The sequence below is a fragment of the Megascapheus bottae genome, chromosome 23 (assembly GCF_031878675.1).
Source record: "Megascapheus bottae isolate mThoBot1 chromosome 23, mThoBot2.hap1, whole genome shotgun sequence".
Taxonomy (NCBI): domain Eukaryota; kingdom Metazoa; phylum Chordata; class Mammalia; order Rodentia; family Geomyidae; genus Megascapheus; species Megascapheus bottae.
In genome coordinates, this window is record NC_143531.1 from 1,682,958 (window position 1) to 1,792,167 (window position 109,210).

The 109,210-nt window shown below is 39.2% G+C and overlaps 1 long non-coding RNA gene across 3 annotated transcripts; it reads right to left on the reverse strand.

Moving 5' to 3' along the window:
- Positions 1-16,816: 16,816 nt before the first annotated feature.
- On the reverse strand, positions 16,817-103,010 carry LOC150047198 (uncharacterized). Of its 3 annotated transcripts, XR_016539378.1 has the most exons (8): positions 102,932-103,010; positions 91,762-91,887; positions 77,465-77,626; positions 63,102-63,224; positions 27,172-27,289; positions 25,563-25,693; positions 17,843-17,934; positions 16,817-16,997 (listed from the first exon to the last, which is right to left on the reverse strand). It is a non-coding gene; the product is annotated as an uncharacterized LOC150047198 (long non-coding RNA). The 3 variants fall into 3 exon arrangements; XR_016539379.1 differs by lacking the exons at positions 16,817-16,997; positions 17,843-17,934; positions 25,563-25,693; positions 27,172-27,289 and adding an exon at positions 48,949-49,229; XR_016539377.1 differs by lacking the exons at positions 16,817-16,997; positions 17,843-17,934; positions 25,563-25,693; positions 27,172-27,289; positions 63,102-63,224 and adding an exon at positions 72,985-73,175.
- Positions 103,011-109,210: the final 6,200 nt, after the last annotated feature.

Here is a 109,210-nt window from a genome sequence, read left to right on the forward strand (position 1 = left end):
ACAACCACAAACAAACAAAAAAAGCTAGAAGTAAAGTTGTGGTTCAAGGGGGTAGAGAACTAACCATGAGCAAAACTAAAGACTAAGAACATCAGATCCTAAAGTCAAATTATAGTAAATGCAATCACTATTTTCTGTAATTTGATATGCAATCAACAAATGTATTTCTACATGTGATATGTTTATACACTATGTCAAGAATTTGAAAAAGAAAAATCCATAAAAGTACCAAGAGTAAAACGAAGATGTTAAAACACTGACTCAATGGAGTTTTATGTTGCAGAGATCTTTAGCCATCTGAGAAGTTTGTAAAGTGACAAATTCTCATTACATGCCACCACATGCATTACAATGTACTCACCCCAGCCAGCACTCATTTGTACGGAATGTTCTAGACACTTTTTTAAGGACTTCTTACCCACCACTTAGTGATGAAAAGCAAGATAGGAATCTCTAAGGAAAACAACCTAACCCTAGAAAAAGGTCATGGAGAAGCACCTTGCAAAGCTGTCTCTGGAAACAGTAAAGGCATGATCAAATAAAATGTTAATAATTCTGTTCATACACAATTTACCATGCCCAGTTGCACAGCAATCTGGAGTAACATTATTGTCTCCATTAATGTCTATATATTGAAAATTCCATTTATTTACTCTGTTTGGGTTTTTTAACCGTATTTTTTGGTCTATTCTTTTTTGGTACTGAGAATCAAACTCAGGATGTTGCACTTGCTAGGCAAGCACTTTGCCATGGAGCTACATCCTAGCCCTTAAATTATTTGCTTTGAATATATATTATCGAAAAGAATGTGGAAATGATTATTTCATTGAATATAACAACAACAAGCCGGGTGCAGTGGCTCACACCTGTAATCTTAGCTACTCAGGAGGCTGAGATCTGAGGGTCACAGTTCAAAGTCAGCCTGGGCACTAAAGTCCAAGAAACTCATCTCCAATTAACCACCAGAAAACTGGAAGTAGTGCTGTGGCACCAGGGGTAGGGTGGTAGCTTTGAGCTGAAGAGCTAATTTATCACTATTCATTAGTGATTGCAATCACAGCTGCATTCATTATAGCTAATAAATACATTTTGATTTTTTTCATTGGACTACCTTTTTATTTTTTTGCCAGTTCTGGGGCTTGAACTCAGGGCCTGAGCACTGTCCTTGGACTTTCTCAAGGCTAGAGCTTTACCACTTGAGCCACAGCACCACTTCCAGCTTTTTCTATGTATGTGGTACCAAGGAATCAAACCCAGGTCTTTGTGCATGTTAGGGAAGCACTCTACCACTATACTAAATTCCCAGCCCCTGGTCTACCTTTTGTTGTTGTTGTTGTTCCTGGAGCTTGAACTCAGGACCTTGGCACTGTCCTTGAGTTCTTTTTGCTCAAGGCTAGTACTCTACCACTTAGAGCTACAGCATCATTTCTCATTTTTGGGTGGTTAACTGAGATAAGAATCTCACAGGGACTTTTCTGCCTGGACTATGTTTGAACTACAGTCCTTAGATCACGGCCTCCTGAGTAGCTAGGATCACAGGTGTGAGCCACCCAGCAGCTAGCTTTGCTTGTTAATTTTATTTTACAGCAGAACAGGGATTTAAGCTTAGGACTTCTTGCTGTTACGTTTTGCACTTAAGGTTGGTGCTCTAGCACTTGAGCCACATTTCTACTTTGGGCTTTTTGCTGATTAATTGGAAATAACAGTTTCACGGACTTGTCTGCTTCAATTAACTTTGAACCAGGATCCTCAAACCCTCAGCCTCCTGAGTAGGGAGTACTACTGGGCTCTCTTTAGAAAATAAAATGTTCTTGTATGTCAAGAATGTTTTTTATTCCTCCTAATACTAATTCTATATACAAAATGATTGCTGTTTGATTTTTTTAATCCTTCATGTGAAATATTAGAGAATAAGTACTTATTAATGTGCCCCATACTTGCCCCAAATTTTAAAATTTACTAAGATTTAAATCTACTATTTATTCTTTGTTTTATAAGACACTCACATATTTCCCTAAATGTACATATTTGAAAGATTTTAACCATCAAATTTTGTGTTAGTCAGTAGTAAAAGAAATAGTCACTTCCAAGAAAATTAATTTAACCTTCAAACGAAATAATTAAGACATTCATTCATAAACACTTAACTGTGTGATGTGTGTGTGTGTGTGTGTGTGTGTGTGTGTGTGTGTGTGTGTGTGTGTGTTTCCTGAGGCTTGAATTCAGGACCTAGACTTTTCCCCTGAGCTTCAGTGCTCAAAGTTAGAGTTCTACCACTTATCCCACAGCTCCACTTCCAGCTTTCTGGTGGTTAAGTGGAGATAAGAGTCTCAGACTTTCTTGCCTCGGCTGGTTTTTAACCACACCCTCAGATCTCAGGCTCCTGAATAAGTACAACAACAGGCATGAGCCACTAGTGCCTGGCATAACCACATACTTCTTAATCATTTCATCTGTACAAATGATCATCAAACTGGTACAACTATGCATAGAAATGTCATAGATTCATTCCATATTTTCATAAATATGGATGCACATATGTATGCAGTAAAATCGCTTTTTCTCAGAAACAGGAAATGCATTTTAATAGCATAGGTGGCTGATGGGCTCAGAGTCACAAATGATCAACCTTTTCTAAAATTATGGTTTGCAAAATTAAGATAGACATTTATTACACCCCTTAGTGGCACTTTGAGCATGGACCAAGTAAAGGATGACGTGTTATAATTAAATGAAAACACACCTGAGTCTCTTTCCACTTATGAAACTGCTGTTATTTGACAGGACTTGGAGGGTACCAAGGTCAATCTCATTCTTCTTTGCCATTCACTCATTAAATGCACAAAATAATAAATGTTGAGGCAGCACCACAAAGTCATTCAGTTTTATATGTCTAACTTGTAGTTTAAAAAACAGAATTCTTCATTTCCATTGTAAGCTTTGACATAATTTCTCCCTTCGTATAAAATATTCATTATAATAAAGTGGGAAGACAGAGGAGTCCTGAGCACAAACAACACTGAAAACCTTTTAAAAATGGGAAGTTTAACTAGGTGTGCCTGTGGCTTATACCTGTAATCACAGCTACTCAGGAAGCTGAGATCTGAAGATCTGGGTTCAAAGCCTGCTGGAGCAGGAAAATCTGACTCTTATCTCCAATAAACTTAAAGAAAATCAGAGTGGATCTGTGACTCAAATGATAGAGTGCTGGCTTTGAGCAAAAATAGCTCAGGAACAGTGCACAGGCCCCAAGTTCAAGTCCCAGGATTGGCACACATGCACACACGCTTGCAGGCCTGCATACACTCTCTCTCTCTCTCTCTCTCTCTCTCTCTCTCTCTCTCTCTCTCTCTCTCTCTCTCTCTCTCTCTCTCTCTCTCTCTCTCTCTCTCTCTCTCTCTCTCTCTCTCTCAAAAAAAATATTGACGTTCAGAGCCTGGAGTGCAGCCTAGTGGTAGAGTGTTTGCCTAGCATGCACAAAGCCCTGGGTTCAATTTCTCAGTACCTCATTCAGAGGAAAAGTCCAAACTGGTGCTGTGGCTCAAGTGATAGAATGCTATCCTTGAGAAATCTCAAGCACAATGCACAGGCCCTGAGTTCAAGCCCTAGGACTGGCAAAAAAAGAAAAAATAATAACATTGACATTCAGCCAGGAGACTGTTACTTATGTTCATATTTGTAGCTACTCGGGAGGCTGAGACCTGAGGATGGTGGTTGGAGGCTAGGCCAGACAGAAAAGTCTAGGAGTTTTTATCCCTAATGAGCCAAGAGTTGGGTTTCAATCAGTGTGGATATGTCTAAATGAACAGGAAGAGCCCGGCACGGTTGGCTGGACGACTTGGGGACCCTGGCACTCACATCTCTTCCATTTCCAAATGTGTTTCCACGTACAGTCTAGATGGATTCTTGTCATGGATTCCTGCCACATGTTCTTTTATTCTTATAATCAATTCTGATTTTGCTTGTCACTGAGTTTCTATTTTGATAAATAAGGATTCTAACTGAAGCAAATCAGAATAAAGTCTGTGTGGAAGAAAGTGTAATAACATTTTATGGGCTTTGTCACAATATGTGCCAACAAAATATTGGGAAGATGACTTCTTTGGCTGGATGCACTGTGCTCAGACTCAAAATCAGAGCTGCAAGCATGACTCAAAATAGTGACTCACGCTCTTCATGACTTTCAACTTCTATAAAAGAAGTGGTTCCAAGTTTTTAGGCAATAAATACATGCTCAAGAAGCAAATGAAGACCATAATAACAAGCCTGCATTCTGTAAATGGAAATTTACAGAACTTATCCAGCTACTAGGCTTATGCCTAGCTACTCTAGAGATTGAGAGCTGAGGATCATGGTTTGAAGCCAACATGGATAAAAAGGTCCATGAGACTTTTATCTCCACTTTAGCTACGATAAAAGCCAGAATAAAAAAGTATAAGCATGTTTAATTATTCAGGTACTAGTGGCTCATGCTTGTAATCCTCGTTACTCTGGAAGCTGAGGTCTGAGGATTACAGTTCAATGCCAGCGTGAGCAAAAACAGTCTGTGAGAATTTTTTTTTGGCCAGTCCTGGGGCTTGAACTCAGAGCCCAAGCACTGTCCTTAGGCTTTTTCCTCAAGGCTAACCCTCTGCCATTTTAGCAACATCACCACTTCTGGTTTTTCTATGTATGATTTTCTATGTATTTGGGCATAGTGTGAACCTTATTTATCTATGAGACAGATCATTCAAGTGGTGCAAATAGGACATATTAATAATATTTGCTTACTAATTTTACTTGTCTCTCAAATTAATTCCACACAATTTCTGATATGTGTTACTTCATACTGGGAAGAGTACTTTACAACGAATTAGCTAATTCATATGTCAAAAATGTACATGGTGGTTTCTATTTATTTTGGGGGGAGGAGAGGCAAAAAAATCAAAACGTCTTTTATTTTTTACGCTGCTAAAGTCAATATTATCTTTTGTGGAAAATTTACTAATTATTTTACGTATTTAAAGTACAGGAAGATTTATTCAGGGGGAAAAGATTTGCTGAATTTAAGTTCAGGAAGCTAGTTGATGTCATAAAATTGTTCATAATTTTAACACTTTAGCACAGCATTCTGTGCATAATTAGCAATCATTCTCTTATAAAGTAAAAAGCTACCCCTAAATGTCTATCTTTAAACCTCATGTCTCCTATAAAATAGACACATAATTAGAAACACTGCAGTAATTCAGTATACTTAGAAGTACACATAACCAGGAACAGAGCAATTAATTTGTAATAAAGAAGGTGCAGGGCTGAGAGTTTGGCCTACTAGTAGAGTGCTTGCCTAGCATTCATGAAGACCAGAGTTCAATTCTTCAGTACTACATGCATGAAAAAACAAAAACAAAAGCCAGAAGTGGTGCTGTGGCTCAAAGGTTAGAGCCTTGAGAAAGCCCAAGGACAGTGCTGAGACCCTGACTTCAAGACCCCAGGACTGGCGGGAAAAAAAAAAAAAAAGAAGGAATGTAGAGATGGATTTTCTTTCAGATGAAAAACGATGTCCCCGTAGACAATTTCTATCCGTTTTGCCTAATTTGTTATTGCAATATCCTCTGACTTCTTCTTTCCCCTTTCCCCCTGTTGTCACCATTAAATGTTGAAGGCAAACGATTGAAATTGTATTTTTAAAAAGTCATTACAGTCTGACACTGGTGGCCCAAGCTTGAAATCATAGCCAATCAGAAGAATAAGAACGAGGGAGAGTGGTTTGAAGCCAGCCTAGGCAGGTAAAACCATGGAACTGTTATCTCCAAGTAACCACCCCAAAAATGGGCATGGAGGCATGGATCAAGTAGTAGAGCACTAACAGTGAGTGAAAAAGCTAAGAGACAATGCACAGGCCCTGAGATCAAGCCCCAGGACAGGAACACACACACTACAAATTGTCATCACAGAGATGTTTCAGAAATTTTCTTTCCCAGTAAATATTTGCATCAAACCTCCTTCCAGACACACAGATAATTGTTCCTGTGGCTTCAAGTTTGCATTCTAAGTCATGGGAAAAGAAACAAAAACGTTCCGCTAAAATATGTTAGGGTCATGGGGAACAGATTGTTTAAGGATTCTAGTATGTTTAAATATTTCAGAGAAGAAAATGGTATTTTATAGAATTTTCACTGAGGCAAGTTTAAAATACGATTACTTTCATTATGGCCAAATCTGGAAGATGTTAGTTGGTTTTATTCATTTTGTTTTTGTATGTGAACCGCTGATACCATCTAGGGGTCTGATTGATTTTCTCCACTAATTAAAAGATTCAATGTCAGGAAACTGCTCCGAGCAGACAGAGCAGGTTAATGTGAAATTGACATCGAGGTGCACTCACTGAACAAGGAGGAGGCCCGGCACCTGCGCCTGCTGCTCCTCTCTTGGGCTGGAGTTTATGGGGGGAGTTTCCTGGCCCCACCCCTTAGAATGTGCTCCTGGTCTGATTGGCCAAAAGATGGACGCGTGCCGCAGGGAGCGTTGTGATTGGTTCCCCAGTCCATTCTCTTCCTGTATCTTGCTTTGTCATTCCTCTTCCACTGGAAGTGGTCTCAGCTGCCATGTCACCCAAAGGCCTCAGTTCCTCACTAAGGACAGCCAACCAGGAAGCCGCCACCAGACCTTCCAGAAACACCTCTGGTTCTTCACACCCAGAAGAGATGAAGCCATTGTCATTCAACACTGAAGCCTGGAGTCTCTGAATTGATCAGCTGATATACATACTGTGATGCTTATGTTATATACATATATTTACATATGTATTTATAGATTATGAATATGAATATATTACATACGCTATGGTGGTAATCATATAAATTATAATTAAAACATCAGTATATTTTAATAATATAGTTGGTAGAACTCTACCACTTGAGCTTCAGCACCACTTCTGGCTAAGTTTGTGGCACCAAGGAATCGAACCCGGGTCTTAGTGCATGCTAGGCAAGCACTCTACCACTAGGCCAAACTCCCAGCCTGATATAGTTGGTATTTATGTAATTATAATTTATATAACTTATGTAGTTATATAAATAATATGTATTATATAATATTTATAATTAAGTATATTCATAAAGATTATTATAGTTTTATAACACAAAATTTTATTTACATACAGATATATTTATACATGTCAATATATGAGTGATACAATTTTAAATTTATATTGGAATGACTAAGTAAGCCTAGTTTACTTCAGCATTATAATTCTCTGATACACAACAACTGTTGAAGCAATAATTTTTCTGGGGTACCATGACAGTCTTTAGTTTTAGATATTGATAAGTTGATAATTTAAGGATGAGCAAGCTTAAACCAGAAAGTAAATTTACATTGTGAAAATAACCTTGCCTCAGACACACAAACAATACAAACAAGAAGACCTGAATGCATAAAAATTATAGGGACAAATCCAGAGTAAAGAGCACAGACTATAATAATTTTTAAACTCTTTACCAACAAAATATTTAGTTTTGTAGATATAGTATTATATAGTCTATAAAATGTAAAACATTATATCATATTTAAATTATAACTATAATGTAAACATATTGCTATTTTAATTGTACAAGTACATAATACATATTTTAATTATATAAGTATTAATACCATCAATATAAATACTATTCAAATGTAAATACCATAATTATCATATCATCATATAAATATACATATTTCAAGAGTGCAAGGAAATGAAACAATAACATATATTTAAAGACTTGAGTTTAAGTTGTACAAAGAAAATTATTTTCAGGGCCGGGAGTTAGGCCTAGTGGTTAGAGTGCTTGCCTAGCATGCATAGAGACCTGGGTTCGATTCCTTGGTACCACATACATAGAAAAGCGGGAAGTGGTGGTGGTGTTCAAGTCGTAGAGCACTAGCCCTGAGGAAAACAGCCCAAGGACAGTGCTCTGGACTTGACTTCAGTCTCCAAAACTGGCAAAAAGAAAAATAAACTTATTTTCAGCACACTGTCTCATGTTAAAATTCATGACAGTGTGTGTGTGTGTGTGTGTGTGTGTGTGTTGATACACATCTCCACTTCTGTTTTTTTTTAAGCTGATTAATTTTAAAAAATTGTCTTGTGGACTTTGTGTTTAGAATGGCTTTGAAATGAGATCCTCAGATCTCAGCCTCTTCAGTAGTTAGGATTATAGGCATAAACCATGTGCACGCTGCTCCAGATCAAATTCTTCTTCAAACAAGTAGGAGATGTGACTATTGCTTGACAATATTCCAGTCAGAATATTAAATGGTAATATAAAATTCCCCAAGTGAAATTTGTATTTTTGTGTGATTTGAGCAAAAAAAGTTGAGAAAGAACATGAAGCTCTGAGTTCAAGCCCCAGTATCAGCACACACACAGCGTTGGTAGTACATACAAAACAATGCTAAATGGTCTATTTCCCATAAATTAGCTTTTAATTTCTCTTTGAATTTTTATTGGTTTTGATGTGGCAAAGAAAATATATATGTTTGCTATCCTTAATTTGTTTCTAAAGAACACTTCATATAGAACTGTAGAGTAATTTGCTAATAATTTCAGAAGATGTCTTCCATTTTAAGAAGACTATCTGAATTTTACAAAACATATGTATAAACTGAAATTCTGCAATAGTTGGAACTTTTGCAACATGTCTTCTACAAAGGGCAACATTTAAAATTAAATACCACGACTAAAATATCATGACTAAAATTTGCATAGATGTTTTATGCAAATTATGCCATTGGATACTTAATGATTCATAACATTCTGAATTTGTCATAAACAGCTGCAGTACGAAAACAGTTTTTCTCACCCCTGAAAAATATTGAGATCACAATAAGGTCTTAGAGCTTTCTGGGTTTTTAGTTGCAGATTTGAGTTCCAGTCCTAATTCAACCACCTCAACTAGAACAAAAAGGTCATTACAATTCCCCAGGCTTGCTTTTCTGAATAGTAAGAATACACACACACACACACACACACACACACACACACACACGCTTATGTAAGAAACTTACATTTATGACAATGCTTCTTGATAAATATTCTGTCAAGCAAGAGGCATGCTTAGTGGAAGAACTCCCTAAATCTATCTACTCATTTAATGCTTAAAACACTAGTAACTGTAAGATTTTAGATTTTTTTTTCTTTTTTTCTTTTCTTTTTTTTTTTGCCAGTCCTGGGCTCGAGCTCAGAGCTTGAGCACTGTCCTTGGACTTTCTCAAGACTAGAGCTCTACCACTTGAGCTGCAGCACCACTTCCGGCTTTTTTCTATATATGTGGTAACGAGGAATCGAACCCGGGTCTTCGTGCATGCTAGGCAAGCACTTTAACCACTAGGCCAAACTCCCGGCCCGATTTTAGATTTTTTTAAACTTATGCCTCCATGGTAATCCATTCAAGAACTTTTCCTGGATTTACAATACAGAATCATTTCCACGGGTTTGTGTTGGTTCAGGCTGGAAATCTCAGACAGCAAGGGACTGAACTTTCTTTCTTTTTAAGTGTAATATCCAAAATCCATTAGCAGCAATCTGAATATAAAACTAGAAAATTCCTTTCCAGGCAAATAAAATAGAAATAAATTTAATAACAACAAAGTAAGTGAAGTACTAGCCAGGCACCTGTGTCTCACACTTATCATCCCAACTACTCAGATGACTGAGAGCTAAGGATCGAGGTTCAAAGCCATCCTGAGTAGGATAGACTTAGGAGACTTCAGCAAACTATCAAAAAGGCAGAAGTGGAGCTGTGTCAAGTAATGAAACACTGGCCTTGTGGAAAAGAAGCTCAGGGACTGTGCTCAGGCCTTGAATTCAAGCCCCATATCCACAAAAAAATAATAATAATAATAATAAATTTTAAATGTACTACTGGCACATGAAAGATTGCAGAATTTTGTTGGAAGTAATGAAAAGTTTAAATAAATAGGCATTTCCTGTATATAAATTGAAAAGCATTATTATAATAATAGGATTCCTTAAATTTATCTTAAGATTCAACACAATCCCAGGAGAATTACAGCCGGCTACTTTTCAGAGACTGACATGAAAGTGAAAAAGGTCTACAACAGCCAAAATAATCCTTGGGTGGGAGAGACGATGAAGTTGGAAGACTCGTCCTTCTTGACTTCCACACCACAGTAATCAAAGCAATATAATCCTGGCATGTGGATCAACAAAGCGATCACTGAAATAAAATTGGCAGCACAAAAACACACCTAAACATCTAAAGTCAACTGCAATTTTTTTGTTTAATTGATACAATTGTGCTGTCTCACTTCTTTCCCAAAGAAAGCCAAATGCCTTTCAGAACTGTGTGTAACGATGTGAGTTGAATACATAACGAATGATCCACGAGGAAATCGACTTCTTCCCTTCATCATATTTAATACGTCAGAGCGCAGATTATATCATGATCACCGCACTTACCAAGGGCACCCCAAGGTCCTTATATTACTTTCCTTCAGTTTCCCTTCCAAAACTCTCCTCTGATGTCTGTGGCCCATTCATACAGCACCATAGACCCTTCTTAGAGGCTTTGACATCAGCATGTCTTTATAGGAATTTGTAGGTCTTTATTATTGTTGTTGTTGTTGTTACAGTTAAGTAGTTGTACAAAGAGGTTTTGATTCCGCATGTCAGCTTATAGTACAATGAATCCTGTTCAGACCAGGAGTTAAGCCTAGTGGCAGAGTGCTTGCCTAGCATGCACGAAGACCCGGGTTCGATTCTACTGTACCACATACATAGAAAAAAGCTGGAAGTGGTGCTGAGGCTCAACTATTGGATCTCTAGCCTTGAGGAAGTCTAAAGACTGTGCTCAGGCCCTGAGCTCAAGCCCAGGACTGGCAAAAACAAACAAAAAAAGCAGAATCCTGCTCAGTGTCATCCTTCCACCTCCTCCCCATCCCTCCACACCCTGCCTATCCCTTAAGGACAATAGGAAATGTCTGCTGCCTGTCCCGTGGATTACTTGAGCTTCTCCAGCCTCCAGAGTGTGCTCTGCATGAGCCATGCTGCCAGCGTGCTCAGACAAACCATGGCACAATGCTCAGGTCAGCCTCCAGGCATCATACTGGCCTTCACCACAGAGTGATGATGCTACTGCTTCTCTCCAGGACCTGGATTTGACTTCCTTCTTCTTTACTCCTAGTCCCTTTGCTTGGCAGGAAGAAAATCCTGATATCCTCAACTGGGCTTGAAGTCTTCAGCACCCCTGGCCGCCACACCTTGGCACAAGAGAAGGCAAGCACACACTGCCCCATGGGCAAGAGAAAATCCTCCCTACTGTCTGTCCATGTGTTAGAGCCAACAGATCATGTGTGCATGCATGCATGCATGCATGTGTGAGGACATGAGTGCCTGCATGTATAGACATGTATGAGTGTGCCTACGTGTTTACTATTTCCAAACTCTAGCTATCTTGAGTTTGATTCTCATGTCTGCAGGTACTTGTCCAACTCCAGGAGTCTGAAAAAGAAGAAATGTCTTCTTGTGCATTTAGGATGCACAGAAATTATTTATTATAACTCAGTGGTGAGTATGAGATAAGTATATCCGTAGATTATCTGCCATCAGATTATATTTAGTAACTATTGAACTATTAAAGATATAAGGATGCTTAGAAATCATTGCATTATTTTTCACTGCTTTTTTTCTATTTTTATAAGAGAAAGTCTCCAAGTATCCAGAATACAAGATTTTGTTTTGTGCTCATAATAGCTATAACATGGAGCATACCCAAGAATTAATATTCTCACCCAAAAGATAAAAAAACTACAGGGTAAAGTTCTATACTACCAGCCAGTCAAAAAGGAACCCAAATGTAACGCAATGCTTTTTTATGAATATCTGCTCGTGCATATTTTAATTATATTATTAAAATATAAATCTCACTATAACATATATTTTTTAATTATCAAGTTCCTGTTTACTCTCAAAGCAAGACACAAAGGAAACATTTAATCAAGAGAATAGTCTGGTTGGGGTCACACAACTGATTAGACCTGCAACATTAAATTTTATGATTTAATAAAAACTGAATGATGACTAAATCCTTACCACATAAAACTGATTTTACATTCTGGTCTTTGGTTGTCAAAGATAGCTTGTTCCTCGATCAGATTTAGTTCAATGATGTAAAACGTCACATTGCAGGTGATATAAGCCATGTATAACCAGAGTTGAAGAGATAGAATAGAAATTTGAATCCATAAATCTAGAAAGGGGTTTTAGGTAGTTATTGAAGTACCTCTGTGATACTTGCTTGCAATCTTCCACTGCAGAGGCAGAGCTACGAAGAATCAGGATAGGAGGCCAGCCTGGGGAATGGGAATGTTATTGAAATTCTATCTCAAAAACAGATCAGGAGCTAAATGTGGTAATGCTTGCCTGTGAGATAGACATCACAGAATCCCACACCAAGGTCAGCCCTGGGTAAAATCTTGAGCCCTCACAACTATGTAACTAAAGAAATAACTGAAGAACAAATACAGGGGATGGAATGCTTGCCCTTGCAAATGGACTCTGAGTTCACTTCTCTGTACTGACCACAAAGTACAACAACCACAAAAAGCGCGTACTGCAAACATCAGTCCCATTTTGATGTATCCTACTAAAGGATGAAGGTTTACCCATTCGATGATTCATTTAAGGCATACACCTTTATTCCATTTTTATAATAAACTAAATTAAACTTCTGTACTGGGTTAAAGATTCATGTGAAGATGGGGAATGAAAACCACAGAGCTCAGAGCTGAGACATGGAGGAGAACATTCTGGATTATTCTGAAAACAAGTAATTGAATTTTATTTGCATAAAGGCTATATAAAAGAGTGTACAGGAAATAAAGAAGTGGAGTGTAGTTCAAATGATAGTAGGTCAATCTTGGGGGGAAAAAAGGCCAAGGGAGAACTCTTGGCTCTGAGTGAGTTCAAATGCCAGTGACAACACAAAAATAAAAATTAAAAAGTCTCAATGATTCAAAAATGGGATATAGAAAACCTCTCTTTCAAGCTGGGCATTCCCTAAGCCATAATATACAAACAAATCTCTCAGGGACATGGGAAGTACTCAAGAAACAAAACCAAATCTGTCTTCCATTACTATTATTTCTAGAGTAGAAAATAAGACAAATAATTTTGCCTCATGGTGTCTCTTTATGGAATCTTGATTTTTCCTTCATGTACTGTACACCATTTAGCAGTATTAATTGGCTTATTTCCTTAGTAACCTAAAAGTAGCTACAAGAATATTATACAAAATCATCTTGTACCAAAGCAAGCAGGATATTTGTGAAAGGAGAAATTCTTGTATAAATTATGTCACATAGCCTGAAACAAAATTAGGAGACAAATTTCTGCTTACAAACTAGAGGAAAAGTTCCACTTTTATGTAAGCATAGAACATAATGAAAAAATAATTTTACATATTTATGTTATTGTCAAAAAATATGTAATATATCAGGAAATACATATATGTATGCATATGTATGTATCTTGATGGACATTGTAGATATGTATCTCAATATACATATATATAATCTATATTTAGACATCTATCTATTTAGATATATTCTGTATCTATCTACATTTATGTAGCTATCTAGCTATAAATAGAAATAGATATAACTTGATATCTCTATATAAATATATACCCTAATATATAATTTCCCATATATATGTATATGTATATAACATTTGTACTTATTTTTTTTGCTAGTCCTGGGGCTTGAACTCAGGAACTGATTACTGTCATTGGGCTTTCTCAAGGCTAGTGTTCTACCACTTGAGCCACAGCACCACTTCTGGCTTTTTCTATATATGTGTACTTATTGTGCACATGTATATATGTATATATGTGTATATATGCATATATTTTCCATATATATATATATATATATATATATATATATACTATGTGGCCCATATAAGATATATATTCATCTCATATGTATCAGGTATATTCTGTACCTATATTATATGTATATATATATATATTCTTTTTAAACTCAAATTTTATGCTGTCAATACCACAGCGTATTTTTTTGTGAAGATCAAAAATAACTCCCAACTGAACTCATTACTCCTGACAGCACCTTATTTGAGGAAACATTACATCATGATTGAGCCCGAAGTTTCCCCTCACAAAGCAGATTCAAAGCTAGAAGGAAATTACATCTTGCATTTTATATTCCCATTTCTAATCACTAATTTCTTCCATCCAGTTTGAAAACGATGAACGGTGGAATTGAGAAATTTCATTTTCCAGAAACCTGCTCATATAAAAAAGCATGCATCACCTTGTCCTCAGAAGGAACCTCGCTTCTGTGTAGCAGCATTTGCATAGCTTCCAAAGACAAAAAGGCAAGTTATCTTTCTTTATGTCCAAGGGCCAGAGTTTCTTTCTGCCTTTAGAATATTCCCCACATGGCCACACATTCTGCAGGAAGTGACTCAGGCCAGAGACTCCCATAGTTCGGGTTGGTTTATCTTCAGTGAATAATTGTGAGTAATAGGTACACATAGCTAGTGTGTGTGTGTGTGTGTGTGTGTGTGTGTGTGTGTGTGTGTGCGCGCGCGCAACACTTGGGGCTTGAACTCAAAGTCTGCATGCTGTCCCTGAGTTTTTTTTTTGTTCACAGCTGGTACTCTACCACTGGAGCCACAGCTCCACTTCTTTTTAGTTTTTTTTCTATTCCTAGAGCTTGAACTCAGGGCCTGAGCACTGTCCTTGAGCTTTCTGAAGGCAAGCACTCTACAACTAGGCCAAACAAACTCCTGACCCTCACTTCAGGCTTTTTTTTTTTTTTTGCCATGCCTAGGGCTTGAACTCAGGGCCTGTGCACTATTCTTGGGCTTTTTCAAGGCTAGAACTTGAGCCACTTGAGCCACAGTACCACTTCTGGCTTTTTTCTAGGTATATGGTATCAAGGAATTGAATCCAGGTCCTCATGTCTGCTAGGCAAGCACTCTACAACTAAGCCAAACTCCTGGCCCCTCGTTCGGGCTTTTTGATGGTGGAGTTTTTTGATAAGAGTCTCACAGATTTTCCTAAACAGGCTGACTTTGAACCTGGATCCTCAGATCTCAGCCTCTTAAGTAGCTAAGATTACAGGTATGAGCCATGAGCACCTGGAACAACGCATCCTTTAACAATAAATATCTTCTGGGATGGGAAAAACAAAGCCATTCAAATAATGCGGTTTTGTTTCTCTCACCCTCTCATCTTGGACTTCAATTTTGGTGCTGCTGTCTTCCAGTCGCAGATAAGGGTTATTTGCTCTTACTTGGAGACCTTCTGTCTTTTAGATTTCACTCTGATTCAGCTAATCTGAACTGCTACATTATTTCTTTACTACATGATTTCACTTAGTAGAAATTAATCAACTTTATTATTCTTGAAATCCTTGATATAATTATGTTTCCAAACCTGAAAAACCTTAGTTTTGAAATGTATTTTAAAGTAAATTGAGGGGCCAGGAGTTTGGCCTAGTGGTAGAGTGCTTGCCTAGCATGCACAAAGACCCAGACTCGATTCCTCGGAGCCACATATATAGAAAAAAAGCCAAAAGTGGTGCTGAGGCTCAAGTGATAGAGCTCTAGCTCAAGCCCAGGACTGGCAAAAAAAAAAAAGTAAATTGAATTCACTTTAAAAAATTGCAAAATCATCCCCTCACCTTTATCTATATCCTATTCAATATTGGTACAGGCCAGATTCAAAAACTGATTTAATAATATGTGATTTGATAGTGACATGCTAAAGCCCAGAAGTTGAGGTGTGGCTCAAGAAATAGAGTTCCAGGCTTGTACAAAATTTCCAAGAACACCAGAGGCCCTGGTGTGTGTACATGTGCACACACACACACACACACACACACACACACACAAAATACAGAAAAAAGTAAAATTAATTCTTCTTTGTATTTCATATTAAGAAGTCTAAAAGCAGAGAAACTTAGAATTGAGTTAACAGAAATTTGGCATCCATCTTCCATAATCCTTGTTTCTCTCCGTCTCTTCCTTGTCTTTGTCTCTGTAGGTCTTCTCTTCTCCCAGAAGATAATGTCTAAACGCTGACATGCTATGTCCCTTTTACAATGGGAGAAAAAATATCAGTGTCCCCTCCTGCCAACATGAGAGCACTGACTCACCCCTAAGCCAGTCCTCAGAGGCAGTCAGAAGGGACCTTCTGCGCGTCCCTCGTGCCCTCGTGGGCTTGAAGCAGGGGTGCTGACAGAGCTTTATCCATGGCTATTTCTTGAAGGACACTTGCATTGAAAGTAACAGAGATGATAAAAACAGTTTTTCCAGCTGCTGCAGAGCAGATTTACTTACGTCCTTCAAAGCTAGAGGTGCTGTTTGCTTGAGAACTCCAAAGCATACTCTGTATCTCTAAGTATGTGTTTGGAGGTAGACAAGTACCACCAGCATATACATGCATGAATGTGCACACACACAATTCAACAAAGTAACACTGTCACACACACAGACACACACACACACAAGCTCACACATATATTCAACACAGTCTCTTGCATATTCATTCACAATCTCACACTGATACCTCACACTGAAGGTAGAAGTGTAGAAGGTAATAAAATATCTGATTCATCTTTTCATCCAATACCACTATGATTTGCTTTTGAAGTTTCTTTTGTAAATTTACTCATGTTTTGTGTTTCTTACTCTTGTGGGTCAATGGGAAATTAGTTAAATAGTTGTTCTTTGTGAACTTCCATTTATTTGCTTCAAGTAATAACAAATTGTACAAAACACTAAAGTAATATTTAGACAAAAGTACAATGTCACTATAGATTAAATACCCCTTCTTTCCTTATTTTCTTCTGACATAGCTTGCAATTTTTTGTCTGCTTTTGTATTATACATTTCATAGTTTTCACAAACGGAAATAAAACGATGGAGAAGTTTTGCAATAGTCAAGCCCAAGTTCAAGTCTGGGAAAATCATTATTGTGCTCCAATTTCTGAAAGAAGACACAGTTTTTGATCAAATGTGTAATTTCCTTGATTGTTCAATACAGTGGATTATGGACAGAAGTCAGAACTTACTGTGCAAAGGCCTTAGATTAAAAATGACTCATTACCCATTCTTAAATGTCTGAGAAATGGAGAATTTTAGAAAAACTATCTCAATAATAGAGACTGCTAAATTTGTCAAGATTTTTTTTCTCTGTACACTAGATTATTTTATTTTGAAAATCATAGCCCTAATGTTCTTCTGACAAAATTTCATAGACATAAGATAATTGAAAGTAAGATGCAATTTGCCATTTCTTTTTTGTGCTAGTACTGGAGCATGAGCTCAGGACATCACTTTTCATTCAAGCCTAGTGCTCTACCACTTGAGCCACTCCTCTCTTTGTCATATTTTTGTTAACTGGAGGTGAGAGCCTTATAGGCTTTTCTAGTTGAGCTGGCTTCAAACTTTTATCCATAGACCTCAGAAAGCTAGGATTACTTGTATGAGCTACCAGTGCTTGGTAGATTATCTGTATGAAAGCATTTCACCAAAAATATTTCACATCCTACTAATTATGGTGTTTCTCAACTTAGTGTTTACTTGGTTTACTAACTGTATAACATCCTATTGTTACATCATAGAAGACAATATTAATAATATTGATAATAGATATAGCATAGGAAAGAAGGAAAAAGTATCTCCAAGAGATTGCTTGTGGATGTCAAAGCAAATCAGACAGAGAACAGAAGGCCCTGAATCTATTTTACTCAGAAGAAGGGAATTAGTTTGATTTCTATCACTGCTTAAGCCATAAATCTGTAAAGCATCCAGCATCTTCTGGGAGCTCACCCAAACTGGAAAAATAAGGCTGGTCCTTTGGAATTTGATGGCATTCCTTTCCAGTATGCAATCTCTTCCCGAGCTAGTGATGGAAATGGATGCTGGAAACAGAAGAAAAAGTTTAAGAGTAGGGACTGCAGCGGGTGATGGTGTGAATCAACAATGTAAAATAACTTATTTTCCTATCTAATTACCATAAGCATTCATAATGGTCAGTTTGAAGGATAATTAAGTGTGAAAAGTGAGCCACCAGAGAACAGAGATTAAAAGTAAATCATATGCTTGTCTAATTATTATTTGAGTAGAAATTAAACCTACCCATTAACAAACACAAATACTTATTTTAATTAGACATCAGCAAAGTCAGAAACCAAGCTGTTTGCTTGCATAGATGTATGTGTGTGTGTGTGTGTGTGTGTGTGTGTGTGTGTGTGTGTGTGTGTGTGTGTTTGGTTCTGGGGCTTGAATTCAGGGTTGAGGCATTGATCCATTATTTTGCTCAATGCTAGCAATCTATCACTTGAGCCACAGCCCCACTTTTTTTTTTCGGTAGTTAATTGGAAATAAGAGTCTCATAGACTTACAGACTTTCTGCTTAAGGCTGGATTTTAACCACAATCTGAGATCTTAGCATCTTGAGTAGCTACGATTGCAAGAATGAGCCACTAGTTCCTGGCTTTAAACAGATTTTTATTGTGGAAATTCATCATCACATTGATATATCTCTGAGGACCTAGGCTGCAATCAATAATAAATGGGAATTAAAAACTTACATTTTTTTTTCTCTTTTTTGTAAGTTAAAATTTTGAGAGCATTGCATTCCATTTTGTTTTTATCTGCCAAAGGTAAGCTATTTATCAGTATCTGATATTTTTAACTGAAACTAAGAAGATTGTTAAGAAAAGTAAATTTCATTTAACTGTTAAAATATTTATTGTTACTGGGTACTGGTGGCTCACACTTGTAATCCTAGTTACTCAGGCAGTTGAGATCTGAGGATTGCAGTTTGAAGCTAGCCAAGTCAGACAAATCAAAGAGACTCTTATCTCCAATTAACCACCAGAAAAGTTACAACTGGAGCTGTGGCTAAAGTGGTAGGGTGCTACCCTTCAGTATAAAAACTTAGCAACAGTACCCAGGATGGTAAAAACTAAACTAAACTAGCTAACTTTAGTTTGCATTTCTTTTAGCATCAAAATCCTTGAATTTTAATGCACAAATGTTTTTATTAACCCTGAGGATCAAAAGGGAAGTCTTCTTTCTCTTTTTTATATGTATATGCATGAATTTATCAACTACTGAAAGCACTGTAGCTGCTTTGTTTGGAGGCAAGTATGCAGCAGCGACAGCTAAGTACTTTTGTGAACATAACTTTAAGAGTAAGATTCTCTCATCTGGAAAGAATGTGTTGAGTTTGTGTGGAATTGCTCTGCGTTTACATCGTTATGGCCCCATGAGGCACACTGACTGGCAAAGGCTAAGAAATGTTGCAGAAGCCTCACGACCTTCCGTGTCAACACTCAGTGTCACCATTCCTGATTTTCTGAGGGTGTCTCTGCCAACTTTCCACTTTGTGTCCAAAAAAAAGTCATTCAGGGGTTTTTGTCCAGTGGATTAAGTGGCAACACATTATCTCAATTTTTCTTCCTAAAATGTCTTAATCTTTATCCACATTCATCACTATTATTTTCTCTGGCTGTGGAATTCTGTTTAGATTTTAACACTTGAAAAAAATAAGTTAATTTGAAAAATACAGAGAGAAAAATGTGGCCATTCATGAACGGACAGGTTAATTGTGATGCACAGGACAAGGGGAAATTATTCAATAGCAAAAAAAAAGTGATCTATCAAGCCGTTAAAACCCAGTTCTGCTGGGCAAGTGTCAAAGGGAGGTGGAGGATGGTGACAGTGGAGATTGCGGAGATAAATTTGCTGGGAATCCTTTATATGTTTCCATAAAGATAAAGCAATTATGCTTTTGAAATTGTTTTTAAAAAGGGTGGAATGGGTAAAGGACAGAGAATGAAGGTTAGATTGTTAGAGAACATTGTACACAATCCGTATTAATAGGAAAGCCAGTCTTCTTTATATTTGTAAGTATTCATACTCATTACAGCTCGCACAACAAGATAGGCTAATGTAAAATCCTTAAGTAAAGATGGAAACTTAAGGGGCCAGGAGTTTGGCCTAGTGGGAGAGTGCTGGCATAGCATGCGGAAAGACCAGGGTTTGATTCCTCAGTACCACATACCTAAAAAAAAAAAAAAAATAAGCCAAAAATGGTGCTGTGGCTCAAGTGGTAGAGCTCTGGCCTTGAGAAAATCCAAGGACAGTGCTCAGGCCCTGAGTTCAAGCCCCAGGACTGGCAAAAAAGAAAAAAAAAAAACCTAGCTAGCAAACTTGATGTTGTCCCAGAAATATTCTGGAAACGAAGAATTTGTGTTGAGAAAGAAGGGCTGTGCCCATTGGTTCACACCTGTAACCTCCAGCTACTCAGGAAGGGAAGAGTGGAGGATTGTGGTTAAAGGATATTCTAGGCAAAAAAGTAGAATCTTAGTGTTTGTAATGTGGGCATGGTAGTGTATGCCTGTCATCTCAGCTAAGCAACAGAAAAAAATAAGAGGATTGTGGTCCAGGCCAGAAGGAAAAAGAAAGAAATAAAAGAGTTACATGCATCAAAAGGTCTGGTGAATGTGATTGAGTTATAAGAAAATACCCCAATCAAAAAATCAAGAAATAGATAAATACATGTTTTACAAAGTACAAATGTACCCATTTTAATCCTACACACTGAACTTTCCCTGATACAAAAGACAATCTTTGTTATACTGGACAATACAATTTTTGATGCAAATGGAAAGCTAAGTAACTTTACCATTCTTTAAGAATATGCCAAATAAAACAATGAGCTGTCCTTAATAATGTCTAGAATGGCTAAACATAAAAACAAATATGACATTCAGTTGTGTGGGTGAACTGACAAGCTGGCTTGTCCTTCTTAAAGCATAGATGTAAATATACATCAGTGAAATCATTATCTCACAGAGCATGCTCTAACTAAACATGCACTTACAACCCCTCTTTCCCTAAGATACTTTCCCAGGTAAAATGAATGTATATGTGCACCAAAGAATTCATATAAAATGTTCATAGCAATATTATTTGTGATGTTCAAATTCATAACATCTAAGTATTCTTCAACACTGAGAGGCATAAGTATACTGTACATTTGTGCAATAGAATACCTGATGACTATGGGAAAAAATGAAACGAGACTATATGCAAGTACAGGGAAAATATTTGACTTCCTCTTGAAGATGCTGTCTTAAAAAATAAAAACAGGAGCCGGGCACAGTGGCTCACACCTGTAATCCAGCTACTCAAGAGGCTGAGATCTGAGGGTTATGGTTCAAAGCTAGCCCAGATACTAAAAACCATGAGACTCTTATCTCCAGTTAACCTCCAGAAAATGGGAAGTGGGGCTGTGACTCAAGGGGTAGAGTGGTAGCTTTGAGCTAAAGAGCTCAGGGACAGCACCCAGGACCAGAGTTCAAGCCCCATGACCGAACAAAATTAATTAATTAATTAATTAATTAGATGAAAACAGGGGCCAGGAATGTGGCCTGGGGGTAGAATGCTTGCCTAGCATGCACCAAGCCCTGGGTTCGATGCCTTGGTGCCATGTCCTCAGAAAAATCCAGAAGCCATTCTGTGGCTCAAGTGGTAGAGTGCTTACCTTGAGAAAGCCCAAGACAGTGCCCAACCTTGAGTTCAAGCCCAAGGACTAGCAAGAAATAAAGCAAGCAAACAAACAAAAAATATTTGACATTTGATTTTGATTATTCTATCCTTTACAGTCAGTGATCAAAATTTACAATCCTCAGAATTAGCAATCCTTCCGTCCATTAGCAATCCATTATGGTTAGGGTTTGGGGGTGATGAAGGATTTTTCAGATCATTATTGGGGAGCAGGAGGAGTGAGTTCTTCAATCATGACGTAGCTTAAGCCTGTCTGGTGCCAGGGGCTCATACCTATAATCCTAGCTACTCAAGCTACTGAGGTCTCAGGATCATGATTCAAGCTATCTTGGGAAGAAAAGTCCATGAGATTTATCTCTAATTAATCACCAACAAGACATGACAATTACTGTCAGCTACATGAATTGAATTCTGCAAAGAATCAGAGAGAGAAGAGCTTAGTTATAATAAACAATCAGAAGTTCTGAGGTCTTTAGACATAAGTTGTTGCTATTGTTGTTTTTAATCAAATCCCTCTGAACCCCAATGCTTAAAAGCCTTTATTGTAAACACATTTAACTTCAACCTTCAAGTGGAAAATGAAAGTTTATAACCCCCTTATAGACAATAGACAAATCCTCTCTTATTTTGTTAACCATTCACCTTCAAAAAGATAAGGTTAAATTCTACATATCACATTTACTTTGTACCCTATCCAAGAATATCTGAAAAAAATTCATATTTTCCTTTTGTCCAGAAGGCCAATAATGCCAGCATCACCTTGTTCATAATAGATTTTTTTTAAAGTTTCTCTTCTGGATAGGCTTTCATTAAGTTGCCTAGAAAAGTGAGAATGCTATTTGGTCATTCTTGCCCTACATTCCAGAATACATGATGGCAAAAAAAAAAAAAAAAAAAATCTAGTTCTTGTCCCTGCCACGTAGACACTTTCTGCACTCACTGTAAGCTTTTAGTTTATACCAGAACTTGAAGTGAGGTTCTTAGTGGGTTATCAAACTCTTATGAGTTAGCTGAGGGAGTGAGAAGTCCAGGCCACCACTCTTCTGCCTCCATGCTGCTCTGGAAGCATGGATTTTCTGGAAACAGTTGACTAAAAGCTCAATACTTCAGACTTCAGCCTCTCCCCCTCTGCTCCCTGTGTAGTTAAGTGCTTCCATGTGTGAGGCAAGCCGAGCATTCAGTTCAGCTTTTGCCTCGGGCTGATAAAGAAAATCAAGTTTTTCTTGCACAAGTCACAGGGAGAGAAGGGAAGTGCAGTTTTGACAGCTCGTAGTGAAAACAGGAGCACGTTTAGATTACATTACTTGAAGGACTTAGATCCAATCAATCCACACACTGAAGTCACATTTCCTCTCAGTTATTGTTTTGTTTTTTTTTTTCTCACAGAGCTACCAAATGATTCTGGAGACAATGATTTGATTATGCAGCTATAAAAAATATCTACAAGAAATGTACTGGATATTTTTAGTTCTCACAAGCTTAGAATTCTAATGTCTCTAAGAATAAATGATAATGTTAGAGCCACTGATACTGTATTTGTTTTTAGAGAATTTTGTAATACTCTAACAAGAAGCCCAAAGTCTTGCAGGCTTTCCTGGCTGGGCGGCTTCCAACCTCGATCCTCAGATCTCAGCCTCCTGAGTCACTAGGATTACAGATGTGAGCTATGAGCTCTTTGCTTAGGTTTTAGTTTTATACATAGCAAGTTCTACTTCCAAAAGAAAGAAGGAAGCCACTTTCCTCAGTGATTTAAGATGCATTGTACACAAACTGCCATGTTGAAACCAAACCCCTTTGTACAACTACTTAGAGATTTTTTAAATGCTTTATTGTGACTATAAAGGTGATATAAAAAAGGTTACTGTTTCATAAGTCAGGTAATATGAATGTTTCTTTTAGGACAATATCATTCCTTCCTTTGTTCCTTTTCTCCTAGTTTTTCCTTCTTGTCACCATCCACAAGTTTTATAGCTCACGTCCAACATAATATCTAGTGATAACCAGTGCTACATTTGTTCACTTATGGGTCAACATAATATCTAGTGATAATCACTGCTACATTTGTGCCCTATCTTAACTATCACCCCCCAGCAGAAAAGTTAACAAATGATGAAAAAAGAAAAGAAACCTGTCTAGTTTCCATTTTCTGGAGTTCATTTCAGTAAATAGTTTATGTGATCTGAAGCACATTGGCATTGCATCTTTGTGTTCCTCCACTAAAAGTAACCTCCTTTGGTCTCAGTGTGTGTGGACACCTACAATTCTGTACATTTATTTTAGATTTAGCTCCCACATATGAGAGAAAACATGCATCATTTGTCCATCTGCGCTTGGCTTACCTTATTTAACATGATGACATCCTATTATTCTTTCTAATGGTTGTGTAAATTCTTAAAAGCAATTTTTAAAACAAAAATAAAAAGTAGTAATATAAAAACAGTAAAGAAAGATAGTTAAAAAAATTTAAGTAAACTAAGAATGAAATCATGGTGACTACCTGGGGAAGAGATGTTGAAGACAGCGTTTGGAGAAACAGTCACTTCACTGCAGCATGCACATGAGACTTTGTTTCAGGTCTTTTAGACATAAATGTTGACTGTAAAGAGTAATCAAGGGAAGCCTGCCCATTCTCAAGAATTTTCAGAGAATTGCTCAAGTCCACTGCTTTTATCTTGAATGTGACTGTCATATTCAAAAAGATGACCAACATGATTATAGATAGAAAGATAGATAGATAGATAGATAAATAGATAGATGTGTGCTTCCATATGTATTTGCATATACATATACTATTACAGTGGATTATGTATTTTTTAATTTGCAAGAAAAATGTTTTTGTAAGCTAAAATGCATATTTTTATTAAAAATTACTATTACCTAAAGACAATAAGGTCTCCTTAGCTTGGTTTTTGGTTTATGTGTGTACGTGTGTGTGTGTGTGTGTGTGTGTGTGCGTGTGTGTGTGTATGTGTGTGTTAATCCTAGATTTGAACTCAGAGTCGACCAACTCTGTCAGATCCACGTGCAGCTTTTTGGTGATTAATTGAAGCTAAGAGCCTCACAGGCTTTCCTGCCCAGGTTGGCTTTTGAACCACAATCCTCAGAACTCAGTTGTCTCCTGTATAGTCAGAATAAGCAGCATGAGCCATCAGCTCCAGCTAACTCTTTGTTTCTCTATACCTTTCATGTATGTATAGATCACAAAAAAGACGATACAAGACATTCTGTAGATTTTTGTTTTTTGCTTCTGCTGGCACTGGATTTGAACTGATGGTACTGGAGCTGGCTCAGCTTGCTCGCTCTACTGGTGTTCGACCACTTGAGCCGGGACTCCAGCCTTTTTATTTGTTAGGAAGTGGAACCTCTTCGACTTTTGTGCCTGGATTAGCTTTGATCTTTGATCACCCAGTTCTTAGCTCCCTGACTGGCAGCCACTTGTAGCTGACTGGCAATGTATAATTTTAACAGTAACCATATAGAATTTTATAACCTTTAGTCATATACAATTTATCCTTATGTGTCATTAAAAATACATTTATCATTTAGTTATGTATCATGTCTGCAAAAAAAACAACATTTGACCTTAAAAATAAAAACTCAAACAACTTTGTGGCAGGATAACCACAGAACTTGGGAATCTAATAAAGTTTTTGCAGGATTTTTATTAGCATTTAGGCTACTAGTTGAAACTACTTCCTTTCACTTCGTTTTAGTATAATTGTTGAAAAACTTGTTATTTTTACTGAGGAACATGAGGCTGGGAATTGAGTTAAAGAAGAAAAGAAAAAGAATGTAAAAGTTGTAGCCACAAAGGAATGAAAAGTTCAATGAAAAGAGCAGATACTTGAAGACATCAACCAATATAAACTGCAAAGAATAACTGCAGCCATTGGAAAAATACAGGTCCAGAGGTCCTTGAATTTAACTCCCAAGATTCAGTAAAACTTCTTATTTATGTCCTGTATAATACCTCAGGTACTGTGTTGTCTTCAGCACGTGGATACTGATGAAGGAATGGGAGCACTGTTCTAGGCCAGCCCAGATATGCAAGTTCACAAGACTCCTTTGGTAATGGCTGTGTCTGGTTCATGCCTCTTGTTCCTAGAGACACAAGAAAACATAAGTAGGAGGATTGTAATCCAGGTCAACTTAGACATAAAACAAGACCCAACCTTGAAGATAACTAAGTTAAAAGGAGTTGGTTGTGGGCTCGGAGTTTGCCTAGCGTTAGAGTGCTTGCCTAGCATGCACGAAGATCCAGATTTGATTCCTTAATACCACATAGAAAAAAGTCAGAAGTGGTGCTGAGGCTTAAGTGGTAGAGTTCTTGCCTTGAGAAAGTCCAAGGACAGTGCTCAAGCCCTGAGCTCAAGCCCAGGACTGGCACAAAAAAAAGAGTTGGTTGTGGGGCTTGAGTGGTAGAACACATACCTAGCAGCTACAAAGCCCTGAGGTCAATTCCCAGTACCATCAGGACCATGAACAAAACAAATGAATCCAAATTGACATTTTTATTGCATACAAAGTAAAAAAATTCATGCTTTTGGCACTTTTTCATCACTATAAAATCAAGGAAAACACCAGCCTTTCTAGGAGCCACTTGTGATTGTTATAGCTTTGAAACTACAATAAAGTTTACATATATATTTATATAGAGAGAGAGAGAGAAAGAGAGTATATATATATATATATATATATATATATGTAGAGAGAGAGGGGGGGAGCAAAAATCTAAATCACACTCTTACAGAAGGGATAGACGGAGCTACTTGTATCGTAGTAATCCATAATTACAAGGATGTCTCGTTTTGCCAGGACATGGTGACATTTCAACAAATAAATGCATAAAGTCTCACCTTTGCATGACCTGGCCCTAAGTATGTTTTCTCTGGCCCCATCCCAGCTTATTACTGTCAAGAGAAAGGCAGCTGTTTCATTCCACTCAGATCTGATCTGCCATGCCATCAACGGGGAGAGAATCCAAAGGAAAACTCTTCATTTTCCTTCTCTGAAAGGCCAGTACTGTAAGCTTTTTTTTTTTGTAGATAGACCAATGAATTCATTCAAAATAAAGTACTGCTTTTCTCTTCCATAGCTTTTTTTCTCATATTGTACAAGTTGATTGAAAATGTCCTTGTCCCTGGCTTCAGTTTCCTGTTCTCAAAATGGCTTTAAAGTGGATGAAGTCTCATTACAGACTGAAAGGATGCAAGGACACTGAGAGGCCTGGAATCAATGGGATGTACAGAGGCTGGGGGAGAGTTACACGGTCAGAGGTAAATTATTCAAATGCAGCTGAAGGGTCTCTGATGACCAGGAACACAGAGAGATTGGCAAATTACTTAGAGCAGCAGTCATCATCACTACCTAAGCCTATTCTTAAGGCTTCCAATGGAAAGACAAGAATTAACAAAGAAATTAATGGGAGTGGGAGTTCCTGGTTGTGTGTGTGTGTGTGTGTGTGTGTGTGTGTGTGTGTGTGTGTGTGCCTCCAAGGCTTAGGTTTGAACTCAGGGCCCAGGCACTGTCTCCAAGGTTTTTTGATTATTTAGAGGTGAAAGTCTCACAAACTTTGTTACCTGGATTCAAACTGGAATCCTCAGACCTCAGCCTTCTGTGAAGCTTGGATTATAGGAATGAGTCACTGGTACCCAGTTCAAAGAAATTAATTTTTGAGCCACAAGGTGGATGCAAGACCTGGAAACATTAAAGTAAAGGGAGAAAGGGAGGGGAGATTTAGGGTTTACTGAGTGGTTTTCCTACACAGATTCTCAAATCCTCATCTCTGGCTTTCTATTAAAATACAACTGAGAAGTAACTATGGACCAAGTACTAGCACAGGGGCAAAGCAAAAACCAGCTAGCGCAGGACAAACAGAAATGATCATTTTTTATATAAAAGTAAAGATAATCAAGATGAATAATCTATCTTTTGCTCTATCTCTCTTTCTCTCTGTCTACCATCTATCTACTATTGTGAGTACTAAGTATGAACTCAAGGTCTCTTACTTGCTAGGCAAGTACTCTACCATCAAGTAGAAATATTTCACTGGGTGCCAGTGGCTCATCACAGGAATCCTAGCTAGTTAGAAGGCTGAGATCTGAGGACAGGTTCAGAGCCAGCCCAGGCACACAAATCTTTTATCTCCAATTAACCAACAGAAGCTGGACATGAAGGTATGGATCAAATGCTAGAATGCCAGTCTTGAGCAAAATGCTAAGGGAGATTGTTCAAGATCCAGTACTAGTGCATACACAGGCTTGCATACATGCTCGCACACACACAAAAAGGATGATGTCAGTGTTACAAAAAATTACTCAAAATAGTCATTTATTATCATGACTCATGTATTTTTAATAAAATATGAAAAACAGATTACTAAGAAAGCATATCTACACTATATAAATTCTACAAAGCTTTAAATATATGCAATATGCATATATAAAATTATATATGAGCTATATAATATGCTATATGTTGTGCATATATACTGTATGTGTATACTATATAAAATATATACAGTATATATACTTCATATATGGTATACTGTGTATACCATATTTTGTGTATATAGTATATACACTGTAAATATATGCATACAGTATATAGCATACATGTTTATACTACATATATTATATAGTGTATACAGTATACATACAGTGTATAATACATAATATACAGTGTGTTTATACTGTATATATTACATAATGCATATAGTATATATACAGTCTATATACATTTTGTATATGTACTGTATAATATATAGTATAAGTTCATTGTATGTATTCTATATAAATACAGTACATATCTGCTATATACTACATACTGTATATACAGTATAGAGTATATACAGGGCATATACTCTATTCTTACATGCATTTAGTCAATAAAACATGGTATGATGCCTCTTTCTCACAGTATCAAATCACTAGTAACAACTGGGAATATGTAATAAAAGGTACTCAGTTCGGTTCAATATAAGAACATTTTTGTTTCAGGACAGACTTTATTCTGTCTGAAAGCCTTAAGCTTATAAAGTAAAAACATCTGTTTTCCATTTGTCATAACTTTTTAAATGTGTGATAAATATTAGGAGAAGATAAATACTTCTCTTGTGTTGTTATATATTTTTGTCTTTCAAGTATCTTTTGTTGGGAGTGATTTAAAGATAATATGAAGCAGTATGCTACATTCTGAAATCTAAAAGAATAAGATATAATCCTTCATCTTCAGAGAACTCCTTGTAAGGAAAAGGTAGGAATTAACTTCTAGAACACAAAAATAGTTTGGACCTCTATAATAGGGTAAAACAAAAAAATGGTGACAACATAACGGTACAATAGACATTTGGGCTCTGAGAAATGGAAAAACCATATGCCTTAACTGGAGTAACTTTTGCGATTGCATTTTAACAAGTCCAGATGTACCAATGATTCTGCAATTGTTGAATTCAACACTATACCAGATCATAACAGACCCTGGACTTTCCCTGTCTCCAAATTGTCTTTTTCAGCTTGTTCAATATTTTAATCTCCTAGACTTGCTCTTTGATGAATTCAAGATGATGGTGAAATTTTAAATTCTCCTTATACTGTCCAAATACAGCTTCACCCTTTCCTCTTGTATTCTTTATTCAAATATTAAGAATGCTTTCTGTGACACCACCCAGAAGACTCATTTTTGGGTCTCATTGACCAGAACTTTATTGCATCTCAATTCTACACCAATCACAGGCACAGAAAATGGCAAGAGGCATAGGATCATCGCAATGAGGACACAAATTGTACTGCATTTGAAGAGGTGTGACCAGATCAGTGTGGAAACACTCAATGGTAGCAGAGGTGCAGTTGGAAACAAGCCTGGAAAAGTAGGCATGAGCCAGCTAACCACTAAATACCATACTAACAAGCTTCTGTTTTCCTCCCCTGCCAATTTGGAACTCTGTCAAGTTGTAGGCACAGGAATCTATTACATTCATATTTCAACGAAGAACACACCACTGGAAGCATAGATGAAAACCTAGATTCGGGGTTCCATTGTACTATTAGTGTATGAATATGATGAAATAAAAGATCTGAATAATAAGAACAGACAGAAAAAAAGAACAGAATACAAACCATGACATAAAAGAACCTGAAGGATGAGGAGTAAAGCAGAAATAATAAGCCCTCGTGTGGTTCTGGTTTGGTTTGATGCCATTCACTGAGACAGGAAATATAAGAAAAGAGTACTTGTGGGAGAAAACAAATGGTTCCATTTCAAACACCACTAAGTGAAGATTGTGATAGACGTTTTGATGCATGTGTCTGGATTTAAGGGTAACTTGGCCTAGTCATGATGATTTCAAATTGTCTTGCATACTTTACACACAGCAGAGCAGGGGAGTATTGGTTTAGATCTTAGCAAATACTCATATGCTCCTGCTATCGGAAAGCTGCTAATTTATGCCTGGAATCCTAGCTACTCCGGAGGCTGAGACTTAAGAATCAAAGTTTGAAGCCAGTCAGGCAACAAAGTCTATGAGACTCTTATCTCCAGTTAACCACATAAAGGATTAAAGTGGAGCAGTGGCTCAAATGATAGAAAACTAGCTTTGATGGAAAAGCTAAGAGATAGTGCCCAGGCCCTGAGTTCAGTACTGGAAAAGTAGAGAATTAAATATAGTACGGTTATGTAGAAAAATACAGACAGAAAATATCTGACTTGGAAAAGGAAAAAAATACCATGAATAATTCATAAAATTGTCAAAACTACTAGTGATAATTTTAAATTGGTTTATGGAACTGATGTTAGCATAATAAATTTAGGGCTTTGGAAAAACAGATTCCCTAAACTTTGGTTTTTGTTTTCTTTTGTTTCTGTGTATGCTGGTTCTGAGGCTTGAACTCAGGACTTGGGCTGTCGTTGAGCTTTTTTTATCCAAGGCAGGTGTTTTCCCACTTGAGCCACAGCTCTCTTTCTGCTATTTTGGTGGTTAATGAAAGGGTCTCATGGAGTTTTCTGTCCCACTTGGCTTTGATCTGTGATCCTGAAATCTCAGTTGCCTAAATAGCTAAGATTAGATCACTTGATTTAAATATGCAGTTTTAAAGTTCTTTGGTTTACATTCATTATTTGATTATGTAATTAAAATTAAGGCCTTTTCTGAATGATAATGATCACTACATAAAATTATTGACACATATGGGCAAGCATTGGTAAGAGCATTAAAATAATTCAGCATTCAGAATTTCTAACAGTATTAATGGGGTTTTGTTTCTGACTTTTTTGATATTGATCTCCTGTTATAAAGTATTTTTCCTTACATTAGTAAAATTTTGGGGTATTTCTATTCATTGTGTAAGATTTCATAATTAGTTTAGCTCCCTACAGCTAGAATATAGTAGTATTTGAAGACTTACACTGTGTTATACAAAATGGGGAAGACTAATTTCTTGTAAATAATCAGATTTGGATATCTTCATTCATGTAGATAATCCATCTATAAAATGACAACTGAGAAAAATTGGAAAAAGAGGGCTTTTCCTCTTGTACTTGAGAGACGCAATAAATTTTCATTACCCTCGCTGTTACCAATTCCCACCAAATATGTCTTTAGTTTATTTGATTTTTAATATTTTAATTAATTTATTTGTTTTTGTGCCAGTACTGGGGATTGAACTCATGGCCTTAGCACTGTCCTCTGGCTTATTTGCTCATGGCTTCACTTGCATTGGAGATAAGAGTCTCATTGGTGATAAGAGTCTCAGGGACCCTTGCCCAAGCTGGCTTCAAATTGTGATCCTCAGATCACACCCTTCTGAAAGATAGGCTTCCAGGCCTGAGCTACAGCCACCTGGCCTAAATAGAATTGTATGAGCAAGACCAGCATTGATGCTTGAAGGTATTAGTGGTTCCACTCTTCATTTCAGAACACCCTACATATTTCTCTCACTTAATATCTGTATGAACACTTCAAGTATGTGATGCATATTGTCTGACATTAGTTTGATTAATTCCTTTAAGGATCTTGTGACAAAACTAAGTGAATGTGTTTAATGTCAGAATCATTTGTTAGATGGTAGCTAGGGCTAAGAGAGATGCTGTTGTTCCTTTTCCAAATCATTAGGTAGGAAATAATAAATAAGCATTGTTGCTCAGAGCACAAAATACATTTCCACAGAATGGACTCAGAATCTCTAATTGTACTTCAGTCGTGATGTCATACATAACTCAGACCCCCTCCCTTCCCCCCTCTCTCTCCCTCTCACTAACAAATGCCTGTTTGTTTTACGTGGCTCAAGTTTTCAATCTTCAGTGTCTGAATGAACATAAACAGGAGTTGATCTTTGCTGAGAAAGGTTGTCTTCTTGTAATCATCTTTTTTTGAGACCTAAATTGTCCCCAGCTGCACATTGCTATAAAAAGTAATTAGATTTAATAGGGCTGCCCTCAATTTATGGCCACAGAGGGGAATAAAAATCACATTTTAAGTAAAAGCCACAGCTTTTAAATGGAGATGGATGCTATTACAGAATGTCCCTAGTAAAAACAACCTTTCACAGGACTGCATTGGAGACATTTTATTCCTCCAGTCATTTTTACTTTGAAAGAAAAAGGCATTATCTTTACTATGAATCTCACTGAACTCTCAAGGAGCAGGGGCTTTTCTTAAATGGCTTTTTCCAAGACTTGACCCACGTTTGGGATTTGTTTTTGTGAAGCCTTCACTCAGCTTCTGCCTTAATGCTCCCTCTGAGGCCACAGGACTCAGGGAGAGACATTGGTTTACCTCCTCTGACCTAATGAGATATTGATTTTCATTGAATCTTGAATTTAGATAACTGATGGCTCAAAATCTAGTGTTTTTATTGAACCATTCTTTATCCAACTATGGTTCTGCAAGTATTACAGCTCTTTCAGTGGGTTTTACATGATTGTTTCTTTCCTGAGATGGAAATATAATGGAATGAAAATTAAATCATGGGTATAACAGACATTTCTTAAAAGCTCTAACTTGGGGGTCTTTGGGTTTAAGTGAAATAAATTAATATATTTGGGGAAATAATTGATTCTACACTGCTAGAGATGATAGATGCCCTTATAATAGTTATGTTTGCATGTATATAACAACACTTGTGGGCTACACAAATTATAAATAGTGGCAGAGAGAAGCCTATGTGCATGTATGCGCATGCATGTGTGTGCCTAATTATCAACTGATTTTGAGGATTTTATACAGCCTACAACCTGTCACCACTTCAGACTTCACAAAACATTATATTTATCTTAAACTGATACAAATTCAAGAGAATTTTTGCTTGATAAAGTTTCAATGAAGCAAGTATTGAAGCAGTTTCATTTCTACTCAGTTAAATATAGTTAACTTTATCCTGAAGATCCTTAAAACACTGAAAAAGGGCCAGGAGTTTGGCCTAGTGGTAGAGTGCTTGCCTAGCAATGCACAAAGACCCGGGTTTGATTCCTCAGTACCACATACATAGAAAAAGCTGGAAATGTGGAAATTATGTTGTGGCTCTAGCCTTGGGAAAGTCCAAGGACAGTGCTCAGGCCCTGAGTTCAAGCCCCAGAACTGAAAAAAAAAAAAAGCACTGTATAAGCTGATACTAATTATTTCCTATTTACTTATTTTTTCAGCCTAAACATTTGCACTTTTAAAATTCGGTTTGTATTTTTCTAAAATTTTCTCAATGCTCTACGTTAATATGAAATTAAATTAGGTGTTAGAATTTCTATCACTAAGCTGTCATCCTAGCTACTCGGGAGGCTGAGATCTGAGGATTGCAGCTCAAAGCCAGCCCAGGCAGAGAAGTCCATGAGACCCTTATCTCCAGTTAGCACCAGAAAAATGGAAGTGGTGCTGTGGCCCCAGTGGTAGAATTCTAACCTTGAGCTGAAGAGATCAGGTTCAAGCCCCATGATGGACAAAAAAAAAAAAAAAAACACCAAAAAAACGAATTCCTATCACAAGGAGTTGATAACAATCAACAATTTTATTAATTTTATGGTTTTTGAAAAATAAATGAAATAACCTTAGAACTATGTCATAAAGAAAATACCCAGTAAAATATTAGTTATTAAAATTAGTTATCTGGCTGCTTAGTTAAAAGTATAAGAAGATACCAATGTAATCAATGATTTATAAAAATTTTAAAAGTTTACTTTGTGAAACTATTATGTTAGTAAGAAGGAAAGATGCAAGGACAAATGAACAATGCTCTCTGAAGCATTTACCTTCTGGGAAGGTAAAAATTTATTTGCTTCTTGAGCTATACATTTTATAAACCTACATATGTTTCTGTGTGTGTATATACACACATGCACAGAAACACACAAATAGACGATAGATAGATAGCTAGATAGATAAATAGATAGATAGATAGATCTCATGTAAAAACTGTGGATATAGAATGTGTTCATGTATTCATAGATGTGTGTAGCCTGAGTAGGGAAATTGAGATAATAGGATGTTTAAATGCTCAAAAGTTCAGTGTCCTTAGTGTAAAATCCTGTCTTAGTTACAATATTTAAAATATTCCCTGAAAGAATATTTTTTATTTCTGTATTGTATATACCTATAAACCTCAGAGACAACTATGTCAAATATATATATATATTCATCTATCTATCTGTCTATATCTCTATCTATCTATCTACCTATCTACATATCCTCCATGAGTGTGTCATATGTGTAATGAAAGGTCATTATGCTTAAATCAAAGACTAATTCTTGATGACACATCAGTTTCATAAAATATATATAGGGTATATATAGGTTTCTTCTCATAGATAGAGCACGCCTGCGTCCCAGCTTCTCAGGAGGCTGAAATATGACAACTGCAATTGGAAGCCAGCCTCGGTAGGAAATTTTGTGAAATTTTTATATATAATTAATCACCAAAAAGCCAAAAGTGGAGTTATGGCTCAATTGGTAGAGAACTGTTCTTGAGCCAAAAAGCTCAGGGAGAACACTCATGCTCCAGGACCTGGAGAGAGAGAGAGAAAGAAAGAGAGAGAGGGAGAGACAGAAAGAGACAGAGCGAGAGATAAAGAGAGAGAGAGAAACAGACACACAGACACAGAGACCAAGAGAGACAGAGACCGAGAGAGAGAGAGAGTTGCAGACAGAGACAGAGAGAGACAAAGACACAGAGTGGGGAGGGAGAGAATTTAATACTTGTTATATTCATTATTACCATTGTTTTCCGGAAATATATTTTCTTCATAATATAAGTAATTACTTATCCTGATGAAAAAGAATGTCAACTCACACAAGTATCACATTAAAATAGCAATGTACTTAAATAAATGAATTTATTTACAATGAGGAGATGACTTTCTGCTAATTTCGTAGAGTTAAGCTTAAGAAGTACTGCTAATTACTTTTCATTGTTGTTTTTGGGTTGTTGTTTTGTTTATATCTGAACTGGGGCTTGAACTTGGGGCCTCAGTGTAGTTCCTTTGCTTTTATGTTCAAAGCTGGCACTCTACCACTTGACCCACACCTCCACTTTCAGATTTTCTTGGTTTCTTGGAGATAAGAGTCTCACAGACTTTTCTGCTTGGTCTGGTTTTAAACCTGAGTCTTCTGATCTCAGCCTCCTGTGTGGCTGGGATTACAAGTGTGAGCCATCATCCATCCCTGGCACCATTTTATAATCCTACACAAGAACTTCTCAGAGCAGAGACATTTTCCTATGTGCTAACTGAAATCTGACCATAAATAGTAATCCTCCATTTCTTATACATTTTCAAAGCAAAGATATGTGCATATAAATTAACCGTATCTCACAGAGGGCCTTTATGAGTACACGAGGTAATCTTTTACTCGTGGCCCTGATCGTTTTGAGGGGGAATTGACTCTGTGACATAAGTTTTATGATATCATCTACTGTGCATGACAAACTCTAATGGAGGTCATTATTTCCTGAAGCTCATAAACTCAGACTAGTTTATAGCTCTCTGAAGTCACCATTTTATATGACAAAGGAAATATTCAAAGATGTATTTCTAGAGCATGTATTCAAGTTTTCCTTCATATAAGTGGAATCTCTTCCTGATCAAAGCAAAAGGGAATATTCCTTTTTGAAACTGGCCATTAAAAGGACACCAAGAAGAATTTTTCAAGCTCTTAGATGCCCTTTGACTCATGGTTTATCTGAAAGAACTTTATTCCAAACAAGTTATTGTCCTGAATTGGCCCAGCAAAATAGAAAAGAGACCCACAACCAACCAAAACAATAACAGCAACAACAAAATAGAAAAACTTACAACAGAAATACTTTTACTAAATACATATTGTGCATTTTGTTGTTGCTGTTGTTATTGTTGTTGTTGGCTGCAGGGCTTGAACTGGGCCTGGGCATTGTCCTTGAACTCTTCAGCTCAAGGCTAGCACTCTACCACTTGAGTCACAGGGCTACTTCTAGGTTTCTGGTGGTTAATTGGAGATAAGAGTCTCCTAGACTTTGTTCCCCAGGCTGGCTTTGAACCTCATATATTATATAACATAATATACATGCATATTTATATGTCTCTACTTCCCAGGAATGACAGCACATGCTGTTTTGTTTTGTTTTTAACACCAGACAACTCCCTTACAGGCCCTCAGCCCAGGCTATGCTCAATTTCTTTCAGGAACCATTATCCTTATGCTACTCTATCTGATCCCTACTATCTATTAAGGTGTTATTGAGGAGTAGCTAGCTCTAGAAAGGCACCATTACTTCTTTATTGAAAGTGTGACTGAGGCGGTGGCTAGTTTAGAGAAGGTATCATTAGTTCTTTGTTGAAGGCTGATTTCATGGCCCCATTGGACATTGTTCATGTATTTAGCTTCTGGGTTAATTTTAGGAAAAAAGAATTCATGGAGTTCCTTCAAACAATTATATTCGAGTGTAGAACACATCTCAAAAATTATATTTTAATCTGGGGAACATTTATATCTTTATGAAGCCACTTTATTCCTGAAAAATATTACTGAAGGGCCTAATGTAATCAAATTATACTCCTCTGCTTTCTTCATAGGTTTTCAGTGTTATCCATAGAGAATACCTTCATGCTAGAATAACTTTTGCTGATCTTACAGTTATTGGAATAAATGAAAAAATTTTGGATTTATTTGTAACTGCAAAGTATTAGAATCAAGAAATACTACTAGTTTGGCTAAAATTGTTATTCATTATATTGGCTTGTTGATATTGCTCAGCTTTATAGGTATATACTCAAATCATCTACAGATGAGAGTTTTATTATACACTCTGTACTGTGTGTGTGTGCATGTCTGTGCACACATGTGCCAATCTTGGGACTTGAACTCAAGGCCTGAAAACTGTCCATTCCATTTTTCACTCTACCACTGGAGCCACAGCTCTACCCTTGGCTTTTTTTGGTTTTGGTTGTTAGCCACTGATTCCTACTGATTAATAGTAGTAGTAGATTCTTTATAGCTTTGAGTACTGTCTGAAGTTTCAGGTAGTATTTTTAAATTTAGTGATGTTACGAGTATCTTTGTTTTCTCCTAGGTTAACTGGAGTTGATCCCATCTTGTTCAATTAAAAATGACATTTGTTACAACTGAAAGGAGAGCTTTATCCGCTAAAGAAAATTCTGTTGCATTGCCACTCTAATTAGTAGTAAAGACTTTAAAGTAAAACATAAAACTGACACTGAATTCACAGAAGCTGACAATTAATTCACAGAAGCGTGTGAATTAATTGATGGATGATTTTTTTGCTGAAATTGTGCAGTAAAGAACATTCTGGTAGATTATCTGATGTGGAAACCTTTTATACAAACATGTGACATATTCTCTTGGTTTGTATCAGATTGTTATTTTCTAATTCATTTTAGAATTCTTCTAGTGTATCTTCTGTGTGAAATGCAGTCTCTTCCACTTATTAAGATTGGGAGTTAAAAGGATTTTCTTCTCTGAGAGTGTGTTGTTTCTGATCATAAAAGGATTTTGGGCCATGTGCCAGTGGCTCATGCTTATAATCCCAGCTATTCAGGAGGCTGAGGCCTGAGGATTAAGGTTCAAATCCAGACAGGGCAGGAAAATCTGTGAGACTCTTATCTCCAATTAACCACTAGAAATGCAGAAGTGACTCTGTGGCTCAAAGTAGTAGAGTGCTAAACTGAGCTGAAAAGCTCAGGGACAGCATTCAGGCCCAGAGGTCAAACCCTATGACCAACAAAAAATAAATAAATAAATGGATTTTGGAAAATGTATTATCATTTTGAAAGTATGCTGCATATCAACCCCATTGACTCAAAACTCTAGTCATGCGCTCTTTCTTTAAAATAAGTTATTAGCAGCTAATCATAGGTGGCGCATGCCTGTAAATTGTAGCTACTCAGGAGGCTAAAATCTGAGAATGGTGGTTCAAAGCCAGACTAGACAGGAGAGTCCATGAGACTGTTATCTCCAATTAACTACCAGAAAACCAGAGGGGGAGCTGTGGCTTAAGTGATAGAGCACTAATCTTGAGCCAATTGAAAGAAAGAAAGAAAAAGCAAGCAAGCAAGCAAGCAAGCAAGCAAGGAAGCAAGCAAGCAAGCAAGCAAGCAAGCAAGCAAGCAAGCAAGCAAGCAAGAAAGAAAGAAAGAAAGAAAGAAAGAAAGAAAGAAAGAAAGAAAGAAAGAAAGAAAGAAAGAAGCTAAGGGACAGTGCCCAGGATCTGAATTTAAGTTCTAGGACAAGCATATGCACAAATAAAATTATATTAGAAATTTGTCACTAGTAAAATTATATATCTTTAATGCATTAAGAAAGAAAATTAGGTCAAGGAAAGGGAAATTTACTTCCTAAAATTGGAGTTTAGCCTCTGAAAGTTTCAAAATTGGATTTTTAGTATGATTTTAAAACTTGACAGTGAGAGTAAATAGATAAACAACTTACATTGCTCCTTTAATCTAAGAGAGGAAAATGTAATTATTCCTTTGGAGGGAAAAAAATTTCTCCTTGCAGAAATTCTACATAATGTTCCATGTGATGGGGAGATTTAAACACAGAGGATATACTAAAGTTGTCAGTGATATTCTTAACAATAGTGAGATAGGCACACATTTATCAAACATGGATATGCTTAGCATTATGTCCAGTATCTTATATAATCTTCACATCAACAATTTTAAAAATATGTATGCTAAAATCTATGTGACAGTGATTGTATATAGAGATTCCCTTCTTGAATACATGTTAAACGTGACATTTGAAATATGATGTAAAAATCAATGTTAATAAAATCTTTAAAAAAAATAATGTATGCACAGATAAACCATGCAGTGATAACTCATTTCTGTAATCCTAGCTACTCAGCAGGCTGAGGAGGATCATTGATCAAAGTCAACCCAGGCAGAAGAAGCCCAAGAGATTCTTATGTCCCATGAATGAACAAAAAGCCAAAGTGGAGTTGTGGTTCAAGTGGTAGAGTACCAGACTTGAGTGAAAAAGCTAAGAGAGTTTGACACCCTGATTTTAAGCTCCAACACAGGTGTGTGTGCAGGCATGTGCACACACACACACACACATACACACACACACCATTTGTGAATCAAATCTTCACATAAATAATTCATTTGATTGGATGGGCATATTAAAACAACTATGCTGCAAAATCTCTTCAGCCATTATGCATCGTATAAATCTACAATTTCAATATTACTTAATAGAGACTTTTTCTGCCTATAAACCATCTTTTTTTTTTTGCCAGTCCTGGGCTTTCAACTCTGAACACTGTCCTTGGGCTTTCTCATGGCCAGAGCTCTACCACTTGAGCCACAGCACCACTTCTGGCTTTTTTCTATGCATATGGTCCCGAAGAATAGAACCCAGGTCTGTGTGCATGCTAGGCAAGCACTCTACCACTAGTCCAAACTCCCGGCCCCTATAAACCATCTTTTATAAAGTCCTGTGTTGCTTTTGTTCTTTTATTTAAACCAAATTCTTTGCATTTTGTTTTACAGAACCATATAGCAATTGCTTGTTCTAATGTTTCCTTCCACATTCTGCACAGGGTTGGGCCAGCAGAAGAGTCATTTTCATAGGACCAGGTTGAGTGATCTATAATCCCAGTTACTGGGAAAGCAGAGATTTCAAGGAGCTAAGATTAGAGGACAGTGAGAAAAAACTCTAACAAGATTCCATCTCAACAAACAAGCTGTTGGTGGTGCTACAAACCTGTCCAAGTTAAGCCAAAAGCTTTAGTTAGTTATATCTGATAGCTATGTGGAATATATAGAAGAGCCTATCTAGAAAATAACTAGAGTAATAAGGTCATGGTGGAATTAATTTGTAGTGTGCCTGCCTAACCAGTTCAAGACCCCTGTACTGAAAAAGAAAACCATTTCTGTATGACTATCTCAGTTGTCATTCCAATTAACCATGCTTCAAAGGAAAATACTATTCTCTGAAGTATCGCAGCTTCTAAAGGCATTCCAAGCATCTTCTGTGAATCACCCCCACTTACAGAGGGCTCAGTAATTTAAGATAATGATGTTTGTAAGTGATAAAGGGGGAATTCAAATTAGTTGGTCCTATCTTTGACAGTTTTTGAGTTCATTTCCTGATTACTTATTGCAGAAAGCAAGGAGCATTATTTAGCCATCTGACTAGTGAGTTTTTTAAAAATTGACAGTGTCTCTCAATGTAAAAGATATTAAAAGAATAAAACTGAAAGCTAGAATGTCAGATTTCCAAACTGAGTACAGTCCTCTTTGTAAAATTATACTTTAAGCAGGAAATTGTTTGAATTCAAATTTTCTCTTCTTGATGTATTTCCAGAGACTTCATAATCAAACCATTCAATAAGCATTTACATTAAGTATCATATACATTTTTTAAATGAAGAGTACAGACACCAAAATTTCAACAATATGGTACAAAAATGTAACACTTTTTAGTTTTGCATAGAAGACCAGACTACAGAGGACATAGCCTATTTTTATAAGATTAAAAGAAAATAAAGTCAGGCTCACACCTGTAATTCTAGCTACTCATGAGGTTGACTCAGATTTGAAGATCATGTTTCAAAGCCAGCCATGATAGGAAAGTCTATGACACTTTTATCTCTAATTAAAAACCCAAATCCAGAACAAAATCCAGAAGAGGAGCTTTGGACCAGGTGGTAGAGTGACAGTCTTTGCAAAAAAGCTCAGGGACAGTGCCCAGGCCCTGAGATCAAGCTCAAGAAAGAAAGAGAGAAACGAAAGAAAGAAAGGAAGGAAGAAAGAAAGAAAGAAAGAAAGAAAGAAAGAAAGAAAGAAAGAGAAAGAAAGAGGGAAGGGAAGGAAAAAAAATGAGAGAAAGGAAGAAAGAATGAAAGAAAAACAAATAAAGAAAGAGAGGAAAGAAAGACAGGAAGGTAAGATAAAGAAAAGAAAGAGAAATAGTGAAAGAAAAAGAAGGAAAGAAAGAAAGGAAGGGAGGAAGGAAGGAAGGAAGGAGGGAAGGAAGGAAGAAAAGACAATAGGAAAGAACTATAATCATAAACCCATAAATAGTTTTTGACCTGAGCTCAAGAAATCAGCAACGTTCTGACTAGGACCTAATCATTATAATGTATTTAGTTATTGAATTGTCTAAGATGTTGGAAATATTCAGTGGCTTGCCAACTATTTCTCACCTGTGTCACAACAGTGTAATATAAAACATGAAGTATTGCTTGTGTTTCACAAGAATTTCTTACTAGAGAAAGGCAGGAAGTGTGTACTTCCATCTAGGCCTTTACTTGATTTTATTTATGTACTTGGTTTGTGGTGCCAGTCCTAGGGCTTGAACTCAGGACCTAGGCATGGCATTTTAGCTCTTTTGTTCAAAGCTAGCACTCTACCACTAGAACTATGGCTCCACTCCTCGCTGGCTGTGCACTTCCGTCTTCAAATCTCAGCTAGGAATACAGGCATGAGCCACTAGCACCCAGCGACTTTTAAATATTCCCAAACTGAGATCAGACAACCTCCACCTGAATTCCACTCTCAATCCAGTACAAAAGGGTGGAAAACTTCCATCGACATTCCCTATGTATGCCAGAACCAGGCGAGTAAGTTGGTTTCATGCCTCTGAGTGGACATGATCAGAGCAAGCAGGAAAGGGGGACACCACACTGGTATTGTCACTGGATAGATTCACAACTCCTATGTTGTGTTTCCCTGAAAAATCCAGCCCTGGGCTCTACCTCACTCTTTCTCTGGAAATTCAACAGGATGAAGAAAGAAGTCATAGAAAACACTTGAGGAAATTTGGGAAGGTTACATTTAATGCAGTTAAGTTGCTAAAAATAAACTTCTCTAAGGCCTGACCAAACTGACCAAATATCTAGGGTCGGGTGGAAAGCTAAAGGCCTTCATTGTGCTATGGTCAGTGGAATGCAGAGAGAGACTACCACAAGGACTTCCTTCTTCCATGGCAGACATAGTTCAGAGTTCCAGCTATTGTTTCAGATGATCTCCAGCAGTCCAGAAACACAGCACTGCTTTGTGTCTCAGAGAAGGGAAGGGAAGTCCTGTTGAAATACTGACGGCCATTCAAGGCACAAAATAGACTTCAAGAAAGGCTTTTCACAAATAATGCATATCACCCTAACAATTGTGTGTGTGAGTGTGTGTATGTGTGCGTGTGTGTGTGCGTGTGTGTGTGTGTGTGTGTCTGAAGACCTTCTTACGCTCTAATCCATATTCTTAAGAATTGAATCAGAATAAAAGGCCCAGTTCCCCCATCAAATCCATTCATTCAAGTATTTTCTGAGTATCTACAGTGTATGTAAGTGTTAATCACCAGAGAAGATGAAAAAATGACATTGTAACATTTGATCTATTATAAAATTCACATTCTTAGTCAGAAGAGAGGCAGATATAAAGAAGATAAATGACGTGGATCTGAACTAGATTGTATACTTAAAAATAGAATAGACTAGAATGACCTCTACAACTTGGGAGGGGGAGTAAAACATGGGAGGGGGTAACAATGTCCAACAAGAAATGTACTCACTACCTTACCTATGTAACTGCAACCCCTCTATACATCACTCTGATAATAACATTAAATAAAGAAGAAAAATTGAAGAGAAAATAAAAAAGAATAGACACAGCAAGTAGGGAGGCTCACACCTGTAACCCTAGCTACTCAGGAGACTGAGACCTGAGGATGATGGAGGTTGGAAACTTAGCAGGGAAGGAAACTCCATGAAGCTCCTATCTCAATTAACCACTAAAAACGCAGAGCCGAAGGTATGGTTCAAGTGGTAGAGCAAGAAAAGCTCAGGGACAGTACCTAGGTGCTGAGATAGATCCTCTCCAAAAAAAGAAAAACAAACAAAACAAAACAAAAAATAAAGTAGTACGAAAGGAAATAAGAAAAGGTAGAGGAAAAAGTCTACTGAGGAAGGTATAATTTTAAAGCAGTCCCAGTAATGACATTTAATTAGGGCTAACAGGAAGTTAGTGCATGTTAAATACTGTGTATCAAACAGAGCAAACCCCAGAGAAGACAGTATTTGCAGAATCAATGTGGGATTCGTTGCTGATTTAGACAATAAGATTATTTTTTAGTGCGGGACCTGGAATCCTGGGCACTGTCCCTGAGCCCTTTTGCTCAGGGCTAGTGCTCTACTACTTCCACTTCCAGCTTTTTGGAACTTAATTGGCAATGTGTTCATAAACGACTTTGTTGAATGGAAATTACTTTGTATAACCACTTAACAATTAAAAAAAAAACACGTTTAAGTCTCACAGACTTTCCTGACTCAGCTGGCTTTGAATCATGATCCTCAGATCTCAGCCTCATGAGTAGCTACGATTATAGGCATGAGACAACACCTAAGACTTACCATTCTTTTTTTCAGTGATAGAGGAAATAGCAGAGTGCCCACTGCCATTCTGCAGTGATTCTAGAATGTGTGGACAATGTGGATGTAAGCATTCAATCCTGTCCAAATGGAATGAGCTGGAATTCAGGCAGCGATATTGTATTCGCACCAGGACATGGTAAAAGATATAGGTCTCTAGACATTCACACACAATGAGAGCAAAGGAGGATATTCTTAGGAGAGGATCACAAAGGCTCAATAATTATGTGCTTCTTGCCAATCAAATAATAATCACCCAAGTGAACTCCAGGAAATACAAAGGAGAGCTTTTCTGTTTGTTGATGTGTGTGTGTTTATAGCTGTTTCTGTTTTTTTGTCCCTTTGTCTCATCTGACCATTTATCTGTGTTTGAGAAGGAAACGGGAGGCACAGAAATGGAGGGACAAAAGGTGAGCAAATCAGTGGAACTCACCGCACACAATGATGAAAAGGATCTAGACAACTTGAGAGTGGGGTTGAGAGGGAAAAAAACTACTACAGAGGGAAGGAGTGATGTTGTTCAAAAAGAAATGCACTCTTGATCTGACTTATATAACTGTAACTCCTCTATACATCATCTTTACAATAACAAGTTTTAAAAAGAAAAGAAAAATCAGGAAGAAGGTAGAAAAGTGGTGTAGAGGCAGAGGAAGTGGGAAGCCTGAATCAGACACAGTGCTGGCCATTACAGAACTTCCATGCTCCTTACAGACCCCTGGAGTTGCTATCTGAGCAGTGCTGGAAATGGAGCCTTTCAAGGAAAGGAACAATCTAATTTGCCAATTTGCCTTGAGTCTTTTTTGTTTCTGATCCTAGGGCTTGAACTCAGGGCCTGGGCACTGTCCCTGAGCTTCTTTTTGCTCGAGGCTAGTTCTCTACCAATGGAGCCACAGTGCCACTTCTGGCTTTTTCTATGTATGTGGTACTGAGGAACTGAATCTAGGGCTTCGTGCATGCACTGTACCACTAAGCCTGCCTGGAGTGTTAATAGAACAGATTTGATTGCTATTAGGAGAACTGACAAAAGTGAATAGGAAGGTAAAATGATTTTAGCTTGGAAATAAGCTTTCATAAAAATGGAGCCTAGCTGGGCGCTGGTGACTCACACCTAGCTACTCAGGAGACTGAGATCTAAGTTTCATGATTCAAAGCCAGCCTGGGCACTAAAGTCTGTGAGACTCTTATCTCCAATTAAACACCAGAAAACCAAAAGTGGTGCTGTGGCTCAAGTGGTAGAATGCCAGCCTTGAGCTGAAGAGCTCAGGGACAGTGCCCAGGCCCAGAATTCAAGTCCCACAACCAACAACCATAACAAAAAGTGGAGCCTTTGTGAATGACAGGTGCACTCTGGACAGATATTTAATTGAGTTTCTTTCAGATTAGATACCTGAAACAGGTTCTGGGCTATGCTCAAGAACCAGTTAATATTAACAGGGTACAAATTTTCTTGGTCCTTCCCAATTCATATCCATCATTCCTTCGTAAGTATCCACTCTGCTGAGTTAATCTCCAGCACCAGACAGTTATGACTCACATAATGTTGAAATAACCCCCTTACCCAGAACATCAAATCAATATGATAAAGGTGATCCCAGTGTAACCTTCACATACATTGTGAGATGCTGAAATGTTTTAAACTTGCTGGTCACTGGTGACTTACACCTGGAATCCTAGCTATTCAGGAGCCTGAGATCTGGGGATTGCAATTTTGAAGCCAGTTCAGGCAGGAAAGTCCAAGAGTGTTATTTCTAATTAACCGTCAAGAAACCAGAACTATGACTCAAGCAGTAGAGCACTAGCCTTGAGCAAAATAACAAAAAAGCTCAGAGACAGTGGTTGGGCCCTGAATTCAACCCTTAGGATCATTACAAATACATACATACATATATAAATACATACATACATATATCAATACATATGTAAATACATAAATAAAAAAGGAAGACAAAGAAAGGAAAGGCAACCCACATATTTAAGGAAATTTAAGGACAAATAAGAAAACCATTTTCTCTGCCCATCAAGTGACATTAAATTATTGTCATTCCATACAATTTATAGGCAATTTACTGACTAGTTTTTCATTGTTTACAGGAATTAATATTATTTTCTTTTAAAATAGAAAGTATGACTACCTGAGCTACTTTGCAAATGTTAATTCTGAAGTCACTTACATACATCAGCTTATAAGTAGAAAAATAACTGAGCAATTAATAGCTCCAGAATATGAAAAAGACAAGAAGCCAAGAGACAGAGCTAGATACATGGCTTATTTAATCTCCAGTGCTGCAAATCTCACAGTGTATGGCTGAGAACATTGTTGAAGAAAAGCAATAAAATCATCTGGAGTGGGGGGGGCATGCGTGCGCAGGCGCGTGTGCATGTGTATGTGTGTACCAGGAGTGAGGCTTGAAATCACATTCTGGGTGCTATCTTTTCATTTTCTTAGTCAAGGTTGGCATACCAGGTCTGGCTTCCTTCAAACCTGCCATCCTTAGATCTCAACTTTCTAAGTATCAGATTATAGGTGCGACCCATCAGCCCTCAGTTTAACCAACTTGAATTCGAAGAACACTAAGTTTCCATGTAATCTTTTCAAATAATTCTCTCAACTGAAGCAATTGAAAATTTAAATTGTCCAAGTCCATAAAATTAATGAATAAAAGTCCGGCATAGACAGGCATTGGTAGCTCACATCTGTAATCCTAGTTACTCAGGTGCCTGAGATCTAAGGACTCAGATTTGAAGCCAGTCTGGGCAGGAAAGTCGGAGACTCTTATCTCCATTTAACCACAGAAGGCTGGAAGTAGAGCTGTGGTTTAACTGATAGACTGGTAGCCTTGAGTACAGAAGCTCAGAGACAGTGCCCAAGCATAGAGTTCAAATACCAGGACCAGTACACACACACACACACACACACACACACACACACACACACACACACATGCTCACACAAATCTGGCCTAGAACTCAGACTCCTCATTAGTGCCCATAGCACTTGTTGAATAACAACTCTACTGTGGAGAGAAGACTTTAATCCCAACCATACACTTCAACATCTGGCCATCTCACTAATAAAACAATGGTGTTTTATGGTCTGAAAAGCCTTCAAATATCATTTACCCAAAGGTGTCCCAAACAAGGACAAAAAAAAAAGTCCAAATATTTTTCCACCTCCTACACGACCACAATTGGACCCTTGGACCCTGGTGATTGTGGAAATCTATAAAGCAAATGAATTCAAGGCCTCCTTGTAATTATTCCAGGATTCATAATTTGGAAACTACTGATTTTTAGCCCAATCCTCTCATTTTACATGGAGGAATCCAAAACCAAGGGAGATTAAGTGAATCACCCCAGGCCATAAAGCATGTTCTTAAAAGAACCAAAAAGGTCACTACTTTGCAGTGCTTTCTCTGCTCTCTCGTTTAAGAACAATTTCTTTTTTGTTTCCCTGTTGATATATTGTGGTTGTCATCATCATGAGATTTCCACTCTATTTCCAGGGTTCTGTTGACTTGGTAACACTTCTTTCCACACGGCTTCAAGTTCCTGCCAGGGACCATCCAAAGATACTTCTGTTCTCAGCTACTGATTGATTGAGTGCCAGGAGACTGCACTTAGATTTTTGAAAAGAGCAATTCATTAAAGACAAAGATGGCTACATAAAATCACATGGAACAATACATTTTCAGGTGAGTATTTTTGTCATCATTTACATGATTACTTTGCTGCGTATTTCAATAAATGCCATTCTTTCCTTTGATGCTGGAGAAAATCTCAGGGGAAGAGGGCAGTCCTTTCTGGGAAAAAAAAATAAACACTATTATGACATAAGCCAAGTCACTGAGACTATCTGGTAGTCTCTATGGTTTTTGTTTTTTTTCTTTGTCTGAGTTTGCATTTAATAACCATGTCCTCAAATAAATATTTGCCTCAATGTGTCTTAGGAAGAATTAAGCCAGTGAGAAAGAGAATCCCAGGCTGCCTGAATTTCTTCAGCTTGGAAGAAAAGTCCTGGGGAGTAGAAACATCTTGTACTGGATGTGAGGAGGTGGGGAGTGGAAAGATTAACTCTGGGTAGATGGTCTCTAGCTCTGCTCCAACTGTTCTTCTGAAAATAAAGCTTAATATAAACGAAGACCCTAAAACAGTTATACTAATTTCTTGTTGTTCCCATGGCAGAGAAGAATTCTGAGACTAAGAAATTATCACTAGGGTTGCTGTCGTGGCCAATAACATGATAAGAAAGGAAGACAGGCAAGAGCCGATCAGGCAGTGTAAGGAAGCAAGCAGGGGAATAGAAAGGTCTCACCACAGCCTCAGACACTTAAAGTTAACACATGCCTAGTACATGACCTAGGTATCTTAAACCTGTAATCCTAGATATTAAGGAAGCTGAGCAGAGTTTAAAGACAGCTTGGGTGTCTCAAGTGAACCCAGGCAATAAAGAACTTGAGTTTTTTATCTTCAATTAATCACTAGAAAACAGGAAGTAGGGCAGTGGCTCAGGGGTAGGTAGCCTTGAGCTGAAAAGCTCAGGGACAGTACCCAGGCCCAGAGTTCAAGCCCATGACCCACAAAACTAACAAACAAAAACCACATAAGTTAATAAGGAGGAAATGGGATAAAGATGATGGAAGGGGTGATACGGATCAAAAATGCTTTGTGCTCATGAATTCACATAGCACATTAAAACCCCTTTTGCTGAACTTAATAGAACATGAAGCTGGACGCCAGTGGCTCATACCTGTAATCCTAACAAGTCAGGAGGCTGAGATTTGAAGGTCATAGTTTGAAGCCAGCTCAACCAGGAAAGTCCCGAGGTTCTTTTCTCCAGTTAACTACCATCAAAGCTGGAAGTGGAGCTGTGGTTCAAGTGGTACAGCACTAACTCTGAGCAAAAGAAAGTCAGGGATATTGCCTAGGCCCTGACTTAATACTAAAACTAATATTACTAATAATGCTTTAAAATTAAAATGGACATTACAATATTTTTAATAAAGTAGGGGCAGGTTGATAATTCCTAAATTCTAGAAAATGCAGCTAAGATGAAGTACTTGCACCCAGAATTCATACTCCAATTCTATGTCCTTCTGACTTCAAGTCAAAGTCATAAGGACATATATCCCAACTCACTCACAATGAACTTCTTTAGGAATGATAGAAAAGCCTCCACTAGCCCTCTCCCAGCTTGTGGCCTCACCTGCCACACATAGACAGAGTCTATGTCATGAGAAAATAGGCAGAAGCCCTTAGAATAGACCCTAGTAGACATGCAGACATCAATAAACCACCGTGGAACTAAAGAGTAGAACACCGGAAGCTAATGTTCAAAAGCCTACTCACTAACTATTGAATTCATTTTTACAACATTCATTTGCCTTTCAGCCTCTATCAGGCACCTACCACTACCAATTACAGACTCAAACAACTTCAGTAATTTTTTTTATTGGATTACCTGGGTACTTACAGACCCTTGGCCACTTTCATTTGTTCTTTAGGGTTCATTTCTTTTAAAAAATCAGTTCCTTTTCTATATTCTTTGCCTTTCAGAGTATATACCAAATAAGTTTAATTACTTCAGAACCTCCCTATCTTACCCAAGGACGATATTATTTGTAAATAAAAACTTTACAGCACTTGTCAAACAATATATCCTCAAATTCACACAGTCTTTTTCAGACTGTTTTGAAACCAACAGGTTTTGTTTCTGTTCCTTCTATCTCTCCTTTGGTGTCTTCCTTTCGCTTCCTTCTTTCTTCTCTTTTTGTGATTTTCTTTCTTTAGAAAAGCTGTAGGTTAAGAACATCATAAATCAAGGTGTGAATAGACCAGAAGACAAGTGTAGAATTCAAATCCCTATCAAGTAGCTCCAACCAACAGTTGAAATAACACATAAGTTCAGAAAAGTATCTGAAGGTTGATGAGCTAGCAAGCATGCAAAGGAATTGTCTTAATCACATTAAAATGCTTGCTGAGCATTATTAAAATATTTCCATTTTGGTCAAAAATCAAAGAATGGAGGGAACAAGGGTGGAGACAGCCCCCCACCTTTCTCTGGGAACCAGAAATAACAAATGGTTCCAGGAATGCTTTAGGTTGAGGCAGGAAAAAGATACCCCTGCCGCGCCCACCCCCCACACCCATGCTTACACCCAGGTAAGCTGGAGGGATTGCTGTGTGCATGTGCTCTCTCTCGACTATAATCCTGCCTGTAATCACACTGCTTTCTAGAATGTGAATAAGGAAATGAGCTCTTCCATGAAAATCCGTCCCTTATGAGGAAGTGAACCTCAGCACCCAATCCACATTTGCTGCAGGAGAGGCGAAGTTGACTCCACTGATCCAGGAAAAAGGAGCCCCACTCTTGAGCCTCAGTGTTTTGGCACATATGGACACACATAGAATTGACCCAACATCGAAGTCACAGGAGAAGGAATCACAATTCCACACTCAAAATCCTGTGCACTTGCTGATGAGGATGAACTGTGACTCATCTAATTCTCGTTTATGGCTACAATCATACAAATACCAGCCATTCTAGCTAAGCAACTGATTAACGGACTGGTTGGTTGACTGATTAATTAATACTAGAATTAATCCACAGACTGAAGCTTGCTAGGCAAGATGTGTGTGCTGCCATTTGACCTATACCCCCAATCCATTTGCTTTTATTTTGTTTTTGGCTAACTTTGCCAAGGCAGGTTTCAAACTCAAGATCCTCTTAGTTCCACCTCTAGAGTAGCTGAACTACCAGTGTGGGCCATCAAGAACAGTGTGTGTGTGTGTGTGTGTGTGTGTGTGTGTGTGTGCTGGTCCTGAGGCTTGAACCAAGGACCTGGTAGTTATCCCTGAATTTTTGTGCTCCAGTCTTTGGATCTATCACTTGAGCTACAGCTCTACTTCTGGCTTTGTGGTGATTAATAAGAGATAAGAGTCTCAGAATTTCTTGCTCTGGCTAGCTTCAAATCGCAATCCTCAAATCTCAGTCACATCTCAGCCTCCTGGGTAGTTAGGGTCGCAGGCCTGAGCCACTGACATCATGAAAGAGCAGAATTAAAAAATATATTTAACCAGTGCTGTTATGTTTTTTGTACATAATAATGTTTCAAATGTATACTAACTGTCAGCTTTACTCTGTTTCCCAGTGGATAAGTAATAATGTTGTAGTTGGTCAAAAGTCGAGAAGTAAAAGATCAGTGAACATGCTCTTGAAATTACACATTCTCTGTCCTTCTCCTTGTTCACAGAAGTTAATAAAAAGTACATGGACCCAGACACACTAGATTCACCACACCTATCATCATCAAAGCATGATTCAAACCTTCATACTTCCTGGTACTCCATTTCATTTAACCACACTCTCCCTTTGCCTCGATTAGAAGTGAAATCAGTTTACAATGATCAACATAGGAAGCCGGTGAAATTCAAAAGAAATAACTAGCTTTCTGATTTTACTGAGTATTTAGCCCAGCTCTGTGTTTGATTTTGGCAAAACTATTAGCTGGTGTTTTCATATCAACGTGAGAAAGACTTGCTGTAATTCTCCTCCATTGTAATTCTATGCTTAAAATATGTCATTGTTCTTTCAATGCATTCACCTTCTCAGGAAGAAAAAATGCCCTGCAATTAAAATTCGCCACAATTCATCATTATACTTCAAGGCAATAGGCAATATTTCAGAGTAGGCTGTGCCTAAGGATGTGTGCTCACCTTTCCTGTAGAATTAAGGACGATGTGAGACTACTAATTATTTCCCTCTGACTAGATACAGCAATTGATTTTCTGAACCCAAAGTGTGTAGCTCCCATTTTTCATATAATAACCTCACCTAACAGATGCTTTAAAATTTAATTTCATTTGGGACATCAAATTCAGAATTGCTTTCTTTCTCTCTTTTGTCTGCTTCCTCTTAATAAACAATCGAGTATGGATTCCTTTTGAAAACCAGGTCCTCAAACAATATTTTTTTCAGCTAAATAGAATTCTGTAGCTAAGCTAGTCTAATTGCCCCATATCCTCTGGTCAACACAGCTTTTAGATAGTGACCCATGGAAGCTAAACTAATTAACCAATGTCTTATAAAAAGTCATATGTACATTAATTCTGATTTTTAGTCCCTGTAGCTTTTACTGCTAAGGGTAAGGAAAAAAATATTCTATGTACGTACCTGTTGGGAACCATATTAAATTGCTTGAACAGCCTTAATATGAGAGATTCATCTAAATTCATTAATAACTACCCATGAGCGAGCATTCCTAATGCAAATGTAGTGAAGAAAAGAAGCAATCCTGGCTCTCCTGATGTAACAACAGTGAAGAAAGAATAGAATAGGAAATAATGGAACCAAAAAGTGATAGAAAAGTAACACAGAGGCAAAATTACAACCTAAATTATCAAGATAGAGTTCCATTAGTTGAGACCTTTGTTTTTCTGAATGCAAAACACTGTTAAAAGTGGAAATCCAGCATTTGGCTCATGTGTTTTCATCCAGTTTAAATAATACTTATTATTCTGGAAATATCCATGTGAAAATCACCAATAGTTCTTTTGATAAATGTTGTGGCTTGAATTTAAAATTCCTCCCGGAGAGTGATGTGTTGAGCTCTTGGTCACCAAGTAGCAACAGTATATTAGGGGGTGAGATCTAACAAGAGAACATCATAGGGTGCCTGTGCCTCTGGCGGTTATTCTGTTTTCTGCCCAGTTTTGAAGTTTAATCTCCACTTTCACATGGTCCACCACCAGGACTGGTTTGTGGCATCTGAGAATGACAGTCTTAAAGAAAAGTATGTGAACCAATGATACTCCAACCCTTTCCTGATCGATATCATATGCCTCTGTGTGTGTGTGTGTGTGTGTGTGTGAGCATGCACTTGTGCACACCCATGCATTAATGTAAGGGGTGTGGCTTAGCATTTCTCTTAAAAACACATAATGCATCTTGTTCTGTGATAAATAATTCATCAATCACTTGGCTGGGTTTACATGTATTTTTAATGCAAGAGGTCATCATTTCTTTTTAGGGGTCTTTTCCCTAAAGCATTTCTATTCAATTCAAAGAACTCTCACCTAACACCATTACCTTTGATGTGACAATGCACTTTCCCTCGTGACAACTGCTCTAGTTTCTTCATGTTAGCCTTACAACAAGATGCTGTCATTTATATTTGTGGATTAAATTTGACAGCCCAGTAGTTCATTATAGAAATTGAAATTCCAACTTAAAGTGAAATGTTATCCTGACAGATAAAGCAAGAGTGTAACAAGACATACAATATTTATTTCTTTAGTGCCAGTACTGGGCCTTGAACTCAAGACCCTTTGCTCTTGCTTAACTTTTCTACTCAAAGCTGGTGCTCTACCACTTGAGCCACATCTCCATTTCTGGCATCTTGGTATTTAGTTGAAGATAAGAGTTTCACAGGCATTCCTACCAGAGCTGGCTTTGAACTGGGATCATGGTTCTTTATGATCCCAACCTTCTGAGTAGCTGGGGTTACTAATGATGTGAGCCGCAAGTGCCTGGCAGAACTGTTTTTGTGTTGCATGAGGATGTTGTACACAGCAACATGCCAACATCTCAAGGTGAGAGAATAGTAGTGGAACTGAAATGCATGGAATTGTTAGTATTTGGGCTAGCCAGTGCTCACAGAGCGTTAGCACCAACACAAAAGCCAATTCCTCATGGTGACTGATGTTGATAGCTCTGATGTGAAAAATATACCTGGAATATTTTTTTTTTCTTATTAGACCAAACAGATAGGTGCTAAGAGCAATTCGGAAGGAGATGATTCAGATGAAGCAGGAGGTGTATCTGTAGATATCTCAGGTAAACATCAGACCTGGCAAAGGATATTTATAACAAGAAACCACCAGTTGTTCATAATTGGTGCAATGTCCTGCACCAATGACGATGGCCCACCATTCTTCAGGGGGTCACTGCTGGGGAGTTTATGGAGGCCTGCATGAGACCATGTTTTAACAGCAGCAATTACTTTCCTTCTGGTTGTCACAAAATACTATTCTGCACCAGTTCAAATTAAACATACTTGTAAATGACTGTGCAAATATCGTGGCTTTGCATTGTACTGTTACATACCATGTCAGTGCACGGCAGCATACTACATTAAAAGTCCTGTGTTCTACAGGGTCTGAGCTCCAGAATTTGCAATACCCAAAGATACTTCTTCTTGGGATTCTTAGTTATATCAGCCAATAAATCTTTATTTTTGTTTGGGGCAGGGGAAATCCTATAGTCTAAGTGTTCACTTTTATTTTGGATTATCTGCCCTTAGTTTAATGGCTATAAGCAATTTCAATTATTGATATCTAAGCCACCTAGTTTGAGTTGGGGTCTTATGTCTGATGAGAAAATATAAGTGCTGAAACATGAAGATACCTGAAATCATTATTATAAATGTCACCAGAGAAAAGGAAAATAGTTATTTTTATTTTTAAGGTCAAATAATGAAGCCTATTTTTCCTCCATTACCAGAATTATTCATAATTAATGAGAAGAAGCATTTTCTCTATGATACTAGAGATCAAGTGAGTTAACTAAGGAAAGAAGTCATAGCAAATTTGGGGATGCTAAAATATTTTTTTCTTTATCCAGCCACTCAAGAGAAAATACTTTTTGTGCTAGTCGTTGGACTTGAATTCAGGGCCTAGGTACTATCTCTGAGCTTTCTAACTCGAGGCTAGTACTCTGAATTTGTGCCACAGTTCTATTTCTGCTTTTTTTGATAGTACATTAGACAGAAGAGTCTCACAGACTTTCCTGCCCAGCCGGGCTTTGAACTGTGATCTTCAGATCTCAGCCTCCTTAGTAGCTGGGATTACAGGCGTGAGCCACTGGTGCTAGCTAAGCAAGAGTTAGTTTGCTCTCACCTCTTAAGTCTCTGAGGACCATAGTCTAGAGCCCATCCCTACTCCCTCATCTTCTTCGAAGCACACAGTGCCAAGAGCCTTTTGTTTAAGGAAATATTACAGGATGTGGATCGACATTTATCCTCACCAGTCCAAGCCCCATGTTTTGAACACAGTGAGTATAGAGTGCAGTTTTACATAAATTCAAGCATTCTAGTTTGTATTGACATATATTATGGAATGTATACCAAAGCAAAATAATGAGTAATTTCTTTCTATTAAAGAAAAGACAACAAAGCTGGGATTATCTCAAAAGAAATAATACTTAACACCATCAGAAAACTGGAAATGGCGTTCTGGCTGCATGTGATAGAGCACTAGCCTTGAGCTGAAGAGCTCAGGGGCAGTACCCAGGCCCAGAATTCAAGCCCCAGAACCAATATAATAATAATAATAATAATAATAATGATAATGATAATAATAATGATGATGATGATGATAGTGATAAGTTTGGTTAATCTTTTCTTTTTCTGAATTTGTTCTTAATTTTCAAATACTTGAACAGGTTGTCTGATATAGCAGATCGTTTGATGTGACAAGTTCCTTTATGTGTCCAGTGCTTCTTGATCAGTCACTCCTCCACGATTGTCTCCCAGGCACTCTGCCCATTCCCCTCCTGAACACATCTTACCTTTCTCATTCCTTCATCACACTCCAGAAGAGAACCTTCAGTCATCCACACCCATCTTGCACCCCACGCCACCCCCTGCACCCCCTGTACAGTCCAGCTGGATTGCATCTGTAGCCCTATCCTCCTGGTCTTTTTGCATGGGAGTTTACAGATGGAGTCTAAAGTCCACACATATAAACATCTTTTAAGCAAAATGTTGCTTTATTTTGCAAGTATGGATGTGGATGGAGAAAAATATGCGTCTAGCCTTGCTATGGGATTCCAGCATTGCTAATAACTTTGGAAAACCTACCTACAAACACCGGAAATGTAATGAAGAGTTGTCTAATGACAAGGAAATGCAGAAAAAAAATGAAAAGAAAAGGACTGAGTAAAATGCCCCACATGTCAAGGTCTCAAAATTGTATAGGGATCACAAGGCTCTGAGTTCAGTCCCCAACTCTGCCAGATGGAAAAAGGAGTACTGGCCCATTTTGTGAAATAAGAGCAATTTAAAGAGAGTGGTTTAGGGGTCTGGAGATGTGGTTCAAGTGGTAGAGTGCTTGTCTAACAATCAAAATTTCATAGGGTTAACATACAACATTTGTTGAATACAATAGTTATTTATTCTGATTGGCGAATGGTATTTATTTTATATTCTTTCCTTTACCTACTCAACTGTTTAATTTTAAAAAAAAATGCCAGTCCTGGGGCTTGAACTCAGGACTGGGGCAATGTCCTTGGGCTTTTTTTACTCAAGGCTAGTGCTCTACCACTTGAACCACAGCACCACTTGTGGTTTTGTGTATGTGGTACCGAGGAACTGAATTCAGGGCTTCGTGCATATAAGACAAGCACTCTACTACTAGGCCACACTCCTGACCCTAATTAATTTTTTTAAAGCCAAAGACTGGACACTGTTCCTGGGCTTGTCTTTCGTTCTTGCTTTCCTTCCTTCCTTCCTTCCTTCCTTCCTTCCTTCCTTCCTTCCTTCTTTCCTTCCTTCCTTCCTTCCTTCCTTCCTTTTTTTGATATTTTTTTTTCTGGGGAGCTTTGTTTGGTTTAGCTTTTTACTCAAGACAGTTCTACCACTTGAGCCACACCTCTAATTTCAGCTATTTTGATGGTAATTGAAGAGACCTCACAGACTTTCTTGCCACAGTTGGCTTTGATCCATGATCCTCAGATATCAGCCTCCTGAGAAGCCAGGATTCCAGGCATTAGTTACTGGCACCCAGCTAATTTTAGGTTACTGTTTATTATTTTTCACTTGTAATTTCTTTTTTTATTGTGATTAATAGAAGGGTTACATTACATTCACCAGATAGAAGGTGCATCACTTCACAAACATGGATCCCCTTTCTCATGAAGCAAGGGCACCTGCTGAGCCTAACGTACTGCAGCAAGAGGGGAGATATGGTACTTTATTTTCATCAGTCACAGAGATTTGTTCAACATCTGCTTAGGAGTTTCTGTGTGAACAGCATTCAATTTCAAATCAAGTATGCGTACTATTGCAAGAGATTTCCTTGAAAATTTTATCTGGCAGGCAGTTACTAATCTATTTTTTAGGAAGTTTTAGGGAACAAATAGATGTACTGGGTACAATTGCAGACAAAAAAATGAGCAGGACATTTCTGAAACAATTTAAAAAAATCTTGATTTCTCTGGCCATTGGCCCTAGTTAGGAATCTCTTCTGTGATACTTTACTAAGTATCATGGGAAATTGAGAAATGGATGACACCATTTTCATTCTTAAGGAGATTATCTAATAGAAGAGACATAAAACATGCACAAGTGAAGCTTCAGAACCATGGGACATAATTGCATAATGCATGGGAAAAAATCTGGGGTGTGCTTGGGTGATCCTATGGCATGGCGATTCTGAAACCACTGTAAATTGAGAGTGGTTTTCCCTGGCATTTTACTACTTTATGAAGCAGTTGCTTGTTTTCAAACAAAGAGTGGCATGGACAAAGGTTCAGAGAGATAATCTACAAGCAATCCATACAAGAAGAATCTTTCAAAACCAACCCTGTACTGTTGGACACCGGTAGCTTACACTTGTGAACCTCACTACTTGTGAGGTTGAGATCTGAGGATCGTGGTTCAAAGCCATCCCAGTGTCCATGAGACACTTAATTCTAATTAATCACTGGTAAACCAGAAGTGGTGCCATGCTTCAAGGGGTTAGAGCAGTGGTCTTGAGCTGAAGAGCTCAGGGGCAGTGTCCAGGCCCAGAGTTCAAGGCCCATAACCAACTCCCACAAAAATAATAAATAAACTTAATTTTACAATCTCTATAAATACTAGAACATTTTCATATATGGATGCCAACTACACTTGTAATAGAAAAGCTAAACTGTCAGAACATCAAAGGAAGTCAAGTTTCTGTGTAATCAAAACTCTTGGGCAATGACTACATCTTTGGTTTTCCCCTTACTTTTTAGAAGAGGGATAAGCAAAAAAAAAAAAAAAAAAAAAAAAAAGAGGGATGAGCACCCTGAAAGTCTCTTAGCTCCAATTAACCAACCAAATTTAAAAAAAAAAAACAGACATGGAGTTGTGGCTCAAATGGTAGAGTACCAGCTTTGAGTTAAAAGGAGTCAGAGAAACCAGGAGACCTGGGGTTTAAGCTCCACTACATAGAATACAATACATTGCAATACCATGCAACAGAAATAAAGAAGCTGCATTTTCCATTCCCCTTGTAATAACTGGGCCGCCAAGGCCAGGAGAGGACAGGCTGAAAAGAGTGCTGTCTGGAGCCTGCTCTCCCTGCACTCTACCAAGGACAGAAGCACAGACCTGGACCCCAGACATCAACTCCACTTGAATCCCAAACATCTGGATACAGAAAGATGCTGAGAGGCACGGGTTCGGAATTATCACGGAGAGGAGCTAGACAGCCCTGGAGCAGGACTTAACAGCAGCAGGGGATGGGTGACAACACCTCCCTTAGGGATTCAGAACCCACCAGATGAACTCTTCCTGGCCAGATGCAGGAAGAAATGGGGTGATTCATGACCACTTTGTGGTGGGGGAGACGGAAATGGGAACCTGCCTCTGGAGAAGGCATCACTGGACTCGGTGAAAAAGCGACTGAGGAAGGAAATGTCATCCAGTTCCTTGCACTGTGACGTCATCGCTCCCTGAGTGACAATGGTGACAGCCATGACCCCGAATGGAGCAGCGCAGCTCCTCTGGTTACCTCTCCTGTGTGGACCGCGCTCTATGAACGGAAGTCACTCTATTGCCTCTGACCTAGGGCTCGCTGTTTGGTCTGTTTGAGTGACTGGATTTGCCATCTGTCTTTTTCCACCTTGTGCTACTGTGTCAAAATGTCTGGCTGTCTAAACTACGAAGAAATAAAGTTCCTTTGTCTCAGGATTCTGGGAGTTGGCAAGTCCAGTGTGAAAGTGGAAACCACTGCCAGAAGAGACCAGGACCATGGGCCAGAAATCAGAGGACTGAACAGAGCCATGTTCTCTCTCTCTCTCTCTCTCTCTCTCTCTCTCTCTCTCTCTCTCTCTCTCTCTCTCTCTCTCTCTCTCTCTCTCTCTCTCTCTCTCTCTCTCTCTCTCTCTCTCTCTCTCTCTCTCTCTCTCCCCCTCCCTCCCTCCCTCCCTCCCCCCCTCTCTCTGCCTCACACTGGCTAGGTAACCACTCGATCCCGCACCACCAACCTTTGTTTTTCTCTAGATCTTTTGTTTAATAAGGTCTTAGATTTTCCTCACAAGCAGCTTTAGACCTGGTTCTCCTGAGATTGCAGGTGTGTACAGCCACACCTGGTTGAAAAGTAGTCTTACCAAGTTTAAAGTCCAGCCAGGAAACCCAATCCTCTTCATTGATCTCCACGTCCAGAGTATCTGGAATTACAGCCCCACCCACCTCATAAAAAGATCCACTGCCTCAGTGATACATTGGAGGTCAAACTTCCACCATGTGTTTGGGGACCATCCAGAGCATCGGAGCAGCATCATATATTAAAGTTGCGCTAGTTTATTTCTCTCCGTATGAGGGTACAGTAGTAGTAATATTATCCATTAAAAAAATTAGCCTGTGTGAGAGCTCAAGCCTGTAATCCTAGCTACACAGGAGGATACGATTGGAGGATTGCAGTTTGAAGCCAGTGTGGGAAGGACAATTTGTGAGACTCTATCTCCAATTAACCACCAGAAAACTAGAAGTGACACAATGGTTCAAAATGTGGAGCACTAGCCTTGAACTCAGGGACAGCACCCAAGCCCAGTTCAAGCCCCACAACTGATAAAAATAAAAGAAAATTATTAAGAAAAACACACAGAATTGATTTGCCATTGAAGACACACTGTTTTTCCAATTCCGAACAGCAGTTTCCAGTTCCTCCTCGCCCTCCCTCTGACTCTGGCTTCTGTGTCATTTCTACCTCCTCCATCTCCTCCTCATTCCCAATTTACTGCATGTGAACCATGAACCTTCTCTAAAACAGGAGAAACAAGGCCCTGAGAGAGCTGAGAGAGATGGCCCTGAAAGGAGATTCATGAAACATAGAACTTAAAGAGATACAGATTCGAATATCAGTCACTCCCCAAGGTAACTGAAAAGCAAAAACAGATCCTAATGGACACCAGCGTGGGTTTTTCCTTCCATACCTGGTGGACGTGAGGGAGATGGTACAGTATGCTGTAGTCTAACTCTGTGTCAGGCAAACTTCCCTAAGCCACAGAAGCCTCTCAGCTAACCCACTGCGCATGTTTTGACCATATTTTCAGAACATTGAACATCAACCACAGACTGGAGCACTGAGGCCAGAGCAGACTTCTCTCTACATGTTCTTGTTTTTGCTTTCCTCTAAGGATCACAGAGCTGAACCTTCATATCAGCATCTCTAGGCCAACACTGATATTTTATGATCTTTATACTTAATGGCCCCAAAGCTGCATTGTTGAGCTAAATCTGTTTCTGACATCTCAGCAAGTTTATCATCACTTTGGTTATCAGCTTGCACAGAGGAGCTGTGTCCCACACCGCCTGCTTTTTCCCCCCATAAATCCTGTTATTTATAGGACATGCATAATGTTATAAAATACAAAGATTCTCAAGAATGTATTACTGTGTATATACCAAATATGCCTTTTTAAACTTAATGAGAATTAATTATGGACTATTTTATCCTTTATTTGAAGCATTTGATGGATTCTGTGCCTGGAGCTTTGGAGTTGTTTTTTTTTTTTTTTAATTTTCTGTCAAAACTTGTTTTCTCAAAACAAAGTTCTTCAAACAAGGGCATGCTTATATTTCTTATTAGTTTCCAAGCATGAAGTCTGAAGAGAGAACTGTTTCTTAGTATGAATTATATGGTGTGAATCTGATAAATGTCTTTTTTCCACATTCAAAGATAAGGTAGATGAATGGGTTTAAACCAGGTATGCAGACATAATGCAGTTTTGGCAGAATTCCAAATCAAAGCAGTTTCACTTCAGGGACTTGAACTCTCACTTGGCTTTTTTGCTCAAGGATAGTGCTCTGCACAGGGTCACATGTTTACATCTGGCTTTAAGCTGGTTAATTGGACATAAAATTCTTTGAGGTGACTTCAAATTATGTTCCTCAAATATCTGATTCCTGATTAGTTAGAATGACAACCAATGAACCCAAAGAGCTTGGTTTATTTTATTTTTTTTAATGACAGACATGGGAGTTAACAGAAAGAGGTTAGAACTCATGCATAAATGTGCATATTTATGAAAATAAAATCATGCTGGGCACCAGTGCCTCATGCCTGTAATCCCAGCTGCTCGGGAGGCTGAGATCTGAGAATGGCAATTCAAAGCCAGCTGCTAATTCTTTTTTTTGGAGGGGGGGGAGTCATGGAGCTTGAGCTCAGGACCTGAGCACGGCCCTTGGACAGTTTTTGTTCAAGGCTAGTGGTCTGCCACTTGAGCCACAGCACCACTTCTGGCATTTTCTGTGCATGTGGTACCAAGGAGTCAAACCCAGGGCTTCATGCATGCTAGGTGAGCACTCTACCACTAAGCTATGCTCCCAGCCTGTTGTTGTGAATTCTTGTTTGTTGAAAAAACCCTTTCTATAATTTGGTGTAAGAGTTCATGTACACCTTTTTTTCTCATCTGGAAGTTTAATCTAGTTTGTAACTTGTATTTAGACTCAAGATTGAACCAGATCCAGATAAGCTCGATCCAGGTGCACTGACAGATTTGAGAGCTTGTTTCATAAATTATAGCCAACCAGTGTATTGTAAATAATCTGCTGGTGTCAATGGCTCAGACCTGTAATCCTAACTCTTTGGAATCCTGGCATCTGATGATCATGGTTCAAAACCCCAGCAGGAACCATGAAAACCTTATCTCCAATTAACCACTCAAACTCCAGAAATGGAACTGACACAGTGATAGTGTGCCAGCACTGAGAAAAAAAAAATTAAAAAAATGCATAGGGATAGTGTTTGTTTACCCACAAAAAGATAAGAAATCTACTCATTAGGAGATTATTTCTCAAAAATCTTTCCCCAGAAACTCATGTTTCTGGAATTCATAGCTCCTCCCCCATCTCTGTTTTATATAATTTCAGGGGGAAAGGGGAATGTAAATGGGATTTTAGAAATTAGTGCTAAGTATGATGTAAAGAAGATAATAACATTGTGATAAAGATTCCATCATTTCTGCATGAAAAGAAATAATTACAAGATAAACGTTAGGAGGAATTTAAGTAAAGTTGAGGGAACTGCTTAGAAATAATGACCCAAAATAGCTCAATGCATGTGGCTGTGGAGTTAAGGGAGTGGGTGAAGATCAAACACATTCAATAATTGAAGTTTGCAGTTAGAAATGGTTTCCTTCAGAATTCTACAATGTCCTTCTCAATTTATATTTCCATGTGATTGTTTGTTGTTGTTGTGCCATCCTTGGGGCTTGAACTCAGGATGTGGGTATGTCCCTGAATTTTCTTTTTGGACAAGGTTTGCTAACCTACCACTTGAGCTACAGCACTACTTCTGAAGTACTTAACTGAAGATAAGAGTCCCATGGATTTTTCTCAGCCAGGCTGGTTTGACTGTCTTCTTTTATTACCCTTGGGCCATGTTTCTCTCGTAATTTCTACTTCTGTAGACAGAGCTCTCCTGTGCAGAGCTCTCCCCCAAATATCAAAAAGCATTTTATACTTCCCTGCAATCTGGAAAGTAGCTCATCAAAACTGCAACAAATCCATAATAAAATCATAAACCTGCAGAACTATATAACCAAATGATAAGATTTCTCAAAGAAAAACACCTGCAATTTGCAAGCATAGACATGAGAGTTAGTTACTCTTTCCGTTCTTCAGTCTCTTCATGTATGAAGTATGAACTGATAATAATTTCCAGTACTTAATTCATATAGGTTTGGGAAGAGAAAAAGGGATTAGCAAGTGAAAATTCTCAGCACATTCGTAACACTCCTAGATAGTTCATTTGTTTTTGCTAGGATGAAGCCGATGGTGAGTTAGGGAGGGAAGGCTGATCTACACAGAGATAAAAGCCTGGCTCACAGCCAAAGACATGAGCCTGAGCCATAAGTCAAGCTCACTCCATTTATGAAGTTGTAGGCCCTTTAAATGTCTAACTGCTGATCTCCAATGAGAAGGCAGGAAATGCGTTAGGGACCACTTGACAAAATGGTCCTACATTCTCTCAAGAGAGGCTTTTGCAGGATGAATATGACAAATGTAGGTGTGTGTGTGTGTGTGTGTGTGTGTGTGTGTGTGTGTGTGTGTGTGTGTGTGCCAGTACTGGAGTGGCTTGAACTCAAGGTCTTCCACCCTCACCTGGTTTTTCTGCTTACAGTGGGCATTGTACTGCCTGATAATTGCTTGTTAATTGGGGATAAGTCTCACAGACTTTGCTCTCCAAGCTTGCTTTGAACTGTGATCCACAGATCCCAACCTCCTGAATAGTTAGGTTTCTAGAGATCACCCACTGGCTCCAGGCAACTTTGGTCATTTATTATAGATTATTTTATAGGTAACAAAAGAGGAGAAGGATTGACGTGGTAGCTATTAGAAACAGACAAGGCAACTTCAATATTAACAATCTATGAGCCAAAAGATAGCAAGGTAAAAATCATTACACCTTGGACGTACCTGATAAAGGGAAGATGCATGCATTCAGTCTCCACAGATTCTACCAGTCTGGGAAAACTTTGTATTGCATTCTTGTCTTCATAGGACACAGATTTCCATAACTCAATGACAATAGCTCAGAGTCTTTAAGGGAAAGAGAAAGTGGGCTCAGGGTATACTATGCAAGAGGAAAAGTAAGCTATGTTTTTCAAACATTCTTATTCTTTTATCAGCAATAAAAAAATCTAGGGAAGTTTCTGAGCATAGGGCCTCTCTTTCTACCCCTGCACCCTCCTCCCTGCCAATACTGAAGCTTGAACTCAGGGACTGATTTGCATTCTTGTTTGCCTTTTCCCTTAATGCTGGGTCTCAAGTGTGGCTTGAACCACACTTCTACTTCTGGTTTGGGGCTGGTTAATTGGAGAGAAGTCTCATAGACTTTCCTGTCCTGGCTGGCTTTGAACCATAATCCTCAGCCCTCAGTTTTCTGAGCAGCTAGGATGACAAGAGTGAGACACAGGTGCTTGGCCTTGTTGCTCCACCCCCTCCCCCATCTCTGACGAGTCTATATAATTGGAGCGACTGATGGTCCCTCACAGCCAGGCTAGGGAGGCCTCTCCTCAATTCCAAATTCGACTGACTCAATATTTCTCCATAAAGAGTGACAAGACTCCCTCCTTACCAGAGCTTAAATCTCCTTTCCTTCCATGGGTCTGTGAATTTGGTTATCTCCATGTAGCCACTCTCTAGCCCAACACTCAGCAAAACTCTGGCATACCATCACCCAACATGACTCTCTCAAGGGACAAAAATACACCCTTGGATAGCATGTCACTGGTCTGCCAGTGAAATCCAATTTTTAATTACCCTTTGCTTTAATTAATGCAGTTTGATTAATTGCAATTAATTTATTAGGATGTTAATTAATTGTCTAATTATTAATTGTGATTATATAATATTGTTATCAATTTTAATTAATCATACTACTATAATTGATTGATTGAACATAATTAGTTACCATTGATTACCATTCATTATACTTGATATCAATTATAAGTGATAACTATATCATAACTATGACTGTAATTAATTACAATGAATTAATTTTAATTAATTTGAGCAGTCACATGCATTTAGCAGGTGCCATATTGGACTGAACAAGCCTAGATACTCTAAATCCCATGTGATATCTCTCAGATAATTGTGTATTTGCCTGATTAATTACCTGCCTGCTGCATGAACCAACTGTGGTGGTATCACCTATCCATTGAGGAACTTCTGAGACCATGAACTGCAAATTATAACTAATACAGCCAGACCTTTAATAATATATTAGATGAACACTTGAAGCCCATGTATACAAACTAGAATATGAAATGTGTCTTCCAGTCCATTTTGGAACAAAAGAAGGAAGAGAGAAAAAGAGAGAAGGGGAGGGAGGGAGGAAAGAAGGAAAGAAGAGGAAGGAAGGAAGGGAGGGAGGGAGGGAGGGAGGGAGGGAAGGAAAGAAAGAAAGAAAGAAAGAAAGAAAGAAAGAAAGAAAGAAAGAAAGAAAGAAAGAAAGAAAGAAAAAAAGAAAGATTTTCTAATACTAGTGAGAAGGGAAAACCAAAAGCCTTAGATGGGAGTTACTGAGTCTGGCTTACTGAGAAAGTCGAATGGGAAGGAGTTTTAAAGCCAAAACAGAGAAAAAGAAAAAAAAAAAAAAAGCAAGTCCTCACAAGGCCTTTGGAGGGGAAGTGGTCATAGTCAGCCTGGTTGTCCTGACAAAACACTCCAGACTAGGTGACTTCAGCTACAGAAATGTTTGCTCTCCCAGTCCTAGAGGCTCAAATCCAAGATAGGCTGTTGGCATGGCTGACTTCCACGAGGGCCTTTTTTTTTTTCAGCTTGTTCCCATCAGCCATATCTTTGTGTGCTCCTGTGACCCACGCTCTGATGTGTCTGTACTGTGAAGTTACAAATCCCAGCATGGACGCCCTATGAATCCTAGCCCCAATAAGCTGCCTCGTTAGCTCCCAGAAACCCCATCTCCAAATGCTATCACATGGTGTGGGTGTCTGGGGTGGGGGTGTGGAGACTTCGTATTTCAACAAATGAATTGGGATGCGTGGCTCAATTCAATCCATGGCAGAGTCTACTCACTAGACTAGACATGGACAACAAGCTATATGCCTAAAGCAGGAAGAGGGAGCCCCAGGGCCCCGCAAGCAACCACAAGCGCACCTTTGCTCTTCTGAGGTCAAGTCCACACAGCCAGAGTACAATGCAAAAGATCACAATAGTTTGCAGTGTTCCTACCAAGGCCAGAGTCTATGTCTATACCCACTTAACTTCTGCCATGAAAAGTGAAGAGAAATATTCAGAGAGGGATAATTATGACAATATTTGGCAGTCTGGCAACTTTTCTTTTCTTCATTAGTCATGGGACTCGAACTCTGTGCCTGAGTGTTGTCCCTGAGCTCTTCAGCTCAATTCTACCACTCTACCACTTGAGCCACTGTGCCACTTCTGGCTTTCTGGTGGTTAATTGGAGTCTTATGGACTTCAGTGCCCAGGCTGACTTTGAACCATGAACCTCAGATCTCAGCCTCCTGATTAGTTAGGATTACAGACATGAGCCACCTGCGCCCAGCTAGTCTGGGAACTTTTCTAATTTAAGAAGCAATTAAGTAAAAAGGAAACGTAGACCATTGAGAAACAAGAACAAAACTGAAAGCTACCATTTAAAAACTACTGAAGGGAAAAATAATCATCGTCTTTGAAACATGACAGTTAAAGTAGGAACAGACTTTGCGTTAATACTTGCATGCTAATCTGCCTAGAATTCTAAACCACGCTCTACTTCCAGATAAGAAACAAAAAGAAATAGTTTAAATCAGTGCTGAGAAAATGTACTGTTCTTAAATCTCATAGAAAGGACATCTTTCTTGGCATGAAGCACCTGTACCTCATGCTTAGAATCTACTCAGGCGGCTGAAATCTGAAGATTGCGGCTGGAAGCCAGCCTATTTAGGAAAGACTTATCTCCACTGAAACTGCCCAAAAAGCTGAGAAAATGGAGCTATGGCTCAACTGGTAGAATGCTAACCTTGAGCAAAAGAAGTTCAGACAGCCTCGAGGCCTAAGTTCAAACTCTAGGACAGGTACTAAAAAAATAGATGGATAGATAAATAGATATAGAGAGATGGATGGTGAGATAGAGAGATAGACTGCAATTAAATTAAAAATAAGTCAAATGGCTCATGCCTCACATCCTAGCTACTTAGGAGGCTAGCAGGTCAAAGCCAGCCCAAGAAGAAACATCAGCAAGACACCACCAGAAAAGAAAAGCCAGAAGTGCAGGTATGGTTCAAGCTTTCTAGTCTTGAGAAAAAAAAGAAAAGAAAACCCTAAGGTACTGTCCTCAGGCCCTGAGTTCAAGCTCCAGTATTGGCACCGAAAATAAGTAAATTAATGAATAAATACCCATTGACCTTTCTTCTATCTGCTAGCTTAGCCCTTCTGGGTGTTTAATGGTCTCACAACTGCCTCTTCATAAAGCTCTGAAGCCACCCATCTCTAAGGACATTGACTCACCACCGAGGTTGCTTTACTTAGTCTCAGCCTGGTCTTTCTGCCAAAGGAGAGCATGCTTACAGTAGGAAGTGTTATGTAGATGTAATTCCGTTTGAATGAGGCGGTGTCTATCCCCTGCTGGCAAGCCATTCATTAGCTCCTGCGTGCCTTCTGGATCGCTTGCCCCAGCTCAGCCAACTGTATTTATAGTCTCTCTTGAGATACATTTGGCAGCTGTGGAATCAAGCACCAAGCTGTGAATGTGCCCCAGCCACCACCGACTGCTTTCCTGGCTCTGAGCACACCCCTCACCCCATGAAAGCTTCCATTGGAGTTTGTGTGTTAGAAAGAAGGCAGGCTACAGAGAGCACTAGAAAAGTGGTCCATCTGCAGACCTGGCACTATGTGAAAATGAATTCCTCTCTCTGTTAGCTATGCTGCATGGTGCCATGTCTGAGAAAATCCCAGCAGGACTTTTCATTCATGCTTGACTTTCTCTTCTTTCCTTGTGTTTCTGCATTATAGGGGCCGTTGGCTAATTTTCATCCATGTGTGTGCCATGTGCTGGTAGATATATATCCACAAGAAAAGCAGCCCTGTTGATCCTTAGAAATATGTCTACTAATTGGGCCCTTGGTGACTCATGCCGATAAGTCCTTACTCTGAGAGGAGGCTGAGATCTGACGATCAGGGTTCAAAGTCAGCCTGGGCAGGAAAGTCTTTGAGATTCTTATTGTAGTTTAACACCAAAAAGCCAGAAGTGGAAGTCTGGCTTAGATGGTAGAGTACCAATATTGAGCAAAAAAAACCCAAAGAACAGAACCCAGGCCCTGAGCTCAAGCCCCAGTCCTGCACACACAAGCACACACACACATGTGTGTGCACACACAATACACAGGCCTACATAAAAGCAAAAAAACACTTCTGTCTATTTTAAATTTACTTGGATTGTCAAGGTGGTGTATAGAGGGGCTACAGTTACATAAGGCAGTGAGTACATTTCTTGTGCAACATTGTTCCTCCCTCCCTTGTTTGTCTCCCATTTTCCTTGTCCTCCCTCCCCACAACAAGTGGTAAGGTTCATTTCCAACATGATGTCTTGTGAATATAACAGCTACTTTGGTTCTCCCTTTGTCTTTTGTCTCTCCCAATTCAGATAAACATATATACAAGACACAGGGTGCCAAAATCAAATACAGTGCACTGCTGGGGATAAACCAAAGGGGGGAAAAAAAAGAACTTCTTGTCTTACCTTAATCACCTCAATTAATCATCAGTGTGGCATTCTAACCAGAAGTCTTCCTTCTCTGTCTCTCTTTTTTTTTTTCTTTGTTGTCAATCATGAGGCTTGAACTCAGGACCTGGACACTGTCTCTGAGCTTTTTGTACTCAAGGCTAGCACCCAAATACTTCAGAGACAGCTCCACTTCCAGCTTCTTGGGGACTTCATTGGAGATAAGAGCTTCATGGACTTTGCTGCCCAATCTGGCTTTGAACTATGATCCTTAGCTCTCAGCCTCCTGAGTAGCTAAAATCCCAGGCATGAACCAAGAGCACCCTGCCTCCTGCTCTTTACTAATAGGGCTCATTTTCTCTTCCAAAATGCTGATCATGTGTTTTAACTTCGAGCTCAACTCTCAAAGGTACAAAAAGTCAAGTTCATTCTTATTTATTATCTGTTTATTTTTATTTTCTTTAAGTAGTTGTACAAAGGGGTTTCAATTCCAAATGTCAGTTTACGAATACAATGCATCCTGATCCTTCCGTCATCTCCCTCTTCTCCCCCACCTCAAGTCACCTGGTTTCATTTTTGCATCTGTACACTTAGTATTGAATATTATTCAATCTCCCACTTTTCCTGACTTTTCATCATAGCCTACTCATGTCCAATGCAAAAATCATCCTCCTGGTACCCCCCAAATTCATCCCTGAGTGCAGTGTTGTTCATATTCTAATCAATCAGAGGCATAATTATTTTGATCTGTGGTGGGACTTGAACTCTGGGCCTGAGCAGTGTTGCTGAGCTTTTCAGCTCAAGGCTACCACCCTACTCCTTGAGCCACAGTGCCACTTCCAGTTTTCTGGCAGTTAATTAGAGATAAGAGTCTCACAGACTTCTGTGCCTGCTCTGGCTTTGAACTACGTTCCTCAGATCTCAGCCTCCTGAGTTGCTAGGATTACAGGAGTGAGCCACTATGCCTGGCTCCTAGGTATAATTTTTAGGCTAGTAATTCCAAAGTGTTTCATAGTGGTCAGAGGATGTTTGGTAGAGCACTAGCCTTGAGCTGAAGCACTCAGGGACAGCACCCACACCCAGAGTTCACGGCTCACAATGACAAGAAGAAGAGGAGGAGGAGGAGGAGGAGGAGGAGGAGGAGAAAGAGGTGGAGAAGGAGAAAGCAGAAGAGGAAGAGGAAGAAGAAGAAAGAAGAAGGGCATTTGGACAGTAAGATGCAGATCCTCATGTGCTCTTAAACTCTTCGAGCTTGCCTGGGCAAAAATAGATTAACCATTCTAGCAAACTCTAGGCAGTATTTACGACTGCTACTTACTCTGGTCTATTCGGATTTTTTGAGGCTACCCAATCAAGAATTCTATGAGCAGACTATTTTGTTTGTTTAATGAGCTTGGTACTGAGGTTTGAACTCAGGACCTCACATTTTACTTAGCATTTTCATTAAAGGCTAGTGCTGTGCCACTTCAGCCACACCTCTACTCCAAGACACCCTGGCACTTGCATATGTGCCTGTATGCCTGTACAGCTGTTTATCTACTGCTGTAGGAATATTTATGTCAGTGACAAAAATCCATTCTTACCTTTAAGTCTTTCTTCCACTAAGAACTTGCCCTACATACCGAAGAAATGCTTAAGGAAGCCCCCAGTAGAGCCTCAGGGATGCACTATGCCACATGAAACCTCTGAAAAGGTCTACATAGCAACAATGAGTGTCCACTCCTAGCCAACCACTTCTCCCGCAGGCACGTGGGCTTGTATGGGAAAGTCGAATCAAGTTAGACAGAGCCTTTACACTTGGCCTTCGGAAAGAATGTATAGGTTGTATGAGAAGATATTTCGTTATGAAAAAAAGAAGCACACAATCCCTTCACTCCTTTTCTGTTTTTGTTAGTAGTGGGGCTTGAACTCAGGGCCTAGGCACTGCCCCTGAGCTACTCTGTGCTCAAGGCTAGCATTCTACCACTTGAGCCACAGTGACACTCCTGGTTTTTGAGTGGCTAATTGGAGATAGGAGTTTCACAGGGACTTCTCTGCCCAGGCTAACTTAGAACTGGGATCCTCAGATCCAGCTAGGATTCCAGGTATGACTCACTAGTGCCCAGCCACAATTCCCCTTTTTACAACATAAAAAATGTGAGATAGATGTAGTGTCCAGGATATAATAAAGTCATCGTAAATTTTTTTGCTAGTATCAGGACTTGAACTCAGAGCCTGGGTGTTGTCCTTAGCTTTTCATTCAAGGTTAGTATATAAGCCTTGCTTCACTTGAGCTACTAGCTCCAGTTGTGATTCTTCACTGGTTAATTTGTGATAAGACTTCACGGGTGTTTCCTACAAGAGCTCATTTCACCCCATGATCCTCTCAGCTTCCTGAGCTGCTAGGATTACAGGTGTGAGCTACCAGCACCTAACTAATAGTCATTCTTGAAAATTTATTTCAACTATAAAAGTCTGAATAATTGTACCAATACCTATAATTTATACAACTGGTAGGCTAAATAGGTAATACATTTTTGAAAGACTTTTTTAGCATTATAATCAATCCTTAGTCATAATTTCTTACATACTGAGCTTTATATCCTTTGTGTGTGTGTTAAGTAATGATTATTCCCACTAGCACAATACTTGGGCTTTCTCAAGGCTAAAGCTCTACCACTTGAGCCACAGCACCACTTCCAGCTTTTTCTATAGATGTGGTACCAAGGAATCGAACTGGGTCTTCTTGCATGCTAGGCAAACACTCTACCACTAGGTCAAACTCTTGGCCCTGTCAATCATGTTTAAAATAACAATTTTAAAATACATTTTTAGAACTAAAACTTCAAAAAAATTGTATCTTGGTAAAGTCTACTATGTGATGTTTAGATAGACTTGCATTTAATCTAGCATTCCGTCTTCTCTGGATCCTATCTTTCTGAACTTATGAATACCACACCAAAGTCCTTGTATAGTTCACAAATCATATTTCCTTCAACAAACTGCTTAAGAATTCTGCGAGTGTTTGGTTATTTCAACTTTGATGACATTAACGAGCCTGCCTCCAGACATTGCTATAGTAATTAAACAGGAAAATGTATAAAACCCTCCAGACCCTGTATTTTTCTCAACTGACCCCAACACACTATATCCTTCATCAGCTCTTATATCACCAAGCACTCTGGGACAGAGGAAACAAACGGAAACAAAGCAGAATCAAGTCCTTAATTTACTTTTCTCAAAACTTTCTTTGGTTCCAAGAACTGGATAAGAAACTTACTGTAAGGCCAGCCATAAATACAGCGTCCGCCAGGCATTGCGTCCTGTGCCAAGAATCTCAGAACACTATCTGCTGTAAGTCCTGACCTTGTGATGCCTGGCTCTGTGTTCTGCCTAAATAAAAACTCTAGAGATTGCAACCTCGTGGTGCCCTTGATTTCCTATTTGTTGTACTCAAAATGGGAAAGAAAGCACCACAGTGATGATGGTATTGTACTCATGAGTTGAAACGTTGAGCTGAGACCCCTTTGTACAACTACCTTAAGAATGTGGCTCATGCCTGAAATCCTACAGGAGGCTGAAATCTGAGGATCAAGGTCAAAGCAGAAAGATCTGTGAGACTTACGTCCAATTAACCACCAAAAGCCAGAAGCAATGGTGTGGCTCAAGTGGTAGAGGCGATTCTCAAGTGAAAAGACAAAGGGACGGCATTCAGGCTGTGAGTTCAAGCCCTAGTACTTGCACACACACACACACACACACACACACACACACACACACAAGCAAGAAGGAAGGTAGAGAGAAAGGGAAGGAGGAAAGATAAAGCTAATAAAATATTAAAATAGCGATTAAGATGTGAACTTACCTGCATGAAATAATTTTAAAATTTTTTGAAAAGTTTGACAATAACCTATTGGCCACAGGGTTTCATTTATTTTTTTTTTAAGGAAATGACTTTTGATAGTGGCTACAACTGGACATAATGATAATGTCACTGACTTTGGCATTTTGACAGGTCTAATCTGTGCTTTGTTGAGTTTAGCTAGCTTTATCATCAAAAACAAGCTGAAAGGGCCTGTCTGCTTTCTATACACTATTCCATTGTATATCATCCACCTCTAATGCTTTCCTCAGAAAAACCTCTTCATTCCTGTCACTGGCCAAAACTTTGCAATAAGAGGATTTCATCAGAAATATTGTCCCTTAGCAAAACAACACAGAATATTATAAAACACAAATGACTTACACTCTACAAAACAAGACAACTTTGAAGAGGCTTCTTACAAATGGAACATTTAATAGAAAATGAACAAAATGAATTTTTCAAAAATGTTGTATGAATAAATAAAATATAAATGAGGATGCATACAGCTAATCAGTGACCCTGTTGTATGAAAATCTTGTTATAGCAATTATGAAAATTAAATAGGAAATAGGGTTTTAATACTAAATGATCTGAATTGGTTCTTTTAAGAGATTATGGAGTAGAAAGTAGAAACCAGGGAACTCAAAAGCCAATGTGTTGATGGGAGAGAGTTAGATGCTTGCAGTATAAGCATCAATAAAAAGTAAAATTAGGAAGTGTGGTTCACATGGTTGGGCACTGGCCTTGAGTGGAAAAGCCAACAGAGAATTAGAGGTCCTGAATTCAATACTCAGTACCAAAACAGTCAAAAAAATAAAATGAGCCTGGCATCGGTGGCTCACATCTGTAATCCTAGCTACTCAGGAGGCTGAGATCTGAGGACCTCGGTTCAAAGCCAGCCCCGGCACAAAAGTCTGTGAGACTCTTATCTAAAATTAACCACCATAAAACCAGAAGTGACTCTGTATCTGAAATCGTAGAGCACTGGTTTTGAGCTGAAGAGCTCAGGGACAGCACCCAGGCCCAGAGTTTAAACCTCATGAATAACCAAAAAATAAAGAAAAGAAAATGAAATGGAATCAAAGAGGACTGATTTTCTAAGCTATTATTTTTTAATTGAGATTGTCACACCAAGTCTTTCCCCATAAAGGCTTTACCAGTCTTCTGAGGTGGTCTTCAGGAGAGATTTGTTCACAGTCAATAGCCATCAAATTAAAAATATGGTGCAGCACCCACGGCTTCCAGAGGCTCAGTGCAACACTCATATGCTCCAAGATTACCTGATTCACCATCAGCTTCTGTAAAGACCTGCTTTTTATTTGAAAAATAAAAGGGCTTTTTTCCTGTTGGGCACGGTGTGTACATCTATATGGTGAGTATATCTGTAATCCCAGCACTCCGAAGGTAGAAGTAGGAAGATCTTGAGATCAAGGCCTGCTTTGTCTAGATTAAAGACTGTCTTCAAAAAGTAAAAAAGTAAAAAAGGATGAAAATGGAGTCTCTTGCCCAAGCGTTTACAAGACAGTTTTCTTTCTGTTGTCTTTGATAAGAAAAAAATAAAAATAAAAGCCTGTCTAGGTCGGGTGGCTCCTGCTTGTTATAGCTATTCAAGAGATCTAAGGATCAAAGTTCAAAAGCAGCGCAGGCAGGAAAGTCCATGAGACTCTTATCTCCACTTAGACACCTAAAAAAAAGCAGAAAGTGGAGCTGTGGCTCGAGTGGGATAGCAATAGCCTTGAGCACAAAATCTCAAAGACCCTAATTTCAAGCCCTAGGACCAGCACCATTAAAAAAGCAAAAGCGCATATAGTACAGACGAGGAAGGCTTGGGTCTATTTATCCATGCCACCTGTCTAACTGTGATACTGACTTCTGCTTGTTCACAAAGTGCTCCCGGGTCCTAAAAGAAAATCTAACTATAGACATGAAGAAATGCTCCACAACACTGGCCATAAAAGAAATGCAAATCAAAACAACTTTGAGATTCCACCTCACTCCAGTTAGAATGGTCATGATCAAGAAATCTAAAAAGAGAGCAAATGAATTGCATTCTGTTTCCTCTTTCTTAACCATTTTATTATATAATACAGAAAATCAGCTCTAAATGTCATTTATTTATTTATTTATTGTTTCTTAACTACTTGTTTACATATATACTTTCCATGTACTTATTATTTTATTGCAGCACTGAGATTTGAACTCAGGTCTTTGACCATACTTGTCTGACACACTATCCTCTGAGCCAGGCCTCCAGACCTGCTGTTTACTGGTTAACTGGAGAGTGAGTTAGTAAACTTTCTGCCTGGATCCATGATCTTTCAGTTCTCAGTCTCCTGAGTGGTTAGGATTCCACTTACGAACCATTGAATCTGAATGGATAATATTTTTATATCTTTCACAAATAAGGTAAATCTGATTCCCACTAACTCATTTTTCCCACTTGATGAGAACTGCCACAGAGAAGAAAACAGAGTTGGGGCCTGCAGGTCTCCCAAAAGTCACTTTTATTTCAGAGGTACTTTCCCTGACCACACAAAGACCCAACTTGCTGTTCTCAGTTTTGTCTTGGTTTTCACAATAAATTAAAACGATTTTAGAGTGTAAAATCGTGTTACAAATAAAATAGCTATGTTATAATAATTAGCTACACTTCACATAAATAGTTTCCAACTTCAAAAAGTGCACAAAATGTATGGCTTGTCTTAAAGTGATGATTGAATGACAAAGAATACATTAAAATATTTACATTGGGCATTTAAATGACTAATTAAGAGGTGTAGTTTTACTCTGAAGTAAAAGTCATGAATTTTTATGTACAGCATTTCATTTATGAAGATCAAGGAAGACCAACGTTTTTATTCATTAGGCACCACCTAGAATTAGCTATGGCTTTCCAAATGAAATCCAAACCCTTCAGAAAACATTCTTCGGTTCAGATATCACCAGAAACCACCACACTGGAGGAAGGGTCACTCAGAGGTTTCCTGAGGTTCCTAGACCTTTCAGCAAACTCAAGATGAATTTTTTCCAAGGACAAATGCCAAATCTTCAGTTAGCTCTAGCTATTTTTCTTGCATACTTGACTGTTACCCCAGACCTAGATGAAGAACTCTGGGGACATTCTGCGTGAAAACTTTCTGGATTCAACAGAGGATCTGGTGTTCCTCATACCTCAAATGGTGAGGATCTGTAAGATACTCACAGAGAGCATGGACTAAAGTTACAGAAAATACAAAGCAAAGTTTGTGGGATTTTTTTTCTTTGTTTTTTTTTGTTTGTTTGTTTTTCTGTTGATAGTCATGGGGCTTGAACTTGGGATCAAGGCACTGTTCCTGAGCAATTTTGCTCTACCACTGGACCCACAGCTCCACTTCCAGTTTTCTGGTAGTTAATTAGAAATAAGTGTCTCGTAGATTTTCCTGCCAGGGCTAACTTCAAACATCGATCCTCAGATCTCAGCCTCCCGAGTAGTTAGATTACAGGTTTGAGCCACTAGTGTCCCATTAATTTTGCTAAATTATATGTGTCATTGACAATCTCATTGTCAACACCTTCAGGGAATCACTGGAAATTCAGGGATTTATTGGAGATGGATTGAAATATTTTCTTTCCAAACAAAGAAAAAAGAAAACCCACTGTGCTGGCATATAAACCAGTTGACAAAATATCTGTTTCCATGTCCAATATTCACAAGACCTGGGAGAGAAGAAGCCTCCTAGATTCCAGACAAGTTCAACAAAGCTCCACAAATTCCAATTCACTGGGCAGCAAAAAGCCTGAGGTCTTATGAATCTGTGCCCTCCTCTCCTTCCAGGCATGGCATGGCATTACAACTCAGTTGAAATACTGAAGGACAAACGCACAACTCATCTGCCTACATGAAAAGATACAACAAGGTTAAGGACTTGACCCCCATATCTTGCAAATGCTACGCATGTTTGCTCAGGTGGTATTCTACCAGTTGATCATATCTCCAGCCTAGCTTTTCACTGGTTAAATTTTAGAGATAGAGTCTTGTAAACTTTTCTGTCTGGGCTAACTTCAAACAATGATCCTCTGGATATCAGATTGCAGACATGACCCACCAGTACCTAGCTTATACTAATACACACACACACACACACACACACACACACACACACATAAAATATATATATATATATATGTAATACACACAAAAACAATTTTTAATTGAATGGTTTTCAAGATGCTATTTGGTTACCAGTCTACTTCATAAATATTTTCAAGCAAAATATAGTATTTAACAATTACCAAACACTCTCATACTTTGTGTTTTTTTTAAAATATTTTTCCTTTCTGCCTTTATTTAGAATGAAAATTGTTTAAGAAGAATATAAAAATGGAAACTTTTCAGAAGCTCATAATCCAACCATTTGTTTGGTCACTTTATAGAGTCTTTTCATTTGAACATGTATATACTTATGTATTTTTGTAAGCATACTCAAGCAATGCTTATAATTTTGCATAGAGGTGTGCTGTATTTTCGAAAGATGTTTTTCCATCATTTTTCTGAGGCCAGACACCTGTAATCCTAGCTACTCAGAAGGCTGAGATCTGAGAATCACAATTCAAAGCCAGGCGAGGCATAAAAGCCTGTGAAACTCATCTCTGATTAATCACAGAAAAAGTTGGAAGTGGTGCTGTGGCTCAATTGGTAGTGTGCTATCTTTGAGCAAGAGGAGCCCAGGGACAGTGCCAGGTCTGGAGTTGAAGCCCCAGGACTAGAAAAAAATTAAAAATTATTTTTCTGAATTAGGTGTGATTGCAAAACCAAAAGGTACATGTTTTGCAATCATGGCAACTGCAGTGATCACTGGTACTATTTAAATGGGATGTACTTTGATTTGCAGATGAAGCCACACAGATGCGAGATTACCCAGAAGCTTTGAGCATTTTAGCAGTTATAGACTTCTGAAAACATTCTGTCAGAACCACTTTCAGAGAGGACAATATAACAGATAGCCTATGCCTACAGGAATTCAGTCACCTGACTAAATAATGCTTCTATCATAAAGCACAGATTTAATCCTGATAAATACCAAATGGCAATGGGTAGAAATTGCATTATCCATGTGACTAAGTTACATTTTAATGTGAATGTCTTTTATGATTTATATATGTGCATATACTCATGTTACTTATATCCTATTTATATAATATAGATTTATATTATGTATTATATAAACGTATAAATATATAATTTTATATGCAATGTATACCTAGGTATCAGTGGCTCACACCTCTAATCCTGGCTAACCAGAAGGCTGAGATCTGAAGATTAAAGTTCAAAGCCAGCCCAGGAAGGAAAATCCAGAAGACTCTTATCTCCATTTAACCAGCAAAAACCAGATGCGGAGATGTGGCTCAAGTAGTAGAGCACCAACATTAAGCATAAAGGCTAGGGGATAGCCCAGAGGCCCGGAGTACAAACCCTCCTGTATGAACAAGATTAAAAAATAATAATGTATACTTATATATTTATAGAGATTATTTGTATATGCATGTGAATATTTTTCCTTTTCACATTTTTATGAGAGAAAATAGTGATGATAAGTTAAAATTATATTAAACTTAAAGCTTATGTGTATCAAACCATACTAGAGTTTATTTTAAATGCCAGTTTTCTGTAAGTGGTACAAACAGTGGAGATCAAATCAGTATTTTATCTCAATCTGTGTTTCATTCTGAGATAATGCACAATACTATTCATCATGTCTGACCAAGTACCTTCTAGCTTCAGTGTTTCATGCAAAAGGCTCGTGAGAATGTAGCACGTAGTCTGGAAACAGCTGGTATTGTTTACTGAGTGGTCAGCTTTGTTCTGAAGCAGTGATATCAATTGCCTTCTCAGAGTTAAGGTTCCAGCTGGAGCAGGTTATCAGCTGGACACTGAAAGCAAAACAGAAATTCTCCATCAATCATACACAGGCCCCTGTTAGCTCACCAAAGGCTTTTGCCAAACAATTTGTTTTATGGATATATTAGTGCTTGCCTAATTACCATTAATTCATTTGCTTGTTATTGTAAGTCTAAAAGAGATTGATTTGCACTGCTGAATACTGTGCTTTGCCTACCTCTCATTATCAAGACAAATAAAGAATTGGCTGAGACAAATAATTTTCTCACACAGGCATCCCTGGCTCACACCTGTAATCCTAGCTATTCAGGAGCCTGAGATCTGGAGATCCTTGGTCTGAAGTATAGTCAACTACAGAAGATTCTGTGACACTCTTGTCCCTAGTTATCCAGTAAAAGACGGAAAGTTTTGGCTCAAGTGGTAAAGTGCCAACTTTGAATGAAATAGCTAATCTAGAGCAAAAGAGGCAAGCCCCCCTATACTGCACAAAAAAAGAGAGGGAGAGAGAGATTTTCATTTTTCATTACTGGCCTATCATATTAAAGGTTATTAACAAGCACATAAAATCTGCTTATGGGAGTTTTCTTTGGCATGATTTTTTTTTATTGCCAGTCCAGAGGCTTGAACTCAGGGCCTCAGCACTGTCTTTGGGCTTTTTCAAGACTAGAGTTCTACGACTTGAGCCACAGCACCACTTCCAGCTTTTTTCTATGTATGTGGTACCAAGAAATAGAACCCCGGGCTTTGTGCATGCTAAGCAAGCACTGTACCACTAGGCCAAACTTTTGGCTCCTTGGCATGATTTTTATGCTCCCCAAAGATAATCTGAGTGTGGGGCGAGGCTGAAGACTGATATATTAGAGCCAGAAATAGCTGTGTGACAGAAAAGTGCATGGAAACTACCCAATCCTAGACTAAGGCCAGTGCAAGAAGCCCTCAGCATTACCATGTACTTATCTGTATGCCCAGAGGAGCATAAATTCCCATGGACCAATCTGAAACCCATACGAGGCCTCCTGCTAGCCTATAAAATCTAACCTACTGTTTGGAGCTCTGCATGAAGGCCTTACTTTATAGACTGGTTCTTCAATCACTGGCCTCATAATCCTTTTATTAAATATTGAAGTGCAAATACCCTTGGAGGGGAAAAAGCACTATACCTTAATAGTGATTTATATATTAGGATTCATAGCTTTGATTAAGCGCCTCCATGAAAGCCAGATGAAAGGCCTGTGCTCAGCATGTTGCTCATATGATTCCCCGACACATTTCCTGGACTGGGGAGCATAATAGACCCAGTAAGTAAACATATGACCCAATCTAGGGTTTAGATTAGTAATCAGGATGCTAATAATAGCCACATACCTATAGGTGTATCCCTAGGAAAATACTGACTATAATCCTGCCACTGGAACTCTTTAACAACCTTGAAAGATAAATATATTTGAGCACATGTCACACTATAATTAAGATGAGCAGATAAATACAAGCATATTGGAACAATGCAAAGATATCTTCATGTTCCTCAAAATAAGTTTTGAAGAATGTCTCTTCTATAAGGATTTCACAATTATTTACTGGAAAAGAGGAACTACAAATATTTTGAGGGCGATATAACATTATTTTCCCCATGTCTTTTTTGTTTTGCTTTGTTTTGCTTTTCTGCTTGGTTGTGGAGTCTTGGCGCAGTCCTGAGCTCTTCAACTCTACCACATTGAGCCACCGCTCCACTTCCTGTTTTCTGGTGGTTAATTGGAGATAAGAGTTTCACAGACTTCTGTGCTCAGGCTGGCTTTCAATCATGGTTCTCATATCTCAGCCTCCTGAGTAGCTAGGATTACAGGTGTGAACCACCAGTGCCCGCCCCATGTCTTAAATGTTAAAAAGCAGCCTTTAAATGGTGATAGAAAAGCTGGATATTCACATGCAGAAGACAGAAACTAGATTCTAGTTTCTCGCTCCATTCTAAAAACAATTCAGTGTGGATAATGGTTCAGTCATGTCTCTTAATATAAAGCCTAAAACTGTGAAACTACTACAGGAAAGAATAGGGAACACACTAGAACATAGTGCCATTGATGGTAATTTTCTGAATAGCTGAGCAGATAAGAGCAATGATGGATATATAGGATTGCATTGAACTAAAAAGATTCTGCACAGCAAAGGAAGTAGTAAACAGTGTGAAAAAAACAATCAACAGAATGGTAGAAAAACTATGCCAGCGACACATCTGACAAGGAATACACAAAAGGCTCTAAAACTAGTCTCCCAGAGAATCACCAGCTCCATTTGTGCAAGGAAACTGAACATACAAATCTGGAAAATAGTACAAATAGATTAAAAAAAATACATGAAGAAATGCTGACATTTTCTGGCCATAAAGAAAATGCACATAGAAACAACATTAAGATCCCGTCTCAATTTATCAGAACACAATAAATGCTGATGAGAAAGAAGGGATCTTAATGCACTGTCAGTGGAAATGTGAACTAGTGCCACCACTGTGGAAATAAGTATGGAAGTTTCTCAAAACCCAGGAATAAAAATATCATACATCTAGTGACAGCACCCTTACACTTACATCTGAAGGATTGTAAGTCTGGATAAATAGAGGCATTTACACACTGGTATTCACTCTAGCACAGCTCAAAATAGCAAAGCCTTGGCAATAACCTAGATGCCCTACTACAGATGAATAACTCAAGAAACATAGCTCATATAGACAATATCACTCATAAAGAATACAATTGTGATGCTTGTAAGTTAATCATGGTAAAGAAAATCAGATAAAGAACAAAGGGTTCATATATTTTATGTGCATGTTATACCTACAAGGCAACATATATATAAGCACATACAGGATCATATCTATTTACTGAAATTTCATTGTATCTTTGAGTCATGATAGCCAAATAAAATCTGCCAAAAGCTCTTGAATGGTAATAGGTATTGGGCACATGGGAAGTGAGCGCTCACACTGATTAAATTCCTACAAAAGCATGTGTGAAATACTGGTGAACCCCTTATTTGAAAGGAAAAAAGCAAAATAGTCTCCTTAGCCTCCTTCCCAGGAGGGAATCCACAAGCCGAGGTCTCCTGGCTCTATCCCAGGCCTCTCTATATAAGATCTCTTCTATCTTCTTGTTAGGGGGTGCTCCTAATCTGATTGGTTGAGGGATGGTCATGTGCTGCAGAGTGTGTGGTGATTGGTCAAGGATGCTCAGGTTCTGCGGAGAGTATAATGATTGGTTGAGGGCCAGTCATGACCTGCAGAATGTGGTGATTGGTTCCCTTTTCTCTCATGCTCCCGCAGGGTCATCCCCCACGCCACATGTAATTTTGAAGTGTTTGACTGCAAAGACAAAGAAATCAAGTCCAAGTAGCAAGTGAAAGTGCTGGCCAAAGCTTTACTGGCTGAGATTCCTTTTTAGTCCTCATCTGCTTGACCCATGTCCTAACAATCACTGGACTTCAGAGCTGAACTGTAGCCAGTAGTGGAGAGCAGACACTGATTCCCAGATGGAACATTCTAGCTTAACTGGCCTGGATGTCTGCCAATCAAGAGTCAGGTGTATTGTAACCAGTCAGTCACCTAAAATGAAACATCACTTTTTAAACAGTTTTACAAACCCATGTATTAGCCACTGCAATCTCACCTTGGACACCATGATAGCATCAGTGCAATAGTAAACTATTTCACATTATAGCCCCTTATGAGGAATCTATTATATAGAAAAACTGATGGTAGCATAATACTCATTCTTCTAATCTATTCATTTGAGTAGAAAGTTGAGACAATGGGTAACCAATCAAGTGGCTTTCTCTTAGGAAAGCATAGAATTTGACTACTGATGTCAACATAACAACCATAGCTCTGAGGAATGTTTTTAAAAATCACATAGAAAAGAAAAGGAGTACATAAAACCTGGAAATTCTTCATCTTCTGAAACATGAAACACAATAAAATCCATCACATGCCACACAATTCCCTAGGAACAAAACTCGGAGCTGCAAACAAAAGTACCTCCTGGCTAATAGAGCTAGCAAGTATATCACCATTAGCTTTCATCATTAGCTGTGCCTTGACTGACATGCATATGACAAAAATCTAAGTAGCTCCTGAGAGGAAGCAGAAGAATTTTGAAAGGATCTCAGAATGATCACAAACACTTCCTCTTGATAGGGAGACAACATGAGGCATTAAGCTCTGGCATGGAAGGGTGTGGAAGCTGAAGCAAAGTTTCCATGTATACCAGAGAACAGCCATGCTTTAGGCACAAGGCTCACATCCCAGCATGCACCGAAATGGCTGGACATCAGCAAAGCTCAGATTCAAGCTCTACCATGTCATGGTAGTTAATAGAATCTAAGCCACTAAAAATGAACAGGCCCACATCAGGGCTGTAAAAGTGTCAGTGATGTGATGTGGCATTTAGCCATGATCATTTGCAGACATGCAGAAGATTTTCTGCATTATTTGAAGAACTTCTAAATACATAGCTTGCTGAACTTTCCTCCTCTATAAATACATACTTCTATTAACATTTTTAGTTTTAAAATATAAAATACTGTTCGGGAGTGTACCCCAATAAACTTCCCTCTACTTGCAAAAAAAAAAAAGATAAAATTCTTTTATTTTCACTGAACAACTGAAATTTGTTTTCTCCTCTTCTTCTTCCTCCTCTTCTTCCTCTTTCTCCTTCTCCTGCAGCTTCTTCTTGCTTCTTTTTGAACTCAGCTGTCTTAGGAACGGTAATAAAATGCAATCTATATAGTTTATGAGTTTGTGGTTGGTAGAGAAAGGTACGCATACTTCTGATAATCCCATTATTGTGTGATTAATGTGGAAAGAACACCAGCAAGTTCTCAGAATCTGGAGAAAGTAAATATAACATCACTAGCAATAACTAAAAGTAATTGCGAGTAATAAACAATAGATAAGCTACATGAAAACAGCCTAGAAGGTACTTTTTTTTTTTTTTACTTTACTGTCTGGGAATTCTACTTAAAGAACTTCCTGCTCCGATTTTTCATATGAAAGACAAACTAATACCCTTTAAAATTCAATATAGTGAATCCAGAGCTGAGATTCCAACTGTTAAAAAAAACTTATTATAAACTTCTCCTAGTATTAAGCAATTTGAGTCATTTCCTGATATCACATAGTTTTCCACAATCGTTTTAAAATGTATTCCCGATACGTTGAGGTTATTTAAAGCGGTTATGTGATAGGCACACACACACACACACACACACACACACACACAATCACTTGTCTAATAATTCAAATTATTTCTTTAAAAACTTGTCTTTGTTCACATCATAAAATAATACATAAACGAGGTCTCAAGGGAGTACAAACAATTGAGGGGAAACAAGGAAGCTGACATCTTTGTACACTTAAAGAGTTAACAGTTCGGGGGTGGGTTGGGATATCAGGAAAGTGAAAATAATATAATTACAATGTGACTCAGGAGACTTCTGGACATACAACCAGAAACTAAGAAGTAGCGGGAGGGGACTGCAGTATCCAAGCCCTGTGCCAGGGTTCATGCGTGTCATCCTGGCTGCTTAGGAAGCTGGGATCTGAGGATCATGGTCTAAAGCCAGCCCAGTTAAGAAAAAAAAGCTCAGGGACAGTATCCAGTGCAAGCTCAGGATTGGCACAGAAGAAGAAAAGGAGGAAGAGGAGGAGGAGGACGAGGAGGAGAAGGAGGAGGATTATTCAAATATTATAAATTCAATATATAGAAGTGATCTAAAATCACTTACAGGAGTGATATTGGCAAGCGGGCAAGTAGGGAATCCATTTGTAGCACCCCATAGCAACCAGAGAACACAACAGAGCCCTGAACTCTGCCTTTGTTGGAGTTCTGAAGACTCATCTGGATTTCCGGGGAGAAGACACATGCTGATGCTGGACCAGGGCTCGGGCTCCCCTCGCCGTCCACTGGGCCCAGGAGACAAGGGATTTGGAAGGAGGGCATCTGCCCGCGGCCGGGTGACAGGCCTGAACAATGTGTCCCTAGCCATGGACCCCAAAGCGGCCACGGCATGAGCTTCCCCCGCTCGGCTGTGAGTGGAGGCAGAGTAGACATCTCCGGATCCCACCTGGAGACGCTGGGCCCTGTGTTCCCAAGAGGCCATCCAGGCCGATGGGTGCCTGGGGCTGCGCGATGAGGACAGTTCAGCCCCATCCACACTGCGGGATTGGCCTTGCCCGCCCAGCCCTGGAAGCCCTGAGCCCAAGCAGCACCCCAGTGCAGATCTGGGACCTTTCCCCAGGGGAGGGGGTGGGAGGGAGGGAGAAATTGTCACAGATGCCCCCCCTATCAAACTCTTATCTCCAGACTCCTCCGTGGATCCAACCTGCAGCCACGTGGGAGAAGTGACCAAGACAGGACAGGCATCTGCGTGGAAAACCAACAGGACAAAGTCCTCATCCTCAAAGCCGTGTATAAATATAGTTATTTGCTCTCTCAAACGCATGGGAGACCAACCCAAAGCTAAAAGGGAATAATCAGGAAAAGAAAATAATGCAAGCAAAAGCTATCAGTAACCAACTATAGAGAAGATTCATATATTGCATATGTTGAAAATGATGTTTTATCTTGGAACTCAGTAAAATGCTGAAGAATACAGACAGACCTCTAAAAGAAGGCAGGAAACTGATGTATGAACAAAAGGAGTCTAATGATAACATGGAAACCATTAAAAATCATACCGCATGTGCCAGTGGCTCACACCTGTAATCTTAGTTATCCAGAAGGCTGAGATCTGAAGGTCACAGTTCAAAGCCCAGCCCAAGCAAGGATGTTGGTGAAGCTGTTATCTCCAATTATCTGCCCCTCAAAAAGTGGACTTGTGGTTTAGGTGGAAGAGCACTGGAATAGAGCAAGAAAGTTCAGGGATAATGCCTAGGGCTGAATTCAAGCCCCAGGACTGGCACAAAAAGCAAAAACAGGCATATCCTAACTTGTAGTTGAAGATCTCAATTACAATCGAAAACCTCAGAGTTGATTATGTAGATGAAACAGCAAACTAAAATAGCATTATTTTGAAATTAGTCACTTAAAGGAGCAAAAGATTGTTTTTTTTTTAAAGGAGAGGGGAAAAACAAATAGGACCAGTGAGTATCACAAGGAAAGTGAATTATGGATGCCCCAGTAGGAGAAAAGGGGAGATGGAGAAGATAGGGAGAAAAGATGAAGGAAGGTAGAAAGGGGAGGATGAGAAAGACAGAGAGACAGAGAGAGAGATACTATAATACCCTGCTCACACAGACAGTCTCTGGGTGCCAGTGGCTCACACTTGTAATCCTCTAAAAGCTGAGAGCTGAGGACCATGGTTCAAAGCCAGCAAGGGAAAGGGGAATGCTTATCTCCAGTTAGCTACCAAAAAGCCGCAAGTGAAATTGTGGCTCAAGTTTTAACAACTTCAATAAAATTCAAATTACACCCCATATATTTTCCAACCATAAAAAGTATAAATATAGGAATAAACAGCAGAAAGAATCTTTAAAGACTCACAAATGTGTCAAAATTAAAGAATTTACGCCGTGATGGCTAATAACTCAAAGAAGAAACCGTAAGAACACTTCATAAGAACCTCAGACAAACACAAATAGAACCTCACAAAATTAAAGACATTCAGCAAAGGCATTTTATTGTGTATTCCCCCCCTCTGGGAGCACTTTATAATTATAAAAGCCTACATTAAGCACACAAGGATATCAAACATATATTTGCCTCTAAAACCTAGAAAAGAACAAATTAAAAAGTGTGGCAGAAGAAACAAAGTACTGAAGTTCAGAACAGAAACAAAATTGAGAATAGATAAACAGCAAAAAGATGAACACAACTAAGAATTGATGTTCTGAAATCATTAGTAAACTGTTAACTATCCCAGCCAAGATACAAGAGAACCAAAGTAAGTAAAATTACGTAACAGCACAGAAGCATCAGACAATGCCTAGTAACATTTATATCCAAGATCAGTTATCAAAAACATAAGACAGACAACTCAGTACCAAGCATTTAAAGCATAAATTACAATCCTTTAGAAATTCTTCCAAAGAACTTAAAAGGAGGATAACTGTCCAGCCAGCATCAAGGAAAAGTCACAACATGTTCAATGACAACAGTTCAGTTGCTTCACACATCAAAGATTCAGGGAGTGGATAATTCAATGCAAGTTCCAAACCAGTGGAAGTGGAGCTGTGGCTCAAATGGAAAAGCACCAGAGTTGAGTGAGAAAGTCACTGAGAGTATGAGACCAAGTCCAAACCCCAGCTCTATCTCTAAGTAGACAGACAGAATGAATGAATGAATCACTAAAACAAAAACCACATTCCAAACTTGTGTTCTGTGTTACTGAGGATTTGTAAGGCTCTCTAAAGGCATTTTATAAAGATCTTCACTTTTCTCGAACAGTTCTAAAACTGGTATGAAGTCTTCATTTTCTTCAGTGCTGTGTCTGTACCACTGCACTGTAGCAAAAGGGAGCCAGGTCAAGCCAGCAGAAGGCTTAACCCAGGGGACCTGAGCTGCTGTGCCAGTGATTCTCTGAGCAAAGATTTAAAGATTAGACATGTGAAAGGGTATCAATGTATGGGAATTAATGCACCTTCTATCTGGCAAATATCATGTAACCCTTCTATTAATTACAATAAAAATATATGAAAAAAAAAGATTATGCCTTCAACCACCTTCACATACTGTGTAATATTCCCCTTCTGCTTTCCATGAGTTTTGTCAGCAGCTTCACACGTCTGCTTACACGGGCAGAAGTTAGTGGCAAGCTGGGCAGCTGCACAGGAAAAGATTTTCTGAGTGCCTGGGGGGCTGGCCAAGCTAAGAGAAACTTGAAACCTCATAAAAAGTACTTTGGGTGGCTCAGCTTGCCACTCTCTGGCACAGAGCTCTCCCAAGCCATGCTGCTAAGAATAAATCACAAGGCTTTTTATCATCTCTTAAAGGAATGTCCCAAGTCAGGGACAGGTGGGAAGGCAGAGAGGGGCTAGGCAAGTGGGGAGAGGGGAGATAGGGGAGGACAGGACATGGGGCCTTCTGAAATCACAGCACCCAGAAGCTGGCTGTCCATTTCACAGAAGCCCAAGCCCTCCCAGGTGCTAGACACACACGTGGGAGGTATGAGGCATGAATTAATTAGGAGTGTTAGGAAAAACACCAGAAAACTTAAGAGTCTTGTTAAGATGCTGGGAATGCAGTAGCACTCACATACTCCGAAGCACAGAATCTTCAACACCCAGGTCAAAATACAGGCATGGAGTTGGAAGCTGTTTGTAAGATCTGAGGATCATGGTTCAAAGCCAGACCTGGCAGGAAAATCCATGAGACTCTCATCTCCAGTTCACCACCAGAAAATCAAAAATAGACTGTGGCCCAAAGTGGTAGCGTGCTAACTTAGACCCCCTAGTAGCTAGGATTACAGGTGAGAGCCCAAGTCCTGAGTTCAAGTCCCACAATCACTACCACTACCACCACCAGCAGCAACAACAAATACAAACATAGCTACCAAGTATATAAAGCATGTGTGCTGGAGGCTGCAGCCTCCTGGGCACCCTGCACTGCCACTCAGTTCTCTCTCTCCTCCTGGAAGGAGGACTGAGGACCTGCCATGGCTTTGCTTTCTTTCCATTGTATTTTAAAACATTTCAGGGGCAGGAGTTTGGCCTAGTGGTTGAATGCTTGCCTAGCATGCATGAAGGCCCGGGTTCGATTCCTCAGTACCACATATATAGAAAAAGCCGAAAGTGGTGCTGTGGCTCAAGTGGTGGAGCTCTAGCCTTGAGAAAGCCCAAGGACAGTGCTCAGGCCCTGAGTTCAAGCCAGGACTGGAAAAATAAATATAAACAAACAAACAAACAAACAAGCTTTCATTCCCTTGATAGAATTAACAAGAGGAAAATGGAAATCCAAGAGGAAAATCCTTTTGCCAGTACTGGAGCTTGAACTTTGGGCATTGTTCAGCTTTTATACTCACAGCTGGTACTCTACTACTTGAATCACAGTTCTACTTCTGGCCTTTTGATGGTCACTTGGAGATAATGGTTTACAGATTTACCTCTCTTGGCTGTATTCAAACTGCATTTTATTCTAACCTCAGCTTCCTGCAGATCTAGGATTACAGGCATGAGTTACCAGTGCCACGCTCAGCCCTGCTGTGATAGCATTCATTCCCAGTTGTATTTTAGGTCTAGCTTCCACATACGAGAGAAAACATGCACTCTTTTGTCTCTCTGAACTTGTCTTTCCTCAGCACAATTCGTTCAAGGTCTATCCATTTCTGTAATATCTCTCATTCAATGTTTTAATTTCTTACTATTTCTATCAGTATATTATCTCAATGTATCATTGTATCAATCAAGAGATTGTCATTTGATAGAAACTATAGGAATCTATTTTAATAACAGGAACCATGACCTGTGGCTGTCACCTGTAACTACATCAGAAGGAGAACACCAGATGCTGGTGGATCACACTTGTAATCCTAGCTACTTAGGAGACTGAGATCTGAGGATCACAGTTCGAAACTAGCTCAGGCTTTATTTCCAATAAACTACTCAGAAAAATCCAGAGGTGGGGTGGTGGTTCAAGTGGTAGAGTGCTATTGCCTTGAGCACAAAGAGGTTCAGGGACAGTGCTTAGACCCTGAGTTCAAGCCCCCGGACCAGGGCAAGAAAGTCTACAAGACTTAAAACTCCAATGAACCACTAAAAACCCAGAAGTAGAAGTGTTGTTCAAATGATAGTGTCAGGCTTGAGTGAAAATGCTAAATGAGAGTGAGGTGCATGAGTGTAGGCCCCAGTAATGGTACAAATAAATAAATAAATGAAGAAAAGCTACCCCTTTTATCTCTTGAAAGTTGGAAAATGAATATGCTAGTATTCACAGGAAAAGCAGTCCAAAACCCCTAAGATCCGGCCTCTTATCTTACAGCTGAATAAGTCAATTGGACCTAGCAATAATTGACCAAGTGTTTGAACATTGCACAATATTAGCTTTGGGAGATTACAGAAGTTGTTGCCACAGTTTTGTGTGTTCCCACGGAAGAGCTAAGAAAAATCCATCAAATTCCCTTTGAACACTGAATATCAGATGCCTTCTTCCCAATCAAAGGTCTTTGTTATTTCTGGTGGTTGCTGATTTTTTTTTTCATTCTCTGCCTGACATATTGCTGGATTTCAATTTTTAGGCTGTATTATTCTCTCTCTCCATGTGTATGTCTGTTTCTCTCCCTCATTTTTCCCTCAGCCTCTTTCTTCCCTCATTTCCTCTCTCCCCCTCCTCTTCCCTCCCCTCCCCTTTTCTCTCCTTCCTCCCCTCCCCTCCCCTTCCCTTTCCTTCCCTTGAAAGATCCATACTTGCCACAAATGCACCATCTTGAGATGCAAGTTCACTGCTACTTTCCCCCTGGGCACAGCTCGTGGTCCCTAGCAGGGCCTCTCAGCCAAGCTGTGTGCATTTCCCAGAGGTGGGAAATTTCCGCTGTGCTGCAAACATGTGTTCAAGACAAGCAAACAGAAACTTTGGCATCACTGAGGAGTTGTAACTCGTGCACCATCAATACCCTAACCTCTGCTTGGTAAACAAGAGCACTCTTCACGGTTCCCCCTGAAATGTGGCTGCTGGAGAGTGGGAGCCCACTTGTGTTTACAGACAGGGGAGGGGCGGGATGCCTCATTGTTCTGATGGTAAGGAGGCAGCTGTGGTGATTATATCTTGGCCTCTGGGAACAAGTCTTAGCCTGGGATGTTTGGAGTGAGGTGCTGCCTTATCAAAGCTGCCTTCTGCCACTGTGTGCTCTCCTGAGAAACAGAAATGAAGTGTGACATGGATGAGGATTCAGAATAGAGCCAGAGAAAGGAACTCACTGCCTGGAAACCAGTGAAAGGCCATAGCTGGATTGCAGGCAAGCATGCCTCTTCCCCCCCGCCCCCCCTCCCGCCATCCCCCAGCCCCATGGCAGTTTTGCCAGATGGCCTGAAAAATTCCTTAGGCTCTTATGCACAGGCTTATCTAGGAAAATGCAAGTGATCATACCAACTACATTATTTCTTCACAAACTAATTTCATGTCATTATTCAAGAAAAACACCAACAGCCTACTTAGAAGCTAATTTCCCACTTTGGTATCTAGTCATAATTGCTAGGCATATAAACCAGGAAATAAGGAGGCAAACACTGTTTCCCGGGTAAATCTGAACAGATTTCCCATATCAACTTATGTGAGCCTCTCTCTTCTCTTTCAGTGTGTTACTTCGGAATATACCATCATTAGCAATGCCATTTATGGTCTCGGTTTTGTTTTCTTCAACTGTCAAAGAATCAGAGGGCAGGAAAATAGTAAAGCAGATACAATAATAGGTTTATTTGAAAGCAATAGAAATAGGGAAGGGTCCAGAGTTCAGTCTCAGTCTCCTTCTCGTGCCTGCTATTTATAGGGTCCCTAGCCCTTCTGCCTTAGCTTGTACTTGTAGTCTGCTTGGTCCAGGGGTAGCTATGTGCTTCAAGAAGTCTTATGATTGGCTGTCTCTGAATGACAGTTATTCTGTCCACGCATCTTGCTAGGTCACTTCCCCATCATGTTGGAGCTTGTTCTGGCCACCATCTTCTATTTAGCCAGGAAGACCTAACTTTCTCTCAGCTGGTAGAGTAGCCAATGGTCCTGGAGTACATATACTTTAATCAGATGTTTTTTAGGGGCCTGGAGTTTGGCCTAGTGGTAAAGTGCTTTCCTAACATGCATGAAAATTGGGGTTCAATTCCTTGGTACCACATACATAGAAAAAAGCTGAAAGTGGTGCTGTGGCTCAAGTGATAGGGTGCTAGCCTTGAGAAAGCCCAAGCTCAGGCCCCAGGTCAAGTCCCAGCACTGCCAAAACAATAAAATAAAAAGAAGACATTTTTAACTCTAAACTAGGCCTAGTTAATTTTAACTTTAAGCTAGATCAATGGTAAACTATTTGCCTAGCAAGCAAGAGGCCCTGGATTCCATCCTTATTACTAAAGAAAAATTTTAAAAAATATCTGTAAAGTTTTCTAGCTGCTTTCCCTGTGAAAGATTTTATTTCTCCAAGCAATAGGATCGTTATTAGTATCTCAGTTAGATTTTGTAACATGAAGTTAAGTTTTGTAATGTGAAGTTTTAAGAGCAGCTTGGTCTGACATTCATTGCCTATCAGCTGCACTATGACCCACTCTCACTTGAAATTACTTGAAATTAACAATGTAGTTCTAGCTATGGTAAATTTGTAGCAATGTAAGTTGGTCATTCCAAAGTAATGCTTGGAAATAACAGTGTCCAAATTCTTTCATTTACATAGAAAAGAAAGCATGGACTTCTTAGATTTTTTCAATTATAATTTCTTTCTAGTTAACATGCCTGAAGAAAAAGCATCAATACATTTAAGCTCACCAACATTCATTAAGCCAGCGAGGTAAATTATGCTTTTGCCAAAAATAAATAAATAGAAGATTTACCAAAACTGGTCTGAGAAAATCCTGGGGTTAAGAACATTTTATAAGGCAGAAGTGAAAAGCTGAAGACAGCAATGTGATTTTTTAAAATACTGATATGCTGATGAATATAACCTTTGGTATTCTACCTCCCCTCCCAATCAAAAATAGCAATTTAATGATGACTAATGAGTTCTTTTTCTTCTCTTGGTTTGTGCGTGAATGAATACTAATAAATTCTGAAGTGTTTTTCAAATTAATCCTATGTCATAGCAAACAAAACAAAAACACATACCACTGAAAAGAGGAAAGCACTGATAATGTGAATTATGGCCTGGTTGCTCACATCTGTGATCTGAGCTACTTAGAAGGCTGAGTTCTGTAGACCATTGTTCAAAGCCATTTCACAAAGGAAAGTCTGTGACACTCTTATCTCCAGGTAACCACCAGAAAACTAGAAGTGGAGTTAATGGCTCAAAGTGCTACAACACTAGCCTTGATCAAAAGAGCTCAGGGACAGCACCCAGGCCCTGAGTTCAAGCCCCATGTCTGACAAAAAAAATCAAACCTAAAGGAGGAAATAGAAAAAGTTAATACATTCTCTTGATTATGTAATACTTTTCTGGTATCAGATTAAATTGCATTTCAAAGGTAAAAGCAGGATCTTGGCACTAAGGGCTCACTCACCTCAGGAAGATGAGGAAGATGGAAGTTGACAGCAAACCAAGTAAGACAAACCTGAGAGACTCTGATTTCCAAGTTATGTGTAAAAAGCCAGAAGTGACTGTGTGGTTCATGCAATAGAGCACCAGCCTTTAGGAAAAAAATAAACAAGAGCACAAGGCCCTGAGTTCAGCTTCACTCATGGCACCAGGAGAGAAGGGGAGGGGAGGGGGGGAGGGAAAAGAAAGATAGGGAGAAGGAGAAGAGGGGAGGAGGGGAGGGGAAGGATGGGGGAAGGGGTGGAGGGGAGAATGGAAGGAGAGAAAGGGACAGGAGGGGAAAAAAGAAAAGGAAAAAACAAAATAGATTCATTTTCTTTAGGCTTGCACGCACATACATACACACATTAGTGGAAATACCATGATCTTTCCTATAAATACCCAGCTACACAAACAAAGCTAAGCAGGACAGTGTACAAATGGAGGACAGCCCAGGTTGAGGTCTTGAATTCCCCCTTGCCCTTCTCCTCCCCTCCCTTACCCTCCCCTTTTCCTCCTCCTCCCCTTTCGCCTTCTCCTCTTCCCTCTCCAGTTCTCCTCCCTTAGCCTTCTCCTCCCCTCCCTCTTCTCCTCCCCCTCCACTCCCCCTTTTCCTCCTCTCCCCTCTCCCTTCTCCTCCCCTCCCCCTTCTCTTTCCTCTCCTCTTCCCCTCCCCTTAGCTTTTCTTCTCTCCCTCTCCCCTCCCCACTCCTTCCTTTTCTCCTCCTCCTCCCCTTCCCCTTTCCTCCCCCTCTCTCCCCCCTTCTCCTCTCCTTAGCATTTCTCCTCCTCTTCTCTTCCCCTCCCCATTCTCCTCCCTTCCCCTTCTCTTCCCCTCCCTCCCCTTCCCTTTCTCCTCCCCTTGTCCTTCTTTCCCCCTCCCCCTTCTCCCTTCATCCTGCTCCTCCTCTTTCTCTTCTCTTCCCTTTCCCCTTGTCCTCCCCCTCCCCTTCCTTCCTCTTCTCTTCCCCTTCCCCTTCACCTCCTGCCTTCCCCTTCTCTCTCCACTCCCCTTCTCTTCCCCTTCCCCTTCTCCTTCTCCTTGCCCCTAGCCAGGGAGTCTGGTGGTTCTCTTGGCGGTTGGGCACCAGGACCATGGGCTGTGGCAGTACAGGAAGGCCAGTCCAGTGGAGGCTGCTGACTTGGGAGGGCATGAGGGGAGGTCATGTCTTATGGCTGAGTATTGCATGGGACCTCATCCCTCTGGGAATGACCAGGCAGGTACCACTAGAGCACTGTGTATCCCCCACCTCGGTGGACTCTTGGCCAGACAGTGGAGCCACCAGCAGGCAATGGTGCTGAGCATTAAGTGTGTAGTGATGGTGACCAGGTTCTTAGACTCAAATATCAATAGCACTCTTAGAAATAAAAGGAGAGAGACAGCCAAGTACCAGTGGCTCATGACTGTAATCATAGCTACTCCAGAAACTGATATAAGGATTTGGGTTCAAAGCCAGCCCAGGCTTTGAGAGATTTTTATCACCCATGCTGCTGAAAAGCTCAAGAGGTAGAATGTTAACCAAAACATGGACAATGCTTAGGCTCTGAGTTCAAGCCCCAGGACAGGAACCAAAGTGTGTTTGGGGACAGAGGGGAGAAGAGGAATAAGATGAAATCACCATAGAAATAGTTAGAATTGAGTCATTCCTCAAAATAAACAGTCACCTTCATGGAATTCAGGTGCATGGCATTATAATGAAACACATCCTTTATTTTTTAACTATTTTCCAATTGAGACCTAAATAACAACCTTGAGAATAATGTGGCTAACTCTTAAAATACACATAACTCCGTCCTATTATTTAGTGGTTGTCACTCATTAAAGTGTGTTTGTTTTGAGGAAGAAAAGAAAACATTCTTGTGCTGATTCGAGGCACAGTCCTCTCAACTTCTTAACACTACTGGAGAAAAGGATGAACAACTTCCACTTGCCAAATTTAAATCCACTGAAATTTCCAAGAAGGAATAAGTAAAAATCAAGCATATACTGGATTTTTATATACATCTCCCTGGGGACCAGTGGCTCATACCGATAACTCTAGCTACTTAGGAACCTGAGATTGGAAGATCAAGTTCAAAGCCAACCTAGCGAGGAAAATCCAGCCAACTTTTTTTTTTTACTTTAATTAATCACAAAAAGGCTAGAAGGAGAGCCATGGCTCAAGTAAGTATTCATCTTGAGAAAAAAAAAAAAGCTTAGGGAAAGAATCCAGGCTCTAAGTTCAAGACCCAGGACTAGAAGAATCATCTATTACTGTAACAACATGATACGGCTTTCGGGAATGACTTTCCCTTTCTCTGGGTAGATATGAAGAGGAGTGTATGTTTCTTCCTTTCTTTGTGGTATCATCACTTACTGATACATTGGTTATACAAGGAGGAAAGGCCCTTAGCGCTTTTCCACCCCATCCTATGGGAGTCAAGTCTTGAAGAGAATGGACTGGCAATGATGATTGGAATGATGACATCGCCTGCATGACAGTGAACCACAGTTACTTGGTGATGACGCTAGGCCCTACAAATCAGAAGCTACTCGATCCTGGCTACTCCAAAAGCTGAGAGTTGAGGACTAGGTTTTGAAGTCAACTAGACTGAAAAGTCTGAGAAATTCTTCCAATTAAGCAGCAAAATTCCAGACTGTGGAGGCATGGCTCAAGGAGTTAATCACCCCGACAATAAAATTCAATTAAAAAAAAAAAGATGACGCATCATCCATGAACAAAAAAGTTCAGAGTATGAAGCCCAGAGTTCGAGTTCCAATCCTGGCACTGGTACACACACACACACACACACACACACACACACACACACACACAAATGACTTCCTCACACACACACAAGTCATAACTGGGACCTCTCCACTTGTCACTCTCAAGGCGATGGTGAAGGGCCACTTTCAACATGTCAGCTCCAAGCTAAAGCAAAAAGCCTCAGAAGGTTTAACCTGCCCGGCTTCCTTTGGGGCAGAGTCTACTAAAGAGATATCCACCAGGCAGCAGTGGCTCACACCTGTAATGCTAGCTACTCAGGGGACTGAGTGCTGAGGATGGCAGTTCAAAGCCAGTCCCTCCAGTGAACCTCTAGAAAACCAGAAGTGGAGCTGTGGCTTGAGTGGTAGAGCACTAGCCTTGAGCACAAAAGTGCAGGGGTAGAGCCCAGGCTGAGTTCAAGCCTCAGGATGAGGAAGAGAAACAGGAAAAAGAAGATGAGGAAGAAGAAGAGAAAGAAGAAAAAAGAAGATTAAGAAAAAGGAGAAACATAAAAGGGAAGAAAAGGAAATCTGAACAGGAATAGAGAGCCTCTGCAAGGAAAAAAAAGATGGAAAGCTTCACTCTCAATAAAAAACAAAATTAATTCCATTTAATAAATGACTGTGCCATTCCAAGAATATTAAAATCACACACCCGCATCAATTCTTCATTTTCTGCCCCAAAGAGCAGGTTCCTTTGCTCTTAGAATTTAAGGCTTGAGATTCAGTCTCCTAAAACAAAGAGACAATCAGTCCAGTGACCCAAATCATCCCTTCAGTCAGGAAAATAAAAATGCATTAGATGACTGGAGCCTGTGACAAGAGCCCATGAAATAAATGCCAAACCCCAAACTAGAAGCAGCTTTCTCTGGAGTACTTGTCAGAGAACCACATGAACCTGAAAACACGCACAAGGTAAAAAATACCATTTCTGCAAATTCCAACAAGGGAAATTTCCAAGCCCCACAATCACATGAGCTAATTCTTTACAATACATGCTAGTGTGTGCTGGGTGATAGTGGCTCACACCTGTAATCCTAGCTACTCAAGAGGCGGAAATCTGAGAATCATAGTTGAAAGCTAGTCTGGGTGGGAAAGCTCATGAAACTTATCTGTTTATTTAGGCCAATCTTGGGGCTTGAATTCATGGCCTGGGCACTGTCCCTGAGCTTGTTTGCTCAAGGCTAGCACTCTCCCACTTGAGCCACAGCACCATTTCCAGCTTTTCCTGTTTATGTGATACTAAGAATCAAACTCAGGGCTTCATTCATGCTAGGCAAGCACTCTACCATTAATCTACATTCCCAATCCCTCCATGAGACTCTTAACTCCAATTTAACTACCAAAAACCTGGAAATGGAGCTGTGGCTTAAAGTTCTAGCCTTGAGCCCAAAATGTCAGCACCCAGTTGAGAGCACTTACCCAGCAGCAGAGTGCTCGTCTAGCATGCACAAAGCCCTGGGTTCAATTCCTTAGTAACCACATATGCAGAAAAAGCCGGAAGTGGTGCTGTAGAGTGCTAGCCTTGAGAAAGCCCAAGGACAGTGCCCAGACCCTGAGTTCAGGCCCCAGAATGGGTACACACACAAAAGCACAAAACAAAAAACTCAGTATGTGTGTATGTATATAAAATCTATTCATTCTTGAAGTGAAGTATCAGACTGGAAGCCTACCTATTAATTTTACTCAATACAATCCCTTCTACGCTTCCATCTCTTTGGCCATCCCAACTGGCCAACCGGGTAGACTTAGAGCTTCTGCTTTGGCCTCTTCCTGAGAGACAGCTGCTGCCACCCACTCCAGCTTCCGACAGTGAGAACCATGATCTAGTTGCAGTAGCCATACAATAAGCAAGATCAATTGCAAGCTTCTCGAAGGCTCTTTACTCATGATTCCTAGATGATTTCCTCTTTCTTACACCACAAAAAATAATCACTAGCTCTGAAGATCATTCCGAAGATCAAGAACACTCTTCACACGTTTGTGACACAGAAGGAAGCCACTGTATTCACTGATGAGCTCACAGTAGGCCTTCAGTTCTTGACAGGGAAGAGAGCACCCCCACCCCTGCACCAGATCCTCTCCCAACTAACATTCTCACATTCTGGAACCTTCCTCCATTCCCTTTCTCCTGGGGAATCCCTTACTAAAGATGTTCTTATTTCAAGGGGGGAAATCTGCAGATATCTGATGGGAGACTGTAATACCATCTATGACATCACTTCAATGAGAATGATGTCATTATCCACTTAGATAATGGTATTCAAGACATGACTCTTCCTGTGATTGGCTCCAGGGAATTCCTCAGTGTCTCACTGAAGTGATAGATTATTAATCCTGAGTGAAAAGAAGTTAGAAGACAGCACCTGGTCCCTGAGTTCAAGCCCCAGGACAGGCACAAAAATAAAAGGGTGTACTCCAAGTGTTACAATTTGGCCTATCCACCTATGCGTCTGGGCTTCTTGGACAGAAAATCTCTTTGGAACTCACATGGAGTGTAATCTCACAGTGCTGGTGCTTTCCATAGGCTCTTGTTCAGGATGGACTGTTCTCAGTTTCACCACGGATAATTTACAGAATCTGCTACAGAAACTGCTAGGTCCATAAACAAGAAAGGAATCTGGCATGTTTTGTTTTTCTACTCTTGTTAGATATTGATATAACTTTTCATCATTTCCTTAAGTGATGACTAGGTATGAATTGTCCACAACATTTGTGCCAGTTAGTAAGGCTAGAACTCAGGGCTTTGAGCTCGAGCTTGGCTATTTCTCCTCAACACTGGTGCTCTACCACTTGTGCCACAGCTCCACTGACATCTTTTTGTTGATTAATTTGAAAATAAGAATCTCAGAGGGACTTGGAGTGTGGCCTAGTGATAGAGTGCTCACCTAGCATGCACAAAGCTCTGGGTTCAATTCCTTGGTACCACATATCAGAAAAAGCCAGAAGTAGTACTATAGCTCAAATGGTAGAGCACTAGCATTGAGAGAGCTGGATAGTAGTCAGGCCCTGAGTTCAAGCCCCAGGCAAAAAAAAAAAGATCTCAGACTTTCCTGAGCTTGCTTTGATTCCCAGATCTCAGCCTCCAGAGTAGCTGCGATCACAGAGTACTTCAACAAATGTCAGCACAACGCAGGAGATCCAGGGCTGGCTGCCTCTCCCATCATGGCCCTTCCTCAGGGAGTCATTCCTCCCTGAGCTATTTTCTCAGCAGGTTCTGGTAAGAAGGGCCATTTCTAGCTGGTATTGACACTAGCATGCTTAACCACACATGACTGATTTTCTGTAGCTTTTATCACGTGTTATAACAATCTGTTTATAAAAAGTGGTCTCCAATGATCACATGAATACATGCTGTTTGAATGTTGCCAGGACCCTGCATACTTCTGTGGAGGAATTTCCACATGACAAGGAGACTCTTCTGTGCTATATAAGCCATGCAGGACAAACTCAGTCCCTGGGTTCACACACACACACACACACACACACACACACACACACACACACACTACAGAACACACCTCAGTCACAGGCAGTGGGGTTCTTATTCCTATTTTTCTCCTAAATTGAAATTATAGCTCTCAAAAGAACTAACTGAAGTATAACAGGCTCTGTGGAGAACTCAAACACTATAATTCTTTAGAAAGACAAAGTCAAAGCCCAACAAACTAAGCACCAGGAAATGGGAACCAGAGGAGATGGGTGGAAGAGTAAAGGGGGAAGGCAGAATTCTTATTCATTGTACATAACGCAGAATTGAAAAACTTGAGGCCAGGAGTTTGACCTAGTGGTAGTGTTTGTCTAGCATGCATGAAGACCGGGATTTGATTCCTCGATATCACATACATAGAAAATGCCAGAAGCGGTGCTGTAGCTCAAGTGGTAGAGCTCTACCCTTGAGAAAGCCCAAGGACAGGGCTCAGGCCCTGAGTTCACTGACAAAAAAAAATATTTTAAAAAGCTATTATTTAACTTTGTCTTTCATCTGTGTGTCTCAGTCTTAGTCTCTCTGACTGTTTCTTTGTCGCTGTGTCTGTCAGTCTGTCTGCCTGGCTCTCTGCTTTCTGTCTCTTTCTTACACATTCACACAGGTACTAGGCCTTCAACTCTCTATCAGTCTTTTCTTCTCTAGGCTTCTCTTCCTTCTTCTACTCTCTCTCTCTCTCTCTCACTCACTGACTCACTGAACCTCCATCATTCTTCTCTCTCTCTCCCTCTCCCCCTCCCCCTCCCCCTCCCCCTCCCCCCCCCTCTCTCTCTCTGTCTCACACACACACACACATTTGGATGTTGCTAGATGAAGGACCTTCAGGCTAAGCTCTACTATTTTTCTGGTTGTGTGTATTAATAACAGATTTTTTATTAGGGCTATTCATAATGGTAAGTGGGTGGTTTCTAAGTATTCTGAAGAATGCCTGTCACAAAATATTTTGAAGTACAGACACCACTATTCTCTTTCTCTCTGTGTGGTCTTAGATTTAAGCATCTTTCTCTAATTTTAAGTCACTAGTTTCTTCGACAAGTTCTCTGTGTTTGTCCTACAAGCCATGGTGAGAATCTTTGCAGCAGAAGAATAGCTCTGAAATTGGGAGGCAGAATAGTTTTCTTCTCTGCAGCTCAGACCCACGAAGCCCTTCTGAGGAACTCAGGAATTCTCCTCTCCCACGCACTTCCAGTGGAACAACTGGAGAATGTCCATCTGCCTGTTGTATATTGGTAATTTCCTCTGTGTGTGTGTGTCTGTGTGTGTGTGTGTGTGTGTGTGTGTGCGCACACGCACATGCTGGTCCAGGGCTAGAATTCAGGGCCTGGACATTGTTCCTGTGCTGTTTTGCTGGTACTCTACCACTTTCAGATTTTTGTAGTTAATTAGAGATAAAATTCCCCCAGACTTCTCTGACCTGGCTGGCTTTGAACTGAGGTCCTCAGAGCTCAGTCTCTTGATTAACTAAGGTTACAGGCATGGGTCAGTCTTCAGTTCTGAAATAACTGTTTCTCATCTCCTCAGAAACAAGTTTCAGAAGTTGATATCTGTCATAACCTTTCCTTGGTTTAGACCCCAGTGTAACAAAAAGCATTTCTTCCTATGCAAATTATACTTTAGAGATGTTTTACGGAGTGACAGAAAACAGGGTCTTAGCATTTTTAAAACCACATTGATCTGGAACCCTCCAGACCCTTTTCCAGATACCCCTTACCTTATACTAGATTTCTGACAGAAGGAGAAATAACCTTTAACAAACCTTCACTAGCAAACCCTACAGCTTTGCCGAGAGAGTACATTGAACGTGTAGGCAAAATTGTCATTACCACAATAATTTTGTAATACATAGTTGAATATCTCATGAAATTTTCTGTATACTATGTTGATTTCACATTATTGGGAAGTCCAAAATTGATGTGAAACCATTGCAAGTTCAGACCATCTTCATATACATGATATCAATGAAATTCCTGCAGCTATAACTATAAAACTATCTAGATGCTACTCATCTGATATATCAGGGAATTGCTATGCAATCCCAGGTTTTCTTCAATTGTCTGACTCATTGCTCATTCCAGATAATTGAAACAGTATAGCCTATGGCTTCATATATAACATGAATACAGAGAGATCCTGGAATATTCTACAATGATAGAAACCATTTGGTTTTCTAGTTAAAAACCAAAGAAATTTAGACTATAATCTAAATGCACAATATAAAGGAAATCATGAAACAACATTTCCCTATGAACATTAGAGAGTATTGAATTTTGCAAGCTATAAGGTGATTTTATATTAATTTGTATAACAATGTATAGCACATGATGTATGCGTAGTGACCTATCAATTTACCATGAATCTTTCTATTTGAGACATACATACCTATATATAAGTACAGTTTTGTGAAGGTTAACACCAAGATGTAAACTTTTTTTAATATATTTGATTATTCTTTGATAATTTGAAGATTGGATGCCACTGGTTCTCAATTGTAATCCTAGTTACTCAGGAATCTGAAATCTGAGGATTTTAATTTGAAGCGAGCTTGGGAAGGCAAGTCCATGAGATTTTTATCTCCAACTAATTACCAAAAAGCTGGAAAGTGCAGCTGTATCTTAAGTGGTAGAACCAAGCTTTAGTGACTCATGCCTGTAATCCTAGCTACTCGGGAGGCTGATATCTAAGGATCGAAGTTTGAAGCCTGCCCAAGCAGGAAAGATCACGAGATTCTTATCTCCAATAATGTACTCAGAAAAAGCCATAGTGGTGCTGTGGCCTAAGTGTTAAAGTGCTAGCCTTGAATAAGAGGACACACAAGCACAATACCCAGACCCTGTGTTAAAGTTCCATGTCTAGCACAGACACACACACACACACACACACACACACACACACACACACACACTCACAAAGCTAAGTGATATGATACATGATATATGTGTAGATATCCCTAAACTACACATTTTCAGATTATCTTACTCTATATTTAATTATTTTTATCAGCCAATGAAAACTATCTCTGGTACTCTCATCTTTAAATTGATCAAAGGTTTATTACCATGGTAATAAAAAATAAAATGGAAAAAAAGTAACAGAAAAAAATAGAGTACAGAACTGGACTGGAAGCTGGGAGCTCATGCCTGTAATCCCAGGAACTCAAAAGGCTAAGACCTGAAGATCTATTTACAAGGCATATGCCTGATGTTCTTGTCTCCAGCTAAGCAGTAAAAAAAAGCTGGCACTCTACCACATGAACCACAGCTTTATCTCTAGCTTTTTGGTGGTTAACAGGAAATAAGAGTCTCATACTCTTTTCTGCCCAGGCTGACTTTGTACCTTGATCTTCAGTTCTCAGCCTTTCTGTTTAGGATTACAGGACTAACCCCAGACTGACACCTCTTTTTTTCCATATATTTTTGATTGTAATTAATAGAAGGGTTACATTATATTTGCCAGATAGAAGGTGCATTACTTCACATACATTGATACCCTTTCTCATGTCTTGGTCCCCATTTCCCTCCCCCCGGCCCCCACCCCTCATCTTGTTTTCCCCCCTTCCCTATCCAATTTCAAATAACCAAATACAAATATATCCAATATATCAGATAACAAAGTGAGATACTGTAACAATATGAGATAACCAAGGACAGAAAAAGAGATGAGAAATAACATAGTACATTAAGGACAACAATCACTCATTATATGGCTTTTGGTTCTATATCCTAGAGGTCCTTTCATTTAGCATCATACTATATGGCCTTACATATCTAGGTTTTGCTCTATTGCAAATCTCTGCTAGTAGAGCCCAAGGTTTCTAATGATTATGACAAATGAGGGAAACCATTGAGCCTAAGTTCCTTTGAGTCTGGCTTACTTCACTTAATATGATTTTTTCTAAGTCTTTCCATTTCCTAACAAATGGGGCGATGTCATTCTTTCTGACAGCAGCATAGAATTCCATTGTGTGTAAATACCACATCTTGTTGATCCACTCATCAACTGAGGGACATCTGGGTTGGTTCCATATCTTTGCTATGGTAAATAGTGCTGCAACGAACATTGTTGTGCTAGTGGATTTAGTATGTCCTTGTTCCCAGACTGACTTCTAACCTTGATCTTCAGATCTCAACCTTCTGAGCAGTTAAGGATTACAGAGGTGAGCCATCAGTTCCTAACACTTATCTAATTCTCATTAGTATCAGTTTAGCAAGTTATTTATTCCGAGGATCCACCTTCCTCTCCCTAAATTGGGAGCAATAAAATATCCTACTCATTTTTGACTATTCTCATAATTTTAACCTGTTGAAATATTTATGATAGTGTTCTATAAGTTCTACATAACTGGTACATTCTGATTTGGACATGATAGTAAGACTTGACTCCGGAGCTGTGGTCTCGTCGCCATGGCAAGTTACCATAGCCACATCTGTCTCTAGCTTCCAACACAGCAACAGAGCAACGTGTTTCTGCCATACTTAACAAATTTCCATGTGTCAGTTTGCAGTTCAAAATAGAGAACATCAGGTGAGAAGTCAGTCAGATTCTTGACTTCCACAGCAATTACCCTCAACACAAAATTCTCTTAAGTTGCTATGTAGGCCACAGTGAAAGCTAAACCCTTAGTTTTTACTTGAAATAGATCATTAATCATGCTCTTTCAGCGAGCTTAAATGTAAAAATTTATTACCTCTTATAAGCATGAGCCTACTAAAAAGATACACATAGCTTCTTGTCACTTGTTTAAAAAAAACATTATTTGAAAAAAAGAAAGGAAGAAAAAGAAAAATGTTTTCTTTGCCCCATAAGTATAGCAAAACAAATTAAACACTGCTCAGGCATTCCCAGAGGAAATGTGTGTTTTAAAAGATTCAGCCATCCGGTCAGCTTCTCATCTCATCCCACACAAAGCATTCTCCCACATACCATGGGGAAGCATCCATCGCTGTTGTGAACATCTGTTTTCACACATGGCTTAAACATTTGTTTCTTAATAATTTAAAAGTCCCCACACACATTTCCAGACTCTGTAAAAAAGAACAAACCGGAAAGTTTTTTAAGGATTATGGAAATGCAGAAGATGGTCTAGCTGAGTCTGGTAGAACTGCAATTGTTTTGATGGCTTATTATAAACATGTTTCAGAAAATACCCATGGCTCACACCTATAATCCTAACTACTCAGGAGGCTGAGACCTGCAGATAATAGTGCAAAGCCAGCCTGGGCAGGAAAATTTGCCAGACTTTTTGTCTCCAAGTAACCACTAATAAGCCAGAAGTGAAACTGTGGCACAACTAGTAGAGCACCACTCTTAGAGCAAAAAAGACAAATGAGAATGTAAAGTCCTGAGTTTAAGACCCAGTACCAGTACACGCAAGGAAGGAAGGAAGGAAGGAAGGAAGGAAGGAAGGAAGGAAGGAAGGAAGGAAGGAAGGAAGGAAGGAAGGAAAGAAGGAAGGAAAGGAGGGAGCGAGGGAGGGAGGGAGGGAGGAGAGGGAAAGAGAGAGGGAGGGAGGAAAGAAAGGAGAAAAAGAGAACAAAGAAAATGAAAAGGAAAGTATCTATATTTTCCAAACCCTAAATCGACACGAATCTTATTCTGAGCACATGATTTATCTTTAGATAACTTAGCTTAAGTGCTCTTGTCACTCATGTCATTTTTCCCATTATATAATAAGAAAGCATTTGTCAAGATTCCTGAAATCTTACTATAAAAATTACTCTATGTTTGGATCCAATAAAAATATTGTGAAAATTATTTTTTCTTATATTGCCTAAACAATGCTAGCTACTTATAATGGATATAAGGAAATACGTAGGAATTCGTTTTCTGCTTCTTAATCCTATAGTCTTGAGTTCTCATAAAGTACTTTCAACACTGTGATATTTTATATTAAGTACATTACATAAAGCTAATGCTGTTTTTTTAAGCTTTTAACCATAGCAACAAATATAATAAAATGCCTTGCCTGGAAAAGAAAACATTTCATCTCTTAAACTCTACTCTCTGAACTCAAATATAAATTCACTTTGCACAATCTATTTCTGGCTATTCATAACCATAAAGAATGTATTGTTGAATCAAATAGTTTTCAAAACCAGCAACTACAATGACAAGATTCTACAATGAACACAGACACTCTAAAACTTTGAAATGAGCTCACAAAAAAAGATTATCTTCCAGATTAAGCTGTTATTTGGTCTTCAGATCTGCCTAAAGCCAGTCTGTAGCTGCAATTTAAGCTTCTTACAGCTTGAATAAAGGCATAAGTCCGAAGCATACACTCAAAATTTTCAAGCCTTTTGGCAATTTCTTCTCTCCCAAAAGCCATAGGAGGATACAGGGCAGCCATGGCTTTTTAATATTAAAAAGATATAGTGGGGGCCAGGAACGTGGCCTAGTGTAGAGTGCTTGCCTAGCTTGCACAAAGCCCTTGGTTCTATTCCTCATTACCACATACACAAAAGTCGGAAGTGCTGCTGTGGTTCAAGTGGTAGAGTAGTAGCCTCGAGAAAGCTCAAGGACAGTGCCCAGGCCCTGAATCTAACCTCCAAGACTGGCAAAAAAATATGGTGACAGACGCTGGTGTCTCATGCTTGTAATCCTAGCTACAAACATGTGAGATCTGAGAACAGTGGTTCAGACAAATCTAGGAGATTCTTGCCTCCAACTAATCAGCAAAGCACCAGTCCTGAAGGCTCAAGTAGTAAAGTGCCAGCCTTAAATGAAGATAACAAACAACAGAGAGCACAAGGCTCTGAGTTCAAGCCTATTATGGGCATGAAAAATTTTTTAAAAAAGTGGTTGTACAGAGGAGTTTTTATTCAATATAGCAACTTATGATTATCATACACCATGATCAGAGTCACTCCATCCTCCTCCTCTGTACCTGTCCCAACCCTACTCAACTCCTGTAGTCTTAGCCATCCATAGGAATCAGAGAATTGCCTGATCAAAGAAATGACAATTTCATCTGTGTTGTCATGTAAGGTAAGAGGGAAAATGCCAGAGGACTTCTAATCTTTTATTGTGATTAGGAGACTCCTTAAGAAGAAAGCGTCCACATAGCTGACATGAGTGTGTGTGTGTGTGTGTGTGTGTGTGTGTGTACACTGGGGATTGAATTTAGGATCTGGGCACTGCCCCTGAGCTTTCTCATTCAAGGCTGGTGTTCTGTGTCTTCAGACACGCCTCTACATCTGGCTTTTTGCTGGGTAGAGATAGACTCTCACAGATTTTTCTGTCTAGGCTGACTTCAAAGCATAGATCATCAGATCTCAGACTCCTAAGTAGCTAGGATGGGTTATATGCCACCAGTGCCTGACCAATTTTTAACAAAAAAAATAAATAAAAGGTTTTATTAGCATTTATGTCATATTTTAAAGAACAACAATTATTAGCAAATTGAAAAAATATGTGTTACTCACTATATATGTATGAAAGAGAGTGTCTATGGCACACAAATGATAGTTGGTGTCTTCTTGTTCATTATTTGTGTGGAAAGCTTATTTTAGTTTGCCTAGAACTAACCTACTTTCAGCTTTCCTGTCCCAATTTTCATACAGAAATTAAAAATCATCCTTCCTCCCTCCCTTCCTTTTTCTTCCTTCCTTTCTTCCTTCCAAAAAGTATGAAGTATCAGAAGAAAAGACAGTAATTTGCAATAGAAAAAAATCTGGAGACGCGGTTCAAGTGGTAGAGCACCAGCCATGAGCAAAACCAAATGAGTTAAAGGAACTGAGTATAAGCCCTTTTTCTGGCAATCAATCAACCAAGTAATCAATAGTAATGCTATGTTAGGCTTATTTTTTCTCTGTTGAAAAGCATGTTGTTTTCTAGAGGCAACAAATAAAATACTTCAAGGTAAGGTGTAGAGAAAACTTTATATTAAATCTGATCTTAACATTTTGAGAGCAGTATTTCATGACATCTTAGATTCTTCCTTTGTCATGTCAGAGCTCTTAGGGAAATAATGTAAAAAATAAACCACTTTTTCTTTCTACAAATTCTCAGATAAATGTGAAAATGTTATTTGCTGTCAGTTGAATTATCAATGAACAAAGTAGGTCTCTGTGATTTTAGAGCTTGCTAAATGTTAGAGTTATTATTGCTGAAGTTATACTACATATATAATATATAAGAATATATGTTGTATATATACATATATATTACACATTCACACATATAAGAATTTACAATTATATTTACTTTCCTGTTTTAAGTTCCTCATACTTGCAAAATTTTGAGCTACATCTCCAGAAATATCACACTCATTTTGGAGCTGAATATACCAGAATTTTCCTTCGATATATACATTTTTTTTCTTACAATGAGATGAAATTAAACTACATCACTGTATAATGTATTCACAAAGTGAGCAAATTGCTAAGACTTGTATACACGTTGTTTGCTAGTCTTGATCTGAAGAGCTCAGGGTCAATGCCCAGGCCCAGAGTTCAAGCCCAATGACCAACCAACAAAAAAAAAGAAGAGGAAGAAGAAGAAGAGGAGGAAGAAGAAGAAGAAGAAGAAGAAGAAGAAGAAGAAGAAGAAGAAGAAGAAGAAAGAGAAAGAGGAGGAGGAGGAGGAGGAGGAGGAGGAGGAGGAGGAGGAGGAGGAGGAGGAGGAAAATTTACAATCAGACAAAATTTCACTGAGAATGAGAATCTTGCCCTAATGTCACTGAAATAGCATAAAATAACCATGATGCTTCAATATTGTGTGAAACCTTGGGAAAAGTCTGTAATCATCATTTCATTCTAATGGGTAAAGAAAGAATAAAAAATGTTTCTGTTTTATCATAAAATCAATGAGAGATAACAGAATCAAATTATCAGAACTATGGCTACAAAACCAAATAAAGAATGTTTAACATTTTATATATCCTAAAAAATGTTTCCATTTTCTTCACTAATGTAATGGAATATATGCAAACTAAAAGTAAGAAAAATGATGAGCAATGTGCCTAAATATGCAAGGCTACTTGAGTGACTTTACCTTTCTATCCCATGTCTTATGCTTCTTTGTGTAGGTATAATTACATCTTTGAACAGCAACAATAACTTTTTGGACATTATCATGTTTCTTTCCTAGACCAACTCATGATCAGGGTAAACTCATTTAATTACCCTCTGAGACAGTATAGAGCTATTGAATTTGCAGTGTGTGTATGTGTGTGCCTCTGTAATGATCTTGAGGCTTGAACTCAGAATTTGGGTGCTATCCCTTAACTGTTTCTTTTTTTCCATATATTTTTATTGTAATTAATAGAAGGGTTACATTATATTCGTCAGATAGAAGGTGCATTAATTCACATACATTGATACCCTTTTCATTTAAGGCTGGCAACTCTACCATTTGAGCCACAGCTCTACTCTGGCTTTTTGCTGGTTAATTGGAGGGTCTCATAGACTTTCCTCCCTAGACTGGTTTTGAATTTTATCAGAACTTAGCCTCCTGAATATCTAGGATTATAGGCATGGGCCATCAGAGCAGGCAAATTTGTTATTTTTGAAAGGTTGCTTCTTAAGAAACAAAATTAGCACCCTAATAAATCCCCTTCCCTGGCAGGCCAGGGTTCAAGCACGGTTCCATTTGTGCTTGGCCCATTTTTCTCATTATCTCCTTCAGTTTGGGGTTTGTTTTTTGTTTGTTTGTTTGTTTTTCGTTGGTCATAGGGCTTGAACTCGGTCTGGGAGCTCTCACTGAGCTCCTCAGCTCAAGGCTAGTGCTCTACCACTTTGAACCTCCATGCCACTTTCGGTTTTCTGATGGTTAATTGATCATAAGAGTCTCACAGACTTTTGTGCTCCGGCTGGCTTTAAACCATGATCCTCAGACCTCAGCCTCCTGAGTAGCTAGATTACAGCCGTGAGCCACCATGCCCCCAGCCTTCAGTTTGTTGTATGGCAATTGAATCGCAAGAGTGAAGCCACATCTTGAAAGAGTCTTTATTAGAAAGACAGTGATTTCAGGTGACTCCTGCTTCAAAGACCTGTAGCCTGGAATGTTGCTTGTACAAAGCTTCAAATGACAAAAACAGGGACCTGGAATGTGGCCTAGTGATAGAGTGCTTGCCTAGCATGCAACAAGCCCTAGATTTGATTTCTCCATACCACATACACAGAAAAAGCCAGAAGTGGTACTGTGGCTTAAATAGCAGAGCACTAGCCTAGCCTTGAGAAAGTTCAGTGCCCAGGCCCTGAGTTAAAGCCTCAGGACTGGAGAAAGAGAGGGAGAGAGAGAAAGAGAGAGAGACAGAGACAGAGACAGAGACAGAGACAGACAGAGACAGAGACAGAGAAAAGAAAGAAAGAGAGGGAGAAACAGAGTCAGAGAGAGACAGAAAAGGAAAGAAAGAGAGAGAGAGAAAGAAAGAAAGAGACCACATCTTGCGGGTGAATCCCAAACTCAACAGAAGTAAACCATGTAGGGAAAAACTCTGGCAGAGCAAAGCAAACCATTTAGGGGAAAGCAAGGGAGAGCACTCTTTGTAGTAAAGCTTTCCTGGGGTTGAAAACATGCTATATCTGCATATTTCAGAATGGGGTAAACAGTCACCACTAATAAAAGGCAGATCCTAGATGGCACTGAGGAAAATAGAGTTGAAAAAGAGAGTAGGAGGGAGAGAGGGAGGGAGGGGGGGGAAAAGAGAAAAGAGGGAGAGAGGGAGGGGAGATAAAGGGTAGGAGGAGGGAGAAAGAAAAAAGGCGGCAGAGGAAAAGAGAAGGGGAACAAGAAAAGGAGGAAGAGAGGGAAGAAGAGAAAGAAGCAGAAGAAGGAGGAAAAGGAGGAGGAAGAGGAGATCCAAAACATACTGTCACTAAAGTCTTGATGTTCACACTAGCTGAACAGATCAGAAATACATATAGTCTGTAGTCATTAGTCCTGGACCATCTGTCATTTAGACTCTAATGGGTTAGATGGGAATGGCCTGACTTGTTTTGGTTCTCATCCAAGGCCAAGTGCTAAACTAGCTAGTGGAATAGGAATGGTCAATGAGAAAATCTCCAATGTCCATTATCATTTGTGGGGTCCCTTGTGAAGATGGGATTGGAGCATCCCATATCTAATAAACTTTATGTGCACATTCCCTTGGGATTGACTCCTGTAAAGAGATGATAAGGACTCAGGAGTGGGCAGGGCGGTGGGGCTCACGACACATTTCTGGGATGCTACGAAGATTCTAGAAACTAGAGGGTCCTA